The sequence below is a fragment of the Marmota flaviventris genome, chromosome 14, assembly GCF_047511675.1.
Source record: "Marmota flaviventris isolate mMarFla1 chromosome 14, mMarFla1.hap1, whole genome shotgun sequence".
Lineage (NCBI taxonomy): Eukaryota > Metazoa > Chordata > Mammalia > Rodentia > Sciuridae > Marmota > Marmota flaviventris.
In genome coordinates, this window is record NC_092511.1 from 56,563,690 (window position 1) to 56,685,585 (window position 121,896).

Here is a 121,896-nt window from a genome sequence, read left to right on the forward strand (position 1 = left end):
TAAAGAGAAAGGAGTGTGTTTGGTTTGCCAAATTGAATCAGAAGGACTGAATAGTTTGCTTTTATTGGGTGTTAGTATTCACTGTTTCTTGTAACCCATTTCCAAAGGAGGAGGAAAGATGGTCAGTGAACATCCATGGAACTAACCCTTGTAGGACATACTCTGATGCTGTGGAAGGGATTCGTAACTCTTATGTGCTATGTAAAACCCTCCAAGATAGACAGGAACATTGCCAGGTGTCAGCTTGACAGGGGAGTTGCCTGAGTTGCCCTGGGTTATCTTTATCCTCCTCTGGAGCTTGGGTGGACATCCTTCTCTCTAAAGGTGACGTAGAAAATGTGGTGTATGGGTCCCTTTGCCTTTATAATTTTGTGAAACCGAGGTTTCCATTGTCTGGCACAAACAGATTAAGATTGTGTGTGTGTGTGTGTGTGTGTAGTTCTATTCAAACCCTCATTCACATGATGTTATCTTTAGGTAGCACTTGCATTGGTGAGAAACCACTGTGGGGTCTCTAGGGCCATCTCAAATAGGCATCCTTATTCTCCTTCATGGAGTTTTCTGGCCCAAACTTCCTTCAATCTGATATGTCTTCCTTGATCCTAGCCATACAATACACATAGACCCCTTCCCCCATCAGAACATGACAGTCTTCTTTGTGTTTAGCAGTATTTCTTGATGTTTCTGGTATAGTTAAACACATGTTGAACCATAGGTCCTCTGCTATATCTAACCAGGGGCCCCGTTCATAAAGAACGAGTTATCACGATCTGGCCCAGGGCCAAGATGACTTTTTACTGACTCTAGAACTGAGTCAATTCACTGCTTTCCTTTTGGGCTTCAGACCCTTCCTCTACAACAGACCAGAGTTTAATCACAGTCCAACAGGCCTGGGGTGCTGAGGCTTGACAGGGACATTAGGTATAGTGTTGGAAATGTGAAGTCAAAGATGTGAAATATAGATAAGCACACCTTGACCACAGTGGGAATGAGGATGATTGCTTGACTTCTTTTTACATTTTAACTTACAAAGTAGATGCATATTCCTATGTCTTTTCTTGCATAAATTTTATCCACCAGACAAAGGTGGTTTCCTTACAATGGAAGTGAAACCGAGATGTATTGTTAAGGCATTCTAAGTACAGAGTTTTTTTTTGTTTTTTTTTAATGATTTCCCCTTCCGCTTACCCTCAGGTGAATTGACATATTTTAGAGTTATATGTAATTATTCTGTCTTACTAAAGCCATTAGCTTAGTTTTCGTTGAAGAGCTCTGTATTCTTCTTTGCACTTATCTCTCGTTGGTTTCATCTGCTTCATATAGTAAGAATGCTATTATTACTAGAACAGTAAGTGAGGATCCTATTGCCTTGGGATGTATTCGCTGGGGAAAACAATACAACTGAGTCATTCTATACAATTTGCCTGGTGGAAATAGAAGTAAATGGCCTGCTATTAGCTGTGAGTACTACTCAACACTATCAAGAAGTTGGACAAAGGACTGTAGAGAATTTGGAATTTAGTTAAGGGAAGATTCATTAAAGGGGATCTCTTCAGTGACAGTTAAATGTGTTCCCTCAGAGGGGTCCTCCTGTCTTAGGCCTTACTATAGGTTTCTTAAATCCGAATCTTCATTTTAAAAAGATCCCAAGGGATTCCAATGCACAAAGACTGGTGTAGGGTCTGCTTTACGGCCTCAGTTCTTCTCACTCCATGCATTCTCCTTTGAAAGACTGGCCTACTTTTGAACTTGGAACAAAATAGTTGTGTCATATATATGTGATAATCTTGTTCTGAAAAAATAGAGATGATGATTTTGTTGGAAATTGCCTCCAAAGCCAATTCAGGGGCCACTCAAGCAAATGGATTTTATAATCTCTGTATGAGTTTTCTTTTTCTGCTATCACAAAACTCAGCAACTTAAGAAAACAGATTTTTTTCCCAGATAGTTCTGGAGGAAAATTGTCCCAAATTGGTCTCAGTAGCCCAGTCAAGGTGTCAGCAGTGATGGTTACTTATGGAGAATCTGAGGGGAGAATCTGTTTACTTACTTTTTCAGCTTCTAGAGGCTGTCTGCATTCTCTGCCTTGTGGCCCGTCCTTGTATTCCTCTGACCTCTCCCTCTGGACTCACATCTCTGTAGTCCAATCTTCTCCTGCCTGCCTCCCACGAGGACCCTTGTGATTATAATTAAGGCTCAACTAGATAATCCAAGGATGGGGTTCCCACCTCAAGATCCTTGACTTAACCACATCTGCAAAGCCACTTTTCCGTGCTGTGAAATAATATTTGGTCTCTTCCCTGGTTATTAATTTGACCCTCTTAAGACCCTTGTAATTTTCTAAGGGGCAGGGAACTAGGGGCATCTTTGGTTCCGATATTTGGCATTGGCTCTGGTTCCTGACAGTGTTCTTTAATTTCTTGGAAGTTCCTGGGTCATAGGAGAGTCTTTTGTTCTAATGAGGCAACTCTAGAAGGGCTCCTGGGTAACTTCAGGATGTGGCCTGGTCACCAGAAAGATCATGCCATGATTAGAAGCTTGGAACCCAAACCTCAGCCCTCATCCTCTGGCGAGGGTAGAGGAGCTAGAAATTGAGTTAATAATCAACCATATCTACATGGTGAACTATTAAAAAAAAAATCCTTCAGGTACGGGGTTCTGAGAGCTTCCAGGTTGGTGAGTAATATGCATGTGACAAGAGGGTGATGCACCCCAACCTTGTATGGACAGAAGTTCCTGCACTTGGGACCCTTTCAGTTCTCACCCTGTATATTTCTTCGTCTGGCTGCTTATCTTTATCATTCAGCAGATCCTTTATTATACAATGAACCAGGAAACATAGTGTTTTCCTGAGTTCTGTGACTCATTCTAACACATTATGGAACCTGAGGAGGGGATCATGGGAACTCTGATTTATAGCTGGCCAATCAGAAGTACAGGCGACAACCTCGGAGTTGAGATTGGTGTCTGAAGTGAAGTCAATTTTGTGGAAGTGAGCCCTTAACCTGTTGGATTGTTGCCAACTCCAGGTAGATAATGTCAGAATGGAATTAAATTGTAGGACACCCAGTTAGCATGGGAGAATTGGTAGGTATGGGAGAAAAACTCCCATTTACCAGAAGTAAAGTGAAGTATTAAGAATATATACTGAAAAAGAGGTTTTTGTTTTTTCCTACACACAGATAAAAGAACACATTCTCAAGTTCTAGAAATGGATATGAAGTTCATAGATGTCTTTAGGGGCATTATCAATTATGCACAGTCTATTGTCAGATACTATTTTAAGGTGATTTAACAATTATCTTTACTATTTAATACCTGTGTGCTATAAACCATGTACTTCACACATACACAGTCCTAATTCTTACAATAGATTTTCTCATTCTGTCCTTGTATATTAGAAGCCTGGAGTTCAGAAATCACAGGGCCAGGTGTGGTGTAGCAAAGCTATAACTCCAGTGACTTAGGAGACTGGGGAAGGACTGCAAGTTCAAGGCCAGGTTAGGCAATTTAGTGAGACACTGTCTCAAAAATATAAAGGGCTGGGGTGGAGCTCAGAGATACAGTGCTTATTACCTAGTATGTGTGAGGCCCTGGATGGTTCAAGAGAGAGAGAAGAGAAGAGAAAGAGAGAAAGAAAAAACAACCACAAATTAGAATAGGGCAGGGATCAGCACCCAGAGCCCAGGGCTGCAGGCTACTGAACTTCTCTTGGTACCTAACTCATGTTAGTATCATAATCACCTGCCTTACTCCCCAAAGAGCAAGAGTGATATCTGACTGTCCAAGGGTTGTCTAGTGACCTATATTCACTGATCTAAAGTCTGTGTGTATTTTGAGAAGGAACCTTGAAATGTGATGCAAAGACTAAATGAATGGTTTTCGTGAAAATCTTTGGCAGCTTCCTGTGCTCTATCAGCTGACTGATTGGGGCCCTTTTCTAGCAATCACACACCTAGACAGGGACAATCCCTACCTTTAAAATCACAGGACTCAGGTATTAATGCTGCCTCTTGGTAGTTCTTTAGGCTTGAGAGATGTCATCCTAAAGAACACTGTGGCTCTGTCCTTACTCGTTGTGCTTTTTTTTTCTTCCCTTTTAAAATTTTTTGTTACAGTGAAGCAGAGAAATGAAGCCGGGACAGAGCAGAAATCACACACATGGAGACATTTCAAATAGTGTTTTAAAAAATAATATCTCCTATTCTTACCCTAAAAGCTTCATTCTGTGCAAAGATCAAACTCTTCTTAATTATGTGGCTCTAACCACTTTGTTATTGGTATCCTCAGGAAAGGGCAAGTTCTTCGTCCATAAAGACCACGGTCGGCTTTGAGTCTTTTCCTGCCTCACAGATTCAAAAGTATTATATCGAGGTGAGCAAAATCTATGGGATTTGAAAACTTAGTGACAATTTTCTGATACACCTCTCCCATCCCAGATGTTTTGGAACATTTGAAGGTGACCCAATAGACTTTTCTGCTTGACCAATATCATCGTTCAAAACTGAAATAAGTTTTTATAGAAATCCAGACATGCTCATGGAATGCTTCACTTACAGCACCCCAGACTCCAGAGACTTTTTTTGTGAATTAACCTCCTCTTTGTTTTCCTGCCTCTTGTACATGTATCTGATCAGCTCATGAAACTTCTTGGCTCAACTTTAAGGCCAACTCTAGATTAACATTAGAAATACTTAACATTAGAGATAGTTTCAAATGGAAATGAACACAAGTTTACTTGAACTGGCTACTTCAAATTTCACAAGTTTTTTTGCATATCAGATAAGGCACGATGATTCCTTTTATGAAACTGGGCAAAAACTCACCTCTTCTTGTTACCATCAGAATTTACACTCGGAAAAATAATTCATTTTTTATATTGAATTTTATACTTTATTTCAAGGCTCATATTCTATATTTCGATATTTTAAGGATCGCTTCGTATATTTTTAGAGTTTGCAACAACTCATGGACACAATGTGGATTTCCGACCTGATCTTTAGATAAACTCTATTGCCTGCCTTTCTGTAAAATGAGATGAGTATAGTATCAGCTCTACGCACGAGGGCATGATGTGAGTCATGAGGGAGAAACGAAATGGCTATGAAAGCCAAAAGGTCATCTTTGCCAATGTGTGGACCTGGTTTAAAGTTGTACCCCATCCCCCATCCCCAGTCCTCCCTTCCCCCAGCAGGTCTGGGTGTTCTTCGTGTAATTACTCAGTGAGAACCTTGAGTTTCATATCAGCTGTGGAATCAGCTGCCTTTGTCACTTCCTGTTCTGGCAGTGCCCTGCTGAGCATCTCGTGATCCCAGGACAGTAAGCTGGCTGGTGCTGAGCACTGCAGGTTTGTCTTAGAAAAGTAGCTCTCAGGCTGGGGCATTGGATTTTCTCCCCGTGAAACCCCAGTTGTCAGATCCAAGTTGCCTTGGATCTCATTCCCTTCTCTGTGTCAGGGTAATGAATCTCTCCTTTCCAACCACCCCTTCCCAGCTCACCACTTCCTCTCACCCAATAAGTCCAAGCTAAACAAGTTGGGTGTGTCATTGTTTGCCCACGTGCTGGGCCACTGGGCAGGCAAGGAGGGGCCTTAAACCGCACCAATGGTTTTGTGGTCCAAAATTAGCCACCACCTCCAGCCTTGCAACCCTGCTGTGCTTTGTGGGCCGAGAGCGCCCTTCCTTTTTCCTTCACTTGCCTCTCTGCATCTGGCCCAAGTTGGCTTTGCAGCTGGATGGAACTTTTACACAAGGAAAAGCAGGTTTCCTCTGTTCCCCAAGTTGGAGCAGGGATAGCACACTTCCACTTGCTAGCCATCCAGCTTCCTTTCTTAATACACCACATAAAATGAAGCTTGAAGGCTCTTTGGGACTTCTACTTTCATCAATGGAAATTATTTTCTTGTCTATCATGTATGAAGAACTTGTAACCTGTCAGGCACCATATGAGGTACTTTTCATTGATGACCTCACTTGATCTTCTCATCAGTTTAGGAGATAGATATAATTTGCCTATGAGAAAAGCAAAGCTTAGAAAGGCTAATCAACATGCCCATGGTCACACAGATAGGAGGCCAAAGAAGTACACTTTGAACCCAGGGAGTCTGGCTCAAAGGCCTCTCGACTCTTTAATGCCTTCTTGTCCCCTAGCTCAGGTTCCTGAACTCTCCAACCTTCCATTACATTTTTGGGCTCATGGATGCCCATGGACAGCTTTGTAAAGCACTGTGCAAACATGAGCAACTGACACTTGATCAGACATCCTTAGACAGAAGATCCATAGTCACTCTCCAAGAAGACCCCCTGCTCCCCAAGCTAGTGAGAGGCATGCTTGGTCTGGATTCATCTGGAAACACAAGATCTTGTGCTCCAGCAGAGGCACACCAGCTCCTGTATACTCTCTCTTCTTAAGACACAATGGTGAAAAATCTGGGCTTAAGAGAGCCAACAGCAGCCCAAGTATACTGTGGCTGCTGGTGAGGGAGGGAGAATGGTCATCCACAGTGAGGAACACTCTGGTGGATTTACCCACGTGGGGCTCCTTGAGCCGCTGGCCTAGGCCTATAGTCCTACTCAGAAAGCAGCTGCAAAACAAAAAGCCATGACCTGGAGGGACTTTGAAAATGATAGGAATGAGCTTCATGTATTGGAATCCTTGCCACTCTTGGTAATAGATGAGACTGAGAAAGAGGGGACAGATAAAAACCTAGGATAGTTATAGGAGGGAGGGTAACCATCCAGAACAGGGTCAAGGAGGAAGAAGGGCTTCCTGCCCTGGGGCTCCCTGTAGGGATTAGTGGCAAGTCCAGTGGATTCAGAGGACTTGGGAGAAAGGGCACCGAATCTTAGCATCTTGATTGCTGATATCCATCTCTGGGGTGCTGGTACGAGGTGAGTGCTTGCACACTGCCAACAAGCAGGGCCTCCCTGAGGGATTCCTATGCTACATGGAGACTCTTGGACCCTTGAGAGTGGAGAGCATGGGATAGAAAATGTTGTCCCTCCACTCCTGTGCTCATCTGTCTTGCTTGGCTAGTTCATCCTGTAAATTGCTCTAACCTTCTCTCCTGGGGGTTAGGGCTCATAGTTGCACCTTCTGCTACAAGACCTTGGAGACCGGGGAGACGGGGGAGACCAGTCAGTGTAGGATAGAGACACATTAGACCTATGAGCATACCTTGGGTGGTTTGACAAGCACATTGCTTGGTCCTGCAAGATCACATATAGTGGAAAAATAAGGCTCCCAGATATCCACAGAGCTTATTGCTCCAAAGAGGAGAGTTAGGCCCACTTTGGCAGGAGGAGGAGAAATCCTAATTCATTGAGTATGAACATACTCAACACTGGAAAGTGAGTGGGGTGGGGGTAAATATCTAATTAAGATATAACAGGGAAAGACCTTAATCAATGAGCCACTGGGGCCAGAAAGCAGAACTGCACAGCTGGGCAGCACCATCAGCTGAGGCCTCAGGAACTATCTGGACAGCCTAGAAGATGGCTTCCTGTCTTCCAGTGGGTGAACTATAGCCCTCTCTGAACTCAACTTCACACTGTGTTAAGGACCAGACACTGCTTCCCAACTTCCTAAACACCTATCCTCTAAGCTTACACCACATCAGAGCCTAAAATGTTTATTTTGTTTGCTTGATTTTTGAGGAGGAGAGGAGGTCTCACTATGTTGCCCACGATTGTTGTTAAACTTAAGGACTCATGTGACCCTCCTGCCTCAGCCCCCTGAGTAGCTGAGTGTGGGAGGCCAAACTAGCACGTGACCATGTCTGTCTCCCCTTCTGATTGGTGAGGCATCGTGGGTCACTCTGTGGTTTGGTTGCCTAGGGAACCCAGACGATAGCCCCGATCTTTAGGGTGCGAGGGACTGTGTCTTCATGCAGGGGAGTGCCTTCCCACATCCCCAGGGATCCAATTACCTCACCTGTCCTTGTAACCCTGGCCCCCTTGACTTTCATTGGATGGAAATTTCTAGGAATTTAGAGTCCCCCTAATAAAAGTCCACTCCAAAATGAGCTCGCTCTCTCGTCAGTCTCTCGTGTGAGTCCTCGCTCTCCCGTTTGGGGAGCTTGAGGCTGAGGGCAGAGGAGCCATCCCAGAGCTTGATTTAAAGGTAAATTGTGTGTCTGTGTTTTATTCTGATGCCTTGGAAATTTTCCTCGAGTGACTTTTAGTTAGCTGTCCACGCGGGTCATAGACGGCAGCTGGGACTACAGGAACCATGCTCAGCTTGAACCAATGTTTGCTTCTCTTGCGCAAAACCTTTCTCTTACTAGCCTCTTTCTACATAAAGGAGAAGAAGGGTGTGCAGCTGACCCAGCTGGGGAAGCCCACAGTGCCCGACCTCTGCAGGATGCTCAGAATGTGGGATTTCAGGCTCCTGTTCTCCCTGTAGATTGTTACCAATTGCATTTCCCAATGTTCTTCCAGAACCCTGTGTGTGTGTGTGTGTGTGTGTGTGTGTGTGTGTGTGTTTTACTGGGGAATTGAACCCAGGGGGCACTTTACCACTGAGCTACATCCCTAGCCCCTGTTATTTTATTTTGATACAGGGTCTTGCTGAAGTGCTGTGAGTCTAAGTTGCCCGGGTCGGCCTCAAACTTGTGATCTTCGAGCCTCCATCTCCCAAATTGCTGGGATTACAGGCATATGCCACCATGCTAAGACTTTCTAAACCACTTTGTGTGACCAAAATGATTGAAGGCCAAGGAAATAAGTCTTTTATATTATCTAAACTATCCGCCATTTCATGGATCTCAGTCATCAATACAAAACTCATATCCAACTGTCTATTGGACCAGGCCCATCTGAATGGTTACTGGGCATCTTTAACTTAATATGTGCTGATCTCTACCCTTTCACCAGCCTGCTCCTCCACTGTCTTTCTCATCTCAGCAGGTGGGATCTCCATTTTTCTATTTTCTCAGACAATAACCTGTAATTTACTTTGATTTCTCCCTTTCTCTCACATCCTTCAAACAATCTGTTGGTGAAATTGACAAAACTGATTCAGGATACACTTGGAATATAAGTACTTCTCACCACTTCCCTGGGCTACCACCAGAACACTTCCTAGTTCATATGGTATTGCTTTTGTAAAATTTAGAAGAACATCATTCCCACATCTTCATGGTTGGACAGAGCCTTTGTGCAGAGAATGTTCCTTTGGGTAGATGCGGCTCCACATTTAGGCTCTGGGCTGGTGCCTGATATGGTGGTTGGGTTCCAGCCCCATCGACCCATGAGTGTGGTGTTTTGAACAGTGTAACAACTGCACAACCATGAGGGGTGTGTTGGATGAACCACACTGGTTCAGACCACCGTCCTCACTCACCTGGACCGTGACTTCAGCCTTTGATGTCTCTGCTTCTGTCTTTGCCTTCCAGCATTCTATTCTCAACGCAGAAGCCATAGTGATCTTTAAAAACATGAATTAAATCACTCCTCCACAAAAACCTCATTGCAAGTAAAAGCCAATGTCCTATAAAGCCCTGCACAGTGAGTCCCATCTTACCTCCTGACCCTGTCTCCAATAACCTTCCCTTTCTTCCTTGTTTATGAGCTAGGCTCGCTCCCACCTCTGATGGAGCCCTGGGCTCTTGTACTTGACCTCCTTTCTGCTGAAAGTTTCTTCCATGTATGTTTAGCTGACTCATTCCCACTTCTTCAGTTCTTTACTCAAATGTCACTTCTTCTATGGAGACTTTGCTGTCCAACTACCTAAAATGACGCTCTCCCTCCTTTTCTCCTCTAAACTAACGCTTCTTGCCTCTTCCCAGAGTACTTCTTCTTTTTCTCAAAGCATTTTCTCCCATCTAACATATTACACTTACTTCTTTCACTTATTGTCTGTCTCTTCTCACTAGAATAAGCTCCATGGAAGCAGGCATTTGAGCCTGGCTTGCGGTTGGGTGCATTCTTAGCAACTGGCAGCATCTGTTATGCAGGTGCACAATTTCTTTGGTATGTGTTGCATGGATAAGTGGCAGGAAGCAGGGTGGGCCTATCTCATTGAATTACATGAAATTGTTTTGCAGGTCAAAAGTTATCAAATATTGTTAGCTTCTTGTGACTAGATCTAATATAATGTCACCCATAATAATGGCCAAAAAGGAGGTGTTATGCGAAGGATATTTCTTCCTAATTTGCTCTGGGTGCTTCCACTTAAAGACATCAGTTCTCTTTATAAAGCCCTGCATAATAAATTCCCCATTGAAATAGACATTTGTGTCCATAACCCCATTATCCACAGATTAACTTTCTTCCAGGTAAAATTAAAAGCTCAGCAGAAACAATGACAGTCTTGGTTTTCAGACCTCCATATATATATATATTTGCTATAGGATAGTTCAAACAGTAAAAGTTAATAGACCATCAAACTATAACCAGACATCAGGTCCAATGCTGGGGATCCTGCCAGAGGCGAGGTCAGACAAGAGACGGAACACCTCCCACTCAGCTCCCACTCAGTGCTCAGAGGTGGAGGAACAAGGCTCTGGTCTGAGCCCAGGAGCCCAAACCTGGTTTACTGAGCTCACACAGAGAGTCCAGAGGACAGGAATCTCTTCCTCCGCCAAGTGATGTTTTTCAATGGACCTAAGGAAAAGGGAATAAAACCTAGAATGTGTACCTTGTAAATCCACTCAAAGAAATAGACTATTAAAATCCAAATGAAAAAGATCTTTACTTTTGGTGTCTCCACATTCCAAGATACATACACTGAGGAATCTATCATTCAAGATAGCAAGATGCAGGGCTGGGGATGTGGCTCAGGCGGTAGCGCGCTCGCCTGGCATGCGTGCGGCCCGGGTTGGATCCTCAGCACCACATACAAACAAAAATGCTGTGTCCACCGAAAACTAAAAAATAAATATTAAAAAAATTCTCTCTCTCTCTTAAAAAAAAGACTATTTATTAAAAAAAAAAAAGATAGCAAGATGCAGCCATTAGCACTTAGTATTAGCTGCTGGTTGAGTGTCCCTACGACATGGGGGCCCATATTCAGCCACCTGCAGGAGTCAGGTGGGAAATATAAACTAGGGCTGACACATCCACCAAGAAATATGTTCAATCCCAATGTGCTTAATGTCAGGCTAATTTCTTCTCCCTGCTTTTGAAAGAGATGTAGGTAGAAAAAAGGGAGGGAGAAGGGGAATTGCATGGATGGTGGAAGGAGAACCTCATCATTATACAAAATACGTGTATGAAGATGTGAATTTGGTGTCAACATATCTTGTATACAGAGATATGATAAATTGTGGTATGAAGGTGTTTTAAGAATTGTAATGCAAATAATAATAATAATAAAGCTCATGTAAAATAAATAAATAAAAATTAAAAAAATAAATAAATGTAAAAAAAGGAAAAAATTGATATTTTATTCTTATGTCTGTTATAAGGAACAATAACACAAGTGTGGCTACCATGATAACTGGCATGGCCTCACTAGAGAGTAAGGTTTTGGCCCAACTCAGTGCACTTGACATGTTTGAAAGAGTCAGTCTGTGCTCTCTGCTCATCAGATCAGCCATTGCAGTATCTCAATGGGCATGTTCAGGGAATCCTTGTTTTACTTAATAATGGCCCAAAAGCATAAGAGTAGTGATGCTGGCAGTTTTATCACAGCATATCATTGCAATTGTTCTATTTTATTATTTTTGATTTCTTACCATGACTAATTTATTAATTAAACTGTATCATAGGCTTGTATGTATAGGAAAAAATAACAATGTATATAGGGCTTGGGACTATCTGAAGTTTCAGGTGTCCACTTGGAGGTCTTGAGCATATTTTTTGTGTGTGTGGATAAAGGAAGACTGTTGTATATTAAATGGTAACAACAATTTTCATTTTCTTTATACTTCTTTAAAAATTCTACAAAGATCATGGAATTCTCTTCTAGTATAAATAACAATGATAGTAATGTTCAAAATGTTCTGTCACCTCAGAGTAGAGTCCAGTCCTTCTGCAGTTGGCTCAGGCTCTGGCCCCAGTGGCCCCTGAAACCCCTGGCCATCTCCCACAGTAGCCACTTCCCTAAATGGACGCCATGTTTTAACAGCTATCTGTCATTTTGTTGCCTACAGTGTCCTCTTCCTGATTCCCCACTTTGCTTCTTTGTTGTTTTTTTTTTTTAAAGAGAGAGTGAAAGAGATAGAGAGAGAGAATTTTTAATATTTATTTTTTAGTTTTCGGCGGACACAACATCTTTGTTTGTATGTGGTGCTGAGGATCGAACCCGGGCTGCACGCATGCCAGGCGAGCTTGCTACCGCTTGAGCCACATCCCCAGCCCTCCCACCTTGCTTCCTGATGACTTTCTCATGGATCACATTTTCTGGGAAGCCACCCCTGACCATCCAAGCACAGCTGCCCATTTCCTGCTCCGACCCTATGCATGCACCAGTTTTGAACCTTGCGCAGTACACTATTACATCTACACTTCTCTCTCATGAGTCATTTGAGGATGAGGCCAGATTCCCAACCATCCTTGTTTACTCAGCATCCAGTGGAGTCCTGGATAGATGTTTATGGAGGGAGCAAATGAATGAATGAGTCTGTCTGAGTTCTAGGCTTACCGGGCTGCAGGAGATCTGAACTCGGCACTCCATGAGTCCCTGAGTGCAATGGTCTCCAAACCCAGCCCACCCCCTTCTCCAAAGAGTAACTCAACTCCCTGCCCTCAACATTGATTCTCACTCTTCTTGTGTGTGTCCTGTCTCTGTGACTGGAATCTCTGCCCCTCCAGTGACCAGAGTCAGGATCATGATCTCTCTCTCTGTCTCTCTTTTTTTTTTTTCATAATAATTCCTCAGGGGTTAGCAATTCTGTCATGTAAATGGTGCTTGTGTATTTTCCTTTTTTTCCATGCCCACTGCTGCTGACCCCTCTCACACACACAGTCAGATATCTCCCATACTGTCCTAACCCTTACCCTGCTAAAAGTCCTCATCAATTTCTAGTTCCCTGTGGGTAAAGTCAAACTCTTTACCAAAGCTCACTGGGCCTTGTATGTTGCCATCCTGACCAGCCTCAGCCTATGTTTCCAACTCCATCTCTCCTCCCTCTTATTCCATTCGTCCTTCTTAGGAGCAATCCAAAAAGTTCTTTCTTGCCTCTGTGCCTCCTGTATGCTGTTTGCTGTGTCTGGAACTCTTGTCTCCCTAACTCATTCAGCAAACCTTTTTTTTTTTTTTTTTTGGTACCAGGATTGAACCAGAGGCACTTAACCACTCAGTTATATCCCTACCCTTTAATTATTATTATTTTTTTTAATTTTGAGACAGGGTCTCTCTAAGTTGCTCAGGGTCTCGCTAAATTGCTTAGGCTGGCTTCCTTCCTCAGCCTCCCAAGCTGCTGGGATTACAACATGTGCCACCCCACCCAGCAAACCTTAACTTGAAATCCACTTCTTCCCAGAAGCCTCTCCTCCTTCTCCTAGTCCCAATATGCCCCTTTCCATATCGCCTCCGTATCTCCCTACACTTCTTCCAATTCAACAGCACTTCTCATGCTATATTTAATAGTTAACTTAATTGTTCTTCTCCTTCAAAAAACTGTTAGCTGCACATGGGAGTGTGAGGGAAAGAGGGATGAAGGAGGGAGGCAGAAACCAATTCTGCGTATTTGTGAACTTTTCTCCAGTATCCAGCAAATATTTAATGCTTAATAAATGGTTAGCATTAATATGCAAATAAATGGACGAATTTTGCTTTTGTTATTGTGGATGCTAATTTCAACTTTATGACTGGACATCTGGCTCTTCATTCCAGGAAAGTCAGAAAAGGGGAGCAGTAAGAGGACAGATAGCAGCAGCCTTCTACCCCCACCCAAGGAGATGACACCCCAAGGAGGCTCTGCTGGGGAAAGGCTGCATACCGGGCCTTTCCAGGGACACTTTTCCTGATTGCCTTTCTGAGTATGCGCGATGCACAGCTAACTTCCCCCATGGGTCATGAGTTTTTCCAAGACTCACAGGACGCCACTCTAAAGAGTAAAGGAAGTTCCCTGTGTGTTTGTAAATGCCACCTTCAGAATATTTTCAGAGTTCTTAAGTTAAAGATCCCAGGACTGCAACTTTGGTTGATGTCAAGTTCTCCATGAGATGCTATTGGGCTAGAGCTCAGCTTGCTACCTGCTTTCTCCCACACAGTTAGGTCAGGAGAAAGAACACTGGTGTTTGAGTCAGGCAGGCAGTAGAGCAAGATTGGAGGCTTCAAAGTCCTTGACTGGCAGAGTTAAGGTCAGAAGAATCTAGCACTGCTGGGGAGCTGAGGGCAGCTGTGTATACTGAGTTGGTGAGATGGATCGAAGCCTTGATCTGCAAGCATTCCTGCCCTTCCTTTCTCCCCCTCTGTCTCCCCCTTAGCTCTTGTGCACACTTCCTGCCTCAGTGACTTTGAACTTGGCCATGTGACCCGTGTTGGCTAATGGAATGCAAGCAGACAGGATGGAAGCAGAGGCTTGAAATACACTTGCGTGGTTCTTCAGTCTTATGTTTCTTTCATTTCCAATGGAAGAATGTGCCCCATGTCACCACGGCTCCTTCAGCCTGGTCTCTAGATATGTTTTCAACAAGTTTAGCTTGAGATCCCTATTAGAGAGCAAAGCAGAGATTTAGAGTTCAGAGGGTGATCTGGGCTGGAAATATACAAGCAGTGATTATAGATACATGGTTTCTAAAGTCTTGCGGTAGACCAACTCACTTAGGTGTGAGTAGGGATGGAAAAGAAGTCCACTGATGGAGTCTTGGTTTCTACCAGTATTTAGAACTCAGAGAGAGGAGAGGGAATCAGCAAGGACTCAAGAGAGCAGCCAGAGGGCAGGCAGATAATCAGGCCAGTCATAGCTCCCAGGAGCCACGTGGAAAGAGGGCTCAGATCTGAAGAAAGGGTCAACACTACTGACAGGTCAGCAAGATAAAATGGAAAACTGACCTCAGGGATTAGTGACAGAAAAGTCACCAGTGTCTTTGATGAGAAGATATACTGCGGAGTATTGGGACAACTACATCAACAGGGAGAATTAGAAGAAAGTAAAAGGAAAGACATTTGCAAATGTTGACAACTCTTACCAAAGCTTTGCTCAGAAATGAAGGAGAGAAATGGGGCTACAGTCAAAGAAGTGGCATTAAGAGATTTTTGAAAAGATGGGATAAAATGAATAAGTTGAATGCTAATGGGAAAGATCCAGGAAAGAGAGGAACATGAGGGTGCAGTAGGGCTGGGGAAGCCATAGGAGAGGGTTCATCTATTGCAGCAGGCTGAGCACACAGGCTCACATGCGGGTAGGTAGGTGGATTGGTTGGGGAAATTTGCAGGTGTTCTTGTCCAGTTGCACCAGTTTTCTTAATGAGACAGGAAGCCAGATCATCAACAGAGTAAGCATGTGGGAGGTGAAGAAGAAAGTATGAGAGTCACCCAGGGGACTGAAGAATGAATATGGGCCAAGAATGCATAACTCATCTGCTGGCCAGCAGTGATTATTCTGAGTGCTTTGTACCTGCTCTCTAACAGCCCTAGGAAGCAGGTTTTATTATTTGCTTCATTTGCAAATGAGAAAATTGAACCACAGAGTGGTCAAGAACTGGTTCCAAAGTCACACAGCAAGGAACTTGATAAAGCTAAGACTTGAACATAGGCAGTCTGGTTCCAGGGCCCAAATGCCTAACCACTAGGTTAGACTGACCCAGTTAAATACATGAAAGCCTGTCACAGAACTAAATAGAATAAGGATAGAAATAGTGTTTGTGGTATAACCACTGTGTGTCAAGGTCTGTATTAGACGTCTTTGCAAAATTTCTATACAGCCACAGCTACCTCATTTTTTTTCTAATGACAGTGAGGTTCAGAAAGATTCAATTGCTTGTTAGAAGTTGTAGAGCTAGAAAGTAGAAAAACTGAGTTTTGAATCCATGTTGGTCTGATTCTAAAACACACACCCTGGATTCAATGCCAAATAATCAAGATGATATTCGAGGGGTCTACCTGCCGAAATTGACTTATTGACTCAATACACCAAACCCTTCCTACATCAGGCTGGTAGAAACCTTTACCTTGTGCAGGCAGAGAGCCGACTACATGGTCCTTACACGAGAAGGATTTTAAAGAAGGTAACTTTGGCAGAATGCTGGCTGTCTACAGGCTATCTGGGGATGCTTGATCCTTTAGGTGAGGAGAACACAGAGTAGAAGAATATGGTGAAGGATCTTGGGGTTTTGCTTTTCCTTTAAGTAAAACTGTAGCCCTATGTCACAGATGTTTTCGTTCCAGCTTGACAAGCATTTCCCCAAATGATTTTCTCAAGAAAGTGTGCTGCTCCTGCATCCTCCACACTGAGCAGCACCCACTTCCTCAAATGCAAGGAAGCAGACAGTTAAAAAAAAAAAAAAGCTGAGAGGAGCGGTTGTTTATTACAACTTTGCCTCAGTGAGGCCTGAGATTCTTTCGAACAGGATCTCTGCTTCCCACAACTCAGAGCAAAGTGTCACCTGGGATATTTCCGCTAAAACTGAAAGAAGGAAAGCAGGTATCAGTCCCTGGAAGACTGTGGGTGGGGAACGAGGGGAGTTTGGGTGCCATCCCCAACTGACAGATGGATGGACCTTGCATCTGAGAGAAAGGAGGAGACACGTTGCAGATCAACTTCAAACCTAACCCCGGCTTGTGAAGCGAACATTAAGGGGAAAAGACAAGGCAGAGGACAAGATCGAAAAGTCCAGAAGAGCACCAACTGGGACAGACTGGCTGCTTCACCAGCTACTCACCCAAACCGAAAGCAAAATGTCCCTCAAGCTGCCAAGGAACTGGGATTTCAACCTAAAAATGGAGGCTGCAAAAATAGGTATGGCCCACGTGTCTTTTCATTGCCGCTGTGGTTCTTGTACTTGACCCCCGCCCCCATTTGCATGTTGGTTTGCTGGGAGCAAAGTCTACTTAAACATGGATCTTGCAGCAAATTTGAGTTTGGGGGCAGGAAATTTGCATTCAAATTAATATGCTGACACCAAGTTCCACCAAAATGTGGGGTGGGAAGGGGGAGTCTTCTTTCTTCTGGAAATCGTGGAGAAATGGCACTCCTTGGTGTATGAGATTGGGGTTCTTTGGTTGGTGGTGGGCTCCAGATCACACACTAAACTGAGTTTTCCTCTGTATATCACGGAAGAGCCATCTCCCTCTGGTTTGAAAACTCATCCACATTTTGAATGGCTTTTAGCAGGAGTTGGAAGGCTAGAGTCTTCTGAAAGCCTCCATCAGTGAGTAAGCTCAACAGTATCCTATTTTGTAAGCCCAGGGGGGCACTGTGGGGCTACCTGTAGCAAAAAGTAGACAGAGAGGACAAGACAGAGACATTTGCAGGTCTCTAAAGGAACAGAATGGAAGGGAACTCAGAAAAGTTGAAACAGACACGTGTTTTTAATTAGTTATCTTAAGGGATAATTCTGAGATAATCCGACCTTTAGTTCACACCTTTCCCTCTAGCGATGATGATACATTAATCTTCATCTTTTATTTAATTGTTATCACGATAGTCTTTATGTAAATGTATTATATGATTAAACTGATCACAGTAATTCAGGGTTGCATTTAGTGATGCCTTTATATCTATACACATATTCCAAATAGTGAGATAATGTCCCTAATATTGGACATAGAGAAATGTTAAGGTGTTTGTAACAGCTTGAAAGTCTTGCTTGGAGCAAGTTTAGGTTTAGTAGCATGCAGTTGGCATGCTACTAAAATAAGTGTTCTATTGAAAAGTCACTAGTGGGGAGTGACTGAGAAAGGGTTCGAAAGAAAACTGAGTACTCAGAGAAACCACTTTTCTTGGTAATTAGGGAGGACTGGCGCTCTCTAATCAAGTGGGCATCATCTTCTGCTGAAGTCATTTCAGAGAATAGGAATAGGTACTGTTTGTATCTCTTACATAAGCAAGAGCTCTTTCTCCTGTTGAAGTAAATATACTTGGCCAATGCTCACTCTATATGTCATAAAAATTCATTTTCAAGGTAGAACTCCAATAGCTCTGTTCCTTTGGAAATGTCCTGCTTCTCCTTACATAAGGTCATTCTGCTCTCTCACTATCTGTGTTTGAGCAGGTATTGGGGTTTTACTCTCCGTTTAAAAATGGAAAACTTGAGAAAATTCCTAGGTAAGTGATTTTTTTCCCCCAGGAATATAGAAAATTACCACATTAGATTCTCAAGCCTAAGATTAGTCTGTGTGGATTTCATGATTTCTACCAGCATTTCTTAAAGTGGGGTTCCATGGATACCCTTATTCTCAGTCCTCTCAAGTGCTGGCTAACAATTATAAACTCCTGGGCCCTCATCCTGATGCATGAAGTCAGAATCTCTGCAGGGAGGCTCAGGAGTTGGCATTTTAACAAGAACTCATTAGATGATGAACTGCTGCAGGTGCGGTGGTTCAAGTGTACTAGCCTTGGGGAGTTATCATTCAGTTAGCAGAGTGCCTAGTACCTGGACTATCTGGCCACACAAGAAATATTTGTTGACTGAATAAAGTTGGACTACCAGATGATATTACTTAGTATTTTTTTTTAATGAAAAAAAGTAATGATAATGAAATTTAGAGGAGCCTTTAACTTTATCCATGGCGTCAACAAGTTTGTTGCCCCGAGGGACTGGACTGCTGTGCACTGCATTTCACCAATGTGGTGGTATTAACTAGAATCCAGATCATGAGCTGAATTCTCAGAAAGAAGAGAGTCCATGACTCAATTACAGGACCCTGGGCTCCTCTTCAGCATCCTGTGTCCAGGTGCAACAGTAGGAACTAGCTTAATAGTTAAAGAAGCCACCTCCATTAGGAGGACCTGTGGAATTGGGAGTCATGTCAGGGAAGCCAATGATCTTTCATTTTTCCAGTCTGGGTAATAAGGAGTAGATCACGGTTTCTTGGCCTGGTCACTGTTGACATTTTTGGCTGGGTAATTCATTATGGTAGGGACTCTCCTGTGCATTATAAGATATTTAGCAGTGTCCCTGGCCTCTGCCCACTAGGTGGTAGCACCTCTCTATCACCAACCATTGTGTCAACTGGAAAATGTCTCTAGACATTGTTAAATATATCCTGAGGCATGGAGTGGGGGTGATAGTGTCCCTAGAGGATCACAAAAAGGGGTGATTATAAGGTCATTTGAAATTGGAACCTACAAATCACCTCATGATACACTCTCTAGCTTGATTTTTAGGAAGTTTTTATTAAAATACGACTTCAGGAGGATAGACAGTAGCTCAGAAAGATCACCAGGATGGACACATGCTGGGGAAATAACAAGACACTGACCCACTGTGTTGCCCAAGAAAGGGCCCTGTCTTCTCTTGAGTTTCCAGTTCCCCTTAACCCTGAGTGCTGATCCAGGGCCGGAGTGAAAGCAAAAGTGTCTGAGAGTGGGGGAGACTCTGTGCTGCACTCCATCTCGGAGAGCTGAAGACCCTTGGATGGCAGGATGGCCCTAGAGACCACCATGATGGATCTTGGTGCAGTTATGAGAGCACATGACACAGGCCATGTGTCCTATGGATCCTGATAGGAAAGAGGGGTTGAAAGGAAGAGGGAGATGCAGAACCAACCATCTTGACTTGAGGGCCTAGGAGCACATGTTTCTTCCTTTGATCCTTTACCGTTTTCAATTTTAGTCCAGAAATTAGAACCAAATTAGAACCTTCCACTGTGTTCACTCAGTTACTCAGATACACATTTGTGTCTTTCCAGCGGAATTGTCGTCCCTGGAAAGTAGGATCTGGCACATTTAGTGTCTTGCAATGTAGATGCCACATGGAGAGGGTATCAACCATCCAAGGAAAGTCCCCTCTGCTTTGTGGTTTGGGAGTTTTAGTTGAAAGATTACTGGGTGAATCTCAAGGCCACCCGTACTGAACTACTGCAAACACATCTTATTATTATTTTTTCTCAGATTCCCTAAGCCAAAATAGGAGAAAATGGAGCCAAGTAGGTAGATGATCCTAAGATACACAATGAAAGTGACTATGGAGGTGGTTGTGTTTAACTTTTTCCTCCTGAAATTTAATATAGAAAAAAAGAAAAGCTATTCAAAAACAGAAATTTATTCATTGTAGTCTCTAAGTAATGGAGTGAATAAAACCAATAATGGGTCCCCCCGACACACTTGATTTTCCATTTTCTATAAGCCTAATCATTATTTATTTGACGTAGTTTCTATTTTTGCCCTTTAAAAAATCAGAGTGAGGGGCTGGGGATGTGGCTCAAGCGGTAGCGCGCTCGCCTGGCATGCGTGCAGCCCGGGTTCGATCCTCAGCACCACATACAAACAAAGATGTTGTGTCTGCCGAAAACTAAGATATATATATATATAAATTCTCTCTCTCTCTCTCTCAAAAAAAAAAAAACATCAGAGTGAAAGTAATAAAAATATTTGGTACTTAAAACTATCATAACTCAATTTATAAAACCATAAGACTTTGTGTAATAAAGATTATTATTCTTGTTAAAAGAAGTCAGATTTGAAAGTATAGTTTTAGATAGATTCATATATAAATACATAGAGATAGATTTGAATATATAAAGAAGTCTTGGGAAATATTTAAAAATAGGTAAATAACATGAATAGGCATTTCACAGAATAGAAAATAACACTTGGCCAATAAAAATGAAAAGATACTTAATATCAATAACCAGGGAATGCACATTAAAAGCAAAATTACATACTTGTTCTCACCCACCAAATTGACTAAAATGACTGCTCATACAAATGTTGTCCCCCGAGTGGAGCAGCAGGATCTCTCAAGGCTGGGGATACAACCATGTTTAAAAACAGTTTGGCACAGCTCAGTAAAACCCACGATGCACAAATCCTACAAAGCAGCATTTTTCTCCTGAGACTATTCCGTAGAGAAGCTCTGTGCATGGGAACCACAATAAATGTGTAGATATTTTATAGCAATATTGCATGTAATAATGGAGACAGGAAACACTCCAATGATCATCAATAATAGGAGGGGCTGGGGACATAGCTTAGTGGTAGAGCACTTACCTTGCATGTGTAAGCCCTGGGTTCAAATCCCCAGTACTGCAACACAAATGCATGCACACACACACATACACACAGACACACACACACACACAAAATGGGAAAGTGACTGTAGCATCTTTTTAAGATGGAATACTGCACAAAAGCAAAGTGCAATTAATTGTAGCTATGCACTTGTATGAAATTGAATAGCAAAATCTTAATATTAGGCAAAAAAGGAAGTCATGGAAGAATAGAATGGAATTCTGTTTACCTCCCTATCTTCAGTAGTACATGAGAGTTTATATTACTGTATGCCAAATGAACAAAGAAACTCACATGTAAGTGAACACTCAGAAATCTATAAAGATTTATAACCTTTGTTAATAGCAGTGAGCAATAGGTAAAAATTTTATGGGTGAGATATACTCATCCACATATTTTTTTACTTTACAAGTTCTTTCCAGGTTTTCTATAACAAACAAATATGAGCTGCATTATTAAAAATACAGAAAGCTAAAGCATATTGCCCACGGCTCATCCAGGCTCATATTGGCCTATGTTGTTACAGAGGGCACATACTCTGTGGAAATTCAGCAGCCAGTTCCAAAGCCCTGGTCTAGCTGAAGAGATTCCACTAAGAGAGGGCCATACATGGTTTTTTCTAGACTTTCTGGCCTCCTAGTCTCATGAGACAAAGGCCTTTTTCAATGAGCTACATGGTTCCACAGAGACCAGGTCAGTCTGCTTGAGCATATTTTGTGCCTTACCTGAACTCTGAAATGCTGATTCCTCAGCTGGGAATCCTAAAATCATGCAGTCTGTGATGAGCTGATCTTGTACACTTGGGGAGTTCAGTTTTGGTGAAAGAATTCTTTATGATTCATTATCAAACTCAACATGAACTAATCCAGACCAGCCTGGATTCTGGACCTGGTGTAATGTGTTTGATATGGCTGATGTCACTGCATTTCCTGGTTCACTCCCAGGCCCTGATGGTTAAAGATCCCCTCACATGAAGGCTCCTTAATAAGAGCACGCCTTCCTTAAACAATGAACATGGACACAAAGGTGCTTTTTTCCAGTGCCCACACCTGTCTTTTTGCAGAGGTTACACCATTCTTCTTCATTTTAAAAATTTATTTATTTACTTTAGTTGTAGTTGGACACAATGCCTTTATTTTATTTACTTTTATGTGATGCTGAGGATCAAACCCAGTGCCTTGCACATGCTAGGAAAGCGCTCTACCGCTGAGCCACAACCCCAGCCGATGAGCTGATCTTGCACACTTGGGAGCTCAGTTTTTTATTGTTTGTTTGAGTAAAAATGTTATTGACTTACCTTTAGTCATAAATTAAATTCTTCTCATGAGAGACATGCTTCTTGCTGTCCAGGCCAAGAACCTTCTGGCTACCTGGGGAAAAGGGGTGGGTGTCATCTCTGTGCCTCCTGTAGCAGAATGAGGAGCAACCTGAGTGGTGAAGGATAGACAAAACTTGTTTTATAGTCACTTTTGCACAAAGTCCTGCCTGCAGACACAAGCATGGCTGACTTATGACTCTCTCTGTTAGATTGGGAGCCAAGTGCACTTGGATGGTCAGAATCAAGAGCTCAGGGGCTCTTGATGCGTGTGTCTCTGACCCTGGTGTGGGTATGCATATCCACATGCTACAGGAGCAGTGGTACTGTGTTCCTCTGTCTCATAAATCTAAGTGTATAAAGCACTTTCATGCATGCCATGGGGGAGCTCAATGGAGACTCCCCACAGCTGGAGGGTAGTCCTTGAGTAAGGAGTGCTCACTTTGTGGGTATCAGAAAAATCCTGGGACCGATGGAGAGAATGAGGTTGGTGATGATGGTCCTTTCTTATTCAAGGCAACTTGAAAGAAAATAATCTCACAGAAGACAGCATCATGGTTGAATATTCAGGGAAGCTGAGATAGAAGATGTGGGAGGGAGGGTGTAAAGAGCAATAGAGACCAAATGGTGCCCTGCGAGAGTGGGGAGCCATGGGGAGAGCCACAGAGAATGGGAGAGTTGGAGGGATGCCATCACACAGTATGTGATGTGATGGGATGACATGGGAAATTTTCAGAATCCCCATAAAGAACTAAGATATGAAAGTTACAAAGAGAGAAAAAGAATTTGCAGTTCTTGCCTCAGCCTTTTTTCTTGGAAAGCTTTCTTAAAAAACTAAAAACTGATTTCCAGAAAAATAATGGTAGCCATAATTTAGGCTGCAGTGTCAAGATTGTCCTGCTCACCACACCTGCAGAGCTCACAAGTTAAGTGGAGGCACAAACAAGGAAATTATCCCGGACAGTAAGGAAAGTCCTGTGATGAGAACACCTCTGGGAGCCACTAGGGGGCGCCAGTGAGTGGGAAATCTGGTCCCACCACACCTCTCCCCAGTGCCACCAATCCTTTAAGATATAGACCAGCATATTCTTCAGTGAGTCCCAAACTGAATTTTCTGTGCATAGTCTTTATCACCCAGTTGCCACCCACGCTTTGGTCACACTGAGCACATCCTATCTATCTGAAGTCCCTAAGTTTGCTAACCACTGGAAAGAGAGTATAATAATACTCTTCCAAACCACTGACACAGTGATGTCTGCAGCTTAGAAGACCATGGACTGCCTCTGGGGTGAGATCCGTGAATGCTTTTGAACTTGCATCATACAAGTTGAGCCTATCAACTAACTGACGTTTATTTTTTAATCAAAATAATTTGTTCTTCGTAAAATATGTAACACCACCATTCTATGCCTCATGGGAGAGAATAACCTCAAATTGCCTCAAAAAAAAAGTGGCATCATTGTATAAGCGCTGAACCATCTTTTCGATATTCTTGATAGGAGTGGCAGAAGCCAGGAGGGCTTGTGGTGTAGAACAGGGAGGAACAGTTTACCAGCTTGGGCCCAGATCACCAATTGAAAGCAAATGTGGGACAAATCGCTTAACTTCTACAATTAAGGTTAATAACACGTATGGTGAGAGGAAGAAAAGATTTCATGCACATAAGGCATATGAGGTGCTCAGCAAGCATCTGCTTCTTTTCTTTATAGACAATCTCATTTCCAACCTCGCATCATACCTGCAGCTGTGCTTGGACACCCTTATCTTAGCGGCCTCATAGGAGAGAGCTCCCTGGGTTGTGTTTTAATGTCACACCTTCAGTTTTTATCTTTACTGAAAGTCATGATTTCATGAAAGTTGCTCCTAATTGTGTTGGAAAAAATGAAAACCAGGACTGGATCATGCCAGGAACTCCTATGCATAACTCTGTGGGAGAAAGTTATTTGAGAATTCAGAGCCCCCCCAAAAAACTTCACCTCCTTTGAGGGACTGCTGGGCTTCCTCTTGTCTGACAAGGCAGTGCAACTCACTGGCTCTCCATCTTTATCGTGACTGCTGGGAAGCGGAGCTAAATTTGAAGCTTAGGCACAGTGACTTCCACCCATTTGATTTACATACTTACTGTCTTTGTCTTTTTCTCATTGAAAATTATTTTCTCTGTGAATATGAAAACCCCATCGTCTCTTTTAAGAATAGGGTATTTGTATGCAATATATCAACAAACAACTCCTCAGACATCCTGCAGGAGATTTCATATTTAGTAGAAACTGAGTGTTATGATTTTTCTCAGAAGGGTTTGAACAACATCAAAATGCTGAGGGTCATTGACTTTAGTTCAAAAAAGAAAACCCAATTCTATGATCACTCATATTCTTTCTTTGGAGTTATATAAAATTGTGGTGTTTTCAGTACATCCAGGCCAGTCACTTCATTTATTCATTTATTCATTCATTCAGAAAACATTGATTTGCTCACCTCTATGTAATGGGCAGTTGTTAAGGAGCATTCCCCTGCTGTGTCACTCAGGTTGAGCGTCCTCCCTCATGCACACCTTTCTAGAGAAAGTCTTTCTCAACTTTGCTACCACAACACACTCTCCATAAGCTCTGAGATCTCTATCACCAAGACTGTGACCAACTCAGGTGACAGCTGCTTCACTCTTTCCCTCCCCATGCCACTCATCTGTCCCCAATGGGCACATAGCCTGGATGAGGCTGGGACACTGTACTGCTGGCATCTGGCCCATGGCGCCTCAGCCATTTGTGTGCTTCCTTGTTGGTTTGGAGTTTCAGAGTGAAAGAGGAAGCTCTATAGCATAGAGTTCCTGAGTCTGATGTAGAATGATTTTCATATTTTAAAGTAGTTTCATAATGTTTCCTAAAAGGAATTTGCTGCCCAAGACTAACATAACTATAATGGAAGACGCCAGCAACAGTACAGTGGTTGGGAAGCTGGCTTTGGAGTCAGGTTGTCCAAATTTGAATCCCAGGATCACAATCGCTAGCTATGTGACCTTGGCCTTCAGCTTCTTCCACTGTTAAATGGGTGCGATCATAGTGCTAACCCATACAGTTAGGGTGCAGATTGAAAAAGACAATTTATGTCAAACTCTTGGTGTAACAGCTGGTATATAGCAAGTACCCATAAACATTAGCTGTCATTATGGCCACCATCATGGGCATAACTACAATTAGGTCTGACATCAATCAACCCCTTAGGATCAAGTCATTGGTGAAAGCCAAAGCCAACTGGGATAGGATTTTTTGTTTGTTTTGGTTCTTTCTTTCTTCTTTCCTCTTGGTCAAGTTGAGTTTGTCTTTCTTTTCTTTAGACATATGATGTTATAATATTGGCCTACTTTCCTGCCCAATTTCCATCCCTGACCCACAAACATAGCTGGTCTGTCGTTGACAGGTTGTATTTTGTTTCTTACTCTTTATTCCTCCAAATTCCACACGTTCAGTTTTTCCTTAATTCACGTGAATCTGATCAATTGTGTTGGTTTTCTTCTCTTTTTGTTTTGTGGGCTTATTGTTGCCAGTTCTTTCCCAAATCAGCAAGATGTCTGAGTTGTGATTTTTCTAAAAGTATAGGGATAGCCCCAGGTGAGTTTCCTGAAGCACCACTGTCCCTGTGCTGCTGTGACAGGTGTTATGTCCTCATTTCCTTTCATCAGGTGGGAAAACAGTTGTGCACTGCCTGGAAGACCCTCCTCCATGAGTTAGGAGCCACCTCCTCCAGAGCTGTTACCATCTCCTAGTGTCACATGTACTTGTGGCCACTGAAGAGAGGTTGAAAATTGCTAGTTTGGGTCTCCTTAAGGCTCCGTGGTTAGCTGTTTGTGATCACTTACATGGGGATTAGAGGAACAGCACAATGTTTTTTTGTTTGTTTGTTTTTTTCCTACTTGCTCTAAGAATCCTGCACCTGGCTTGCTCTTCATTTTCAGATTGTTATTTTTAAATATAATTGTGAGGGTAGAGGACATTTGAAAGGAGGTTCCCATCTTTCTTGTCCTCAATTCTTCTGTGAAGCCCCAAGGGTTCCTGTGAGTACATCCTTCCCCTCTCAGGATTGCTCTAGGTTTTATTCCATGCACCTTGTCACTTAAAACCTAGAAGTCCCCTTTGCTGGTGCAAGAGGCATCTTATCCTGCACACAACCCAGAGTTAGGCTGATGACAGATACACAGTTGTCTCCTCTGGTCCCTTCTCAGCACGGGTCCTCTGCTCTTTCCTGAATCCCAGCTGTCTTATCCTCCCTTTTGGCACTGGTCTTCTCCTTCTGAGCACTGCAAGTTTTCCCTCCCCACCAGGGTGACCAGCTGTCTTCCTTTGCCTGTTAACGTAGAGAGTTCAAGGACATGGGACTCTCAGTATAAAAATTAGTCATCTCAGAATCAGCTCTCTAGACCTGAGAATATAAGGTATTTTGAGAAAACAATTGCCATGATTTTGATAGGCCCTCTGTATGTTTCTTGAGCTGAATTTCCCATGAGGTCACCCCATTTTGGGTAAAAATGAAGTCAGGGAAAAACATCTTTAAAACAGGAACAGTTGTTCTTTCTAGTACCCATAGAATGTTATATTCTGTTCAACCCACTTGAAACTGTCATGCTAGCTTCCTCCATCTATTTTTAACAAATCTTTTATTCTTGCTCACACTGGAAGCTACACCTATCAGTATCTTTCAGGGTTCTTCTTTCCAGAATCACACAAAAATTCCTGCCCTTATAAATCTTCCATCTAGCTCCCTGGTTTGCCATTCTACTTCCTGGGGTTCTTTTTCTACTCTATTCTTCCTTCCCCGTCACTGTGGCCTCCACCCTCCCAAGTAGGATTGGTCCCTCCTCCTGTGAAACCGCACCTCAGTGCTCATTGTTTTCCGTTCTGGCTGACACATATTTGTTGGATACCTATTGTGTGCCAGACCTTGTGCTAGATTAACACTTGATAGTCTCACTAGACAGACTGAGGGGGAAACAGGGCTGTCCCACTAAAGAGAACCAGACACCACAAGCATAATCATCATTGTGACTTTTAAAGAGCTGACACAGAATTTGATATGTAACTACTGTAGGTTTTTTTTATTCCCGCCCCCCCCCCGAGCCACATCCCCTAAAAAATCTACGAGGGGTAAGTTTTTACATGCTAATTGAAATCCAAATGTTTCTTCCAAAAAAGAAATAGTTTCCAGTCCCAGATTGCTATTTTGACTTAGCGCCAGGAGAGGGCGCCTGCAGATAACACACTGTAGTCGCGTTTCTATCCATTAACTTTTATCTATTTGCCTTATTTCTCTCCAGAAAGTCCTGAATTGAACCAGTTCTCTGGTCAACTCAGAATTATCCCCATACCTCACCTAAAATGTATGTCACTATAATCAGGGGCTTCCTTCTACCCACACCTTTGCCTCTAATCACCCTTAGACATGGACGACACAGGCTCCACCTGGAGACTCCTGTTTTAGAACGTCCTGCTCTAGCCTTGCTCTAGCTGTTTGCCTCCCTGCAGGGGAAAGGAGGCAAGCCAAGGGACATGCCCACCCAGACCTGGGGCCCAGCCTGCCTTCTGAATCACCTTGGACTGTGCAATTCCCCCCACAGACGGCCACGAGCTTCAAGTGTGTTCCTGGGATGGTTGTCCCATGGAGGGTGGGTTGCAGGGAGTGGCAGAGCAGTTTGACTTTGGGGCTGAAGTGTCCATGTGAATGTGTGTGGGGTCCTTTCTATGCGAAATGGAGCTGGGGGTGGGACGAGCCTGGGTTTTAAGGCAGGGACCTCCCTTTGTATTCTTGCCATAGGCTCCCAAGTGTCAGTGCTGGACCTGGTCCCCTCTCCCTCTGCTGTCAGCCTCATTAAGCATTGCTGCATGCCACCCCCCAGGGAGTGCTAATCAAAGCCACTAGTCATCCATACCTCGCCAAGCCAAGGGGGAGTCCTCCATCCTCCTCTTACTTAATTATCCTGCAACATTTAATGCAGTCAGCTGTTTTCTCCTTAGAGTAGTTTATTTCAAGGCTTCCTTGATGCAACCCCCACTATCTCCCACCTTGGCTTTATTACCTGACCTTGCTGGTCACTTTCTGAGTTAGTTTTAATGGAATGTCCTTCTGAACCCAGACCTCTTAACATTGAGGTGTCCCAGGCAACGCTGTCTACATCACTTGTGGGGTTAGTGCAAAATGAAAATGTGGAGTCTCTGTTCAAAAGGCATTAAGGATTCCAAGATGGTGGCAGCTGCGCCTTAAACCAAGTACAGGGACTTCCTAAGTGCAAGACCCTTTGAAACTGGGCAGGCTACATGTCCATAAAGCTCGTCCTAATCCGTAGGCTCACTCCTCTCATCTTCTCTTTTTTTTTATCCAACCTCCTTACTTAGGTGATCTCAACCCTTCCGATGATGGCTTTGAACTCCACCCATACTTCACCCATACTTTTGTCACCAGCCCTCACCTCTCTTCTAGGTTCTGGGCAGCTCCTCATTCCCACTTGGATGCTTCATGGGATGCTCTCTCCCAGGCTGGCCAACACAGGATTCTGCATTCTCTCTTCCAGCCCAGCTTACCTAATTGGTATGAGCTCCTGCTATTCATCAGCTTGCTTAAGCTAAAAACCTAGAGTCAACTTCTGCTCACCTTTTTCCTTCCCACCCCACTGGAAAAAACACTTTGGGGTTCATCACCAGTCCATGTCTCCAATTTGATCCACTCCATTGTCTCTGGTGTTATAAATCCCATGACTTCTCACAGTCTTTTGTTCACTAACCTTCCTGCCCTCCCCTATTCTTGTTCTGTACTATATATTCTCCATACCATGGCCAGATCCAATGGCTTTTAAAAGTAGAAATCAAATGATGTCTTCAAACCATCAGAGATCTTAAAGTGAAATTTAAACTCGGGATCCCCCACCTGTGGGCCAGGCCCCTGACCTGTCCCCAGACCCATGTGCTATTCCTCTGCCGCTCTGACACTACACTGGACACACCAACTTTCCATTTCTGGAAATGGTGCTTGTGGCTATCTCAAGACCTGTCTACTGTGCTCCCTGAAACGCCCTTTCCCAGATCTTACCATGGCCTTTCCTCCACTTTAGTTCACTTTCCCTCCAGAGAGGTCTTTCCTGACCACAGGATCTAGCAGAACTGCAATCCTTCTTCTGTCTCTTTATTCCATCGTCTTACTTTGTTTTCTCCGTAATGCTGCTGAGAAATGACCTCATTTGTTTTCATGTCTTTGCATGCAACAGTAGTCTCCTTGAAGTCAGGACTTTTTCTCTCTTGTTCACTTTTAGATTAGGCAAAGAACAAGAGCAGTGCCTGTCATACAGCAGGCAAAAAGATTTTAGTGGAATTGCTTAGGTCTGGTCTCTGCCCTGCCAACTCTCCTCCACTCCAGTGAAATTAAAATAAGACAAAAGCATGCTTTTTAAAAAACATTATTTACATATTTTCTGTCCTGATTAATGACTGAGCAGTGGTTTAGTAGAGAGAGATGATGATGACTTTCTCATGGAAGGGAAGTAGGTAGGACTTTCGGTTTCTGAAGCTAAGTTAGAAGAGCACATGGGTGACTGACCTATTCCCAAGGGAGGTCGGGTCTCAGTCATGGGATTTATACTGCTGAATAGGGTCACAAAGGGGTGGTTCTTGCTTCTACAATCAGAAGTCTTCCTGGTGACTAAGGCTAATGTCTGGGCAAAGATTTCCCCAGTTTCTGACTCAGGGAACTCGGGGTGGCGGTTCTTGCTCACCCACCTCCCCTCCACCTCTTCTCTCTGAGTGGACATTCGTTCTTTTTACCCTTCAGGCAGCAAACAACATAGGCAACTTGAAAGCTTTTTCATATTGAGGGCTACAGGGAAAAAATGAGCACTTTAATTTTTTTTTTTCTTCCTTAGAGAAAAATACAATTCATATTTTACTAGTGAGCATGAGAAAAATAACTACTCAGGAAATACAGACCTGGAGCTCCATATCAGTTTTGTAGTATGGTCAGTTAGCTGAGATGAGGGGGTGAGGGTAAGTGAGGGTGACCCCACTGATTGGGAGGGGGCAGGAATTTACTGTCCTTTCAGTCCCTTCACTTTGTCCTTATATCATACAGGGAAGGCAAAACTACCCTTCCCCCTGCCATCTATAAGGAGGCGACCTCGGGACTGCCAGGAATAAGCAAGATTTATAATGAGCAAGAAAATCAGTTATGCAAATCGTGGAATATAAGTTGTGGCTCCATTTGTTTTATAGCGATTGTCTCTGGTGTTATAAATTCCGTGCAAACTTCTCCTTCAATACAGAAATGAAAAAGAAATACTATGAATTTCATTTCAAGGAGAGACCTGCTATTCCTTTTTCTAAGTTACCTGGAACCCATAGCCATTTATTGAGTACGCTTCTGAGGGTAGGTGGCATGATTACCCCTTGACAAGCCAATGTAATAGGTTTCTTTGTGGCTGTTTTCCAAACTCCACCTTTCTGAGGGTTCCCAGCCCAGTTTGTGTGGATGGCCACAAGCCTGAACTTGATTGACAATCCTGTCCCTACGACATGGCTGACTGGAATAGGGTGAACAACTGACTTGACCTGAGTTTACCTCTTTTTTTTGGTCTGAGGTTCCTAGAGAATAGACATTTGGAACTGAATCCTGTAAATCAGAGGGTGTTAAGAAAAAGGCCCTTGAGCTCTTCTGAGGACTCAAAAATCTGAAAAATATGCCTCGATTTCTACTCTTGTTGAGCCATGATTTTTCCTCAAATTTTTATTTTGTGAAAGAATATGCTATCCTTGAAAAATTGTGCCTACGTATACACTATTTATACATTGAGATTTCTTTCCAATGTTTTGACATGTTGGGGCCAGATAATTCTGTTATTGGGATCATCCTGTGCATTATAGGATATTAGCGGTGTCCCTGACTTTACCCACCTAATGCCGACAGCAGCCTTCTCAGTTGTGACAAACAAAAAATATCTCCAGACATTGCCAAATGTCCATGGCCAGGTGGGGAAGGGTGTATAAACCACCCTCAGTTGAGAACCATTATCTATCTATGTCTCTATCTAGATTAAACCAATTTGATTGAGTACATTACCTGTTTTTTAAGACAATGAGAAAATAAAGGCTTGGAGAGAGTATGTAAAGTGCCCAATATGAACACAGCAAGGTGTGACAGCACCAAGACTAGATGTCAGATCTTTTTGACACCAAAGAACTTTCTACTTCTCTCCCCAAGAGAACTCCTTTGCAGTCTTTGACTACACCAACTTTCCCAACATGTCATTGTTCCTTATACTAAAATTCAGGGGTACTTGAATTAAGAGGTCATGTTTATGGAAGGAAACACCACTGGCTACATTCCTTTGTTTCTGCATAATCTCTAAAAATTAGAAATAACCCTGATACCTTTCAACTGATGAATATCAACATGGTTGGGATTCCAGAATACATAATGGGGGTGAGGATCATAGCCACATTCTCTCTTCAACAGGAAGTTGAAACACTGGGCTTGTTGCTAGGTGTAGCATTGCCATGGCTGTCCCTACCACCTGTCAACAGGACAAGCTAAATGAGGGGACACTGTTGGTCAATTCTGGTCACTTACTCCCAGATCAGTGGGGTAGATTTCCCCACATTTCAGTTTGGTAAGGTCACTCACTTCATCCAAGCCACTGGGAAATGGCCAATGTTACTTTTTTTTTTTTTTTTTTCATTTAGAACTTGTATTAGCTATGGAAACATTGAAAGGTCACAAGGAGGCTCGAGTGTCAATTCTGTGTAATAAACGTGCAAAACAAAAAAGTAAGAAGTTGAAAAAAATGTTTATTTTTAAATGGACGTTCAGTAAAATTTATTCATTTTGGTCTGCAGTTACGTGAGTTTTGACAAATCCAGAATCATATATCAGCTGCCGCAATCAAGATATAGAACAATTCCACTGCTGTAAAAAATTTCTATTATCTATTTCTAGCTAATTCTTCTTCCTCAGTTGTCACCTGAGACAATCAATCTTCTGTTCTTTCCCTATAGTTTTGCTCTTTCCAGAATTGACAGATAAACGGAACTGTACAGTATGCACTCTTTGGAGTCTGGTTTTTCAAATTTAGTATAATGCATTTGAGATTCATCCATGTTATTGCTTGTACAAACAGCATTGTCCTTTTCATTTCTGAATAATATTCTATTGTGTGGATATATCCATTTATCAGTTGAAATATATTGGGGTTATTTCTAATTACTAGAGATTATTAATAAACTGCTACAAATATCTGCTTACCGTTTTTATGTGAAAACAGTGTTTCATTCTCTTGGGTAAATATTGAGGAATGGTATCACTGGATTAGATGTGAGTATATGTTTAACTTTATAAGAAATTCCCAATTGTTTTCTAAAGTAACAGTACCATTTTATATTTGACAGTAACAGCCATGTATGAAAGTCCTCACCAGTCCTAGATATTGTTAATTTGCCTTTAAATTTTATTTTAGTCTTCTAATATGTTTGTAGTGTTATATCATTTACATTTCCCTACTGACTAATGATGGTTAGCATCTTATTATTTGGTAAAGTGTCCAATCAAATATTTTGCCCATTTAAAAAATTGGCCTGTTTTATTATCATTGTTGAGTTTTGATATTTCTTTTTTAAAAATTTTTATGTCTTTTATTTCTCCTAATTAGTTATACATGACAGCAGGATGCATTTTGATTCATGGTACACAAATGGAGCACAGCTTTTCATTTCTCTGGTTGTATACAATATAGAGTCACACCACTGTAATCATACATGTACCTCAGGTAATGATTTCTGTCTGATTCCACCATCTTTCCTGCCCCATGCCCTCTCTCCTTCCCATCCTGATATTTCTATATATATATATATATATATATATATATATATATATATATATATATATATTTATTTATTTTAAATTTTTTATTGTGGGTTGTTCAAAACATTACAAATTTCTTGACATATCATATTCCACACTTTGATTCAAGTGGGTTATGAACTCCCACCTTCACCCCATACACAGATTGCAGAATCACATCAGTTACACATCCATTGATTTACAAATTGCCATACTAGTGTCTGTTGTGCTCCGCTGCCTTTCCCATCCTCCACCCTCCCCCCTCCCCACCTCTCCCCTCCCCTCCCCTCCTCTCTACCTCCTCCACTGTATAACCCTGAGGGTCTCCTTCCATTACCATGCAATTTCCCTTCTCTCTCCCTTTCCCTCCCACCTCTCATCCCTGTTAAATGTTAATCTTCTTCTCCTGCTCTTCGTCCCTACACTGTTCTTAGTTACTCTCCTTATATCAAAGAAGACATTTGGCATTTGTTTTTTAGGGATTGGCTAGCTTCACTTAGCATAATCTGCTCTAATGCCATCCATTTCCCTGTAAATTCTATGATTTTGTCATTTTTTAATGCAGAGTAATACTCCATTGTGTATAAATGCCACATTTTTTTTTATCCATTCGTCTATTGAAGGGCATCTAGGTTGGTTCCACAGTCTTGCTATTGTGAACTGTGCTGCTATGAACATCGATGTAGCAGTGTCCCTGTAGCATGCTCTTTTTAGGTCTTTAGGGAATAGACCAAGAAGGGGAATAGCTGGGTCAAATGGTGGCTCCATTCCCAGCTTTCCAAGAAATCTCCATACTGCTTTCCAAATTGGCTGCACCAATCTGCAGTCCCACCAGCAATGTACAAGTGTACCCTTTTCCCCACATCCTCGCCAGCACTTGTTGTTGTTTGACTTCCTAATGGCTGCCAATCTTACTGGAGTGAGATGGTATCTTAGGGTGGTTTTGATTTGCATTTCTCTGACAGCTAGAGATGGTGAGCATTTTTTCATGTACTTGTTGATTGACTGTATGTCCTCCTCTGAGAAGTGTCTGTTCAGGTCCTTGGCCCATTTGTTGATTGGGTTGTTTGTTCTCTTATTGTCTAATTTTTTGAGTTCTTTGTATACTCTGGATATTAGGGCTCTATCTGAAGTGTGAGGAGTAAAGATTTGTTCCCAGGGTGTAGGCTCCCTATTTACCTCTCTTATTGTTTCTTTTGCTGAGAAAAAACTTTTTAGTTTGAGTAAGTCCCATTTGTTGATTCTAGTTATTAACTTCTGTGCTATGGGTGTCCTATTGAGGAATTTGGAGCCCGACCCCACCGACTGTAGATAGTAGCCAACTTTTTCTTCTATCAGACGGCGCGTCTCTGATTTGATATCAAGCTCCTTGATCCATTTTGAATTCATTTTTGTGCATGGCGAGAGAAAGGGATTCAGTTTCATTTTGTTGCATATGGATTTCCAGTTTTCCCAGCACCATTTGTTGAAGATGCTATCCTTCCTCCATTGCATGCTTTTAGCCCCTTTATCAAATATAAGATAGTTGTAGTTTTGTGGATTGGTTTCTGTGTCCTCTATTCTGTACCATTGGTCCACCCGCCTGTTTTGGTACCAGTACCATGCTGTTTTTGTTACTATTGCTCTGTAGTATAGTTTGAAGTCTGGTATCGCTATACCGCCTGTTTCACACTTCCTGCTTAGCATTGTTTTTGCTATTCTGGGTCTTTTATTTTTCCATATGAATTTCATGATTGCTTTCTCTATTGCTACAAGAAATGCCGTTGGGATTTTGATTGGCATTGCATTAAACCTATTGAGAACTTTTGGTAATATCGCCATTTTGATGATGTTAGTTCTGCCTATCCATGAACAGGGTATATTTTTCCATCTTCTAAGATCTTCTTCTATTTCTCTCTTTAGGGTTCTGTAGTTTTCATTGTATAAGTCTTTCACCTCTTTTGTTAGGTTGATTCCCAAGTATTTTATTTTTTTTGAAGATATTTTGAATGGAGTGGTTGTCCTCGTTTCCATTTCAGAGGATTTGTCGCTGATATACAGGAATGCCTTTGATTTATGCGTGTTGATTTTATATCCTGCCACTTTGCTGAATTCATTTATTAGCTCTAATAGTTTCTTTGTAGACCCTTTTGGGTCTGCTAGGTATAGAATCATGTCACCTGCAAATAGTGATAATTTAAGTTCTTCTTTTCCTATTTTGATGCCTTTAATTTCTTTCGTCTGTCTAATTGCTCTGGCCAGTGTTTCGAGAACTATGTTGAACAGAAGTGGAGAGAGAGGGCATCCCTGTCTTGTTCCAGATTTTAGAGGGAATGCCTTCAGTTTTTCTCCATTCAGAATGATGCTAGCCTGAGGCTTAGCATAGATTGCTTTTACAATATTGAGGTATGTTCCTGTTATCCCTAGTTTTTCTAGAGTTTTGAACATAAAGGGATGCTGTACTTTGTTGAATGCTTTTTCCGCATCTATCGAGATGATCATATGGTTCTTATTTTTAAGTCTATTGATGTGGTGAATAACATTTATTGATTTCCGTATATTGAACCAGCCTTGCATCCCAGGGATGAATCCTACTTGATCATGGTGTACAATTTTTTTGATATGTTTTTGTATCCGATTCGCCAGAATTTTATTGAGGATTTTTGCATCTAGGTTCATTAGAGATATTGGTCTGTAGTTTTCTTTCTTTGAAGTGTCTTTGTCTGGTTTAGGTATCAGGGTGATGTTGGCCTCATAGAATGAATTTGGAAGTTCTCCCTCCTTTTCTATTTCCTGAAGTAGCTTGAAAAGTATTGGTATTAGTTCTTTAAAGGTTTTGTAAAATTCTGCTGTATACCCATCCGGACCTGGGCTTTTCTTAGTTGGTAGTCTTTTGATGGTTTCTTCTATTTCCTCAATTGATATTGGTCTGTTTAGGTTTTCTATATCCTCCTGACTCAATCTGGGCAGATCATATGACTTAAGAAATTTATCTATGCCTTCACTATCTTCTAATTTGTTGGAGTATAAGGATTCAAAATAGTTTTTGATTATCTTCTGTATTTCTGAAGTGTCTGTTGTGATATTGCCTTTTTCATCCCGTATGCTAGTAATTTGAGTTCTCTCTCTTCTTCTCTTCGCTAGCATGGCTAAGGGTCTGTTGATTTTGTTTATTTTTTCAAAGAACCAACTTTTAGTTTTGTCAATTTTTTCAATTGTTTCTTTTGTTTCGATTTCATTAATTTCAGCTCTGATTTTAATTATTTCTTGACTTCTACTTCTTTTGCTGTTGTTTTGCTCTTCTTTTTCAAGGATTTTGAGATGAAGTATGAGATCATTTATTTGTTGGTTTTTTCTTTTTTTAAGGAATGAACTCCAAGCAATGAATTTTCCTCTTAGAACTGCTTTCAATGTGTCCCATAGATTCCGATATGTTGTGTCTGTGTTTTCATTTATCTCTAAGAATTTTTTAATTTCCTTCTTGATGTCTTCTATAACCCATTGATCATTCAGTAACCTATTGTTCATTCTCCAAGTGATGTATGCTTTTTCCTTCCTTCTTTTATCGTTGATTTTCAGTTTCATTCCATTATGATCAGATAAGATGCATGGTATTATCTCTACTCCTTTATATTGTCTAAGAGTTGCCCTGTGACATAATATATGATCTATTTTTGAGAAGGATCCATGTGCTGCTGAGAAAAAAGTGTAACTGCTTGATGTTGGGTGGTATACTCTATATATGTCAATTAGGTCTAGGTTATTAATAGTGTTATTGAGTTCTATAGTTTCCTTATTCAACTTTTGTTTGGAAGATCTGTCCAGTGGCGAGAGAGGTGTGTTGAAGTCTCCCATGATTATGGTATGGTGGTCTATTAGACTCTTGAACTTGAGAAGAGTTTGTTTGACGAACATAGCTGCACCATTGTTTGGGGCATAAATATTTATGATTGTTATGTCTTGTTGGTGTATGGTTCCCTTAAGCAGTATGTAGTGTCCCTCTTTATCTCTTTTGATTAACTTTGGCTTGAAATCTATTTTATTTGATATGAGTATGGACACTCCTGCTTGTTTCCGAAGTCCATATGAGTGATATGATTTTTCCCAACCTTTCCCCTTCAGCCTATGTATGTCTTTTCCTATCAAATGCGTCTCCTGTAGGCAGCATATTGTTGGGTCTTGTTTTGTGATCCATTCTACTAGCCTGTGTCTCTTAATTGGTGAGTTTAAGCCATTAACATTTAGGGTTATTATTGAGATATGGGTTGTTCTTCCAGCCATATTTGTTTATTTCTGTTACTAAACATGGTTTGTTTTCCTCTTTGATTATCCCCCCCCCCCCTTTACTGTCCTACCTCCCACTGTTGGTTTTCATTGTTATTTTCCATTTCCTCTTCCTGTAATGCTTTGGCGAGGATGTTTTGAAGAGATGGTTTTCTAGCTGCGAATTCTTTAAACTTTTGTTTATCGTGGAAGGTTTTAATTTCATCCTCCATCCTGAAGCTTAATTTCGCTGGATACACAATTCTTGGTTGGAACCCATTTTCTTTCAGTGTTTGAAATATGTTATTCCAGGATCTTCTAGCTTTCAGAGTCTGTGTTGAAAGATCAGCTGTTATCCTGATTGGCTTACCCCTAAATGTAATCTGCTTCCTTTCTCTTGTAGCTTTTAAAATTCTCTCCTTATTCTGTATGTTGGGCATCTTCATTATAATGTGTCTAGGTGTGGATCTCTTATGATTTTGCACATTCGGCGTCCTGTAGGCTTCTAGGATTTGGGATTCTGTCTCATTCTTCAAGTCTGGGAAGTTTTCTTGTATTATTTCATTGAATAGACTTCTCATTCCTTTGGTTTGGAGCTCTGTACCTTCCTGTATCCCAATGACTCTTAAGTTTGGTCTCTGAATGTTATCCCATATTTCTTGGATGTTCTGCTCATGGTTTCTTAACAGTCTTGCTGAGCTGTCTATGTTCTTTTCCAGTTGAAATACTTTGTCTTCATTGTCTGATGTTCTATCTTCTAAGTGTTCTACTCTGCTGGTAGTATTCTCCATTGAGTTTTTAAGTTGGTTTATTGCTTCTTGCATTTCTAGGATTTCTGTTTGTTTGTTTTTTATAACCTCTATCTCCCTGTATAGTTGATCCTTTGCTTCCTGGATTTGTTTGCGTAATTCGTTGTCGAAGTGATCTTTCATTGTCTGATTTTGCTGTTTAATGTCTTCCTTGATACTCCAGATCATCTGAAGCATGTATATCCTGAATTCTTTATCTGACATTCCATCTGCTGCATTTGTTACCTCTTCTAAAGTTGCGTTGACCTGCATTGCTTGTGGTCCTTTCTTTCCTTGTCTTTTCATACTGCTTGCGAATCTTTCCTGCAGGTGCGGGCGGCGGCTCTGCTCTCTCCTTATTCCAATTGGGGTGTCGTGGCTACCACGCCGGCAGGTCACTGGGCCTGTTCTGGGAGCTGGCGGCGGCTCTGTTCTGCCCCTACTCCAATTGGGGTGACGAGTGTACCACGCCGGCAGGCCACCGGGCCTGATCCGCCGGTCGGTTGCAGGTTTGCCTACCCTGCAGGCGCGGGCGGCGGCTCTACTCTGCCCCTACTCCAAATGGGGTGACGTGTCTGTCGTACCAGCAGGCCACTGGGCCTGTCCCGCTGGTCAGTCGCAGATCTGCCCACCTTTCGGGCACGGGTGGAGGCTCTGCTCTGCCCCTACTCCAATTGGGGTGTCGTGACTACCCCGCCTGCAGGACGCTGGGCCTGTTCCTGCACGGGCGGCGACTCTGCTCTGCCACTACTCCAATTAGGGTGGTGTTTGTACCACGCCAGCAGGCTCCTGGGCCTGATCCGCCGGTCTGTTGTAGGTCTGCCTACCTTGGAGGCGCGGGCGGCGGATCTGCCCTGCCCCTCCTACCACGCCTGCGGACCCCTGGGCCTGATCTGCAGGTTGATCACTGATCTGCTCACCCTGCGGGCACGGGTGGCGGTTCCGCTCCACCCCCACTCCAATTGGGGTCACGTGACCACCACACCGGCAGGGCCTGATCCGGGTGTGGGAGAAGGATCTGCTCTGCCCCTACTCCAGTTGGGGTGACGTGTGTACCACACTGGCAGGCCACTGGGCCTGACCCGCCAGGGTGTCACAGGTCTGTTTACCTTGCAAGCGCGAACGGCGGCTCAGCCCTGCCCCTCCTACCACGCCCATGTACCACTGGGTCGCGGGTCTGCCCACCTTGTGGGTGCGGGTGGCGGCTCCGCTCTGCCCCCTCTCCAATTGGGGTCACGCGGTCACCACGCTGGCGAGCCGCTGGGCCTGCTCCGGGCGCTGGCGGCGGCCCGGCTCCTCCCCTCTGGCTCGACGACAAATTGAGGAGACTCGGGTGACTGTGCCTCACCCCCCCTACCAGGAAACCAACTGCTTATGTCACCGCTGGTATTGATGAAGTTCTCTCCTCCGCCGCTTTCTGCAGACATCAGATCTCTGCCATGTTGGTATCCTATGCGAATGGCAGCATTTCGTTCCCCTTGCCGGGCAACCAAAGCACCGGGTGAGTCCTGACCGGCCCTCAGCAGGACCCGGACCGAGAAGCAGTTTCCGCGGGCTCCTAGCCCCGGGCCAGGGAAGTTCCGGGAGCCGGAACTCGGCCGCTCCGTGCTCGGTGTAAGCTCCTATAAGTGTAAGCTCCAAGAAGCAGTCCCCGCAGGCTCAGTTCCGGGAGCCGGAATTCGGCTGCTTAGTGCTTGTTGTATGCTCTGATAGGAGCAGGGTCCAAGAAGCAGCCTCCGCAGGCTCAGCAGCCCTGGGCTAGGGCGGTTCTGGGACGGTTCCGGGAACCGGAACTCGGCTGCCCCGCGCTTGGTGTTCACTCCGATAAGATCAGGTTCTAAGAAGCACCCAGGCGCTGAACCCTAGCAATCTGTCTGCAAGCCGCAGGTGAATTGCAGCCTGAAATTACCTGTTCTATGGCTGAATGAGCTGCGGTCAGTTGAAAACAGGGGTGGTGACGTCAGTTTACCAACATGGTGGCTGCTGGCCTCCTCTGTGGTCTGACCGGTGTGGAGAACCGAGATGGACTGCTTCCTTCCCCCGTCTCGAACCCAGAATTCAGCCCTGAGTACGGTGCTTGCGCGGCTGGCAGAAACTGCAGCGCTGTAACCCTGCGTCTCTATCCCAGGGCGCGCGCTGCAGACTCTGGCCGCGGGGCGATTTGCTGAATAAGCAGTGTTACCCTCCGTGCGACAAACCTCTCGCATTTGAGTCCCCGTAGCTGATCCTCGTGAGATGGAAATCCTTCCTCCAGGTTCCAGAGCACCCCACTATTGCTGGAAATTCCTAACAAGATATCCTTTAGCCGTCCTGACTTGTCATACTCCCACACAGTGAAGCAGCACACGGGGGCAATGCACTCCCCTCGCCGCCATCTTCCTTCTCCTATATATTTTGAATATAGTTTTTTGTCTGACATGTGATTTGCAAATATTTTTTTCCCAATCTGTTACTCACTTTTCATTCTCTTTCACAGGGCACTTATAATTTGGATGAAATCTAATATCAAATTTTCCTTTTATAGATTGCGTTTTTAGGGTCAAGAATTGTTTTTAATAATCTCACCCTATTTGAAATTGAAATTCTGTGAATATCAGCATTATGGACTCTGGGTCTTCCATTCAACTCCTCCCTACAGTGCCTTGTAGACATTTTCTTTCATTTTTTCCCATCTGCACTGCCTGTGAACACACCCACACACTGGCATTACAACATAGATTTCCTGTTTCACTCTGTATCCTTGGCCCTCCTTTTCCAGGCCTCCCAAAGATCATAAAATTCACATTTTCCAAAATATCTTTTATCACTCAGAGAAAAGTTCTGGAAGAATAGAATGGTCTGTGTATTTTTTTTTTTAATATGGCCGACTACTCGGGAATATCATTTGCATCTTCTTTCTCAAAATTGTGCAATTTAATTTGAACCACATCCTGGAAATTCATCCTCCCAAACTGCATCCCTGGTATAACAAAACTCACATTGTATATCAATGAAGTTTAATGTTCAAGTCAATTATTTGTAGTCATTTATTGGTATTTTGGAATATCTGTTAAAAGGAACAGATGTTTTCAGAGTCTTTTATTTCATCTCAGTGCAACTCCCTCCTACATCTTTTCAGTCTGACTTTTAGTCAGCCAATTTCGCAGTTGATGCAATTTTAAAAAATGCAGAGAAAGAAAAAGGAAACAGAATAGTTTGGTTAAAAAGTTGAAAGAGGAAAAAATATAATTTTTCTACACACGAAACAAACCCTTTTTCTTCCATTTGTTAAATTTCACATTAAAATGTCTACCATTTCTTTCCTAAATGTACCTCATGCCAGTTTATATTTTATGTTTAATGAATATCTACTTCATGCATGCATTAAATTTAGTGAATTATTCCCTTAAAATGTAACCCATAAATGCGTTGCTGGGAAGATGGTAGAATAGGAAGAAGCAGAATCTCTGTCCACTTACACAATAATTACCCTTGTACAATCCATCTGATGTAACTATCTTGGAAGTCTGCTGTCTCATGGAGACTTGAATCTCACAAGGGAAGACTTGGATAGTAAATGTTGCTCTCTTTTGTTCAATTTCAGCTCTCAGCACACTGTTAGCTGCCTATCTTCCACCCCAGCCCTATGGCATGCAGCTATGCATGCATTCCTGCAAGCCGAGTACAAGCTATGCATGAAGCTTGTGCTCAGCTTGCAGGAGCCAGCGTAGGTGGAATGAACCTGGTCTCCAAATAACAGGGATCTGTGCTCTGATCACTAATGGTTGCTTCTGATCAAACAGGTACAAAGAACTGGCCACCACTCTTCCTGCATCTCACCCCACTGTTGTGAGCTCTTGCTTCTCTGACTAAAATGAGCTTCAGAAGATTTAAAGACCCTGTGCTTTTTTCCCCCTCATTTCCTTCAATTTCCTCTTCATCCCCTTTGGAAGTCAGACATTGAAGAGTAGGACACTCAAAAGCAACTACATATACTAACGAAATTAGAAAGTCATTGAGCATGCCCAAACATAGCAGAAAAGAACTGAGATCAGGCTGATCGTTAACACAGAGATACCCTCTACGGGTCATAACAAAGAACCAAAACAAAATGCCATCAAAATCTTGAGAAAGGGGGTAGATAACCTAGAGTCACTGCGTTAGATTCAAATGATTCAGTTTTCAACAAAAATAACAACAGCAACAACAAAAATCACAAGACATACAAAGAAACAGAGAAGTATGGTCTATTCAAAGGGGAAAAATAAAAATAGAAACTGTTTTTGAGAAAGACCTGATGGCAAGTCTACTATGAAAGACTTTAAAACAAAGGGCTTAAAGATACTCCAAGAACTAAAAGAAGATGTGGAGAAAGTTAAGAAAATGATTTATGAACAAATCGGAAATATCAATGAAAAGATTAAAAACCCTAAAAGGAAACTGAAAGAAATTCTGGAACTGAAAATTATTATGCTGAAATGAAAAGTTCACTAGAGAGAGTTTCAAAAACAGATGCAAATAGGAAGAAAAAAAGAATCAGCATACAGGAGGACAGGGTCATGGAAACTGTTGCATCAGAGGAACAAAAACAAGAGTAAAGAGAAGTGATCAAAAGATGGTGGAATGAGATGGACATCCTTACCCTAAGTACCTGTATGAAGACACGAATGGTGTGAATAGACTTTCTATACAACCAGAGATATGAAAAAATGTGCTCTATATGTGTAATATGAATTGCAATGCATTCTGCTGTTATATGTAACAAATTAGAATTAAAAAAAAAAAAAAAAGAAAAGTGATCAGAGCTAAGAAACATCTGGGACCAGCAAGCTGACCAATGGACTCATTTTGGAGGTCACAGAAGGAGAAGAGAGAAGCAGAAGAGGGAATATTTGAAGAAATAATAACTGAATAATCCCCCAAGTTGATGAAAAAGCATCAATATAAACATCCAAGAAGCTTAATGAACTCTAAGTCTGATGAACTCCAAGAGACCCACACAGAGGCACACAACTCAATCAAGCTGTCAATAAATAAATAAAGAGAATTTTGAAAGCAAACAGAGAGAAGTGACTCATCACACTCAAAGTATTTTCAATAAGATTTGAACAGATTTTGCATTAGAAATTTTGGAAGATAGAAGCTTCCAAAGAGCTAAAAGGGAGGGGGGAACCCTTTCAACCAAGAATCTTATATCCAGCAAAATTATTTGGATAGAGATAATTAAGTGATAGAAAAATTAAGATGTTTCCATTATAATGCAAAACGGAGGGAATGTGTTACCTTTACACCTGCCCTGCAAAAATGACAACAAGAGTCTTCACAGGTTGAAATGAAAGGACACTGAAGAGTAATTCAAGTTACTGAACAGTAACACAAAGCTATCTGAAGTAGTAAGGACTTCAGGAAAGGTAAATACATATACAATTTGAAAATCCAGTATTATTGTAACAATGGTGTATATTTTTAACTTTTGTTTGCTGAATAATTTAAAAGACAAGTGAGATAAAAAGCAATTAGTTTAGAAGCAAATATTACTGTACTTTTAGTTTATAACTATACATTTTGTTTTCTATATAATTTATTAGACTTAAAAATTTTAAAGATTTCTTTTAAAATTAGCTATTTTCTTGGATACACATATATAAAGACATAATTTTGTGAAATTAACAACTGGAAAGTATGGGAACATAGCTGTTAAAGAAGCAGAGTGTTTGCATTCTATTAAAGTTGAGTTGGCATAAGTTCCAAGTTATAGTATTATAATTTTATATGTTCAGTGTAATTCCAATCACAACCAAAAGAAAAGAGCTAAATAATATACACAAAAGGAGACAAGAAAAAATTAAAAACCTTTTACTACAAAAATATCAACTAGGGCTGGGATGGTGGCTCGGTGGTAGAGCACTTGCCTTGCATGTGCAAGGCACTGGGTTCGATCCTCAGCAGCACATAAAAAATAAATAAACAAAATAAAGTTTAAAAAAATCAACTAAACACTGTAAAATAGATTGTAATGCAGGAAATAAAGGACCAAAATGCTATAAGACATGTAGAAAACAAACAGCAAATTTACAGAAGTAAAATATAATTGAGATTAGGCTCTCCATTCGATAGATTGAGAATCTGCAGAATGGATAAGAAAGTATGGTTCAGCCATATGCTGTCGACAAGAGACTCACTTAAGATTCAAAGACAGGAATAGATTGAAAGTGAAAAGATTAAAAGGAAAGGTTTTCCATGCAAATAGGTATTCCATTAGTATATTAAGCTATACTAATATCAAACAAAATGGAGTTGAAATATAAAATGCTACAAGAAACAAAGAAAGACATTATATTTTAATACAAGATTCCACGTGGGAATCAATCTAACAAAAGAAGTGAAAAACTTCTACATGAAAAACTACAGAACAAAAGAAATTGAGGTTCTAGAAAATGGAAGATCTCTTATGTTCTTGGATAGGCATAATTAATATTATCAAAATGGCCATACTACCAAAAATGCTATGCAGATTTAATGCAATTTCTATTAAAAATCCAAAGACGGTCTTCATAGAAATAGAAAAAGGAATCATGGAATTCATTTAGATATATAGGAGGCCCAGTATAGCCAAAGCAATCCTTAGAAAAGTGAAGCAGGAAACATCACAATACCAGACCTTAAATTATACTACAGAGCTATAGTAACAAAAACGGCATGATATTGGTACCAAAACAGACATGAAGACCAATGGAACAGAATAGAAGAAATAGAGACTAACCCAAATAAATACAGTTTTCTTATACTAGCCAAAGGCGCCATAAACATACATTGGAGGAAAGAGCCTCTTCAACAAATGGTGCTGGGAAAACTGGAAATCCATATGTAGCAGAATGAAATTACATCCCCATCTCTCACCCTACACAAAACTCAACTCAAAGTGGAGCAAGACCAGAAACCCTACATCTACTAGAAGAAAATGTAGGCCCAACACTCCATTATGTAAGCTTAGGAACAACAACTTCCTCAACAAGACTCCTGAAGCACAAGAATTAAAATCAAGAATCAGTAAATGGGATGGTATCAAATTAAAATTGTTCTTCACAGAAAAGGAAACAATGAAGAACATGAAGAGAGAGCCTACAAAATGGGAGAAAATCTTTGCCATCTGCACCTCAGATAGAACCTTAATCTCCAAGATATAATGACATAAAACCAAATAACCATAATGACAAAAAATAAGATAAATAACATAATGACAAAAAACCAAATAACCCAATTAATAAATGTCAAAGGAACTGAGCAGGCACCTCACAGAAGAAGAAATATGATCAGTCAACAAATATATGAAAGAATGTTCAACATCTCTAACAATTAGAGAAATGCATCTCACTCCTGCAGAATGGCAATTATCAAGAATGCAAGTAACAATAAGTGCTGGTGAAGATGTGGGGAAAAATGTACACTCATACATTGCTGGTGGGACTGCAAATTGGTGCAACCTCTCTGGAAAGCAGTATGGAGAGTCCTTAGAAAACTTAGAATGGAACCACTATTTGACCCAGTTATCCTCCTCCTTGGCATATACCCAAAGGACTTAAAATCAGCATGCTACTGCGATGTATCCACATCAATTTTTTTAGCATCTCAATTCTCAATAGCTAACCAATTTAGGTGCCCTTCAACAGATGAATAGATAAAGAAAAAAAGTGATAAATTTACATAATGGAATATTACTCAGCCATAAAAGAATGATTTTATGACATTTGGTGGAAATGGGATGGATCTGGAGACTATTATGCTAAGCAAAATAAGCCAGTCCCCAAAACCCAAAGATTGAATGTTCTCTCTGATATAAGGATACTAACATAACAAGGTGGGTGGGAATAGAAGTTTAGTAGATTAGACAAAGAGGAATGAAAGGAAGGGAGGAGGGAAAGGAATAGGAAAGACAGTGGAATGATTCTGACATAACTTTCCTATGTACATATGTGAACACACTATGGTGAATCTCTGCATCAGGTACAACCACAAGACTGGGATCCTAATTAGAATAAGATGTACACCATATTTGCATAAATAAATCAAATTATACTCTACTATCACGTATAACTAAAAAGAACAAAAATTTTAAAAAATTAAATATACAAGGTTCTATATAGTAAGATCAAGAAAATTAACTAAATGGGCTATGAGAAAACAAAGACTCAAATGATGAAAATCAGAAATGAGAGTGGGGACATTATTACCTATCCTATAGATACTAAAAGGATTGAGATTATTATGAATAACCATGCACTTACAAGTTTGATAACCTAGATTAAATGCAAACATTCCTAGAAACACAACCCTATGAATGCTAACTCATGAAGGAATATATCTGAATATACCTATAAATAATAGTAAGGCGACTGAATCAGTTATCAAAAGTTCCCTGACAAAGAAAACACTTCATGGCTTCATCAGTGAATTCTACCAAACATTTGAAGAATTACCATCCTTTGCTCTCTTCCAAAAACTTTTAGAGGAGAGAAAACTACCTAACTCACTCTACAAGGCCAGCTTTACCCTGATAGCCAAAGCCAATAAAAAAATTCTACAAGAAATCAACAGACCAATATCCCTTATAACACTTATAGGAAAATCCCCAACAAAACACAGCAAACCGAATTAAACGTCACATCAAAACATGATACATCATGAAAAAATGGGATTTATTTCTGGAATTCCAGAACAATTCAACAGTAAAAAAAAAAAAAAAAATCAATCAATCAATCTGATTCGCCACATTAGCAGAATGAAGGGAAAATAATTCATGATCCTTTCAATTGATTAGAAAAAGCACAAAATTCAACATCCCTTCATGATGAAAGTGTTCAACAAGTTAGAAATGGGAGGAAAATATCTAAGCATAATGAAATCTGTGTACAGTGGCTGGGCATGAGTAGCACATGCCTGTACTCTAATGGTTCAGGAGGCTGAGGCAGGAAGGTCACAAGTTCCAGGCCAGCCTCAGCAACTTAGCAAGGCCCTAAGCAGTTTAGTAAAACCCTATCTCAAAAAAAAAAAAAAATGTGACTCCGTGGTTAAGGGTCCTTGAGTTCAATCTCCAGTACAAAGAAAAAAAAATAATCACAGTGAACATCCTATCCAATGGAGAAAGACTGACAGCTTTTGCTTTTCTGCTCAGATCAGGAACAAGAGGTGAATGCCCACTTTTGCTGCTTAAAATCAACATACTACTAAAAGTCCTAGTCAGAGAAGTTGGCAAGAATAAAGAAATAAAAGACATCCAAATTGGAAAGGAAGAAGTACACAGAAAACACAAAGATTTCACCAAAGAACTATTAGAACTCATAAATCCAGCAACCAGCAGGACACAGAGTCAACACTCAAAAATCACTTGCATTTTTATATACTAACCGTGGTAAGCAATCCAAAAATGAAATTTAAAAAAACAATTCCATTTATAAGAGCATCAAAAAGAATAAAAATATTTAGGAATTAACCAAGGAAGTCACCAAAACTACAAAACATTTATGAAGGAAACTAAAGGAAAAAAAAATAGATGAGAATGAATAGATGTAAGATGTGTTAAATCAACTTTCCATTACGGTCACCAAAATACCTGACAAGAACAACTTAGGAGGACGGAAAGTTTATTTTGTCTCACAGTTTCAGAGGTTTAGTCTATAGTTGGCCAACTCCATTGCATCAAAAGACATTATCAACACAATAAGAAAGGCAACCCACAGGGAACAAACACCTTCAGAATATACAGAACTACTAAAACCATACCTCCCCAATTCAAAAATGAACAAAGGACTTGAACAGGACATTTCTTCAAAAACGATATACAAATGGCCAATCATTAAGAAAATACAAGTCAAAACCACAATGAGATAACATTAGGATGATCAATATTTTTTTTAAAAAAAGCAGAAAACAACAAGTGTTGACAGGATGTGGAGATATTGTAACCCCCGTGTCCCGTTAGAGGGAATGAAAAAAAAAAAAAAAACAAAAACAGTGAAACCTCTGGGGGAGACAGTATAGAGATTCCTCAAAAAGTCAAAAATAAAATTGCCATATCCTCCAGCAATTCCAATTTTGTTATACTTTTGAAAGAATTGACAGCCGCTGGGTGCGTGGGTGGGGGTGGCACATGGCTGTAATCCCACTGACTGATGAGGCACAGGCAGGAGGATTACAAGTTTAAGGCCAGCCTGGGCAAATTAGTGAGACCCTCTCTTACAATAAAACTTAAAAGGAAAAACGGGCTGGGGATGTAGCTCAGAGGTAAAATTCTCCTGGGATCCATCTCCAGTACCACATACACCTAAAAGAATTGAAAATAGAGTTTCAAAAAGATGTACGTATACTACATTCATAGAAATATTATTCATGATAGTTAAAATGTCAAAGTGATCTCTCGACAAAGGAGTGGATTAATAGAATATGGTAAATATACAATAAAAGTTTATTCAATCTTAAAAAAAGAAGAAAATTCAGTGGATGAACCTCGAGGACATTATGCTAAGTGAAATAAAGCAGTCACGAAAAAATAAATATTGTATGGTTCCACTTACATAAGTTACCTAGGGAAGATAAACTCATGACAGACAGAAAGTTGAGTGGTGGTTAACGGGGGTTGAGGAAGGGGAAATGGGAAGTTACTATCTAATAGATACAGAATTTCAGTTTTGCAAGATAAAAGAGTCCTGGAGATAGCTAGTGGTGATGGGTTGTATGACAACATGAATGTGCTTTTCACTTAAAAATGATTACACTGGTAAACTTTATTATATTTTACTACAATTAAAAATAATTAGAAAAAATAACCCAAGTCAAACATTCCAAGTTTTTTTTCTCACCTTAAAAAGGTCTCATTAGCTGGGCCAGGTTCAGTGTACTCAGAATGGAGAATAAATCTTGGTGTCATGGCCTCAGTTTGCTGAATGGTGCTTCCTTTTGTTTGTTACTCTGTGGTTCCTGAACTTGTACAACCACTCTTTCTTTGCACCAATGACTGTCAGCTCAAACAAACAAACAAATACACACAAAGGAGCTTTTCTAGTTCTCCTATGAAGGACTGGCCACCCACAGAGACCTAACAGGGCAAAAATCCAGTGGATGAGCTTCAGGAGATCCTGGGTCCCACAGAGGCACCACGGTTGCCTGCAGATACACATGAAATAAGTCCAAACATTTTTGTGAGTACCTTGGATGATAAAAGGGAAACCCTCTACAGCATTTTTTTCAGACAGCTGATAAAGTTTGACAGCTTTAAAGAGGAAATGGAACTGACAGATGTCGGCAGAATCAAAGGGAAAATTCTGTGTTCCTCAGAGCCTCACTTCAGAACCATGAAGCATAGCCTGAAATTGGTAAAAATGCTGGTGAATGACATAATTCTATAAAGAAGTAAAATATTAATTTTTCACAAGTTAGTAGCTCTAAGAAAGACCTTTAAATTTTTTTTCTATTCTATTTTTTCCATTATTCTATTTCTTCTGTAAGACTGACTTTTTAACAGAAATGCAAAATGTCACAACAGTGGAAATTTTCACACACACCACAATACCAACTATATAACACTGAAGAAACATCAGAAATTTCCTGCTGTGTCATTTTCTGTTTCTTTAAAAAGTCTCATCTGTACTTCATCTTTTTTTCTTACGCAGCTAAACCACCAAGCAAATACATCACCCGATTCCTAAGAATTTGGAATCCTTTAAATTTTCAGTAGTTGATTTTTCATAGAGTACCCTTTTAATTCTCTCCTACTGTTCCTCCGAAAACCTAAAAATTTGATTCTAATTCTTGTTAATTAAATTTTAATAGAGACTCTAGTTGGATTTGTCAAAAGCAAGTTCATGATTTTTTGAGAATATGTAGGTGTTTTCTTTTAACTCTCCATGGGATAAACCATTTATTAGTTTTCTTAGTATTGAAATATTTCTTAGTACTGAAATATTCTCACATTCCTGGAATATTCTGCACACAGAATAGGTGAATGACAACAATAAGCAAAAACCTCCAATTTTGTGGAGCGTTTGTTTTATTTAACTTTATAAAATGCCCTGAGATTTAGTCCTTCCTTTTTTCTTACACAGAGACTATTTTGCTCTCACTGTTTCCATTTTGAGTTTTTCGTGCATGCGGCACCTCTCCTTCACGCCCACCTACACACCACACACACACACACACGCGCACACACACACACACACGTGCGCTATCATTTCAGCTTTCATTTCACTAATTTCAGATTTCCCTTTATTGTTACTGAGATAGTCTTTTGATCACTTCAATGTCAATTTGGAAATGGGAGCTGTCACCAGGAAGTCAGGTCCCCTAGAAATCCAGGCGATCATTCTGTCCAGGGCTCCTTCGAAGTTCACCTGGTGTTCCCTTGGGGCTTCTGCCGCATTTTCCGCCTCTCCACCACCATCGGGTATTTGAGTAAAGCTGACTCTACGGGTAACACTCTCCACACTGGAAGCCCTCTCTGTTCCTTTCATTCATTAACTGATAAAATGACAGAGCAGGGGAAATGGAGGGGTGGGTCTGACAGGGAGAGAATGTTAAGTGTGTGGTATAACATCTGGGTAGTATCACTGGCTGTGGGCTAAAGGATTAACTAACAGGTTTGGAAATGCAGGCCTGGGAAAGGCTGAAGTTGAAGTTCAGAGCAATCACTGATGTGTGAAAAAAAAAAATAAGCCTACTAGAATCTTTAAAAAAGATATTTTTTATCCTGCAAACACTTGAAGCAGCAACACAGAGAATAACAGACTCCTGTGTATACTCATCGCTGAAATTAAACATAATTAGATTTCTTTATGTCTGCATCTCTCCTTTTCTTTTCTTTACTTTGTTGAGATATTTTAAAACAAATCTCAGATGCAATGTCATTTTCCCCCCTTATGCCTAAGTAAGCATCTTTTAAAATATGAATATTTTATTCCTAACTACATTGCCCTGATCATGCTTAACAAAACTAATCAATAATTTTTGGCATCATTTATCTCCTATCCATAAACATAGTGCCTCAATGTGTGATGGGATTTTTTTTTATCAGGTTGTATCCCAGGCCCATCAATGGCAAGTAACTGCTCATTCTTCACACTCTCAGTAGAGTTAAAGGCTAAAATCAGGATTCCCAAAGACCAGGGAAGGCTCAGGAACTGACTGGAGCCCTATCTTAGGAAGGACAAAGTCTCTCAGGCTCCTGAGGTCCCAGGATTGATTGTCATTAGTCCCAGAACATTGTCACCTGGAAGGATCCTTACTGTGAAATGCAGGGCTCTCATTTGTGTTTCTGAAACACAAATAACTTCAAGCATCCTAATACATTATTTATTTATGAATGTTAATGACCAATGACGTGGAATGCCTTACCTAAAATGAGTGACGAGCTTTGACAATGGAGAGATCAATGCTTCTCTCAATGGCTTTAATTTGACACATTACTCAACAGAGCTTATGGGGCTAATTACCCCACAGTCCTACATGATATGAATTGTTCTTCCTTCTATTCACCCCTGGGAAGGCAGACAGTTTCCCTATAAGCAGTTAACCAGTCACATTACACAACTCAGGCTAAATTTACCAGCAGATTGCCAAATCTCCACTTTGCTTTGTGCTGAGGAAGAGGCAGCGCCAGGGCAGAGTTTAGTAGGAAGTGTTCACAATTCTGAGAGCTTCTTGTTATTACACTGGCTTCCTGTTATGCAGAGATGGGCGGAGAGAGCAGAGAGCGGCTGGGAAGGTGTTGCAACTGATGGAGATACACACACAGACCCAGAAGAGGTAACTGAACCCTAAATTCCTGGCTGCTGAGGCCTGCATTCAGGGAACAACTTTTAGATGTGTCCATCCATTAAGTTACATAAATTGGTCTCAAGGGTAAGTGTCCCGGGAAGGCCCGTGCGGTTTAATTTCAGAGTACACAGAGAGCGCCTCGGTGCAGTCGTCAGTTTTACAGCTTGTCTGTCTTCTGGAAGGGATAACATTTTTATTACCAAAGTTAACAATGATATTTAGAATTAAAATAAACCCAGAGAATGACAGGATAAGTTTGTCTAAAAGTCCAAATGACAGGTCTTTAATTGGAAAGATTTTAAAAGTCCTTTCCCCTCCCTGAACGGTGAGTGTTTTTAAATGGAGGGCAGCTTGCTTTATTCACAGAAAAAGAATTAAGAAAATGAGCCTTGCTGGGCGCAGTGGCGCACCCCTGTAATCCCAGAGGCTGGGGAGGCAGAAGCAGGAGGATCACGAGTTCAAAGCCAGCCTCAGCAACTGCGAGGCGCTAAGCAACTCAGTGAGACCCTAGCTCTGAATAAAATACAAAATAGGGCTGGGGATGTGGCTCAGTGGTCGAGTGCCCCTGAGTTCAAACCCCTGTACCCAAAATAAAGAGAGAAAGAAAGAAAAAAGAAAATGAGCCTTGAAGTTCTGTAGCCAAATGTCCTCATTTTCTTCTGGTGGAAACTGAGGTCCTTCATCCCAAATTCTGATCAAAGGCCGATCACAGGCTGTGTGTGTGGGGGGGGGTGGGGGGGTTGTGCACACATATGGGTTGTGCACATGTATACCATGCAGGGTGTGGGCGAGGATGGATGGACCTAGCTTTATCATTTCAAGAGCCAGTGGTGACAGCACTGCTGCCCCAGAGGCTCCCCAGGGGTTCTCATCTCCACCTGAGCACTGGGTCTGAGAGCTGGACCCACATTACTTAACTGTGTCTCCCTCCTCCCCACACCTTGGTCACACTTGGCTTTGATCTGAATATTTGCGTCTCTTCAATCAGCTTGGGCACAGACCACTGGTAAGATCAAGCTTATGACCTAATGTGTCCATTTTCCTGTTGGGTTTCGGCACAGCTCCGGTGGTGGGCTTGAGGTTTCAGTACCATTTCTCTGTGACTGTTTTTTCAAGGCTTACTGAGTCCTGCAGAGGATATGTTGGGCGGAAATAGTAGCACAGAGTTGTTTATGCATGATGTTGAGGCAAAATTCATGATGACAAACCCACTCAGCCTCAAGTGTTCTGTTACAGCAGCAGAAACAGACTAAGACAAGGTACTTCACATGGTAGGTTAGGAATTGTGGCTGTTTTCTTGCGCAGAGGAAGGATAGGGCTGTCTCTTCTGTCTCCATCTCTTATTCTCTAACTACCTTGATTTGTAATGTGGAAATTTTGCCTCATTTTTGCCTCTCTTTATCACTAGAATATATGCTCCTTTCTGGGCCGTGTAGCCTAAATAAGGATATTGGGCTTTGAAATCAGATTTCTAGCTGCGTAACTGAAGCAAATCATTTCACCTCTTCCAGCTTCAGTTCCTTGCCTTTAAAGCAGAGGTGACAATGTGGTATTTATCATGAAGAGTTAGTGTGAGCATTAAATGAAACTAATAATGCAAAATACTTGCTTTTCGGGCTGGGGTTGTGGCTCAGTGGTAGAGTGCTCGCCTAGCATGCACGAGGCTCTGGGTTCGAGCCTCAGCACCACATACATGTAAAATAAGGATACTGTGTCCATCTAAAACTTAAGAATAAATATTAAAAAAAAAACCCAAAGTACTTGCTTTGTGGCTAGTACATTTTAAGTACTCAATAAATCAATAAATAACTATTGGTTTTTATTGTTACTAGATTAGGGATTATATTTTCTATACGCCACTCTGTTTGAATGAGCTCAAGTGAATGTATCTAGAAGTTGCAAGATTAGGTAAATTTGCCAATATTTGTTAAAATATTAAATACCTTGAGGGCAGCTCTTAATTCATTCTAAAATATTTATTTCACCTACTCAGCAAATAATTACAAAAGTCCTTTAGTTATCCAGATGCTTCTTTAGGATATGGGGAGATCTTAAAAATCCCCAGGGAAATAACAACCTTATCTCTTGCATCTAGATTTGTCTGTCTCCATAGCCTGAAGTGGTAAATGCTTCCCTCAGCTAGTTTGCTCCGTGTTCAGCTTCTTTTTTGGTTTCTGAATATCTATCATGCTGCTTTTCTGCTCAGAGATTTTCAAGTCACTCATATCTCCTGGTTTTCACTTGCACCTCTTCCAAGCACTTTTTAAATCCTGAGGCTTCACCTGTCAAAACCAGAACTCTGGGGGAAACTGGAATCTCTCAGTCTACCTTTGAATTCCACACAGCCTCACTTGTCTGTTCAAAACAGACTTCCTTCTTTGCTTCCAATTATGGCTCTCCCAGCTCTGGGACCTCTTTAAAGTAGAATTATTTCTAGCTGAACTTAGATCCCCAGAACCAGATACTTTTCCCAGTGCAGACACAGTGCTCGGCCATTGTAGTTACTATGAGTTGAATGATTGATGGAAAAGACTAGCTAACCTGAGCCACTCAGAGATCTTTGCCTCCTGCTCCTTGCTACACCAAGAGCCAAGGTCTGTCCATCTGCCTTACTTCTGCCTTTTATAGTCTTTCCATTTCCATTAGCATCATCCTAACTTGGGCCCTCCCAGTTCATACTTAAGTTACTGCAATGTCCAGTTAATCTTCCTTTATCCACCTCTCTCCATCTTTTTACCCCTCATATCTTCCTTTCTTTTTCTCATTTAATATAAGATCAAGTGCATACTATAATAATGTTAAAATATAGCTTCTCTTCAGGAGGTGGATGCTGGGGGTCATCAGAGGCTTTTAGGAGAAGGAAACATGAGATTTGTGTTTTACAAGGACCATGTCTGTGCCTACTGGAGGAAGGAGAAGGTTTCTAGTGTTAGTTGGCTGGGAAGATGTCCCCTTTTAGTAAAATACAGAGACCATTGAAGGATGGCAGGTTGGTGTGTGGTTGTTGGTGCAGACAGGGAAATCATAGAAGGTCAGAAGGAGGTCAGTGATAAGCCTGGACAACAATGTGGTAAGCTTGAGAATCTCACTAGGTACATACAGACATACAGACAGCTGGGTAGATGGGGTCTGCAGCTCAGGAGACCCGTCTGCGATGAGACCAATTGTGCTCTATTTCCTTCTGGCACATTCCCTCATCTTCAGATCAAAACTCAACACAAACAGTCCAATAACATAACTCACCTGTGGTCCTCTTTTGCTCAGCAATGTGAAATGGCTCCCTGATACCTCTCAGGTTCAAGGTTGAGGTCTTACTCTGCCATCTAGAGCCACTTCTCTGGGACCCCCAGCCTGATTTCTCCATTTTTATGGCTCACTTAACCCCATACTTTGTAATGATAGCACTCAGATTCCAGGAAGTGAGTGCTGACCAACAGAATCAGAATCAAAAGTTTTCTCTATCTCTGATGTCCATTACTGTGGCCATGTGTTGCACTTGCGATGAGGCTGGTGTGACTGGTGAAATGAATTTTAGTTCAATTTACTTTAATTCATTGAAATGTAGACAGCCAGTCACAGTGGCTAATGTACTGGGCAGTGCACAACTAGCTAGGAGCCTGTTCTTTCTCTCTCTAATACAGTAAGGATGTGTTTCTAGTCTCACCAAGTTACCCACTTGCTCCAGAGTGTTCTATGAATCTTAAACAACTGCCTTCTCATCCTGGTCCACTGCAGCACCTCTGCAGTCCACACCTGACTCGGACCTCCTTCCCCAAGGGAACACGCATGATGTGTACAATGAATGGCTCACAAGCAAAGCTTATCATGGTTATTATTTTCATTATGAAAAACAGCTCCATTAATAGTAATAGATATCTTTGTTTATTTCATCCAGGAACAACTCACACCCATAAAGAAGAGACTGTTCAAAGAGATTAGCAAAGAAACTTAGTCAGAACCAAGGCCCACCTGGCTTTCTTCTCTGATATCTGAACCATCCCTTGATAGGTCTGGCTTGTGAACAATGCTGAGGGTTAAGATACAGATCACTCTTCACGTAGGACCCAAAATTCCCCTGTTTAGTCACTGGCTCACTGAGCACCTAGCTGTCAACCCTCCCTGCCCCCAGTGTTTGGGCCTTGTTATAGTAGTATAGAGGTCAGTGTGGAGCCATTATATCCTCTAACTTGTAGTGGGTGGCCCCAGGCCCATAGTCAAATCAATTTTAGTGGGATGAGAATAAGCACTGAAAAAATACTGGCTGGATATGTGGTGAGCGGCATCATTTGAAAATACAAAAGAAGGTAGTCAGGCCTTGGCCAGTCATAGGCTAACAGGTGGTTTGCCTTGCTGTCTCAAGGTTATCAAATCTCCTTTTGGCCAACTCTGAGAAAACAAGGTCCTCATACCTCTTGCTTTACCAGGCCATTCTGCAACACTCAGATGCTCCTAGGGGAAGGGGTTTGTTGTGGTTATTGTTGTTTTTGCCATGAAAAGGCATGAAAAATTCCCCAGAATTAAGCACAAACTGATATCCCTGCAACTGAGTTCTTCTATGCAGAGTGAATTCTCTTCAATCTGTGGTTGTCTTAGTGGCTCTTGCTAATGCCTGCCCCACCCCTTCTGTGCTTCTGGACACCTTTCACTTTTTCTGTCTCCCATAATGGTCCTAACAGAGTCTTTGGAGCTGGGCATTGTGGTGCAAGCCTATAATCCCAGCAGCTGGGGAGGCTGAAGCAGGAGGATTGCGAGTTCAAAGCCAGTCTCAGCAACTTAGTGAGGCCCCTAGCAACTCAGTGAGACCCTGTCTCCAAATACAATTTTTAAAAAAGGGCTGGGGAGGGGCTGGGGATGTGGCTCAAGCAGTAGCGCACTCGCCTGCCATGCGTGCGGCCCGGGTTCGATCCTCAACACCACAAACAAAGATGTTGTGTCCACTGAAAACTGAAAAATAAATTTAAAATTCTCTCTCTCTCTCTCTTAAAAAAAAAGAAATATTAAAAAAAGGGCTGGGAATATGACTCAGTGGTTGAGTGCCCCTGGGTTCAATCCCCAGAACCAAAACAAAAAACAAAAACCCAGAGTCTTTGGGTTTCTCTGGGTGGCCCAAGAGGCCTGAGTCCTTGTAGCCACTGTGTGACACCTGCTGATCTTCCCCTCTCCTGTGTGGTGTCCTTTTGTGGCCTCATGAAGGTTCCTTATTATATTACTGCAATAAGCACCACCACCCCATGTCTAATATCACTACAGGTGGATGATCACAAAAGTCACATTGGGATAAGCTACACAGAGACTATTAAGGTGGGATAGAATGCCCACATCTGATGGGCTGCCTTGCTCTTCCACTTTCTCTAAAAGTTTCATGTATGAACCACACTTTTCATTTCTGTCTGCCCTCTTTCTAGGGCAGATAAGCATCTTTGCAAGGTACATGTCTGACTTGGAGAGATACAGAGCTGAATATAGGCCTTCAAATTCCCTCCTCCCCACTGTACTCCTGCAGAAACCCTCCTGTAGTTCTTTTGGATCATTTGCACAGCCTTAGAGTAAGTGCTCAGCTCCAGTGAAAGACCTTGAAAACAGCAGATGGCTGAGGAACAAGATCTGAAACAAAGTTCTCTATTGGGTTGCCAGGAAACACTGACATGAAGCAAACCCTTTGCACAAATGTTGCCAAATTCTCATCAAAATACCAATTTTTACACTAATATTGAGTATACATACACTCTTGTGATGATGTTCATTTAGTTGGGGGCTGAGTGAGGTGCATCTTGAGACCTCTCCAGGTCCCTGTGGGAAGTAAGGAGTGACTTCAGCTGGAACCCAGGTGTGAGGGTATGTTACAGGAATGTGGACCCCTTGTGAGGGTCAAGAGACTGCAGTTAGGACAGAGTTCTCTGCAGACAGCACTACAGAACTGAAGGGCAGAACATTAAATGAGATGATAATTCTGAATACAACCGGAATTAATGGAATAAAGATTATCATTCTGTATAAAATTCTAGTATTTGAAAGTATGCTATAAACATGAATAAAAGCTGAGAACCATAAACCTGGAAGGAGATGGGAATAAAGGAATCAAAAGCAATGGGGAGAAATTGGCAATTAAAGGCACTAAATGTAGGAATGCAAGAAGAGAGGAAGTTTAATGATAGAGCAACATTTTGAAGAAAGAAGTTGAGGAAGCTCTCAGAAATGATCTCCATATTTGTAGTAGGATGTAAAGTCACTTTTGACAAAATAAGAGTGACATATGCTTACCTTTGTCCAGGGACAGTGCCAAATGGTTCGTTTGTTTAATCTCCACAAATATTCCATATAATAGGGGACTATGAGGAAAATGAGGCTCAGAGAATTTGTATAATTTATTCATGGTTAAGAAATCCAGGAAAGCAAAAACTGCTCTTTGATCAGGTGAAATGGGGGTAAGAGTGGAGCTGATGGCTTAGTTCAGCTATGTCTTGAATGTTCCAAGGATCAACAAATTCTGATACAGGGTTTGTAAAGATGGAAACTTCCTCCAGCAACCTTTGCCAGAAGAAAGAAATGCAGATGCTTTGTATGAGTAATTGTGGAGAACCAACATAAAGTCCAGGAGCCCTGGAGCTCTGAGTGGTTTTAGAGTCATGATTAAACTGGCTGGGAAAGAAGGAAGGTGGACATCAGAAGGAAATGTTGAATGGGGACCAGAGTGATTGATTGGTGCAGGCAAGGGAAAAAGAGAGAGTTGCCCTGGGTGAGAGTCACCCAGGAGGCACAGGTCAAGACCCAACTGAATGACCAGTTGTGGGAAGGCAAAAGTCAGTTATACCTTGCAGTGGGTGGAGGGGTCTGGCTTCAGGTCATCCTTCTGAGTTTTATTGGCAGTGACCACCTGACTGGAATGGTAATAGGAAGGCAATACCCAAGGCCTTTGGTTCAGCATAAAGGGCTGTAAATTCTCTCAGGGGGTAGGGGGACAGAAGGGTCCAGCACCTCACACTGAAGGAAAATCAAGGAAGTGCCAACTGCCTGATGGGGGTCACAAGGACAGCCCTAGGGATTTTAGTGGGGTCTTCTGGACAAGGACTCCACTGGACAGTGAGGTCAGAGCTAACACCCCAGCTCTTCCTTGGAACCCGTGGCTGTGGAAGAATGCCCAGGCAGCTTCCGGAGGCAAAAGCAGCTGCGTGGAACTCACCGTGAACCCTCAGAGCGAGGCATTATTTTTTTCTCCTCTCTCTTGTCAGATACTAACTCCCACGCAGGAAAAGGAAGCACCTTTTGTCAGATGCTGCGGCCACTTCCTTTTTAGAAGGCTCCAGCCAATCTTTCGCTTTGCAGAATGCGGGGGCTGGCAGCAGCTGCTGGCCGGCGGCTTGCGAGTCGCTGAGTCCGGCTGTGGTCAGCAGGGGCCCCTCGCTCCTCTCCCGGCCTTCGGGGGGGACTTTCTCTGATCCAGATCTGGACCCTTGAGCTGGACCCATTAGTGGCTGCACCCCGCTCCTCAGCCCCCTCGGGGCTTCCTCTTTTGCCTCCTCACTCGCCCTTTGCTCACTGGTTCATGTCCCTCGGTCAGTCGGCCTCTCTCTTCCTCTCTATAGCTCGGTCCAGGAGCGTGATGACCGGTGAGCAGATGGCGGCCTTTCACCCATCGTCCACTCCCAACCCCCTGGAAAGGCCCATCAAGATGGGATGGCTGAAGAAGCAGAGGTCAATCGTGAAAAACTGGCAGCAGAGGTACTTTGTGCTGAGGGCACAGCAACTCTACTACTACAAGGACGAGGAGGACATGAAGCCGCAGGTACGGGCATTTGTCCCCATTAATATGGCTCTCCCTCTGCAGGCACAGAAGAGGCCGGGCTGGGGCCAGGTTAGACAGCACCTAAACTCACGTGGGCCTTCTCAATAGAGCTGCACACATATCCATCTGTGGGGAGCTTGCTTTTGCTTTTTTTTTTTATTATATTCTAGATACATAAATGTAGCAAAGATGACAGGAGCACTGTCCCCAGTGCATTGCTTCCTAAGTGCATTGCTAAGTCAAGGATCCCATTGTGGTGGCAACACTGAGTCAAGGGCTCAGAGAGTTCATTTGGGCTCAGGAAAACTGATTTGGGGGCTCTTTGATTTGTTCCTTTGATCAGTATATATTGATCATTTGTGATGTTTGAACATAAGGCATTGAAACGTTAGCGTTCTAATGCCAGATGGTATGTTGCATACTGAAAATTAACCAGTGAGTAAAATGGGTAAAAATGCTGCCATATGGAGCTTAGAAAGATAGAATATAAACATAATAAGGAAAAGTATGTAGATTGTTAGAAAAAAGATTAGTTCTAGGAGGAAAAAAATTGAATGAGTAAGGGATATGGAGAAGTTGGGGAGGTGTTGCAATTTTAAATAGGGTGGTCAGAGTGGCCCTGTGAAGAGGGTGATATTTTAGGAGAGGGAGTTATCGTGGCAGATCTTGGGAAGCAGCATTCCAGGCAGAGGTGATAGCCCCCATGAAACCTAAAGGGGAGCATGGGTGGCCTGTGTGGATAGTAGCAGGAGGTCATTGTGGCAGGGAGAGAGCTGGAAATGAGAACCAGAGAGGATGAGGCCAATGAATTGAGGGCTGAAGTCAGAGTTTGGGGTGGGGGATACTGATCGTGAAGGGCAATATAGGCCTCTCTGAGAACTTGAGCATTTATATTGAGTATCACAGGTGGCATTGCAGGTTTCTGAGCAGAGAGGTGACATCTTTTAGTTTATGGCTCTGGGTACCATGCTCTAAATATAGCTCTGGGTACCATGCTCTAAAATAAATGGAGGCTGGAACAGGACACAAGGCAATCTAGGTGAGAGGCTGTGCTATTTAGAATCACAGTGGGCTAGAAGCATGTGGTCAGACTTCGGAGGTGCTTTCAAGGTAGAGTGAGCAGGGTTTCCTGATGGCATGCACAAGGCTGTAAGAGTAGGGTTAGCGATCCCAATTTTTGGGCCTAGGACTTTCTTCCTCACTTTATGGATTCTTTGTGGCCATTGTGGTATGTGAGAGAAAGAGAAGATTCCAGATGTAAGCTGGATGTCTTGGGACAACCAGGATGCCTGGGTACCCACCTAGAGCTTTTGTCTGTGTAGGTGAATAGGTGGTCTTGACTGAAAAGAGTGAGGATAAGAATGTGTGGATATGGACAGGTGAAGCCAAAATCAAATAGTCATTTTGGAAGAGGACAGCAGTTTTGGAAGGCAGTCTTGAGGACCAGCAGCAGATGAGCAGGACTTGGTTAACCATGCATCCCTTGATGGCTCTGAGTGTTTTGAGTGTCTGTCACTCTAGAGGCTGAGGAAGGGCCCCAGAGTCCCTACCACACACTTTGTTATTGCTGGTGTCCTGTGTGTGGTAACCAGACTTCCTTTTCTTTGTGAACAACTCAGACCTTAGCAGAGGTGAGCAATTCCAGGCCAAGACAGTGGTGGTTGGTGCATTGAGACAGTGTGGGAAGTTATCCCATCTGCAATGAGTGAGGGAGGTGTCAGTCCTTTTTGACCATCCCCAAAGCAGTGGAAAAGGCCGCTGGGTGACTTTTGCTTCTGTGAAGTGTAGAGAGTGAAAATTAGCAAAAGTTGTGTTCTTGTCCTGGTTCCACAATTGGTCATGTAATTATTTAGTTTTTCTGGGTGCTTCTTTCTTCTTTTATATAATGAGACAATACTATATTGCCTGCATTTGTTTCGTGATCCAATGATATGAAGCATGTGTAAGAAACTGTTTTGTAGAAACAGACTAATGCTGAAGGGTAAAATTAGTATTTGGAGGTCCTTGCTTCTTCCCCTTACTTCTAGGAGGAGGAAACCCAAGGCTTATCAGGATTTGGTTAGCCTGAGATAATTAGGTAAAGCTTCAAAGATTATTTATTTTTAAGAAATCTATTGAATGTAATTCACCAATGCCCTATGGAAAATTAGAAAAACTACACAGCCTCTCAACAGGTAGCTGTATAAAGCATTTGTTAAAATCTAACAATATTTTCAGATGCAGAAAATTTAAAAATAAAGTTTTTAGAATTCCTTCGGAAGAATGAGTATATTTTACTATATATAGTCATGTGTATTTTGATTATAAAAGTTATACATGTGCATGGTAGGAAATTTGAAAAATGTAGAAAACCCAAAGAAAAAAATTACAATCCCATCAATAAGAAATAAAAGTTCAGTATTCCCTATACATAGACATTTGGAAAGTCATCTATTGTAAATGTAAAATTAGTATAATAATACTTAATTTAAAAAGTAATAATGTATCATGAATAGTGCCCCTTAATATTGACATTATTCTGTGATATAAATAATAATAGTGGCAAAATAATCTATCAGATGGATATTCTGTATTTTATTTAACTAATTTCTTACTGTTGGGAATTTGGACTAACATCTAGGTATTATCACAAACAAGAATTAAGTGGCCATACTTATAGACTGCATACACTCATAATTATTTCATTACAATAAAGAAAAATCTACTTAAAATACTATTACTATACTGTCACTTAACATTGTTTTGGGATTCCTAGTAATGAAATGAAATGAAAGTTTTACAGACAAGAGCAAAGGTACATTTCCACATTGCATTTCACACCATTCATGATTCTAGATTAAGACTTAAATGTAAAAAAATAAATTTATAAAAATACCAAATGAACATGTAGTTATCTGCATGATCTTTAAGAAGCTAAAGTTTATTAAAGCACAACAAAGATGACATGAGGGAAAAATTAATTTCATAAATAAAAATTATATCTTAAAAATCAGCATAATAAAATAAAACTTCAAGAAAAAATGCATGTATTTCTGATAAACAAATTTTCTTAATATTCAAAATATTTGTCCGAATCCATGAGACAGTTCAAATGACTTAAGAGAAAATGAGCAATGATTCAAAGGGGCAATTTATCTAAGAAATACGATGGCCAGTAAACATACGTTAAAAAGTTAAATCTCGTGAAAGACAAGCAATGTAAAATATTGAGACAACACTGTCCCCTTATCAAATTGAGAAGGGTTTTCTAGAAATTTTAGTGAATTAGACCTAGGGAACAGGAATCCTCATGCACAGCTAGTGGAAATGAAAATTCAAACAACCTTTCTGGAGGGTATTTTGTCTTTAAAATGTACAAACCTTTTGACCCACATTTCTGAGTGTAGGAATTTAAACCAACAGGTAATTTTCTGTCAGTGGTGTGCTGGTGAAAACTTAACAACAGGCTCTCTGGTGGGGAAGTTGACTTGTGTGTGGTATTCACCAACTTCTGTGGTGCAGATATTCCTATCATGATTGATTCAAACCACCAATATGTGACTGACCTCAAGAAGAGCTGTGAGATAGCACCATGTCATACAAATTTCCACCACACAGATAACTACAAATGAAAATAATCACCACAACAGAAATAACAGTCAAATATAGTAAGTTATTAGGAAGTTATAAAGTTTGAGTGAATCTTTATTAAAATATTTGATCGCAGGTTCGTATGGTTTAGGTCTTCCTAATGGCTGTATTTGGCAGCTGGCTCAAGTTCCTGAAATGACAGTTCTCATGAGCCTGTAGCCTCTGACTCCAGCATATCACTGCCATATCTGTCACCCCTGCTTTGATGCTGCAGGACTTGTGGCCTCAAAACCCTTATACCCTTCCCCTGTCTTTACATAGAGTCTACCCTAGTCAACTTGCAAAGTGGGTGAAAGTGGTTATAGGCCGCTTGGGCCCTTCCCTTTCTGGGACAGCTTCTTCCTCATCAGTGACCCCACCCTCACCCCAACTGGTGTCTCTTCCTGCAGCCTATCTTTTTTATCCATTTACGATATTGAAGGGTCTCTCCTGCTCGGTCTGAGGAAAGGACCAGAAATTTATAATTTATGCCTTGGAGTGAATAAGTTCAACTCTTCTAGCAGGTGGGACTTTTAAATAAGGCCTTATTTATAATTCTGGAATCACACTGACCAAGGTTTGAATCATCGTTTTCTTATGAACTAGCTTGTGATCTTGGGTCCACTCATAAACCTCTCTAAGCTTTATTTCTTCATCTTTGCAGTGGGGGAAAATACTAGATTTTCTAATACTAAATATTAGAAATCATAGATTTCTTGTGAAAATTACATGTGCTAATATATTCAGGGAAATCAGATAGGAGTCTGGCACCTAGTAACTGCTCAGTAAACAGCAGATATTTATTTAGTATTTTATTTCTACTATTTTCTGTTGAAATGATACGGAGTACCAGTTGCCAGTCTAGAGAGGCAGTTCACTCTGAACTTGACTTTCCTTCCCTGCCTAGCAGTTGTTCCTTCCTGTCTAAAAGCAACAGGGACTTTTGCTCTGGTGCCATAACTCATCAGAAGTAGCCTAGCAGCAACACAATCTCAAGGTCATTTTCCTGAAGGCATTGATGTGATTGACTAAAGATGGTGAAGATCATGTGAATGGAGGTTATTTTTAAGTAATAAAACCAGAGGAACGTTAAGGAATTACAGAATTCCATTTTATAGACATATATATTTTTATTTTTTCTCTCTCCTCCTGCTTCTCCTTCACCCTCTCTACCACCACCAGCTCCTCCTTCTCCTCCTCTTTTTCTCTTCCTCATTTAGTCTTAGACATCTTTATTTCCTGACTCTCAAAAAACACTCATTGTTTCAGGCTCCTGAGTTGCTCTTACTTCTGAGATTCTCTGAAAACTCTTCACACTTATAGCTTTCTGGGTCACCTGTCTTCTTCTTCCCCCCCTTTTTTTTAAAAAAATAAAGACACATGAGTCTTCTTAGAGGCATTACTTTCAACATCCAGTGAGATATAAGTTACAAATAATGAACTCCATTAAAATTAGCTATATCACTTTGTGTAGTCCTTTATATTTTCCTAGTGCCAGTCTCCTTGCCTGCAAAGTAGAAGTCATAAATCTTGCCCTGCTCTTGATCTGGAGCTATGGTGGGGATCTAGTAAGATTTTTTAATTTTTTTTTTTTTAGTAGTAGATGGGCACAATACCTTTATTATTATTTATTTATTTTTATGTGGTGCTGAGGAACGAACCCATTGCTTCACATGGGCTAGGCAGGTGCTCATCCACTGAGCTATAGCCTCAGCCCATCTAGTGAGACTTTGTGTGTGAAAGTGCACTGCAGGTGATAATGCACCAGGCTTACACACGGTGGCATTGACTTGTTTTTCTGAAAATGCATCTGTGCCTCTGAGGTCACTGAACCTTCTCTTCCTTCTCCATGGATCCAGGGGTGGTGTGGAGGTTTAAGCTGTTTGTTCCCTACCGTAACGGTTGGGGGCACTGACTTTGAACTCACTTCTGGGATGTACTACCATTATGACATTTACCAGCCCTGTGTAGGCAAATTACAGAATCTTTCTCATCCTCCAGTTTCCTTGTTTGCAAAATGTGCATAATGATGTCTTTCTTGGAGGACTGCCAGAGGAACTAAATGAATCAGACATTCAAGGTGGTTAACAAAGGGCAGGCATCTGGACCGTGCTTCTCATTGACTGCTGCTACTAAATTCCCCTTCAAAAGGCACCTGTGCTTCCATCCTATTGACCCCCTCTGGTGGCCTGGCAAGTAGTATGGTCCCACTGGTGTCCGCCATTGCCTTCACAAGGATCATGTGTCTTATATGACCATGAAGTTGGGTCTTAGAAAGGTGGAATGTGGCAAGTGTTGGTGATGACACCCTCTCAGCACATTCTCCCATCTGGACCTCGACCTTCTCTTTCTAGGAATCTAGCTTGCTGTCAGATTGCTGCCACTTAATTTGGCCAAGGCCTGAAGAGCAGAAGGGCCCCCATTAATATCTGGATGCCACCTTTCCCGTTCCTCTCTACCTGCCTGCCTCCTCGCCCCATCATTATTATCCCATCTGTTCTTCAATTTAATTTTAGTTCATAGGGGATAAAATTTCTGCTTATCTTAAAGGTCTGACTTTGGATCTTTCAGGGTTGCATGTATCTACCAGGAAGTACCATCAAAGAGATTGCCTCAAACCCAGAAGAAGCCGGGAAGTTTGTCTTTGAAGTCATTCCAGGTAGGTGCCAAATGGTTAGACAGAGGTGTTTTATATTCCCATTTGACTTCTGGATCCTAGAAGTCAAGATTTTATTCAGTGAGTCCTTCACCAACTAACCAGTCAACCTGTTAATAACATAGAGGATCCTCATGTAGTTCATAAGCCTATCCAAGTTGGATAGCATCAAGGGCCTGAGTAATGCCCTAAGTGGGTGATCATTCAGCTCAATTCTATAAGCACATTGTGAGTGTAATTGGAGCTAGATACTGTCCCAAGCCCTGCAGCCCTCATATGGACAGTGGATTATCCTGTAACCACTAAAAGTAGCTCAGCCTAGAAGGTGAATGGAACATTAAAATTAACAGTTGAAATATAAATGAACCATATTAAATGGCCCTTTAGGTGGGTTAAAAATGATGGGAAGTCAGCAGTCTCATGCAACTCAAGAGGACCTAATGAGAAATGACAACTTGCTGCACACTTAACACTTAGCACATGCTAGGTGTTGCATGTCACTTGTTGTACACTTGATCTGTATGATGGAGGATCCTCTTCCCAAGCAAGAGTTACCACCTTGAAAGCATTGGAAGCAAGGGCCGTTTGGCTCAGACTCCTGAATCTGCCCCACTGAGGCTGCTTTTCCTTGTCTCTTGCCCCTCTGCCAGCCCTAGTCCTTTGAGTCGTCAAGACTGCCCACTTGGCTGTGCTGTGTTGCTGCTATGGCAGGGGAGCTTACAAGTTCCCAGAATGCCCTTTTCCTTAATCCCACTTGCACAAGGCAGCTGTGTGCATAGAACAGGACATTGATGGAGAAGGAGGCATAGCAGAAAGGGTAGAAGTGCCCAGTCTAGAACCAGCCTGCCCAGGTCCAGATCCTGATGCTGCCACTTATAATTTGTGTAACAAGCCTCTGTCTCTGTTTCTTTATCCATAAATGGGGACAGTGATCATGAGGATGAGGGTAAAGTAGAGAAATCCATATGAAACACTTGGTACAGGGTCTGGTATATAGTAGTGTCGTGTAAGTGCAGAGACATTTTGAGGATAAGTAGAGAGAATTATATAATACAGAGAAAAATCCTAACATCAGCTATGATTAGAGAAAATAAAGGAAAAAAGTCTAGGGTGGTTCCCTCATGGGCACACCCTTGCTTTTTGATCTGAAGGTCTAGCTTTCTTTCTTCCTCCTTTGGTTTGAAGGTCTAGCTTTCTTTCTTCCTTTCTTTCTCCCTTTCTGGGAAAATCCCATCCTTTCCTCTTAAAACCTCTTTTCTTAAAATCCCTCTCCCAGTGCAATTTGTGGGACACAATCATCCATGGGAACACCTTTCCCAAAGCCTGAGCTTTCAACTCAGAAAACTCTATTGAGAGCTTCCCCTGAAAAATTCACTGTGGGCTTTGCACCAAAGTCCAGTTCCCTAGAAGATTGCTCTGTGGGGCAGGAGGAAGGTCTGTCCTCTCTTGGTCATTCATGCTCACAGCAGTTTCCTAGACTGCTGGGGGAATTCTTGGATAGATTCATATTCATTCTCTCCCCGCAACACACACTTCATAACAACAAATAATTCTAAAGCAGTAGTAAGGTAGGGAACCATTTTTCTATAGCCACCACTGTCCCTAAGTCTCCACCCAACCTAAAGTGAGATTGCTCTTCATGCTGTGAATTTTCAGATTTTTCTCTTTAATGCAGAGAATTTTCAGTTCCTCTTTTTATGCTCCTTTTGTATATGACAATTCTTGGGGGCCAATGCTGGCATAAGAAATGGGCTTTGTAATCAGGACCATCTCTCTGGGATCAGCAGTTTCAGTCGTACAAGGTTCAGATAGAAGCCTTTAATTGTTGTTAGGCTATTATTTTTAAAATGTGAGGCAGGCAACAATTTAGATCTTGCCGTGAGTTTGGCAGTAACCATCTGGGCATCTTTGGATCTTTGGGCTTCAATTTTATTATTTATAAAACAGAAATAATACAACTCCTCATTTTATTTCAAAGGGACATTTTGGTACCTAGGGTATCTTTTAGTTCTTCCCCAAGCACGTTTTACTTTTCATTTTACTTTTGGAAACATCCAGATCGTAGGATTTTTTCCGAATGGCCAAGGCTTTCACAAACTGACCCTTCAGGTCAGAAAAACTGATGATCTGATGACAAGATGTCCCAAAGGGAGAAAATATGAGAGACTTGTGACATTTCGCTAGCTCCAGGAGACCAGAACCAAGGCGAATTTGAAAATCTTTTGTTGCCTATAGGAAAATACAGGTTTGGACAAAACATAGCAATAGAATAGGCTCTCTCTGAGGGACATGGCCTGACACTGTGAGAATAACAGGTTAAGGTTTACAAGGCTATTTTGAAAGATGACAGTATCCTATAATTGAAAAGTATTACTATTACTTTCTTATCCCTTCTAAAGCCTTTTTTTTTTTTTAGCCAACTAAAGAAAATTCCAGTTTTGTAGATTCCTGCTTATAAGGTGTCTCATGGAATATGTTAAAATTCTAGTCCCAGATCTGTACTAACTATATGGTCTACAACCTAAGTCTCATAGGTTTACTAGGTTAATACCCATCCTTTCCCTCTCTTACCCTTCTCTCCTGATTTTCCTTTTTCTGTCATTTTCCCCCATTCTTTCCTTTGGTCTCCCTCTGTACCACCTTTGCCTCCTTATCGTTTCACCCTTTTGAGAATACCAAACTCAAGAATACTACATATGTCTGTATCTTAGGTTTAAATTGAAAATGGTAAAGAAAGTCCTAACAAATTCACATGTTCATTAACTAAATATTGAGAACTTACCATTTGCAAAGTTTTATACAATCAAGAGAACAGTGATCTGAACAGAAAGTAGTGATTTTGCTAAAAGACACACTTATATTCATTGTAACTCCCACCTAAGGTTACTGTCTCCTTCCAATTTCCCACAATTGTGCTCCGAGCTAGCTAGCTTAGGGAAGTACCCATGATTGACATAATGACCTGAAGACTCCAGACTTGTGGGGTTGATCCTGTCTCTAATGCTGAACTTGTATGGTGAACTTCCTCTTTATTTTAGGAGGATTGGCATCTGTCTTCTGTGAAAGCAGCTCTAGGCCGAAACCATCCCAATTGCAAACCATGGTGTTTAATTATTTTTCTGTAGAATTAGAATTTCTGCAAAAAGCATAAGAGTGCATGGAGATCCAGTCGCACTGGGATCTTGGAGAATGCCTTATGTTATTTGACTGGTAGTGTTTGCTGAGTCAAGGAATCTGTGCAGGTTCCGCTTCCTTTCCTTCTTTTACTTATAGTTCCTCCCCCACCACTCTAAGACCTTCATGTGTTCTACTTTTCCCTCCAGCCCCATGGGACCAGAATCGCATGGGACAGGACTCCTATGTCCTCATGGCCAGCTCCCAAGCAGAGATGGAGGAGTGGGTTAAATTCCTCAGGAGAGTTGCTGGCACACCTTCTGGAGGTAAGGGACCAGGCTCTCCTGGGCAAGTATCTGTGGCATCTCAGGCATGAAGAGGAAGTAGCTCCCAATGTGATCCCTCCTTGAAACAGTGGTTCAAGGGAGACAACCAGAGAACAATGCTGAGACCGTGGTCATGGCCAAGTCCTCTGCTGAATATGAAAGAAAAGAGGGTTGAGAGCATTTAGCTTTTCTCTTGGGTCAACTCCAGATCAACTGTAGGGATGGCAAGTCCTTTGCATTGATCATCAAATGGGTGTGATGCCCTAAAGCATCTCCAGAGAGGAGACTCTCTGGGCCAAAGCACTCCCATCTGTGAAATGAGTAGGTTGGTCCAGCTGACCCAGGGTTCCTCGCAGCACTAACCCACAGGGAACCTATGGATCTTCCCAGTTATGGGACTTATGGGACCCAAGAGGGCTGATAGCAAGAGCTGTAACAAGCTGATCGGCACAAGAAAATAAAGCTGCTGTCCGAAATAGGAGCAGTCAGATTGGAGGTCTTGCAGGTACATGGTGAATTCTGTATTCAACACTTCTCGGGGTTACATGATTCAAGTGTTTGAGCTCTCTGGGAATTTTATTGATATTTCCACACCAGAGAAGTATATCTTGACTGCAAAATAGCCAACAACAGCAGCAACATCAAAAGTGATGGCAGAAGGCTTCTAAAATCAACAAGCACATGAATCTAGTGTGTTTTCTCTTTTCTATAAAAATGTGAGAGAATTGATATGGATGAGCTCACAAGACACAATTTTCTCAAGCTTTTTAGGGATACTCGTATTTGTGTCAACTTCAGGACCACTTTAGAAATATATAATTATTTATTGACTAATTTCTTCTTATTTCAGAAATCATTTATGGACACTTTCAGGGTTTAAATAGTAAATCTGGTTAAATAGTAAATCTGTTAGATTACCCAACAGATTATTCCAAAAGTTTTAAGAACACCATGATAATTTTATGGAAATTTGAAAAAAAAAAAAAACCCTTAAACCATGAGAGGTACTTTTAGGTTTGTTTTACATGTATACAAACATTTTTCAGAATGATAAACATAGGATATATGCAATTTGGTATCTTTTATTTAATAACTTAAAAATTTCGCCATGCGCCTATCATTTTTTGTTCCCTAATTAAACTTTATTTAAAGGAGTATTAAAATTCTATGACAGATTTTTGGTCAAGTTGTTTCCATTAAGAAGTAAAAGTAGAGACTGGGTGTACCATACCTTGTAATCCCAGGAGTTCAGGAGGCTGAGGCAGGAGGACTGCGAGTTCAAAACTAGCCTCGACCACTTAGCAAGGTGCTAAGCAACTCAGTGAGACCTGTCTCTAAATAAAATACAAAAAAAAAAAAAAAAAAAAAAAAGGACTGGGGATGTGGCTAAGTGGTTAAGTGCCCTGAGTTGAATGTTGAATACCTGGAACCAAAAAAAAAAAAATTAAAAGTACTGATTTAAAAACTAATAACTTAAAAACACACACTCTCTCTCTCTCTCTCTCACACACACACACACACACACACACAATGGCCCCAGAACATTCTCCTTTTCCTTCTGAAGTCTTTATGATGCATTGTCGTCATTAGCCAGTCTTTAACTCTGAGACTTAAATGGCTGATTGAGACAAACAATTCTGAGATGGTTCTCCCACTATATATTAAATATATTTTCATATTTATTAAACAAATATTTAATGTTAGGAGTGGCATTCATTTAGCTACCTGAGCTTTCTGGGAAGATGTAGTGGCCTTGCCAGCTCCAATAGCCTCTGTCCATGCTTTGATGTCATCCACAGCAGCTGTCAGTCTCGTGTCACAAAGCAGCAAAAGAACCCAGAGTAGGATAGTGAGAGAAGCTGGACACGCATGGCCTGCCTGGAACCATATCAATGATAGAAGCATCACCAGATTTCAAGAATTTAGGGCCATCTTCTGTCTTCTTTCCAGAATGGCAATTAATCTTTTCTTTCAGCTCTGCACAGTTGTTGGCAATGTTAGCTGTGACAGTGCTATCCAGGAGCAAGGCTGGCACTGAGTTGGCCTGGATGATTCAGGATGATCACCCAAACAGTGAAGCCAACTGCTTCCCCTGTTGGGTCACTTTTGCTGTCACCAGCAGTGTTGCCATCACAAACATCATTTTTTTTTGGGGGGGGGGAGTGTTCAGAACTGGGTATTGAACCCAGGGATGTTTAACCACTAACCCCAGCCCTTTTTTGTACATTATTAAGAGACAGGGTTTCACTGAGTTGCTTAGAGCCTCACTAAGTTGCTGAGGCTGGCTTTGTACTCATGATTCTCCTGCCTCAGTCTCCTGAGCTGCTGGAATTACAGGCTGGGGCCACTGTGCCCAGCTCTACAAACATTTTGGACAGACACATTCTTGACATTGAAGTCTGTTTTGTCCCCAGCTTCACTCAAAGCTTCATGGTGCATTTCAACAGACTTTACCTCAGATGTGACATTGCCTGAAGCAAAAGTGACCTCCATGTCAGGTTTGGGAACAGCAGTCTCCACTCAGCCCACGGGGACTGCACCTATCTCACCAATGTTGTAGACGTCCTGGAGGGGCAGACATAAAGGCTCATGAGTTGGACATGTTGATGGCAGGATGCAATCCAAACTTGGGCAGAGTGGTTCCACTGGCAGTGTCAACTTTGTGGGTGGCCTTCCATGCCTTGGACCAAGGCATATCAACACTTAGCTCCAGCATGTTGTCACCATTCCAACCAGAAATTGGCCCAAATGCTACTGTGTTGGTGTTGTAGCCAGATTTCTTAGTATGGGTGCTGACTTCCTTAATAATTTTTTCATCTCTCTTCTGGATGTGGATGGCTCAGTGGGATCCATCTTGTTAACACCAAAAATTGTTTGTTCATACCCAGTGTGTAAGCCAGAAGGGCATGCTCAGGGTTCTTCTCATTCTCAGAGATGTCAACTTCAAATTCACCAACACCAACAGCAATAATCAGGATAGCACAGTCAGCCTGAGATGTGTCTGTAGTTGGGTTTCTGTTAAAGTCTCTGTGTCCTGGGGCATCGAGATAGTCGTGTAACACTTGCTGGTCTCAGATTTCCAGGGGACATGTCAAGGGTGATACAACACTCATGCTCAGCTCTCAGTGTATCCAAGATCCAGGCATATCCAAAGGAGCCTCTCCCATCTCAACAGCCTCCTTTACAAAATTTCCAATGGTTCTTTTGGTAGATCCCACCATATTTGTAGACCAGATGGCCGGTAGTGGTGGACTTTGCTGGAATCTACATATTCGATGACAGCAATGTTAATATGAATCTTTTCCTTTCCCATTTGGCTCTGATTTAGTGGTGGTTTTCACGACATGTTCCTGTGGCAAACCTGTTGTGAAAAAGGATCTTAATTGATGCATTTCAGGATTATTTGGAAAGAAATCATATATGATGACATTAAACAACACAGAGAGAGGACTTACCAGGCAGATAGAGGAGCTACTCATAGAAACCGAAAGCAGAAACTGTGAGGGGGCCTGACAAGAGCCAGGGGTGAGGGATGGAATGTGGAAGTGAGCTTTATCCTGTCGGTTTCTCTGGCAACATGCAGTTTCTCCTGCTTTTCTCTGCAAATCTGCCTGTTTTCATCTAGTGGGCATGGACATGCATCTGCTTGTCCCAAGTACTGCCATGCCAACCCAGCATTCCTCTGCTTCTCCCACAAGCACAGTTTCATCCTAAACAGTCCCATTATAAACTGAGAAAAAAACTGCCTATTTCAGCTAAGGTCCCGAGTTCATTTGTGGTTCCAAGACCTGGGGTGGCAGGCAGCTCTGGCTTGGACCCACCAGCAAGGGCTTTGAGAAAAAAAAAAAAAAATGTGACCTGAATGGGACAGCTAAACTCAAGAGTGCCTGCCCAGCCATCTGTATCCTGTAGCAGAAAGAGTTACATAGTTTTGTTAACCATTTCCCAGGCCCTAAACACTTTTTTTTAAAAACTGTGCTAAGGGAGAAGACAAGGATTTTTATGTATTAAAGCTTGATTATATGCTGTTTCAGCCTGCATAATCTTAGCTGTGTGTGACCTTCCTTCTTGCCTTAGATTATATTATTTCAAGCCCTGTTGACATTTTCCGCTTTCCCCAGTATAGGGCTTATCGGGCTGCCTATATTGACCAGGACAGCCAATGTTGCCTAAATATGTACTTGCTCTGAGTCAAAATGCTGTCAATGTACTTTCACCAGGATCTATGCCTTTTGCGATGCTTGACTGAGCCTTGCCATGGTGACCTGCTGTACTTTGTCCGAGTACACAGGGGACTTCTTTCCCCGCCCCCCACCCCAGAGCCGCCACCCTGAGAAGCAAATCAAGCATAAGTCCTGTAGGTGGTGGAAAGTCCAGGGGAACGGAAGTCAGAGTACATCACTACTTACTAATTCAGAGATCAATGTTGGTTCTGATGTGGCATCTCGGGTATTTTTAAAGTCATCCAGTGAACCAAATCAAGATCCCAGCCTAAGAAGGCATTTTAAGACAGCAAAGTCCCATCTAAGGCCACTGGGCAAATCAGATACTTGTTCTTTCTATTCCTAAGTCAGGGAACTTCAGTTCTAAGGGAATAAATGGCCTGTCCAAGGGGTGGGGCAAGAGGTAGGGCCAAGGTTTCTTTGCACAGTACCACTTGTAAAGCACACCTAGGTCCACGCACACCTAGGTCCACAGGACATGTCCCCCAAGCTTTGTGAAGTCACTGAGATGTTTTGCTGTCACCTCTTTCTAGTCCTTCGTGCAACTGTGTGGCTTTTCCCACTAGGGAGCTACCCACTACCCACTACCTTCACTACTACCACCCCCTGGAGAAGGAATCCTTTCTTGTCCAAATTCCAGCCATAGCCTCCAAACATTTCCACACCCTCACCCCTGCCTCCCTGCAGTCTGTTGTCATTGAGCTGGGGTAAGCCTGTTGAACCTGTCACATCAAGGTTCTGTTCTGTTCAACACTGGCCGATAGCTTCTTTCTTACTCAGAGTAAGAGTTAAAAGCCTTATACTGACTCATGGGGTACCTGGTTACCTCTCTGTTCTTGTTTTCCAGAATGATCTTCCATACCATTTCTGTCCAGCTACACCTGTCTCTTCTCACACTCGAGGCATGCTCCTGCCTCAGGACCCTCTGCCTGGCATCCTCTTGTCCTGGGTGGCTACATGGCTTGCTTCTTTACCTTCATCAGGTCCTTGCTCAAAGATCACCTCAGGAGGCCTTCTCCTGACTGTTCTATTTAACCCTTAACCCTTTCTTCCCTTCCTCCAACCCTCCCTATCACTCTGTTCTTCATTTTTCTCTTTAGCATGTACTCCTTTCTGACAAGCTAAATATTGTACTCATTTTCCTTTGTTCATAGTTAGTTTCTTTTGCAGGAATTGTTTTTCTCTATATTGGTCAGTAGGTGTATCCCAGAGTCTTAACAGTGTCTGACATAGCAAGTGCTCAATAAATAGTTATTAAATGAAATGAAATGAAAGGCTACCTCTTCCCATAGTGTCACTTTCTACTCTCCCAGGCTGTCCTCTCTGTTGAATGATGATCAGCTCTTCTGACCCCCTCCCTCTAGAATTTTCTCCCTCTAAGCATGCCATGGATGAGTCTGGATGAATCTCTCTACGGTTCAAAGACTCCTTTAGAAAATCTGATAAAAGCTATGGAAACTTCTGGAATGATAACTAGACACAACCATTTTTTCTCTCAACAGCAAAATATTTTACAGACAACTGTTAGCCCATCTGTACACCCCAGGTAGTGAATCTTAATATTAAATTAGAAAAGTCACTCTGGTGATAATCCTACAGAGCTGACACCTCTTCCTGCCCCCAATTCGCTTTTGGCTCCTTTCTCCCTTGACTGGAGAAATGGCCACGAAGTCTCCATGGCTCTCCAAATCTTTCTCCTAGCCTCTCCTGCCTGGGAGCTGGCTCTGGAGCTTCCTTGAACCTTGGAGAATGGCACCTCGCTTTTCAGCCTTCTCTGTAGGCAAGCTTGTCATAACCCTCTTGCTGGAAAGTTTAGACCAACTCTTCTCCCAGGAAATTCTGATTGCAATTCCAAGTTTCCCTAATATAAGTAGGAGAAAGGGAATAGTCAATCACATCCCAACTTCTGTCAACGTGTCCCAGTCTGGCTCTGCCTGTTTTTCCCAAACTACCCCTTCTATGCTTTCTCTGGATCCCTACATTGAAACCTGGTTTCTGTTGCCAGTTTTTATTAATGCAGGCTGCTTTTACGGCTTCCTCTTGACATTAGCCATCTCAAGTTTAGTTCAGGTCACTTCTGGGCACGGAAGTAGTGCATTAAGATGTTCATAGTTCTGTTCTGCTCCAATTGTGGGCATTGGGGCAGGTCCTGTGTTCTCAGCACCTTTGTGATTTTGCCAGTACAAGGCATATAATATAGTATGTAAACATCAGATTGTTCTCTGGCTTAAGTACCTTTTCTTTCTCTAATTCTTTTAGGTTCTCTGCATCCTTAAGAACAGGATTTCACAATCTACCACAGTTTAGCCTGTGGCATAAGCTGCCTCTGTGATTCACCATTCTTCCATGTGATCTAGTCCTTTCTCTCTAGCTGAAGTGAATATTAAAAGAAATGATTTATACTTGTTTCACCTAATTCCCTTGTCTCACCTTCATCCAGCTCCTAACTTAAGTTAGATACTTGTTTATTTATTTATTCAACAACTATTTCTTGAGCGCATGCATCATGTCAACCATGGTGCCTGCCCCAGGGGTTCAACAGTAACAAAGGAAGAGAGGAGAGAGGAAAAAAAAGACAAAATCCCTTCTCTCAAGGAGCTTTCAATCTACTAGTAGGCCCAAAAGTCAGTCAAAAGAGTGAAGGGAAAAATACAAAATTACACCTGGAAAAAATACATGGTAGTATGTGAAAAAAAAATATGAGTATTTGTCAAGAAGGTAAAGAAAGGCATCCCTAAGCTGGTGATGAGACTAGCCAGGCAGAGAAGGGGGACAAGGAATGGCATCTCAGTCAGAGGGAGTGGCATGTGCAGAAGTCCTGTGACAGGAGAACAGGCTCTGAAGGTCAGGGAAGGTGGTAACAGCAGAGATGGTTTGGTCAAGGATGTTGATCTTCATCCTAGGACCAACAGGTAGCCATTGGGAGGTTTCAAGTAAGATACTTGTTTATTTATTTATTCAACAACTATTTCTTGAGCGCATTTCTTGAGACAGTCAGATTATATTTAAAAGATCATTCTAGTTGCTTTGTCAAGAATGGCTTGAGGGTTGGGGATTTAGCTCAGTTGGTAGAGTGCTTGCTTTGCACAGGGCCCTGGGTTCAATCCCCAGCACAGAAAAAAAAAAAAAAAAAAGAAAGAAAGAAAAAAGAATGACTTGAACCAAAGGTCTCAGATCTGAATAAAGGCAGGAGACTAAATGTGAAAGTCAGGCTGTCATCTGGGCAAGAGAAGCATGGACAAGAGTGGTGGTCATGGAGATGGAGAGAGTGAAACAGGTTCACCCAACATTCTGGAAGAAATATTGTCAGGACGCGGGAGTGGATTTAACATGGAGGAAGAAGGTGGTGTCAAAGCTGAGTCCTCCATTCCTGAACTGTGACTGCTGGAGGGATGAGCATTAGGTTGGCACTGTGAGACTACCCCGGGGCCCTTCCTGGCAACCTTGCTCCTGCCTGTTCCTCTGTGTCACTGAGAGTCCACTTTTGGCCTCCTGGGTTTATCTGTTCGGTTGCTGTAATGTGAGTTTCATCTTCTCTGTGGGGGTGGGAGATCATGTTGGTCTACCCAACAGCCCACTTCCAAGAGCATTGTCTCTGAGCCACGTGCAACTCTGAAAGCATTTCCAGGGAAGGGTGGGCTGGCTTCATAAATGCTAAGTGAAATTCTGTGTTCCTGCCAGACACTTTGATATATGGAGCAATGCTGGTAAGCGTCTGGGCTTTTCTTCTTTTCTTTTTTTTTAATCCATCTCTGAGCTATCCCCTGAATGGCTGTTGACAATTAGCTACTAAGTAAAAGGAGGCACTTATTTTTATTGCAGCACCGACAGCTTTATGTTGACTCTTTAAAAGCCACAGGTCCTGTGTGTAAAGGTGAGTGAGGAGGGGAGTGGTGTGGGAATCAGGGCCAGGAGGGCCGGGGCAGGTGCAAACAGATCCCGTGGTTTCCGTATGGGACTCGGAGCCTGAGTAGTGTTTGCAAGCATGTGCTGATCTGGAAAGGAAAAGGGACGGTTCTTCCAACGCCGGGAGGAGAGGAGGCCTGGGGCTGGCTTGTCAGAGGCTCTGAGTCCTCGGTGCCGCCATGCCTCATATTCCCAGGATGCCGCGGTGGGAACTGGACTGTGGCTTTCCTGTCCTGGCGCTGCTCTTTTGTTGGGATTTCAAGAGGAAAACCCCTGGTCTCCGAAAGAAAGGTATTTCTTCCTCTTTTGTGATTCGATTCTTCTGCCAGAAGACACACTTTTTTCTCAGTTCCTTTTTGCTGTCTTGCCAGGGATGGGGGATGACGCTGGAACTGAGCTACTGGGACATGGGGACCAGTTCTGGGATGGCAGGTGGGGGTGAGGGAAAGACTGTCCTCAGGGTCTGGGGGTATGCAGGGGGTGGGGTATTTGAGTGATGGCAAAGAAAGAATGAGATTGGGAGGGAGGTGACAGCTGATCTTTCCATCTTTAGTTCCCCAAATCACCCCAGGGTCCTGGTGTTTTCTAACCCAACTTGGGACGGGGAGATGGAGCTGAGGATGGAGGATGTGCTGTGTACAGAGACTGGGCAGTTGTCCAGTCTGTGATAATGAGATGTCACCCGCCTGTGGTTGTTCAGGGTGGGGTGGGTGCCTTCTGTCCAAAGCCGTTAGGTCTGGAGGGCTGGAGAGGAACAAGGTAGACATAATGGAACGGAAGTGGGATGGCACGGGATGGCCAGAGGACTGTGGAATAAGCACCAAGAATCTCCATCCCTTAGTCCCTCCCCTTGAGACTTGATGGTATCTGAAATTTTATTCTATAGACTTTAAACAAAAGGAATTAAAGCAGTAAATATAGACCCACAGAGTAACTCTGACCTAAAGATAAATTCTTCATCCGAGTCTCAGTTTCTTCATCTGTAAAATAGAACACTTTGTGGGGCTCGGCGAGGACCAAACTAGATAGCACACATGAAAACATCTTAGGCAGTTCCCAGCACAAAATTAACTTAAAGTGGCCAATTATGAGGATCATGATATTACCTTTAGCAATTATAATAATTCTATCACGTAGAGCAATTATAATTAATGAAATGTTATAATGGTTAGGATGGAAATGCCTGTGTAATGGTGACTGGCTCAAAGTGGTGATGACTTCTGAGTAGGAGTTGATCAGACCCCATCCTGCTGCCAGAGGGTAGTCAGCATGGAGCACCAGTCCCCTGAAAGAGTGGGTCCAGTCTACTAGGGCATGACACAGAAGTGGCAGCCTGGGACTTGCCTCTTCTTGTCCTTGGCGTGGAGAATGGCCTTGGAGTAACTCCTGCCCCGGTGTCTTCTTCCTTCAATGGCCTCTTCCTGTTTTCTTCTTGGGCTTTTCTCTGTTTATCTGTTTTCCCACATTTAGGCTTTTTCACGTCCACTCAGAATCAAAGGGTAGAGATAAGGGTCTAGAGATCAGAAATCAGTACTATTCAGGCTTGGGTCTTTGGAGTTCCACTGAAGTTTTGGATTCCAAACTCCTCATGTGATCTGAGTTGAAGAAGGACAAAACCTGACCTAGACAAACTAAAAGTAACAAGAATGTTCTTTGTCTCATGGAAGAAGAGGCACTGTGGTCCTAATGTAGCCCACAGTGGTGAGTTCTGGCTGGAGGAAAGAGCTTCAACTCATTTCTAGGCTGGAGATGTAGAGTTTGGAGTCTTTAAATCTGTGTGATATTTAAAGCCATGAGATTATGAGGAAGCTCATGAAGATGGGGATGGGAAGCCCTGGAACACTCTGGCATTTAGGGGACAGTGAGAAAGGACCAATGATCTGGAGAGGCCGAGAGGGAACAGCCAATGAGATAAATGAGGAACTGAGAGACAGTGGTGTACCCAAGGCGACATGAGCAAGCGTCTTGAGGAGAGGGAGTGATTTGCTTTGTCATATGCTGCTAATAGCAGCCTGGACATTTGACTCCTGGGCTTAGAACTATAAAGGCTATTGATCTCCAGACAAGAGCAGTTTTGGAGAAATGCTGAATAGAGAAGGGGTGGAGGCCCAGAGGAATGGGAGGCAGCAGGTAGAAATAGCTCTTGGTGGTCTGGTCCATCACGTGCCAATTTCTGTGCCAGGAGATAAAAATAGATGGTGAGCCAGACAAGCTGTCTGCCTTTGAGGAGCCACAGTCCAGTGGAAGGGAAAGATGTTTAAATAAATCATCATAAAACTACAGGAGAGGCCATAAAAACAGAGGTGTGCATCGGGGGGCTCCATTAACCCAGAGGAAGGAGTGGCCAGATCCCTTTGAAGAAACATCGAAACTCAGAATGATTGGGTTTCCAGGTAGTGGATAGGAGGAATGGCATTAGCGCAAGAGTTTTTAAGCACAAAGATCACCTTTCATTCTTTCTATCATAATCTCCAGCCACCAAGGAGCCTGGCACGAGGACAGATGCTCAGTTGGCATTTGCTGAATGATTTTGTGAATTCTGGTAGAAGGGTTTTTCTTGAAACAGAGCTGCAAAAGAAACCCTTGTAGGCTGGACACAGTGGCACACTCCTATCATCTCAGCAATTTGGGAGGTTGAGGCAGAATGATAGTGAGTTCAAAGCCAGCCTCAGCAACTTAGTGAGGCCCTAAGCAATTCAGCCAAATCCTGTCTCTAAATAAAGTACAAAAAAAGGGCTGGGGATATGACTCAGTGGCTAAGGGCCCTGGGTTCAATCCTTGGTACCAAAAAAAAAAAAAAAAAATAGAAAAGAAAGAAAGGAAGAAAGCAACCATTGCAGGAATGATGTAGATGTCAGCATCAAAAATAGAAAGTTATTTGAAGCATATGTAGGATGGGATCTATATTGGGGGAAAGAAAGGTATTATGGATAATTCTAATTTTTGGAATTTTGTTCATCAGGCTATTTGGGTGCAGGTCGTAAGAGCTGGGTAGAAGATTATTCTTTCATAAATTGCCAAAGACCTAAGCTAACATAGGCTCTCTATATCAAAATAATACAATTTATATTATAAAGATTAAGTCCCAGAAGAGATGGAAGGGATGGAGCTGACAATTCAGGAAAGCATCACTCAGGAAGACAGAACCCTTCCTTCCCCTGAGAGGACAGGGACAGAAGTAGAGGAAGGAAAGAGAGGCAGGACTGGGGGTGAGGGAGTACACTCGTCTTCTCCATTTGGAGACATAGGGACAGAGGAGACAAGGTTACCTACTGACACAGAGGGGAGGGAAGGGGTAGTGAGCTCAAGGGGGTGACGATAATTTGGAACCAAGGTCTTAGAAAGATTGGAATTATAAATTTCCAGGAGATGGCAATGGCTTGTTCCTCATGGCTCCCAGGGGCCTGATGAAGATGTGGGGAAGGTAGTGGGAACCGGCATGGTGGGCATGTTGGAGGGAAAAGTAATGTTGGGAAGTGAATGTCCTCGTGAGAACAACTCAGAGTATGTGGAGGAGTGGAGGCCGGACACAGCAAGGCTGATGGTCTCCGCTGAGGAGAAAAGCCTGACTTCTCATCCTTATATTATGTTTGGGTTTCCCCCAGGTGAGTCCTGAAGACTCCTGGAACCCAAGTTTTAACTGCTCCAAAAAACATCTGCCTGGCCCCCTAAGGGCCGGCCACTCTCTGGACCTCACAAAAAACTCTTCAAAGGGAATTTCCCAAATACCATGTGGTCTGTTTTAAGTCAGATCATTTTCATCGTGTCCTTCTCATTTGGTGGAAATCTCTCTTCACCTCCTTTCACATACAAACAGAAACCTAATTCTGTTTATGGACATTCTCTGGTTGTCTCTCGCCATTTTTTGTGTGGTCCTGTCATTTCCATAACTGGATGTTATGTAAGCTGTAGAAAGCAAGAATCAGGTCCTACATGTCTGCAGAGATGCCTGCTAATGTTTCAACTAAAGAAATGCCAAAATACTTGCTTAAGGATAAGTTAATTCATTAAGTAATTCAGCAGAATTTGCATCTGCCTTGTGCCAGACATTATGCTAAATATTGGGGACAAAAAGAGACCCTCCCTCTGCTCCTGGCCTCAGGGGGCTTCTGATCTCCTGTAGCACATAGGCTCGGTGTAGGAAGAAATAGGACATTTGAGAAGGGAGGCAGATGCACAGAGTAGGCATGTAGACTGTCTATCCAGGGACTTGCCAGCAGAGACCAGCCCCATTTGAGAGGGGCCAGGGAAAACACACAGAATCCATCAGACAGGGAAGGGAGAGAACAAGCTGGGCAGCCAGAAGAGACTGTCCAAGGACACGGAGACTGGAGAGCACTGTGTTTTGGGAACATCAGGGTGAGGTGCCTTTGGGGCATGACAGTAAGTCACACCAAAAATGTTGGTGGGTGCCAGGCCAACCTGAGGAATGCCAGCCTTGGCTTTCACACTTGTACCACAGGACTATTTAATCTAACTAAGTCTCACTGAAATGCAGTGAGACAGACAGCAGCCCAGACGATCTGGTTGGGATTAGACCCAACATTCTCACCTTCCAGCACTTGGGACATGATGAGGGGTGGGGCTCAGAGGAGGTCCTAGGTTTGGAGGAGCAAACTGAAGACCACTTCTGTGGCAATTGGAGAACTAAATGATTATTCAAGCCCAGTAAAATGTTGTTGCTCGGGTAGAGCAGTGATTCAGGAAGGTAGGGAGCAGGAGGGTTTTGAAAATGGTAAAAAGAAGAAACTGTGGCAGTTTGGCTGCAGTGAAGGCCAGGAGGACATAGAAAATTTGAGAGAGCCTGGTGTAGCTCTTTATAGGTGGAATCTACCTTAATTAGACTCACGATAGAGCATTTCAGCCAGAGATAGAATCGTGAGGAGAACCTGGGATCTTTGCAAACCGGTGTCCTGGGGATTGAAGAGCCAGGGGAAGCAGAGTCCTGGTTGTAAAAGAAGTAGGACCAGGAAAGATAGAACTGAAGCCACGGCCTGTCTTCTGAACCCTCAGGACACTAGGGGCCTGGAGCTTGATGGCAGAATAGGTCGACAAGGATTGTGCTCATTTAGAAACTCATTTTGTTACCCATGGTGGGTGGGGGAATTCCAGATAGCCCAGTGCTTTTGGGGCTGGGGTGGCGCTGGTCCATGCTTGCTCTGCTGGAGGCAGTGCAATTGGAGAAAAGATTTTTTGGAAAGCAATTTGCATACCATCAGGTCATAAAAATGTTCAAACCACTTGACCCTGTAATGCTTCATGTGGGAGTGTGCCCTCTGGAAATAGTTCAAAAGAATGAAATGTCTGTTCACCTATCCAAGTGTTAATTAATTAAGTAATTAATTAGACATAATGCATGTGTGCTGCATACACCCCAGGAGGGTGGAGAATGTGTACACCGTGGCAATGTTTATAATAGTAGTTATTTTAAATGTCACAATGGTTTAGCACAGTATGAGACAACCCTGTGTGGCTATTATGCTTTCATGCTCTCTGCCTCAAGCAGAATTCAAAATGGGCTGCTTGCTGTCATGGTTTACTGCACGTTCCCAGGAGTTTATTGTCTGGGCTTGAATTCTGACGGTGCCGTGTCCTATATATGAGCTGGCAAGTTCACTAGCATGTCTAAGCTCAGCGTCTTTAACGTAAAACGGGTGCAAGATTAAATAATAAAAGGTGTACAAAATACTTGGTACCATCCTTAGCACACAAGTACTTGTTAACTCCAGCTGTTGTTTTAAATATATAAATATGTGGGTGAATAGAAAAAAAAATAACCTGACAGAGACTGCCCCAAATTTATAGCTTCAGGAAATATAATGAGTAATTTGTCTCCCGTGTTTTGGTTAGTATCTTTGCACTGAATTCTTTAAAGCCACAGGCCACACAGAAAAGTAAGCAAAGCACTTTGATCTGTCAGTTGATCTAGGAAAGGTCCGAATGATGGGCTTTGCTCTCTTTCCAGCGGTGTTTGGCCAGCGCTTGGATGAGACTGTGGCCTATGAACAGAAGTTCGGCCCCCACCTGGTGCCCATCCTGGTGGAGAAGTGTGCAGAGTTCATCCTCGAGCACGGTGTGAATGAAGAGGGCATCTTCCGCCTACCCGGTCAGGACAACCTGGTGAAGCAGCTGAGAGATGCTTTTGATGCCGGGGAGCGGCCCTCCTTTGACAGGTACGTGGTCCTCGCCTGCGGTTCTCTCTCTGCCCTCTCCTCTGCCTGGCCCTGTGAGAGGACCTCTCTATTCCAGTTGAGCCATGGGTCCTGCACAGACACTTCCAAGAACTGTGGCTTACAACAGAAAGAGCTTTTTGTTCTGTTCACAATTCAGAATTCGGGACCTGTAACACAGTCAAGAGAGTTTGCTGTTATTTATAGCAGAGATGATGTGAACTGGCACTAGAGCCTTTTGGATAAGTGACATCCAGGATACAGGGAACGGGACGTGCAGAGTAGGGCAGAAAGCTGAGAACTACTCTGAAGCCACCCTTTGGGAAGATAGGAGTTGAGCCTACAGACATGCATGCAGTATAGCAGGGAATGTACTGTATCAAATGATTTGTCTCTTTTATTGTTGTTTCACTTTAAACAATTTTTGTTTGTTTTTTACTATTTATGCTGTTTTTCTCATTTCTTTGTTTTCTTCATTCAATCTATGGGTGTTTTCTGTGTTGGGGGCTATGACAAGTAGTGGACAGTGTATAATGGAACAGGATTCTGGAAGCAGAACTTCAGAGAGGAGGTGGCACAGAATCCTGGAAAAGGCAATGAATTTCTGAACTAATGCAGTGAAAGGCAAGGGGTGGGGGCTGAGGGCTCAACATGACATCCCAGAACTGAGGGACTTTGGGAGATTGATGGATGTGTGTGGTGAAGGAGAGGCCCCAATCAAACCAGAGTCCCTAGGTTCTAATAAAGATAGCGGGATGAACTGCCACATAGGAGCATTTAGAGACTGCGGTCTTGCAGATTGTCAGCTGATTATCTTTCTGCCATTTTTCTTGGGAACCTCTCATTGTGTTTCAGCAATAGTACATTTCCCAACCTGACTGTGCCTAAAGGCATTTTTAGACAGTGACTAAGCAGGGTATTTTTTTTTTTTTTTTCAGAATCCCTGTGTTAAGGGAATGGTCCCGCCCCAGATTTCCTGAGGTCAGCCATGGAGTATAGACAGGGCTCCAGGCCAGCTTGTGTTCTCCTTTTGAGGTAGAAAGTTCGCAAGTTGCAAAAGGGGAAGTTCTCAGAAGATAGTGCCAATTATAGGCTACCAAGAGCAAAACCAAAAAGGAAAATATACTCACAAATCCAAGATGTAGCTTTACGATCAGGTACTCATGGTGTTCTTGTTTCTGTTGCCTCAAATGGCTCCCTTCTCCTGTCCCAATCCACCCATCCTCTCCTTGGTCCAGGAGTTGCACCCACCCAGTCTGATCTATAATCCCCAATCCTGAAACCAAGGAGATTCTCAGGTTGCCTGGACCTCTTACCACTTCAAAGCTTTTCAGTATACACCCAGAGTTTCCTTTGAGGAACAGCAGTTTTTATTAACCTGAAATAAACATTTCTTCACTAAAGAGCTTCAAAGACAATCATATTGTCACATAAGGTTTTGGTCAATGACAGACCACATATACAATAGTGTAAACCATACAGCCTAGGTTTACAACATAGGAACATCTAGGTTTGTGGAAGTACACGCTATGATGTTTATACAATGATTAAATTGCCTAATTACTCATTTCTTATAACACATTCTTGTTGTTAAGCAACACATGACTGTATATGGTAGGTGAAGATTTATTTTCCCTTACAGCTCTTGGAAGCTGTGGGTATGAAAAATTTTCTTAATGAGCCACATATTAAATATTTAGGATTTGTAGGCTAGATGGTCATTGCCACAAGCAGCACATGATGTTCTTACAGTAAGAAAGCAAAGACAATATATAAATGTGGCTGTGTTCTTCTAAAATTCAATTTATGGGTACTGGAATTTGAATTTTATATAATTTTCACATGTCATGAGATTTTTTTATTTTAATATTTTTTATTTTTTATTTTTAGTTATACATGACAGTAGAATGTATTTTGACATATCATACTCGTGGAGTATACTTCCTATTTTTGTGGTTGTATATGATGTGGAGTTACGCTGGTTGTGTATTCATATATGAACATAGTAAAGTTATGTCCGATTCATTCTGCTGTTTTTCCCCTTTTCATCCCCCCTCCCTTCACCCATTCCCCGCTCTCCATTCCATTAAACTTCCACTCCCTGTACCTCCCACCCCATTGTAAGTCAGTATCCACATGTCAGAGAGTACATTCAGCCTGTGGTTTTGGGGGATTGGTTTATTTCACTTAGCATAATAGCCTCCAGTTCTATCCATTTACCAGCAAATGCCATAATTTCATTTGCCTTTATGACAGAATAATATTCCCTTTTATATATGGACCAGATTTTCTTTATCCATTCATCTGTTGAAGGGCACCTAACTTGGTTCCATACCTTAGCTATTGTGAATTGAGCTGCTATTAACATTAATGTGGCCATGTCACTATAGTATGCTGATTTTAAGTCCTCTGGGTATATTTCGAGGAGTGAGATAAATGGGTCAATTGGTGGTTCCATTCCAAGTTTTTTGAGGACTCTCCATACTGCTTTCCAGAGCAGTTGTTCCAATTTGCAATCCCACCGGCAATATATGAGCATACCTTTTTCTCCACATCTTCACCAACATTTGTTGTTATTTGTGTTCTTGATAATTGCCATCTGACTGGAGTGAGATGAAATCTCAGTGTAGTTTTAATTTTCATTTCTCTAATTGCTAGTGATGTTGAACATTTTTTCATGTATTTGTTGACCATTTGTATTTCTTCTGTGAAATGTCTGCTCAGTTCCTTAGCCCATTTATTGATTGGGTTATTTGATTTTTGGTGTTAAGTTTTTTTGAGTTTTTAATACATCCTGGAGATTAATGCCCTGAGGTACAGGTGGCAAAGATTTTCTCCCATTCTATAGGCTCTCTTCATGTTCTTGATTGTTTCTTGCTGTGAAGAAGTTTTTAGTTTGATACCATCCCATTGATTGATTCTTGATTTTTTTACTTCTTGTGCTTTAGGAGTCTTGTTGAGGAATTTGGTTCCTGAGCCAACATGATGTAGATTTGGGTCTACTTTTTCTTCTAGTAGGTGCAGGGTCTCTGGTCTAATGCCAAGAAACTTGTTCCACTTTGAGTTGATTTTTGTGCAGGGTGAGAGATTGGGGTCTAATTTCATTTTTTTAACATAAGGATTTCCAGTTTTCCCAGCATCATTTATTGAAAAGGCTATCTTTTCTCCAGTTTATGTTTTTGGCATTTTTATCTATTATGAGATAACTGTATTTATGTAGGTTTGTCTCTGTGTTTTCTATTCTGTACCATTGTTGTTTTGCTGTCAATACCATGCTGTTTTTGTTACTATAGTTCTGTAGTGTAATTTAAGGTATGGTGTTGTGATACCTCCTGCTTCACTTTTCTCACCGAGAATTCCTTTAGCTATTCTGGGTCTCTTATTTTTCTAATGAATTTGATGACTGCTTTTTTCATTTCTATGAAGAACATCATTGGAACCTTAATAGGAGTTGCATGAAATCTGTATAAAGCTTTTGTAGTATGGCCATTTTGACAATATTAATTCTGCCTATCCAGGAACGCAAGAGATCTTTCCATCTTCTAAGGTCTTCCTAGTGTCCCAGATATTTTAGAATGCTATATTGCTTTTCTCATTTACCTCTAAGTATTTTTATTTCACTCCTGATTTTCTCTGCTATTGATTGGCCATCCAATAGCATATTATTTAGTATTCAGGTGTTAGAGTAGCTTCTATTTTTATATTTTACTATTGATTTCTAATTTTATTCCATTATGATCTGATAGAATGCAAGGTATTATCTCTATTTTTCATATTTGCTAAAGTTGCTTTGTGGACTAAGATATGGTCTATTTTAGAGAAGGATCCATGTGCTACTAAGAAGAAAGTGTATTCAGTCATCAATGGATGAAATATTCTATATGTGTCTATTAAATCATAATTAATTAATTGTATTTTTTAGTTCTATAGCTTCTTTATCTAGGTATTTGTTTGGAGAATTTATCTAATGGTGAGAGAGGTATATTACAGTCAACCAGTATTTTTGTGTTGTAGTCTATTTGATTCTTGAAATTGAAAGGTTTGTTTCATGTACATAGATGCTCCATTGTTTGGGGCTTAAATATTTATTATTGTTATGTATTATTGATGTATAATTCCCTTAAGCAGTATAAAATGTCCTGTTTTGTCCCTTTTGATTAACTTTGGTTTGAAAGTTTCTATACTTATCTGATGTAAGTATAGAAACGCCTGCTTGTTTACAAGAATCATGTGAATGATATGTTTTTTCCCATCCTTTTACCTTCAGTCTGTGGATGTCTTTGCTTATGAGGTGAGTGTCTTGAAGGCAGCATATTATTGTCTTGTTTCTTAATCCAATATGCTAGTCTATGTCTTTTTTTTTTTTTTTCAATTGGCAGAAGGGGGATTTATTGAACCAGCATGCTGGGGCTCCGTGCCCACTCAAGAAGGGAAAGCAGCCCAGAGCCCCGAGCAGGGGCTGAGCACTGCTTAAGTATACTTTTTGGGGAGGGCAGAGGGCTTTGTATACATCAGAACAAATCATCATTAGGCACGGGAAAATTGAACAACAACTCCTAAACATAATTAGTTCATTCATTGGCGGGAACAGGTCAGGCTGGAGTGATAGGTCATTCCTAAGGAGGGGGTTACATTCAAACTGATTGGTTCAGGCCCTGCAAGGCCTGCGTGCAACCACACAGACACCTTCAGTTATTAAACAACCAGACAATCAGGGGAAATGTTTACTGGGCGGTTCTAAGCATTGTCTTAACAGCTACAGAAATTTAACTCAGACCTTGCAGCTTAGAAACTTTTACAACACCCGGTCTTTTACCCTTTAACTTTTACGCTTTAACTTCAATTTCTTTTACCCTTACATTCCCCACTCCTTTTTCTGACTACTTTTAATCTTAAAAGTAATGTATCACGATTATTGAAGGGTTTCACATTTCATGAGTTGTTTTGCGTTCCCTGGAATCATTTTCAGCATGGCCTCCATTTTAGATTCCACTCGGTATTAGACCCCGATTTATCTAACTACACTGACTACCTAACTTAAAATCTGGCTTCATTTCCCCCTCTAATTTGGGAACTCCTTACTGCTGTAAGGAAAGGGGGGCGAAGAGAATCTTTCTGGCTTCTTCAGGCTGAAAAGGGACGGTGTGGGGCAGGCAGTTTGGAGTCCCCCTTTAAAAATATCGGGTTTATCGAGTGGTCCATGATAAAAGTCCAATTGAGAAGTATTAGGCTGGAGGGCCATTCGAGTGATAGGTGGTCTATAAGAGAAACAAGAATTTATTAATTTACTGGAACCATATTGATGCAGGAATAAATGTCACAGCACAGGAATATGCCAATGAGTATAATGGCCAAGACAGAGACTAACAATGTTTTCCACCAGGAAGTACCAAGAACCAGAAGCTAAGATATTGTTTCCACGACAAAGTTGCTGAGGACATGGCTTCTATCTAAGCATGTAAATCTTTAAGGATATTTGTCACCTTGCCAGAAATGTCAGGGTTGTAAACACAACAACTAACATTTAGGTTTACAGATGTCCTTTTTACTAGTATGACCTATGTCTAATAGAGAAACCTTTAATTTTGCTACTTAGGGCTGGATAACCATACTAGCAAACACCAAGCCTACCTGTGTAGGTTAGGAATATCTGTGGGCCTTAAACTAAAAACTACTCTGGCAGTTCCTTTTAATAGTTATCAGGCATTCCTGTCTGAGAATCTCTTTTGTAGCCTCTAGTTTACTTATTTTTGGAAGTTACATTTGACTATTATTATCATTTAAAATGTCTAGGACCAGCTGTGCTTTGGCTTTAACTATCTTTGCTAAGTGTTTAAGATGAAGCAAGTCAAACTGACTTTTGTTCTTATCTATTGTCAACAGTCAGCTGAGTTTCCCTGGGAGTCCTCGGGGAACTTCATTGCAGCTTCTCAGTTCTGCTAGTGTCATTTACCTTAGGATGGGTCCAGGCCTTGCTTGACCATGCGGCTTCCCTCGGAAGCATCAGGGATGTCTCCCCTTTCTGATGACCCTCCTCTTTACAGCAAATGCACCGATCGGCTTTCTGCCCTCCACTGGTCTCATTAATCTCCCTGCTCAGGAGGTTATGTGGCCTAGAGTTGCAGAGCCCTTTGGAGAAGTCCCCTATTCCCTGATTCAGACTGACTCAGAGGGCAAGAGCCAAATTTTTAATTTTAAAACTTAATCTTAAACATCCAGCAAATAAGTTAACAGCCTTCTATTAAGAGCACTGGGCTTTAATGTCTATCTCTCTATCCTGTAGGTGATAACTCCTTATCTTAAGTTGACCCAGGTTGTGAGTTCTTAAAGCAGTACCTCTTTAAAACATTAACAGGCAATCCTTAAACCATCTATAAGCAAACTACAAAACAAAACTAACTAGGGTAAAAACATATTTAGTTTATATAATAGCTACCTTGAATTCTGGCAGGGTTATACATCATAATTTCCTATTTGAGATCCTAGTAATCTTGGCAAAAACCTACTTTTGGACACAACTTTAACTGTACTGAAATCTGGCTTACTTCTTTCATAGCCACTTTCACATGTAGTGAGATAGGACAGAGCCTTATCTCAAGTAAGGCAGGGCTCTTTATAAATCTCAAGTACTATAGTTCTGAAGCTGATCATTTTACAAAGTTTACATAAATTGTTGTTCAAGTTTACATGAACATTAGCTAACACAACATAATATCACACCTAAAACATGAATTAAAGGCTGAAAGCTTGTAGAAAAGTAGTAATGTACTTTTGTGTTTTGCAATAAAACCTTCACACAGATTAGGCTCTCATTAACTTAAAAATACATTTAAATTGTATCTCAGTGTGAAAAGTAACATGGAACTGTACATATCTTATTGATAACAAGTCCAGTTGTAGAACACAAATGATATGAACAAATCTCCAACATGTTTTTTTTCTTGTAAGTCTAAAATTACCATACAACTTTAGAACACCAGCTTGATACAATGTTCTTTTGAAGCATCTACCTTACAGACTCGTATACCTGGAAGATAATGAACACATTAATAGCACCATAATTACATTGATGTTTTTATATTAACCGAGGTTAGCTTTTAAAGTAACAACATTACAATATTGAAAAATAACAGCTGATGTTTAACCATAGTTGTATAATTTTTAATTTCTTTAAGATCACTTGCTCAAAAACTTACACATATAACCAACTTACACAGACCTTTTTATCACTTATTTAAACCCTCTTAATTACTTAATCACATAGACTCTCTTATCCAGAAACACATTTTCCCTCTATTAAATCCATACCTAAAACTTTCTAGTTTTTCTTTTCCATCTGTTAACCTCCTTTTGTTCACACTTTAAAACAATATCTGTAAATTTCTGAATTTAAGCAGATTATTTTATAGACACCATTATTTTATTAGGGTCTTTTTGAACACCTAGAAAAACTTATAAGCTTAATTTTAAAGACATCTTTACTTTCATCTGTTTACCCAATTTAAATTGAACCATTTGAATCACGTGAATCAAAGATATTTGGATCTATTTTTAAATTTTTTTTTATGAGCGCTCCTCATCTGTAAATTGTCATATCACTGCAGGATATATGGACATACACACATACAGACATACCGACATACAACACATAACACAAGTGTAACACCCTTGTAGCTTTTTCAGGTGAAATCTCCATTGCAATGTTTAAAAACTCCACAGTTGATCAGAAATAGAACTGATCAGAAAACATTAACCCGTCTGTGGGATTAAAATCATAAGCTCCAAAAAAAAAAAATGCAGAATCTAAGAAAAAGCAAGAGTCCTAAAAAAGATGACTGGCCAGTAATTAATAAATACCATATAATTTACTTTTTGGTTGGGGACTAGTTTGAGTTCAGGTAAAAAGACACTTTAACTCTTTTTTTTTTTTCCCTTGGGCCTGAAATCTGTCTCCTGCTGAGTGCCCCAAGCTTCTTCTATTTGCATATCAGCTTAAGTCCTGGCTGAGGTCTGGAAGGAACTGGGAAAACTGGAATTCTGAGCAGAAACCTCATGCCTAAGGCATTTTAGCTATAAGTCATAATTTTCAGGTTTAAGATGCAATTCTCAAAATTTTATATCTTTATATCTCTTTACATTAGAAACACTTGCTCACACAAAACTGAAAATAGGATCTTTTTCTGATAATATAAAGGCCACCCTCAGAGGAAATTTCCTCAGGATCATTAAGCTGCTTCCTTTGTTCTGAAGTTCCTAAAGTAGTATTAAGTTTTATCATGTATATCCAAAATTAAGCCTTAAAAATTCCCAAGACTGTTGCTAATTAATGTCATTTCAATAAGCCAGACCAACGTTTTAATTTAGAACCCTTTTTTTTTTCCTGAATCTTACACACTGAGGGGAACAGATATCATATCATAATTTATTATCTTCGCCCAAGTTAATGCACTGGAATACCTAGTGAAATTTTCTCAGGCTACCCAGTTCAAAATTGAAACTTTCTAATTTTTTTACCCTAAGTTTTTAAGTTTTCTAGCATGAACTATCTGAAATCAAACTAAACAATTGCTTAAACCCAACTTTTAACTGCAAGATAGTGCAATGCTTTAGAAACCCATTCAGATACCAGATTGTTACAATAAAAAAATTTATCTTTTAGATACACATTTAGCCAAGATCATCCCCAAGAAACAATCTATAACATCAACACATTACTGCATTTATTGTCTCATTAGTTAAGCAAACAGAGGTGGGGTAATCCCTAAAGTGCAGGTAAGGAAGGAGGAGACTCCCCAAAGCAAAATGGCTTTGGCAGCTGCTGGGAGCCCCTTAGTTCCACCTTTTACTTATAGGATTAGTTCCTCTGGCTTGGTCTGACCCCAGGCACTAGGCATTTTTCACATCTCCTAACTTTTCAGTAGTCAGCTTCCCAAAAAGCTCCTCTTCTGCTTGCAGTTGTTTCGAGTTTGAGAAAAGTTTAAGCGAGATATCAAAGTTTTTAGACCCCAGGCATTTCCCTCTGCAGTGGGCGTGCTCAACTACGGGAAGAAAAGAAAACACTGCTTCCCTAATCTCGCTTAACAAAGGGGGGTAAAGTTTATCAAAGTTCTTTAAAACATAGCTAAGAGAGGTGTAAAAGGTGAGAACAGAAAAGCTGGCGGTTCTATTGACTTTTGGTCCCTCACAGGAGAAGCATTAGGTTAAAATTTAGCTAAAGTTACTTCCACACATCTAAGGCCGTTTGGAATTTGGGACTCTGCATCGGTCCAAAGTAAAACAATGCCATCACACTTAACAGAGACACAGACAAAATGACACACAAAGATCATCATGCAGCTCCCGTTCGTTCACAACCCCAAGATCTACAATCTTGTGACTCAAGGAGAATGGAGGGAAAAGGGGGAGGAGCAGAAGGATTGAGTGATAGGATCTTGGGGGAAGGGTTCGGAGTGGAGGCAGGGACCAAGAAAGGCTTCAGGGACAGAGGCGTGGGAATGGCTTTGTCCTATACTGGGAGTTACTCAGGCAGAGACAGGGACAATACAAACGTGACACAGAGACAAGGACAAACAGTAAAGGGTTAACACAAGTTCAGAGGCAAAGATTAAAGACAGACTGTGAATCCAATCTGAGAGAAAGAATTGCCGGCGAAACCAAACGGGTTGGCAGCAGAGTACAAACGAGGGCACTCTTGTCCCTCTACCAACTGGGGGCACTTTCGCCCCCACCCCCCCCCCCCCCTCGAATCCTCTAAGGCGTCCCTTAAGAGGGGTGGCCTGTGGATTAGGACACGTCTGTCACCACTGCCAGGGAGAATTTACACTCTCCACTGACGGCCACGCTGCCAACCCAACCAAACCAATCCAAGCCAAAGACCAAACCTGAACCAAAAAGCTCTGAGAACTTACGCTCTCCACCGAGCCAAAAACCAAAAAGCTCTAAGCGATCGCAAAGGAAAAACAAGGAGGAGAAGAGAAGGAGGAAGAAGAAGAGGAAGAGGCGCCTTACTTACCCCCTAAAGGAGTCCGTTGGAGGTCTCCTTGTCCGGCAATGCGCTTTTCCCGGCCAAAGCACCAAATGTAAGGATCCCGCGAAATGTCGGAGAAAGAGACCACCAAGTGACCACTCATGCAATTGGCAGAAGGGGGATTTATTGAACCAGCATGCTGGGGCTCCGTGCCCACTCAAGAAGGGAAAGCAGCCCAGAGCCTAGTCTATGTCTTTTGACTGATGAGTTTAGGCCATTTACATTCAGTGTTATTATTGAAATATGATTTTTATTCCTTGTGATTTTGATTTATTTCTGGATTTTAATTTGAATTAGTTTCTTCTTTGATTGATTATTGTTCTAGTGTAGTTTCTCCCTTTGTTGGTTTTCACTTTTATTTTTTATTTCTTCTTCATGAAATATCTTATTGAGTATGTTTTGTAGTATAGGCTTTCTAGTTGTGAATTCTTTTAACTTTTGTTTATCATGGAGGTTTTTATTTCATTGTCAAATCTGAAACTTAACTTTGCTGGGTATAGTATTCTTGGCTGGCATCTGTTTTCTTGCAGAGCTTGGAATATGTTATTCCATGACCTTCTAACTTTGAGGGTCTGTGTTGAGAAATCAGCTGAGATCCAGATTGATTTCCCTCTAAAAATAACCTGTCGTTTTTCTCTGGCAGCCTTTAACATTTTATCCTTATATTGTATGTTAGGCATTTACATAATTGTTGTGGATCCGTTGTTATTTCGCACATTTGGAGTCCTGTAAGCTTTCTGTACTTGATTTTCCATTTCATTCTTTAGGTTTGGGAAATTTTCTGATATTATTTCATTGAAAATATTGTACATTCCTTTGACTTGTGTCTCTGAGCCTTCATCTATCCTGATTAATCTTAAATTTGGTCTTTTCAGGTTATCCCATATTTCTTGGAAGTTCATGGTTTCTTAATATCTTTTTCCATGGTCAACTTTCTTTTCAAGATTATATATTTTTTCTTCATCACCTGAAACTCTGTCTTCCAAGTGATCTAGTCTGCTCTTAATGCGTTCAACTGAATTTTTAATTTGGCTTATTGATTCCTTCATTTTGAATATTTCTACTTGATGTTTTTTAGAATCTCTTTCTCTTTCTTGAAGTGATCTTTCACTTCCTGTATTTACTGCAAGATTTCACTCCTTATATCATCCCTTACCTTGCAGATCAGTTTAACCATGTACATTCTAAACTCCTTCTCTAACATTTCTTCCACTGTGGTGTCAATGGATTCTGTTATTGGTGTATCTTGGTTTGTTTGGGATGATTTGGTTCTTTCTTTTTCATGTTGTTTGAATGTCTACCCATCTAATAATATGAATGTGAGGCAGTAGAGTTTCTACCCTGCGGACTTATAATGTCTCTGAAGGTTTCCAGTACATTACCATTTATGGGGAGAGAAATAATAACAACCATGCAAAGAATATATGGCATTAAACCAAATATTCCTGCTATGACGTCTACAATGTTAGGTGTCACAAAAAAACCAGAAATAATATGATCAGTTATTGCCTACAATAAGAAAAGTAAGTTTGCAAAAGGGTTTACAATTTTGAATGACGAACAGGAAGAGAATAGGAGTGATATAGGATATGATGATTGTGAGGGAGTAGGAAAGAAGATAGAAATAAAAAAGTAAAGGAAGAGTAAAAGACAGAAAAAATATAGATTGGCTGTTAGCAGAAGGAAAGGGAAATAGATTTTATATATATATATATATATATATATATATATATATATATATATATTTAATAAAAATAAAAGAATACAAAACAAAACTGAAATATACTAATTAAGCATCCTAGTCCTCAAAAAACTGATCCATGAACAATGACTGTTTTCAAAATCTAGAAATGGGAAATAAAACAAATATGAATATGTATAAATGTCCATGAACCATTAAGGTCACAATTAAACAAAGAAAAGAAAAAAGGAAATTAAAAAAAAAAAAAACAACAGATGAAAAGTTAAAGAATTCTTTCTGTTGGAGTTCAAAAGATTCTCAGCTTCTTGTCTCAGCAGTTTTAGGTGAGGTTGTCTGGAGTGTGATGCACTACCCCTCTGGATTGCTTGGAGTGGTAATCTCACAGGTGGAATTCCTTGAGGCAGGGTTTAGGCTTAGGTGGGCTCCAGGCTCTTTACTGAATGCCAGCTGGTCTGGAGATTTTAAATTGGTGCACCTCTAGGGCCCAGCAATTGCCAGTCTATGCTGGAAGACTGCACCCCAGGGTCCTCCCCTGGGTTCTACTTGTGTGTTGGAGGAGCCACTATGTCACCTGCAGACCCCATATTTCCTGGTCTTGGATTCAGTCTCCAAACTCAATTTGTCCCACCCCTGCCTTTTCGAATTCCCAGCCTATCACGTGTCTCCCAGCCCATCCTACAAACAACCAGATTGGGGTGGCCGGGGAGTCAGGTGGGTTTCCATGACCCATTGTCCCCTGTGTAAACTTATTTCCATGTTTAATATTCTCCTGGTCACTTAGGCACACTCTGTGTCACACAGTTTGGGTTTGATCTCTAAACTCTTCATACCCAGACACATTTCAGGCCTCCTAAAAATTCAGGTTCCTTTAATTCCCTTGTCCTTCTACTTGGCTCATGGGGGAACCACCTTGGCTGGTGCTTCTGGCCGTCGCAGCTGTGGTACTAGGATTTCTTCCTTATTTTATTATACCCAGCCTCCTGAGTTTCTGATTTGCTTTCAGTATCCAGTTTTAAATTCCAGTAAAGTCCCCCTCACCATTTTTTGTTGCTATTGTTCATCCACCTTGCTGAGAAGCTACCTGTCTGCTTTCTTGGTTTCACACCACAGAGCAGCCTCAGGAAAGCAACCTTCTCCATTCTGACATCTTGTGAGATAGTCTTTGAGCTTTTTCACCCCAATCATTCAAACACATAGAACTCATTTTCAGCTTGCAGGGGCTGGGCCAGATTTGCCTCCCAGGCTGTGGTTTGCCAACCTCTGCTTTAAACAGAGAAACTGAACCACAGAGCCAGTCTCTTTCACTCCATCACACAGTCATCTGAATGTTGTCCCAGCTCCTACAGTGGGAACTCCTCTGCCTACCCTCCAGCCACATGCCACCTGTCTCATGGTATAACTCCTTGACACTTCTCAGAGGTGCGCCTTCATCTGAAAATCACCTATGGCTCCCCAACCCTGGCTTGGGTTCCCTTTCTGTACTTCCATATGATATACTTCCTGAACCCATCCACTTCCTGGGTCCTGGGCTTCCCATTTCATTGCACTAACCACACAACATGGTAAGGACCTGGAAACACTGATGTCCTTCCAGCTGTGTGGCCAGTGAGGTCAGGGATCCTGTGTATCTCTTGGATCTAAAATCCTTGTGCTTGACAAGAACAAAACAAAAGAAAAAAGTTCTCTCGTTGCTTATCAGTTGAATGGATTATTGAGGAAATCCATGAATGAATCTGAGAGTTATTTTAAGCACTCTGGGAGATTAAAGAAGTCAGTGGGTCAAAGATATAAAAGAGTCAACACATAAAAAATTAGAGACAAATTAGACTGCAAATTGTTTAGATCTAAATGACTTGAGGAAAGAAGAAAGCAGTAAAGACAAAATAGTTGAAAATGGTTTAGTGAAAAAGTGGGCCTTGAATTTAACTTTGAAGCAGTTGGGTGGAAATAGAGGGGGAAAGTGTACAGGGTTGGGTTCCAGAAGGAGGAATAAGTAAAAATTTGTGGGACTCTACAGATTGCAACTTTCCCCTGGAACTCCTGGTTGTACTCAGGGTGGAGGTGAGGAGAGTTCTGGAGAGTCAAGGAGTGTTGCTTATTTTCTTCCAGAGACACAGATGTGCACACCGTGGCCTCTCTGTTAAAGCTCTACCTCCGAGACCTCCCAGAGCCAGTGGTTCCCTGGAGCCAGTATGAGGGCTTCCTCCTCTGTGGGCAGCTCATGAATGCAGATGAAGCAAAGGTTTGTGTCTCCTTAGTTCAGTTGTCCTGCTTTAGAAGAAAGTGATTGGTTTCCTGAACATTCTTGTGGGAGGAAGCAGTGAGTCAGGGGGCCCCACACCCTTTGGTGAGATGCTTTGTCAAATTGGGCCTTCCTCTGCAGCATAATGACAGACGATGACAATCATGGTGATTGGTACCCAGCCTTCTCTAAGGAAGGTAATGCACCACAGTCAATTATCTGAGAATCACTTTTAAAATAATGAGAGAAGGAGAATAGACCTGAGAAGGCTTAAGAGCTCTGTAGCCTTGCTGAGACCTGCTGGGACACAGGGACAGGCTGACCAAGCCAGAGGGCCGGTGCAGGTTTGGGCTGGTTAAGCTCTGTGACGGCAGTGGATATCAGGAATGGTTACTGGAGGAAAGCACATGCCAGAGAGAGGAAGGATAGGGAGGTTTGCTTTGAATTTTTTTTCTGTAATAGCTGACTGTGGGGTCTGGAATCACCATCTGCAGCATCATGCTAGTGAGAATACGTAAGTTCACCAGCAGGAGTTTTGATCCTATGCAGATTGTTTCCATAGAGGTCTCATAGTCCACCACCATCACCACAGGAATCATATTAGAAAACCAATTGACTAATCAACAAAATAACTAACAGTAATAAAACCTTCATTTTTTAAACAAAGACTTTTAATACCAAATGTCCATGAATATATTTGTGCTACACAGTTAATTTGGGGGCCTAAGTCTCCCCTTTTAACTAGGTTGACTTAGCATGACTTTTTCTAAAACTCTGTCTGGCAAAGTGGTGCACAGAAAAACCTCTGATGAAGACCTGGACTTAACTTTGCTTTTACCCTTCGGCAAATTAGGCATCTTTTATGAGATTTGGTTTACTTTCTCAGACCAATAGAACTTTCTATAAGGATGGAACCATTATATATTTGTACTGTCCACATATACTATAGTAACCCCTAGTCACTCATGGCTATTGGGTTCTTGAAATGTGGCTAGTGTACCTGAGGAATCAAATTCTTAATTAATTTAATTTATTTAATTTTTTAAAATATTTATTTTTTAGTTTTAGGTGGACACAATATCTTTATCTTACATTTATGTGGTGCTGAGGATCGAACCCAGTGCCTCGTGCATGCTAGGCGAGCACTCTACCACTGAGCCATAATCCCAGCCCTATTTTTATTTAAATTTTAAATAACCACATGTATCAATTAGCTATTTTGTTAGATAACAGGGGCTGAGAAAATTTTCATAATATTCACAATATCCAGGATTGCTTTGAGGGCTAAGGGATATGACATAGTGAGTGACATTTTTAAAGAATATTGGTATGGGGGTTTATTTTCTAATCTGCCTCAGAATTTTTGAAAGTCACCTCCACAGAAAAAAGAAAAAAAAAAAAAAATATATATATATATATATATATATATATATATATATATATTTTTTTTTTTTTAAATAGAATTTTCAAGCAAATGAAGAAATAGTGTTCTAACCCCTTAAGAAAACACAGCTGTGAGAATGGCCATCCTGACTGTCAGTGGGAAGCCTCAGATCCTGGCATGAGTAGAAAGGCTATTTTACATTTCAAAATTGGGACAGGAAGAGAGCAATAAAGATGTAGCTAACCTGCTGTGGCCATTATAGCTGTTTTTCTGAATAAAAATCAGATCACATGATCTGATGTAGGATATTTTGTATGTAAATTATGAATTTTGTGGGGTGAGGGACATGAGGATGTGAAAAGTCTTGATTTATAGACTTTTAATAAGTCAATTTTATTGTTTTATGAAAAAAGTTTTAAAATTGGGCTAAAAAGACAGATGTTTCAGGTGATATCCCACCGCTCAGTTCTAGGGAGAAGAAGAAAGACTCTCAGATGCAGCCCAAACAAGATTCCAACCCCTGAACTTCCTCCTGTTAGACCACCTTCTCCCAACATCTCCAATCTCAACATATTTGAAAGTCTCTGTGTCCATGGTGATGCATATTCTGTTAATACCAAGGGCCAAGATCTCACTAGCTAAAATATGGCAAGGGTGGTTGCTTGGAGGGAGGACTCAGCTGACAAGGAGGGATCTCATCATGAAGTAGGCACTCTGCATCAGACACCATGAGGCTGCATTTGGACTGACAAGGCTACAGGGTGAGTTTTCTCCAGGAGAGCAGCTCAGGTTTTATGATGAGGGTGCCCTTGGGCCACATGTGAACTTGTGTACTCTCACAAGCTGGAGATCATAGATGATGACTGTAGACCCCACTGATAGCTGAAAAGAACAAAGGTCTCGTGTCCTTCCTCTCTCTGGAACGTGCTTTCCTCCAGCAACCACTACTGATATCCACTGCCGTCACAGAGCTTGACCAGCCCAAACTTGCACCAGCTCTCTGGCTTGGTTAGCCTGTCCTTGTGTCCCAGCAGGTCTCAGCAAGGCTACAGAGCTTGTAAGCCTTCTTAAGCCTATTTACTTTGAAAGTAATTCTGAGATATTTGATTGTGGACCAATTCTTTATTTAATGGATCATCACATCTCAAACATGCATTAAGCAAACAATTATTGTGTGAGTGGGTAAAATTGTCCAGGTTTTATAGTAGCTCAAGGTCAAGGGTGGAGTAGGCTGGCAGAATTCCAGTCAAATGTTAAAAAAAAAATGCACCATAACAAAAACTTTGACACACCCTGTGCTATTTTTTGCAACTTTCTGAGAACTTACAGTTATTTCCAAGTAATTTTTAAAAACTCACAAAAGTATAGGAACAGGAGTGACTACCAAAGTGTTGTTTCTGCACAGATGCACCAATTATGTTGCTTGATCTCATCGTTGGCAACTGGGCAGGCTTCCTTACTAGTGTTAAAAATCTCTTCCCAGGCTCAGCAGGAATTGATAAAGCAGCTTTCCAGCCTTCCTCGGGACAACTATAGTCTCCTGAGCTACATCTGCAGGTGAGGGTCTCCTGATGTCAACTCTACTATGTTTGGCCACATCAGAAAATTCAGAATGAATTCCCTGGTTAGAAAAGGAGAAACTATTTCCAAGATTGCAGTGATTCAGGCCCAGAACTTAGGAAGGTCAACCCTATTCACATAACACTGAGGAAGCTTCCTGTTTCTACAAGATAATTTCAAGGATCCCTAGAAATCTGGTTGGCACTCAGAATGAACAAGCTCCTCCTTCATGCTTGCCAGAGTCCTGGGACATGCCAGAGAACCCAGAATCTTTTTAATGTTTCTAGAATGATCTCTGGTCTTCCTGACACAGGACCATAACTTAACACCCAGAGACATTTATTATGAGCCACGCTTTTTGTTTCCTTCAACCTTTTCTGGGGACCTGCCATGTGACATCCTTGTGATGTGGGTGTGCTGGGGTGGGAACCTGAGTCACCATCCCAGACAGACCCAAATTTTGTCTTCTATTTTGTAAAAATAAATTTGTTATAATTTCCAGATCATAAAAGTGTTTACTTGCTTGATTTGGAAACCAGAAAGATACAGCAAATTGTAAATAAAAAATGAAAATTACACAATCCCTCTTGTAGCACTAATCTCTGTGAACATTTGGACACGTTTCCTTCTGGAGATTTCTCTCTGTGATGGATCTTTTCATACATCCATCTAAAAATAGGAAGACGTTTTTATATCAGATTGAAATTTTTAAATCGCATCTGACTTTTTTGCCTTATTTTTGTGCCGTGAGCACTCTCCTATGTCATAAAATAGGATTATAAATGACTCCATAATATTTCATAATGTTTTATCATTTGGACATATCACTATTTAATAATTTCTGTATATTTGGGACTTTATTTTTATTTTTTTATATTTGGAAACTTCCTAGGTTTTGGCAAGTCTTGATTATCACTATTGATATCATATTTTGTAAAATTTTTTTATTAGCTCTTTAGTTTTACATGATGGTAGAGTTATGTTGCTTCAGTCTATCCATTTAAAAATATTTTTAGCAAAAGTACCCTGAAATTCCCTTATAGATTCGTTCAGGCTTTGGTGGTGGTTGTTTCTTTTACAGTGAATCTGAGAATTTCATGCCTCAAATGGGTAAAAATATAGTCAAAATTAATGGTCAGTTATTGGACCTGCTGAGGGTCAGAGCCTCTGCTGGGCCCTCTGAGGGGAGGCTGAGAGGGAGGAGGCACCATGGCTTCTGACTCTGAGACCTCACTGATAAAGTTGTCCTCTCTGGAGACATCAGGGGATGTCTCTGAGAACTGGGAGACAAGTATGTAAAGGCAAGACAGGAGGGCAGTCACTTGCCCATTTTAGTCCCCCTGGTCATCCCTTAGCTCCCTGAATTTCATCCAGCCACCCGCTTATGTGATTCTGTGTGCCCAGACCCACCCAGCCCCCAGCAGCTGGGCAGTCCTCCATGGTTTCTCTTCCCTCCTTAGTCTTGAATCTTTCAGGCCAAAGCTAAACTCTTTGTGGGCAGAGCAGACTGATTCCATTCCTGAGACAGAAGGAAAGAGTAGAGATCTAGCAAGAATCTTGCTGTACCTGTTAAGTACTTTCTCCTGGCAACTTCCTGTTTTCTACTGTGGGATTTCTTGGCTGCCTGCAGGTTTCTACATGAAATCCAGCTGAACTGTGCTGTCAACAAGATGAGCGTGGACAACCTGGCTACTGTGATTGGTGTGAATCTCATCCGGTCGAAGGTTGAAGACCCTGCTGTGATCATGAGAGGTACACAAGCCTGGTCCTGCAGAGAAGGCAGGCCCAGAGGCAGCAACAAATGATAGCACCGTCCCTCCTGTTTGTGCACGGCTCTGCATTTTTGCCAAGGGCTTTCAATTGATTATCTTGTCTGAATCATATTAACAAGCCCTGTGAGGCAAAGAGGGCTGGAATGACATCTGTTTGCCAAACCACACATCTGAGAGAGAACAAGAACTTGCCTGTGGTCACGCAGCATAGTAGGCTGACATGTGAAACAGCTAGTGTTTCCTAGTTTTTTTTTTTATTACTTTTAAACACTCTTCACTAGGTGGAGTAAACAAGATTTCATGTTGTAAGTCAGATCACAAAAAGGCTTCTGAAAACCTGGATGGAGAAGACTTTTGAGGTTGTGTCTTGTCTCCATAAGCAAAAGTCCTGGCATTGAGTACTGATGCCTGCCATGGGTGCTGGAAGGTAGTGTACCCAGCACACATTTGATAGGTGTCCAGTATGAAACCAGGTGTCACTGAGGACCACAGCATAAATGAATGATGTCTTCATTTTTTTCTTTTGTCATATTGCTATTTTCCTGATCAGAAATGAATCCAGAGAATGATAGGCTGAAAATATCCTTCATGGCTCCCTCTTTTACCACCTTAGACCATCCCTTTCACCATAATTTCTTACTCCAAGCAATTAAGAAGGGTCCTGAAAAAAGCAAAATGAGGTTCTTTGGGGCCCTGTGGTTTAGGGCCGAGTTTGGAGATAAACCATGGTTGGAAACTGTTGAAGACTAACTACCTGCCTCCTATCCCATAGTCCAGCACTACAAATCTCTTTCTTCTTTCTTTCAGGGACTCCTCAGATCCAAAGAGTGATGACCATGATGATCAGAGACCATGAAGTCCTCTTCCCGAAATCCAAGGATGCACCCCTGTCCCCCTCTGCCCAGAAAAATGATCCCAAGAAACCTCCAGTGCCCCGAAGCTCTGTGGGCTGGGATGCCACTGAAGACCCCCCAATTTCTAGGACGGACAGCTTCAGTAACACGGTAAGACACAGAGAAAACTTTCTGTCACCATAGAACTTTCCTTTCATCCAGGTCATTCCGTGTAGAGCTGCTTTGGGTGACAATCTGGCAGTTATGGATGATGCTATGGCAGAGTTCCTGGCCTCTTTTAAAATTTGGCTTCTGCGGGCTTCATGGAGATGGAGTTACTGACATGCATACAAGCTGCCTAAAGACTGGGCAGTGCCATCCCCTCTGCAAGTCTCTCTAAAAGAGAAACCTTTTCAAACACATACCAGGGAAGTTCAAGGGGAAAAAATAGATACCACATTGTAAATGTTTTGGTGAGAGTTGTTGAAAGTTCTGTGTGAAAGTCCAGAGAGAACTGGCTTCCTGCTAACCCTGAAACGTGATCCCTTCCTCAGAGTTAAGTGATGTGTTCGTGTAATACTTCTCATTCCCTGATAAGCTGTCTCAGCAATGTCAGTCCCCTCATTTGTACAGAAGAGCTGGAGCTCACGTTCCCAATGTCCCCAAACTGCAGATTCCAACATGTAGATGACTCGAGGGCAATAATTTACAAAGGTCAAATATTTTTATATATTTATAAGGGCAAATATTTTTAAAAAGACCATGTGAACTTTTATAGCAGCTTCATCTTTATGTGTGGCCAAGAAATGAATTTAAGATTTCTGGTTGACCAGATAACTTAAACTACATATATATATATATATATATATATATATATATATATATATATATATATATATATATATTAATTACTATTAGTCCTGAAGATGAGAAAACAAAAGTGATAGTGATTGTAGCTGTGGCTTTTCTTAAATGAAATTTGTCTGGACATAGGCATCCTACTAACACTCAAGAATTAAATTGCACTTTAAAAATGTTCATATTTCCTGTGAAAAAGTTATCCTAGCAGTCTTTGAGAATAGCCATTGCTATACTTATTTGTCAGGTTTCCACTATTTGCTGTTTTCTATGGCCAGCTATTATGCTGGGAAACTTAATTAGATCACCTCTGGAGTTCTCACCATGATTGTAAGACAAAATTTACCATGATCATAAAAAAAAAAAACACATTTTTTAGTTGTAGATGGACACAATACCTTTATTTCGTTCATTTTATTTTTATGTGGTGCCAAGGATTGAACCCAGTGCCTCACTTGTGCTAGGCAAGCGCTCCACTGCTGAGCCACAACCCCTACCCTGCCATTTACATTTTTTGATTGAGGAGCTTAGGCCAGAGAGGTCGACCAGTTGGTCCAGCATGACAGCACTAGAATGTTATAGACCAGGACTCGGGTCTAGTTCCCACTTCAGGACCCAGGTGTTTCTGACACCAGGGAGTATGATAGAGGGAGATTGAACCCTGATTTTCACATTTTATGTTCTGTGCTCAATTCTGTCTGTCTCTGTCTCTCTCTCTCTGTCTCTCTCTCTCTCTCTCTCTCATTTAAATTTAAAATATACAATATATACACATGGTTCAAAAAGTGAGTAAAATGATGTGCATTGAAAAGTCGTGTTCCCTCTCCTATTCTCACACACCTTCTTTCCTACTTTTATTAGTTTTTTTATTCATGCCTTCATTTTTTTGTACAAATATAAAGACCTGAATGTAAATTGTTATCTCTCTTTTTACACAAAATGTAGCATGATTTCTCTCTTTCTGTCTACCTGCACTCTTTCTACATGTACACATTACTCTGTCTCTTGCATTTTTTAACATTGTGGTATACCCTAGAGACTTTTTCATGTTGACACATAAACAGCTACCTCACATGACCTCATATTTTTAGCAGGTATATTGTATTCTATTCTGTACATGTGCCATACTCTACATAACCAGTCTGTGTAGATGCTCAGCTTATTTTCAGCCCTTTGCACCACAGACAAGGCCACAAGGAATAACTTTGACCACACTTCCTTTTGTAGTCAGCTAGATATATTTGTGAGATAAATTCCCAGAAGTGGGGTTGCTGGTTCAGGGGGTAAGTGGATCAAAAACTATAATTTTGATAAAAATGATTAGAGTTTGTGTCATTTTATATTTCTACAAGCCATACATGAAAGAACCCATTTCTCTACAGTTTCACCACAGAGTGCTCCATCAGATTTAGGGGTTTGCCCATCTGATAGGTGAGAACTGGTATTTTCATAATTTTAATTTGAGTTTCTCCTACTATGAGAGAGGGTTGAACATTGTTTCTTATGTGAAAGGTCTGGTTGCATTTTTTCCTCTATGACCTGTCTAATCTTGTCTTGTGCCCATATTTATGCTGATTGTTGATCTTTTTCTTCCCAATTTGTGTAAGCTTTATGTGATAGGAAGAGTAGCCAATGGGAGTTACCCCTTTATATTTTGGGGAGAGTTGCCTAGGAGATGCATTGCCAGTATTTTTGCCAATTTGTCATTTTGCTTTTGTTTAGCATGTGATAATTTGTTTGTTCTAGTTTTGCTCTTTTTACTTTTGGAGGTTATGGAAATGCATGTCAATTGAATTTATTGAACTTTTCTTTATGGTCTCTGGATTTTGAACCATAGGAAGGATTCCCATCATTCGCTCATAAAATAATTCATTTACCACAGTCAAGCAAATGATTTTAATCAGTGCTTCATCTCTAGAGCATGGACAAGTTCCTTATGTACAGTATCTTTTTGGAAAATTACCATGCAGATAATCAAGAAAAGTGACAAATTAAGAGATGGTCTCCTAATTAAAAGTGTCACAGATATGACCCATTTTTGCAAGACTCTAGTCCTTATCTTAGGAACAGAACACATAGATGGAAAAATCCCATATAACACCCATGACCATTTTTTTTCTAGGCAAGTGACTCTGATGCCACAAGCCCTACTGGACTACAGCCAAGTGACCAGCATCAGGACAACAGCAAAGCCCCCAAGGAAAAGCCAGGAGATTGGAAGCTGCAATCCCGAAAAAGGACTCAAACGCTCCCTAACCGGAAATGTTTCCTGACATCAGCTTTGCAAGGTGCCAACAGTAGCAAAGTGGAGATCTTTAAAAATGAGTTCTGGTCACCTTCATCAGACGCTAAGACAGGGGAAGGGCACAGGAGAACCTTGTCTCAAGACTTGCGCCACCTCTCGGACTCCCAGAGGACTTCCACCTATGATAATGTCCCTGCCCAGCCTGGGTCCCCTGGGAATAAACCCAGTGCACTCTCTGCCCCTGCCTGTGACTCCAAGAGAGATCCTCTTGCCAGCACAGACTCTGACACTGGGCCTGCAAGAAAGAACTCTGGAGAAGAGGAAATTGATTCTTTGCAGAGGGTGGTCCAGGAACTACAAAAGGAAATAGAAACACAGAAGCAAATGTATGAGGAACAGATTAAAAAGTAAGTTATGGTAAGAGGAGCACCAGACGGTACTTGGTTTCCATCTATGGAAGCAATAGATGTTGTTCTTATTGGCCAAAAAATTCACATTATGAAACTTTTAGAGAAGACAGTAATCTAAGAGCAGTCAAGCCTAATAAGTCAAAGGGTTAAGGGAGAAATGAGATTCCTCAATGAATGAAAACCCTAAACTTTAGATTAGATTTATAAAAACCTAAATAGCTAAGCCTAAATAGCTTTACCAACATTTTCCAGATAGTGGTCCCTTAAGGTAAACAGTCCTTAATGAGTTAAGAAGAACTTTAAAAAAATATTTCATATCATATCATTTGTGGATTCTCCAAATATTTCATGAGCACCTCCTGTGGACCAGGCACTGATCTAGATGTTGGAGAATAGCACTGAACAACACAGATAAAAGTGCCTGTGCTTATAGACAGCTCTCTTCTAGTGAGGACAAGCAAACAATAAAAATATATAATAATGGGGCTGGGGATGTGGCTCAAGCGGTAGTGTGCTTGCCTGGCATGTGCTGGGTGCTGGGTTGGGTCCTCAGCACCACATAAAAATAAAATAAAGATGTTCTCTCTCTCTAAATATATATATATATATATATATATATATATATATATATATATATATATATATATATATATATAATAAAATATATGTCATGTCAGATGGTAGAAAATGCTGTCGGCCTTGGAGAGTTCAGGAAGTCAGTTAGAAGTGCTAGTGTTAAATGGGGTGGTTAGGGAAGGCCTCTCTAAGAAGGTGTGTAAGTAAAGGCCTAAAGGAGATGAGGACACAGTCAGGCCCATAGATGGGGAAAGAGAAGCAAAGGTGCAGAGGCCTAGAAGCAGGTAGGTCTGGCATATTCTGCATACCAAGAGCTAAAGAGCCTGGAGTAGGAGGAGAATGATGAGTAGGAGATCCGGGAAGAGAAGTCGGGTGTTCAGGGCACAGTAGGGTGTTGTCAGCCATCAGGAAGGCTGATTAAGATGGAAGCTTCTGGACAGTTTCTACCTCACTTAATGCTTTGTCTGATCATTGGCTTTCTGTTGAGCACAGACTGCAAGGGGCAAACGGAAGTGGGAGGCCAGTTAGGGCAGCTGGTGCTACAATCTCATACAAATTCCAAAAATGTTTGCCCACAATTTATTCCTTTGGGTAGATAACTTTTTTTTTTTTTTTTTTTTTTTACTACTGATTGGCCAGCAAATTGTTTTTTTGCAAGAGGAAAACCTCAATCTAAGTTTGCCTGCATGAGCACTAGTCATAAGATCTTGAAATGTGAATTAGCGGGGATTTGTATTTATGGATACTTCATCCATTTAGACTCAGGTACCTGAAAGGAAGACTGCTGTGAACCCCCATCCATTGTTCCCTGCAGAGAGCTCCATCAAAAGTAAAATGCAGCTCCTTTGTCTAAGAACCTATAATCAATCATCTGTGGAATTACATGCTTTCTGTGACATCTCCGCAGTGAACAAACCAGCCCTAGAGAAAGCTCACATCACACTCTAAAACAAGTGTCATTGACAAAGTAGAAAGAGAAGCAGCTGCCACAAAGGTGGCTGCTCCTGAATAGAACAGAGTCCTGTGAATCGACCTGTCAGGGGATCCCCTGTCCACAGCAGAGGGAGGAGGATTGACAGCCTACTCTAAGTTTTGTGTTTCAGAAACATCTTGTCATGGAACCCCCACAGCAATCCTGAACCCCCATTTCCCAGAAGGGGGACTCAGGAAGTATAGAAGGTTCCTAAAGGTTACATGACTAATCACTGCTGGGGCTGGGATTTGAACCCAGGTCAGCCAGGCCCCTGAGCGCATCCAGCCTCTACCTCTCCACTGGATTCAGGAGTCAAGATCTAGCACAGTATCTTGCTTGGGATTTTCTCCAATCCAGAAGGCATCATAGAACATGGAGAAGAAAATTAGATTTGTAATGAGAGAGTCAAAAGGATTAGGACCAGTTTTGCTCTAAGAAGAGATTGACAGGGATAGGTAAGGCTCTGAAGTGGGGCTGTTACATGCAGAATGGGCCAAGGCCCTAGAGGATAAAATCTGAGACATGGGCTCTGATGGTAGCTCAAGTCTCCACATAAACTTGGGCAGGCTATTCAGAGAGTAGGGAGGGAGCACCCCACAGAATGAAGCTGAGTCAAATTTCCAATCACACAATCCGATCTGAATTTCACCCCATAGGACTAAAATCTCTTCCTTTAACTTAAAAATTCAAAGTGTACACTCATTCCTAAGGGTTAATTCAGCCTAACCTGGCAGGGGGCACCTGGGAGTCTATTATGATTTTGGCCAATAATAATGAAAATTCTTCCCAGAGGTTTGGGAGGCTGAGGCAGGAGGCTTTGTGAGTTCAAAGCCAGCTTCGGCAACTTAGTGAGGCCCTAAGCAACTCAGTGAGAACCTGTGTCTAAATAAAATACAAAATAGGGCTGGGGATGTGGCTCAGTGGTAGAGTGCCCCTGAGTTGAATATCCAATCCAAAGAGAATAAGAGGAAGGAAGGAAGGAAGGAAGGAAGGGAGGGAGGGAGGGAGGGAGGGAGGGAAAGAAAGAGGGAGGGAAAGAGGGAGGGAAGAAGGGATGGAAGAAAATTCTGAGAATTCAGGAAAGCCGCAGATCTTTCACCTGAAGCAAGATTCAGAAGTGGGGATGGGGGGCTGCTAGACCAGACTTCCTAAGAGCAGTTCCCTTTGCTTTCTAAGTCTTGATCCCCCAGAAGGACCTTAATAAAGGCAGGCTCCAAACCACATTTTTCATGGGAGCAGGATGAGGAGGTATCATGTGCACAAAAGTGTTGAGAGTCTGGAATTTGGATGAGGCTTCCATACTTTCTATTGAACAGAACAGGTATAAAGTGCTGCAGAGGTGGTCACAGACATACATTAGAGATGGTCTCTTCTTTCAAAGATTTTATTATCTGGTTGAAGATACAAAACACAAGATGACATAAAAAACAGTAATGCCAGAAAGGTCACAGGATGGTGTTAAATGACAAAGGTGGGGCTCAGACATGAATTCAGATTTACTGGGGGGTCTTTACCTGAGAGGAAGGACATCAATAAGAGGCGCCTGTTGGATCCGGTCTTCTGTTTTGGAATGGAAAATGAGCAGGAGGTTCTGAGTAAGGGTGAAGGGTCTCGAATTAATACCCAGTTCCTTCATTCTTTTCTTTCTTTCCTTGTAGCCTTGAGAAAGAAAATTATGACGTCTGGGCTAAGGTGGTGAGGCTCAATGAAGAACTGGAGAAGGAAAAGAAGAAGTTTGCAGCTCTGGAAATCACTCTCCGCAATGTGGAGCGCTCCCGGGAGGATGTTGAGAGGAGGAACAAGGTCTTGGAAGAAGAAGTCAAGGAATTTGTGAAATCAGTGAAGGAGCCCAAAGCTGATGCTTGAGGGTCCCGGGAGTACCAGCGATGTCCCAGAGGAGATCAACTCTGCTCCTTTTCTTGGTGCTACCTGACAATGGAGGAGCAGAATTACTCCCTAAGAGGGAAGGGATGGTTTTGGGGGAAACATCAGTAAATCAAAGGAGTTTGAAAGAAGATGAGAGGGAGCAGGGACACCTATGATCACCTGTTGCTGTACTCAAAGGGACCATTTTATTCCACTGCAGTGGCAGGCAGAGCAAAGTGGAACCTTCTACAGTGGAAGGTGAGGTCCAGTGAAGAAGTTTGAGACAAACATCAGAGGACACAGGCAGACATCTGGTCCCACCCCTGAAGCTAGGCTGAGGCCTGAGTTCTTTGTTTCCTATGTGAAATGATTCGCTGAGTCAGATGGCCTTAGGGCATCTCTGGCAGACAATGCAATTCAGTGCTCAAGTGTTCACCCCAGAAGACTGTTTTGGCTAAGGTCACATCGCCATTCTGTCATGTTACCACGAGATGAAATTCTCCAGGAATTCTCAAACTTCACTATAGACAAAGACAAAAAAAAAATCACAAAACAATGAATTGTATTTATAAAAGCAAAATTATGAGAAAATTATATCCAAATAAAGAAAAAGGAAAGAACAAGATGGTTGCCAATCCATATAAAATCTTTATGAGATCTAGTGAAAGACCCTTGCTCCTTGAAGCAGATGCACCCTTCTCAGGGGACACAGCTTGGTGAACAGGATATGAGCTGTGTTACAGTCTCTTCCTGCCTTTCAGTGGCCCCAGTTGTGCGTATTGTGGGTTTACACAGTAATAGTCATGATTACATATATATTAATTTTCCCCCTATTTTGTCCAAATGCAAGAGAGTTTACTGACCGAGGGGCTTTCCCAGCAAAGAGCTGACTATTCCTCATCTATGTCAGGACTCAGGTAGTCCAGTTGAGCCTTTTATGGTCTTTGACAGCATTTTAGTTAGGTGGACTCCAAGTATTTTTGATCATATGCCACATCAATAGAAAATGTTCAAGCCCACATCCCTCCAAATAGGCATATTTATTTTATTTATAAATTACAGTCAACCCTCTGTATCTGTGGGTTCTACATCCATGGATTCAACCAACTTCAGATGAAAAATATTTGGGAGAAAAATTACACTTGTACTGAACATGTACAGACTTTTTCTTTTCCTTGTCATTATTCACTAATCTGCTCAGCATATCCACTGTTTGCAAAGGGTTTACATTGTCTTAGATATTATGAGTGACCGGGAGATGGTTTAAAATATCAGGAAGATGTGCATAGGTTGTGTACAAATATCATGAAATTTGACATAAGGGACTTGAGTATCTGTGGATTTTGTTATCTGCAGGAAGTCCTGGAATTGATTTCTCAGAGACATCGAGGGATGACTAAATACTACTGTATTGCTACATCATGTGTCTTATAAAACACAGGGAAGAAATTGAATAATGATGAAATTAAAAGCACAGCTTCATAGATTTCCCCAGTATGTTTTCAGCTCTGGAGACCCCTGGCCCCATTTTCCTTTCTGATCTGTCCCAATTTTACATCTTTTATTCCATTGCTTCTAAAATTTACTTGAACTCTAGAAGCCACATGGCTTAATGAGTGGTTTCCAATCCGGTCACCACAGTGAGGATTCAGCCTTCCTGGCTCATGTGCCTCCTCCGGTGTTCTTTCCCTTTGTTTTCCTTACTCCAGTTAATCCCCCTGCCTTTGGACTTATGACCTACAGAGTGGGAGGTAAGGACAGGAGGGCCAGTATTGCTTATTCCTGCTACTCAGGCCCTGCTCTGTCACTCCGATCTCCCTGAGGACCGCCCCGAAGGAGGGGTTGGGGACAGCACAGAGCATCTTCTTACAGGCCTCCTTGCCAAAGATTGGGAGGAAATGAAGTGGAACCTTTGATTTGAGTTGAGGGGTGCCTGTGGTTAGTTCTGCTAGCTTATGTCCCTATGTTCCCCCACAGATGCCATGCACCAGCTCTTTGGGTGCCCAGAGTTGGCTATGAAGGTAGCCTGTGTCACAATTCCACAGGGAATATCTGCTTGAAGGTACAAAGAGGAGGCCCTGAAGCCTGTTTTGAGATCCACATCCTAAGACCTTGCTGGGTCTGGCAGCCAGAGCTCAGGTTAAGTAGAAGGGTCATGTTTGAATCCCAACCTGCTCCTGGCCTGGTGATGCTTCTTATCCTGTTCCTATCACCCATCTTATGAGTCAGCAGAGCTGGATCCAGCTTCCAAGCACCAGACAGTGAAGAGAAGAATCTGGCTTGCTTCAGTTGCCCCGCCCACATTACTCTCCATTCAAGGAGAACACAAGAAACAGTTCTTCTTGGACTCCAGGCCCTCATGAGTCCAAGGGAGGGCCAGGCAAGATCTGAGGTCTGATGCCACTGTCCTCAAAAGGAAAAGCATGTGATGCATGACAGGGTAGCTTCAGACCTCACCTGGACCCATGGGCCAGTTTCTAGAGGGCAATTCTGGAGACAGACCCATGCCAGGTGTTCTGTTGGACCCAGGAGTTCCCACCTTTATTTTCAAAGCCATTCCATGAACAGGGCTGTACTAAATCTGCCCCCTTTTCCAGTCACACCCCCTACCTTCACCTTACCCCTTCTCCTGCCAGCTCACATGCTGAGAACTTGGAAGGTCTGCACTGTGCACTGTAATCCCCCTGCCATCTTCCCTACTAGTCTTTTTCCTTCTCAGCCTTGAGCATGCCACATATGAGGGCACATTTCTCTTACATTTAAGGCACATTTGGTGATTTTCCAGTAAGTTTATGTATCAGATGGGACAGTTTGTACTCAGGAGTGTCAGGGTTGATCCCCTCCCAATAGATTTTGGTTGGAGTCTGAGACCAAGTGCTGTATTTCTAGTTCAGAGCCTGCTGCATAGGATGGAAGCAATAAAAATTCTTGGTTTTTGGTTTGGACCAACTTCCTCAAGCTCTGCTCAGAAAAGTAAGAAGCAGAAGAGACTCAGAGGCAACCGAGAGCTGCTGAGGGGGGAGGACAAAGAAGCATGGTGCCACAGCAACCGCTGGCTGGGCTCCACCGGCTGGGAACGGGAAGATGCGCGTTCACTAACATCTGGTAAACTTCCACATTCCACCACTTCCTGTGCAGATACCAGCAGTGATCAGGTCATGTGCTTGCCGGGCAGCACAAAGAGCTCTTGGAGGCTGCTCCTGCAATTAAAATGGGATGCCTTACAAAAAAATCACATGAAATCCTTAGCATCCTGTTGAGAAGGCTGGGAGGAGGAGGGAGGCCCCAAAGACGGAGCTCCAGCTGCCACCAGCTCAGGCTGTAATTTGTCCAGTAGCAGAGAGGGCTGGGGCTGGAGGGAGGCTCAGAAGACTTCCCAGGGCAACTTCAGACAAAGGAATGAGAAGAGAATGCTAATAAGGATGTGTATCTTCTAACTTATATTTTCTTGGATGCTGGAAAACTGTCTCGAAATCATGGGATAACAGAACAGGAAGATACTCTTGAGTTTAATCCAATGTGTTCCCTTAATGGACAGGAAAACTGAGGCCCAGAGACATAAACTGAAATGACTGGTGCTCCCACTGCACAAGGAAGAGGATTTAAGGTGATTTTTGAGGGCTCCTCTAACCCACCATTCAGAGATTCTTGGGATTCTTGGCTTCTCTCCAAGGTTCTTTTTTTTTCCCAAACTGCAATTATGGTGTGAAATCCACCAAACATCAATTGCTGGATGCTTTTAGATATAAAACTTTACTCAGATATCAATTGAATCAAAATCTTTGGGGATGGGGTTTCAAAATATAATTTTTAGAATTCCCAGTTGATTTCAATATGCAACCAGAATTGTTCACATGGTTCTAAAACTGATAAGTTTGTTCTGAATCATGACTCCCCTCTCTTGTGTACAATCAATGCAACTCCCTTCTCTGGTCTTCCCTACATACTGGTTTATCTCTTGCTCATTCATTTAGGATAACACAGGTGACCATCAGCTTTCCATTGCTGTGATCAAAATACCTGACAAGAACGACTTAGAGGAGGAAAAGTTTATTTGGGGCTCTTAGTTTCAGAGGTTCAGTGCATGGTTGGCTGACTCCATCACTCTGGGCCTGCAGTGAGGCAGAACATCATGGTGGAAGGGCCTGGTGGAAGAAAGCTGCTCAATTCATAGCAGCTGGGAAACAGAGGGAAATTATAATCCAGACCATGCTCCCAGTGATTTACTTCCTCCAGCCATGACTCACCTGCCTATAGTTACCAGCCAGAGTCCATTCAAATTATTAAGCCGTCAAATGGACTGATCCACTTATGAAGCTATAGCTCTCATAATCTGATCATCTCTGAACGTTCTTGCCTTGCTTCGCACATGAACTTTTCAGGAAACATTAAAGATTCAAACTGGAGGTAAGCCCATGTTATCTGGTCAGACACACAGCACATGCGGGAAGGGACAGAACTCAACCAACTGTGGAAGGCGATGGTTTGTCCTTCTGTGAACCAGAGCCAGAAAGCCTTGAGAACTTCAAACTAAGCAACGATTTCATCCTTGACAGGGACATGGCACAGGAGAAAATGGAAATAGACTTGGAGTTGCCCCCAAATTTCACTACTACAACTGGCAATGCCCTGAGAAGAGCCAACAGTGTCCCTTTGGTCAATGGGTTTGGCCTTCTCTTCCTTGAATTTATGGAGGTTCTGAAGGTATCTCCCTTGTACCTGGTGTCTGGAGATCCCACCTTCAGCCTGGTGGAGTGGGGGATGGTGTGGAATAGGCTGACTTGAGGGAGAGTACCCGTCCCACCCTGAGGCTGCAACAAAGTGTGGAGCACCACCTCTTTCTAATTTCAGCCCATCTCTTACCCACTCCCTTGAAGAAACAGCACCCTCTCCAATCCCTTCCTGCTTCCAGATCTCCTGTCCTATTTTTTTTTCTCATTCTCAACTGCTCTGTCACCTCCAACCTCTGTCTCTTGCACACTCAAGATGAAAATGGTTGTCAAGCAAATAAACTCGGACCTTTCTTACACCTAGTTTTTATTTGAGCAGCAATTTTAGGCACTATGAAAGTTCAGTCTCCTAAGTTACACATTTTCAATGGGTAATAATATTCCCACCAAGAAGGAGGAAAACTGGTTCTTGGGAGGGTGTGTGTGTGAAAAATTTTATTATTTTCATGTACCAAACACAGATATACATCTGTGGTGTGAAAATTTGGTGGAAGAGGAGTGATTAGGGGAAAAAATGTCTAAAAAGGCTCCTTATAGGCCAGATAATGGGAGAGAGAGAGAGAGAGAGAGAGAGAGAGAGAGAGAGAGAGAGAGATCGATCTTGGATCTCACATCCCAGTGTCATAAGGTTTTCTAGAAACCATAGGTCTGAAAGTACATTCACTTCATGTTATTAACTTTGCTCCTCATCCCCTAGCTCTGGTACTAGAGATTGAACCCAAGGGCACTCTACCTCTGAGCTACATCCACAGCCCTTTTTACTTTATTTTATTTGATAAAGAGTCTAAGTTATTGAAGCTGGCATTGAACTTGCAATCTTCCTGCCTCAGACTCCTGAGTTGCTGGATTATAGCCAATACCACCATGCCCAGCTTCTCCTCACCTTGCATGACATCTTACCAATTGATAGTTATAATACACACAGCATTTACTGTTAGAAAGGGACTCTAAGACCAAATCAACCCTCCTTGCTGAATATAAGATATCTATATGTGCCTTCAAAATTACATAGTGACAGAGCCAGTATCTCCTGGCTCCTAAACTAGTGTTTTGTCCACAACTAATCAATATCTAAGCTGATTAACTCTAAAGAAATGCAACTTTCTGTTAATTTGAGGCAGGGGATAATATATTGTCACAAAATGAAGTTTAGATTGACCAAAAAATAATACATTACCAGCTGGGTGCAGTGGTGTATGCCTGTAATTCCAGAGGCTCCAGAGGCTGAGGCAGCAGGATTTCAAGTTCATATCCAGCCTCAGCAACTTAGCAAGGCCCTAAGCAACTTAACAAGACGCTGTCTCTAATAAAAACATTTTTTAAAGGGCTGGGGATGTGGCTTGGTGGTTAAACACTCCTGGGTTCAATTCCCAACAATGAAAAAAAATGTTAAAGGTTATCTAGAAAAAAATTAAGGCAGTGACTCTGCATGTTGTATGGAGAACAGTAACTTTATAAACTCAAGATTTTGCTCTAGGGCTGGGGTTGTGGCTCAGTGATAGAGTGCTTGCCTGGCATGTGTGAGGCACTGGGTTTAATCCTCAGCACCACATAAAAATAAATTTAAAAAATAAAAGTATTGTGTCCATTTACAACTAAAAAATCTTTTTTTAAAAAAAGATTTTGCTCTAATCCTATTTCAGGACTAAAGGAATTGTTAATGGGACCCACCCTGCTATTAGAAGAGAGCAGTTAGGAGAGTATTGGGTTTTCCCAACTTTTTTGTAGGATGCTGAGGATCTAACTCAGGGCCTTGCACATGCTACACAAGTGTTTAACTACGGATCTACATCCCCAGAATGTTGGTTTTGTTGGAAGGCTTCATGAAAAGAAGCAGGTTGCAAATTATAATGAAGGATATATGCTTGAAGGAACACGTACATCCAGTGTACTGTATTGAACATTTCATGACGCGCACGGTGGTGCACACCAGTAATCTCAGTGGCTTGGAAGGCTGAGGCAGGAGGGTCGCAAGTTCAAAGCCAGCCTCAGCAAAAGGGAGGCACTAAGCAACTCAGTGAGACCCTGTCTCTAAATAAAATACAAAATAGGTCTTGGGACATGGCTCAGTGGCCGAGTGCCCCTGAGTTCAATCCCCGGTACTCCCCTCAAAAAATGATCCAAATTATAACAACATGCTTAAGGGATGAAGAATGGATTTATTTACCTACCTATTTTGCAGATGATTGAAACTGACCTCAAAGATGTTATAAAAGAATCTCAATATAACAGTAACTTAGGAACAAATCCAAGGATTTTGAGATTTGACATATGAGAACACTCTCAACTTGCTTTCAAGATTGACTTTCTATACAGGCAAAAAAGTAAGAACTTGAGGACTTGATTTTAAGGAGTCTTGAGAATAGCTCTGATTAAAACATCACCCCTTTCAAACAGCCCATATCAGATCAAGAAATCCTTACTTGGATGTTATGTTACTAGGAAATAACCACAAAGCCACCATTGATCATGAATATTGTGTTTATTCATTATCCGATTCCCAGCAGAGAGCTAGGTAATGAAAGAATGAGAGTCTGGCTGGATAAGGCATGTTGCAGTTGGAGGGATAAATTGAGATTAAGGAGGTCAGCAGGGAATGCTACAATGTTGGTCTTTTGCCACCTGAGATGGGGCTAGGAGCTAAAATAGGGCCTTAAAAGGGGAAAGGGAGATGCTGAAGAGAAACTGGGGCCAGTTTGCCCTGAAGCACACCTGTTAACTAGTTGAAGTTGACACTTTGACTTATTTCTACCTCTGTTTTCTCCTTTATTGAAGTCCTCTCAGTCCTGCCTAGGCCCAGCATGCTAAATTCATCCTGGATTCTTGGCTGGCATCAGTACCAACATCATGACAATAATTACCATTAAAGAGAAGCAGATACATTTATTTCTGCACCAGGTTCTGTGACAATTATTTTATTTACGTCATCTCCTATAGCTCTCAAATCAATTATTTTTTATTATAATTGAGTCTATTTTGCTGAGGTTTCAATGCGGCAGAGCTAGGAATTAAAGTGGATTAATCCAATTTGTGTGGTGTAATATTGGCTATGCCCCTACATATGGAAACAGTGCCACATTGGAAACTATCTTTTAATGGTAAAGAGAGGAATAAAAATGTCATTTGGATCTTAAATGTCCCTCAAAGGCCCATGTGTTGAAGATTTGGTCCCCAACTTGTGGTGCTATTGGGAGCTAACAGAAACTTTAGGAGGTGGGGCGTAGTGGAAGGAAGTTATGTCACTGGGGGCATGTCCTTGAAGGAGATATTTGGACCCTGGTTCCTCTTCTTACTTTCTGTTTGCTTCCTGGCCACCATGAGGTAAGCAGCTTTCTCTACCAAATATAACTACCATAATCAACTGCCTCACCACAGGCCCCAAAGCAGCAGAGGCAAATGACCACAGGCTGAAACTTCTGAAACTGTGAGCAATAATAATAAACCTTTCCTCTTTTTGAATCCATTCTCTTGGGTATTTTGTTATAGTAACACAAAGCTTATTAACACACCAAAGATATATATATATATATATATATATATATATATATATATATATATATATATATATTTTTTTTTTTTTTTTTCTTTCCTTTTTCTTTTTTATTTTTTTAAGAGAACCCTGTCAGGGGTTTGGGGAGAGAACCACTAATTGTGCCTTTTCTGATTCAGCATCAAGATGAAGACATATCTGCAGCAGAGGCCTTTCCCACACCCCTGAGTCATACCCATTTACTTGTCTTGAGACTGCTGGGAGGCCACACATCACCAACTCCTTGCCAGAAGTTATTCATGGTCCCCATGCTTTCGTTCACCCTCAAAAGATCTCTTAGGAATAACTCTGGATTTGGGTCTCCTGGGTCTCTGGTTCCATATGTCTAAAGAATGAGTCTCTCAGATCTCCATGCTGAACTGCCCCACTTATTTTCAAACCCGCCTTTCCACTTAGAGAATTCTTTTCTCTTCCATTAGGACTAGGCAGCCTTCAAGTGGGGCATACTGGATAAGTGTGAAGAACATATTGCCAGCAAGAACTTTGAGGGAGAAAAACCTCTTCATAGGAATGGTGTGGTGTGGGAGAAACGAGGGCCATGCATTCCCCATCCTTCCCCATTGGGAGACGTGTGATAAGTTGAACACAGGCTCTGCCCTGCGGAGATGACAGCCTAAGACGCCTGTCCTGGCTGGGGGCTTGCAGCTTCTGGGCATAGCGCACTGAAGGTCTTCAGCCCATTTCATGTGATCTAACTGCTTTCAAAACACTCCTGGTAGATGAGAGCAGAAAAAGACGTGTTGCCACCTGAGCACTTGGATACGAGGCCCATGTAATGATGCATTGGCGAGAGCTTGTCCTCCGCCCATTGTGTTTTATCCTTGCTAACTTTCTGGCAAGTATTCAAAGCCCAATTTTCCTTAAAAGTCGCTCCTTCTCAGGCTGTTGAAGAGGGCAGTGGTTTGCCTGCTGGTCCCCTTTTAGAGAAAGAGCTGGGTGGGCACGTGGCCCACTCAGCTTGTCTGAGGTCGAACACCAGATGCGTTCTGTGAGAACTTGAACTTGATAAGGAGGGAACAGGAGGTCTGGATTAGGTGCTGTGTCTATTTGAAGGCTGCATAGAGCCATCCTTTGGTGTTCTCAGGGGTTAAGTTCCAGGACCTCCTGTGGATTGCAGAATCCACGGATCCTCAACTTCTTTATATAAAATGGCCTAATACTCGTATATTATCCTACTGTCATCCTCCAGTATACGTTAAATAATCTCTAGATTACTTGTAATACCTAATTCAATTTAAGTACTATGAAAATAGTACTATGTTATAATAGTAAGAAACAAGTCTGTAGATGCTCAGTGCAGATGCAATTTCTTGAATACTTTTTATCTGTGATTTTCTGAATTCACAAAAGTAGAACACTCAGACAACCAACTATATTACCTTCAGTTTAAAAAAAAAATTAGTGAAAGCTGACATTACGTTGTGAATACTGAATTGACTTGCTTATTGAAATGCTGGCTATTACATAAAGCTAACACCCTCAGAATTCAAGTTCTTATGCAGGATTTCATATTTTAGTCCAATTATGTAAATATCAACAGTTTGGCTTGCTCTTCATGCTACTTATTTACTCATTGAAAGTCATTCTTGTGTGTCTCCATTGCTTTCTGAAAGTATTAGAATAATACATCTTCCAAAGAATTTGAGGGTAAACAGAGAAATAAAATTTACAAAATTTCTAGAGCATTCAGCTACTGCAACAGCACATGCTATTCTTCCAAAGTCAGAGCAGCCCATTATTCAATCTTGAGTAACTGATCTCTATACAAAGATAATCTGGGTAGTGATGCCAGTGATACTTTACTTTGTACAAGACAGTTGCACCCCAAGGTTACAACAGTGATTCTTCCTCCTACAATTAATAGCATTTTAGAAAAGTTACATTTGACAGGGCCATTTTTTTAAAAATACAATTATTGACTGTTTTCTGTGTCTGAACTATGTTGTTCCCTGCTTTGCCTGCAATATCCTAATTCTCATAGAATATTATTAGGTAGGTGATAGTATTATTCCTATTCTACAGATGAGGAAACTGAGGTTTAGAGAGGCTAAGAAATTTTCTCAGACTCACGGGTCTCATTTCTAAAATTTTTCCATTTCAATACTTTCAAAATTGATATGCATCTTATAGCTAATTGATACATTTCAAACATAACATCTCTCAAGTGGTTGGCTACTTAAACTGAGAAAATATAATAAGTGACAGGGCAAGTATAGAAGCCAGGTCTGCTTAATGATACAATGGCTTAAGTGTCAGAGGAAAAATTCAACCTGCAATTCAGTAATGACCATAATAATAATTACCTGAACAATAGGTGTTCAATTACCTCAAATTCTTGGGGAGATGTATTCTAATACTCTCGGAAGAGCAGTAAGAACACCTGCGTATTTGACATTAATTACTCTGTTAGAACACTGGAACAATTTGGTTCATTCAATTAAACTGATCAATTTATTCTATGTAGAGAATCATTGGGTTTTTTGTTTGTTTGTTTAGTTTTGTTTTGGTGTGGTTTTGGCACCATTTAGAAGACTTCAGATTTTTCCTTTCTCCAGTGAGAATTTTTCAAAGCATATTTCATTGATCAAGCGCTCAGACCTCAGTGTATCTGCATGCAGATCTGTTGCTCCCAGAAGTTTGAGAGGCCGCACACAGAACCACAGCACCTGCTATTCTTCCAAAGTCAGAGCAGCCCATTATTTATCTCTGGCTCTGCCTGGGGATAGACCCGCCCTACAGATTTTCAGTACTTGCAGTACATCTCTAACATCTCTAACTCTACATTACATTTCTGCCTCTGGAAGATTTCTTGGTAATTCCTTAGAGAAGTGCTCACCCAAATTTGTTCTTGGAAGGCTTCTCTTTGCCAGAGAGACTCTGAAGAGTAGATTCCAAGCTGGGTGCTATGTCACACACAGGTAATCCAGCAATTAGGGAGGCTGAGGCAGGAGGTTTGCAAGTTCAAAGCCAGCCTTAGCAACTTAGGAAGGCTCTCAGCAACTTATCCAGAATTTGTCTCAAAATAAAATAAAGTAAAAAATAAGAAAAGGGCTGCGGATGCAGTTCAGTAGTTAACTGCCCCTGCGTTCAATCCCTGGTCCAAAAATAAATAAATAAAAAGGGCTAGGAATTAGCTCAGTGGTAGAACACTTGCCTAACATGTGAGCCCTTAGGTTTGAGCCCCAGCATTAGAAGGAAGAGAAGGAGGAGGAGGAGGAGGAGGAGGAGGAGGAGGAGGAGGAGGAGGAGGAGGAGGAGGAGGAGGAGGAGGAGGAGGAGAGGTATTCCATTCTCAAATGGAATTATTCTCAAATAAGTTTGTGG

General features: G+C 41.7%; 1 protein-coding gene and 1 pseudogene across 3 annotated transcripts; one reads left to right on the forward strand and one right to left on the reverse strand.

The window, feature by feature from the left end:
• The first annotated feature begins 16,413 nt into the window (after positions 1 to 16,413).
• Arhgap25 (Rho GTPase activating protein 25) lies at positions 16,414 to 115,321 on the forward strand. 3 transcript variants are annotated; one of them, XM_027934612.3, is made up of 11 exons: positions 16,414 to 16,849; positions 59,641 to 59,840; positions 66,021 to 66,108; positions 69,429 to 69,545; positions 83,640 to 83,847; positions 97,683 to 97,815; positions 100,683 to 100,756; positions 102,390 to 102,511; positions 103,339 to 103,535; positions 106,345 to 106,874; positions 110,085 to 115,321. In XM_027934612.3, the coding sequence occupies exons 1-11, from the start codon at positions 16,789 to 16,791 to the stop codon at positions 110,290 to 110,292; spliced, it is 1,938 nt and encodes a 645-aa protein (XP_027790413.1). In that variant the 5' UTR covers positions 16,414 to 16,788; the 3' UTR covers positions 110,293 to 115,321. The 3 variants fall into 3 exon arrangements, with proteins under 3 accessions (XP_027790413.1, XP_027790414.1, XP_071457765.1); XM_027934613.3 differs by lacking the exon at positions 16,414 to 16,849 and adding an exon at positions 51,943 to 52,045; XM_071601664.1 differs by lacking the exon at positions 16,414 to 16,849 and adding an exon at positions 52,124 to 52,141.
• Positions 71,259 to 72,858, reverse strand: LOC114092057 (elongation factor 1-alpha 1-like; annotated as a pseudogene).
• Positions 115,322 to 121,896: the final 6,575 nt, after the last annotated feature.

Excerpts from the sequence above, each read along its gene's own strand:
- Arhgap25 (XM_027934612.3), top strand. The coding sequence starts at position 16,789 with ATGTCCCTCAAGCTGCCAAGGAACTGGGATTTCAACCTAAAAATGGAG. Across the intron at positions 97,816-100,682 it reads TGAATGCAGATGAAGCAAAG|GCTCAGCAGGAATTGATAAA; the intron begins GTTTGTGTCTCC and ends ATCTCTTCCCAG. Across the intron at positions 103,536-106,344 it reads CGGACAGCTTCAGTAACACG|GCAAGTGACTCTGATGCCAC; the intron begins GTAAGACACAGA and ends TTTTTTTTCTAG.